Here is a 144,179-nt window from a genome sequence, read left to right as displayed (position 1 = left end):
AATCGGTTTCAATTAATCAGATCTTAACGAACATTTTTGCTATCATGAATGTGTTCATTATTGTTACATTTTCTATCTTTAGTGGTACGCTACACTACCACTTAATATTTTGGGATCACATGCCATAGGCTCCCATAATTACTAACTGGCACGGCAGGCCCTTCCTTTAAATGACATTTTTTCATATAATTCATTAGACTAACACTAACTGCACCATAACCACTACTCCATCATTCCCTATCACAGCATGTGTTGCTGGCTGAGACACTACCTTTGATTCTGACAACACACACTACTGGCCATTGAAATTGGTACACCAAGAAGATATGCAGATGATAAACAGGTATTCATTGGACAAATATATTATACTAGAACTGACATGTGATTACATTTTCACGCAGTTTGCGTGCATAGATACTGAGAAATCAGTACCCAGAACAACCACCTCTGGCTGTAATAACGCCCTTAATACGCCTGGGCATTGCGTCAAACAGTGCTTGGATGGCGTGTACAGGTACAGCTGCCCATGCAGCTTCAACACGATACCACAGTTCATCAAGAGTAGTGTCTGAAATATTGTGACGAGCCAGTTACTCGGCCACCATTGACCAGACATTTTCAGTTGGTGAGAGATCTGGAGAATATGCTGGCCAGGGCAGCAGTCGAACATTTTCTATATCCAGACAGGCCCGTACAGGACCTGCAACATGCGGTCTTGCATTAACCTGCTTAAATGTAGGGTTTCGCAGGGATCGAATGAAGGGTGGAGCTACGGGTCGTAACACATCTGAAATGTAACGTCCACTGTTCAGATTGCCGTCAATGAGAACAAGAGGTGACCGAGACGTGTAACCAATGGCACCCCATACCATCACGCCGGGTGATACGCCAGTATGGCGATGGCGAATACACGCTTCCAATGTGCGTTCACAGCAATGTCGCCAAACACGGATGCGGCCATCATGACGCTGTAAACAGAACCTGGATTCATACTAAAAAATGACGTTTTGCCATTCGTGCACACAGGTTCGTCGTTGAGTACACCGTTGCAGGCGCTTCTATCTGTGATGCAGCGTGAAGGGTAACCGCAGCCATGGTCTCCGAGCTGATAGTCTGCAAACGTCGTCGAACTGCAGATGGTTGTTGTCTTGCAAACGTCCCCATCTGTTGACTCAGGGATCGAGACGTGGCTGCACGATCCGTTACAGCCATGCGGATAAGATGCCTGTCATCTCGACTGCTAGTGATACGAGGTCGTTGGGATCCAGTACGGCGTTCCGTATTACCCTCCTGAACCCACCGATTCCATATTCCGCTAACAATCATTGGATCTCGACCAACGCGAGCAGCAATGTCGCGATACGATAGACCGCAATCACGATAGTCTACAATCCGACCTTTATGAAAGTCGGAAACGTGATGGTACGCATTTCTCCTCCTTACACGAGGCATCACAACAACGTTTCACCAGGCAACGCCGGTCAACTGCTGTTTGTGTATGAGAAATCGGTTGGAAACTTTCCTTATGTCAGCACGTTGTAGGTGTCGCCACCGGCGCCAACCTTGTGTGAATGCTCTGAAAAGCTGATAATTTCCATATCACAGCATCTTATTCCTGTCGGTTAAATTTCGCGTCTGTTGGACGTCATATTCGTGGTGTAGCAATTTTAATGGCCAGTAGTGTACTTTTCCAGAACCTAATTCCTCATATACATCTTGTCGCTAGTCATACCTTACAAAACTGATTTCCTGTTGAGCACTCCTCTTCCATTTTCTGAGCAACCGTTCGGGGTTAAACCTAGTAGGAGTTAATTTTCAGAATGATTAATCGGCGGTGAACTGCCCTGGTACAACTGTTTGTACTAAAATCACTATTATTTTTCTGCCAAGCTTTTCTTGTTTGGTATTTACTAAACTGTTGCTGCCATGTCTTATCGTTATTTGTATTGGCATAGCTAGGATCAAATCTACAGTTTTGTTTCCCCCGCTTCCGTGTATCAAAATGATTGTACTCGCAGTTACTACTATTGTTATTATTTTCACTGCTATTTTCCCCATTACAATTACTTTGATTGTTTTCTGCATGAATTTTATTCTCTTCATTGTAGTTAATATGGGTACTATGTTAATAATGTCGGTAAGATGCCTTGTCATCTTCATTGAACAGATCAGTGGAATCTAATACTAACATAGATTCCTTGATATTCTATTCTGATACGTTGAGTAGTTTCTCTCTGATATGTACTGATAATTTGGCCTTTAGTATTCTAATAGCATCTCGCTGTGGTATCGAATTTTCCCACGATTTTCGGGGGTTTCACTGCTCCAGGCCGAACATGTTCCGGGCTAAAAGCCTGCTTTCTTAACCTCTCTTGAACAACACCCGACCGATACTTGACAAGCAATGCATATTCATAATAATCATAACTGCCACAATACTCAGCAACATTAGCAGCCCATCATGATCCTTCTCCACAAATGTATCTAGTCATAGAAGGAATCCTTTGTACCTCGATCTACGAACGAGACATTGCTGGTGTAAAAGCTTTATCTAGTCATAGAAGGAATCTTTTATACCTCTATCCTCGATTGAGACATTGCTGGTGTAAAAGCTTTAATCTTCTCCCTGCTACAAACATGCTCTTTCCATTCCGTGCTGGGGAAGCTTTTGTTATAGCTGTACTGCTTGCCAAATGCTGGTGCCTATGCTGAAAGATGGCGTTCCAGTCGAAATGTGATACTTATCATCCGACTTTTCGAAAACTATTCGCTGAAAATATTTGGTTTTTGCACATCTTACAGTCTGATATCTTCATGCAACACTTACTGCGCTGCATCAAATTAATTAAAACGTTGCACGAAATTCTAATGAGTTTGCAGAGGTAAAAAGGCACTGTGTAAACTTTGCGTATGGTTGATTTAAGCTGATACATTACAGTGAATGAAATGCAGATAAGATATCGAAATTTTATTTAAAATTGCGAGTAAACGGAAAGTGTTCACGAAAGATTACAGTCTACTGAAGCGCTGTAAGCATACTAGGCCCGAACTACAAACTCGTACAAGATCTTGTCGCAGCGTGTTTAAATGATAAACGTAAATACAGAGTACCACTACCAGCATAACAGTGCCAAAGTCGTGATTTCACATTAGTGTATCATTAATTATTTATGAAATTTACAAAGATTTAAAAACTTACGCGAAAATATTTACAAAAAATGCACTATATTCACTTGCTCAGAATGTTCCTTATGATAACGAAACGACCATAAAGAGAAACAAAACTCCGTATATGGTAAGTGCACCGGAAAGCTATATGGCAGACTCAGCACTCAGCTGACACGTGACCACAGTAGACAGCTTGTAGCTCGCGCATGCGCAATGAGGCCACTAGTACCGAATTTAGAACGAGCTCTATTTCTTTATCCATAGAATTACTGCGCGTCGCTACTAACGCAATCATAATAGAGCCCGTTCACGCGACAGGTGGTTGCCATTCAAGCAAATGGTTGTCAATCGATCGCAAGTTTGTTCATCGTGAAAAATGGACACTATATTATTCGAAAGACGCTCGCGCGCGAAACGCCATTAAACTTCCTTGCACAACGCGAATCGTGCTGTCACGACAATAGTCATATCTCATAAACGATTCAAATGGAAAAGAGGTTTTTTGTAAATGACAGCAAGCAATGGGTACATATGTTACATGATAAATAATGAAATTTTTTTATTCACGGAAATATGGCAGCAATTCGTCCGCAGCAGTGAGAGTTCGGGGCTCAGGACGCATTCATATGTCCGTGGCACTTAGGTAAAACCTAGCGGCTCGCGTATGCACGCCCACAACATCTGGGGAACGGCGTAGCAGGACATGAATACACGCCCACAGCAGCGAAAGGGTTAATTAATACAATGGGATGTGCATCTTTCTCTTCAGGTACAGAAACTTGAAATTGCCTGCGTCTAATTAACCTTTCCTCCATCATTACATTTACCAAATATGGCAATGTTCCTGCGTTACATGTCGTAGCATGTGATACACATTACGTGTCTTTAATGCAATGGTTTCGTTTGATTTTTTCCTTCTCATGACGTTGATCTTTGCCCATTATTCCACCTTTTAGGAGTAGTGTCCCCCCCCAACCGCACTAAGAGAAAGACGGTACCCAGAAACTCTGGCGGCATCTCCGCCTTCTTGGACGGTGTCAGAACAAGGGTGGCTCATTTTGCCAGAACTCCCTGGCCGCCGTTTGCTGATTTCTTTTTTCAAAATTTAAGTAATCGCTGGTTTAGAAACCGTGACTCAAAACGTTTCAAATTCTTGTCAAAAATGCAACATTAGATCACGGGTGTTCAAGGCGAAAAAAGTAGTTCAGTGTGTAAAGGAATTTTGCGGATTGCAGTTGCAACAATTGTGGGGGGTGTATTTTATTTTTTCCTTAATTGTTGGAACTTTAAAGTAGATGGCTTATTTCAGTTACCACGTCACTTGGCAATTGTAGAAAAAATGAGTCCATTCCTTGTTTGGCTTTCAGTGCTTATTTATCTGGAAGTTCCTAAATTTAAACTGATTTTTCTCACGGGAAAGATGGTTTTTCTTTGTATGGAGCACGGTGTGCTCGACAATGAGTCACGCAAAACCAGTCAAAACTCAGTTCTTCGCTAATATTTATATAGACCTAAATTTGCATCGTAAAGAGAATACCTCGATGGGTCAATTATTTTTCGTCATTTAGAGTTGTGTAATTCAATGGATTGATCTGCTTTGGGTGCTTGTTCAAATTACTTAGATTCCTTTGCAAGTTCTCTGGAAAAGTGCTTGTACCTTCAGTGTGCACGTAAGGTATGTGCAGTTTTCCAACTTAAACTGGAATTTTCTTGTGGTATAAACGGTTTTCTTTGTATGCATAACAGGTTGTTATACCACTCACAGTAAACTTAATTTCCATTACTCGCTAATCATTTGATAGATCTCAATTCGTGGAATAGTGCAATTGAACAGATTTTCATGATTTCGCAATTGCTCAGGGCTGCACTAAGACTTCCATGTCGAGAACACAGTAGATTTGTGATTCTTCAATTTCTCCAGGCGTATTTCATGACGAAATAAACATCGGGTGATCACCCTGGTCTGACTGTACAAAGGGCACAATATCTAGGCAATCGACCTTGTTGGCCATAATCAGCACACCTGACTGGCTAAATATTGTGTCCTTTGTACACTCACACCAGGCTGTTCGTCCGAGATTTATTTCGTCACAGTAGATTTTGTTATTGCGTGTGATAAACTACTTAAAAAATTTCCATGTCAATTTTTGAACATATCTCGGCTATCCCCTGTCATTACTTACGTCAGTATTCGTATGCTGATATTTTTAACGTAACTTTTCTGTGAAGTAGTGACGACGTCGATGTAGTATGTCGATGACTGTGCTTTCATTGTGTATATTTGCTTCCTATTTAAGTTGTTAGTTCAATAAATTCATTCAGGTCAACTGTTTAAAACAGGATACGACATATATATTACGATTTTGTGCCATACTTAATGTATTCAAGAATCAAAAATATAAAATTTCTGAAGAGTAAAACTGAATGATTTAAATAAAATAAACGTACGAGTTGCACTTGTAGGAGTTTTCATCAGATTTATTTTGTATGTGGGCCAATAAATCGGTTAACAAATTAAAGAAAATTATTAAAATTAAAGGGACATTGGGTTTCATAATGACACTCCAAAGCAGATGCTTGCAGCAGCTCTTGCCAGTATTATTAGAGAGCAGTAACCGTTTACATGATGCCCCTCCTAGGATACATTAGTTCATTCACATCAGTAATCCTTCAAATGAGGCTTGGTAATAGTGATCTTTTAAATGGAAGGCGTCTTTATTTGGCAAGGAAAATTAAATGGAGGTGGATAGAATATACAAGAAGCGAATGGGTAGTAACGGTGCCAAGGAGCTTTTTGTTGGATTTAAAATACAGACATGGCGTAGTAATACGCAGGTGGCCTTAGAAAATTTCCTGTGATTTGGATGCGTGTGGCTAAAGGTCTTAATACGTGAAGAGTCTGATCGTTATAGGTAACTGTATATAATATGAGTGACGGTGATTGGGTTTGTGATCATGAATTCATGTCTGCCCTACAACGCTGCCTCCGCACCTTTTGAACATATCTGTGACGTTCTTTCTCTGAGTAACAGCACTAACGAGGAATCTCGCAGCTATTCATTGAATTTTATCTACCTCTGCCTATCATACAAGTTAGTAAGGGCCCACTCTGACGAGCAACACCACTGAGATGGTTGGATAAGTGCATGGTAGTGGAAGATAATTGTAGGTTAGTTACATAACGTTAATATTTCACCGGGAAATCTTAGTCTACACTGTTGGCCAGTACACCTGCAGCACCAGGAAGGATAGTAAATGTGCAACGTATAATTATTAAGTGAAAAACTGTAACAGTCTCCGTATCTTCCGATCCTTTTTCCCAGGCCGGAGGGCCACATGCCGTACCACTAGTGCTGATGCTATGTTTCCAGAGCTGGTAGTGCGTCACTATACAGGCGACCAGTCAGCTCACTCCAATTGTATCATCTGACAGTTACCCACAAAATCCCTGGGAAGCATCTCACACTCACTCTGTTCTGGACTGAAGTCTTCCATTATTCCTTTCTTATAGAGATCTCATGCAACCCTCCCTAAATAAACCATTTGTACATTAAGCACGCATTCTCGTTACCCCTAAATCCTCATCCTACCCTGACACCCACCTGCTTGGCTTGGCCATTCTGTAAACAAATTACGAAATTTGACTTACTGTGTTTATACAGTGTAGTAGGGAGAACATAAGATTAAATTTTACTAAATCAGATTGGCAAACTGCGTATCTAAATTGAATACAGCTGTCCTGAAATGAAATGACTGCATGGCATTGATGGCCGTAAGTCTCCACCCGGGGAAGTTCCGCCACCGAGTTGGAAGTCTCTTTAGTTGACGCTACATTGGGCGACTTCCTTGTCAATGACGATGAAGTGATGAAGAGGAAAAATCAAGACCCAGTCCCCGAGGGGGGAAAACCTCCGCCCGACTGGGAATCGAACGTGAGCCTGCTGCATGGCAGTCAGATGCCCCGAGCACTCAGCTAAAGTGGCGGACTTCAGCTCTACTGTTTATTGGTGAGATGTGAAAATTTATGCTGGACCGGTACTTTAACCGTTATTTCTTACTTTACGCGAGTGGTCGCCTTATCCACTTCTGCTATCCGAGCACACCTCCAGGACCGACCTAAACTTCCATATGTCACACATGTCCACATCTCTTAACGCTCCCCACCCTCTCCCCCCCCCCCACCCCCCCCACCCCCCACACACAGACTGTGATTCCCGCCAGGGAGGGACATTCGATGTGATCGTCGTTTCAGTCCATCGAGGCTTGTAAACTTACGTTACTGTACAATATGGTTCAAATGTCTCTGACCACTATGGGACTTAACATCTGAGGTCATCAGTCCCGTAGACTTAGAACTACTTAAACCTAACTAACCTAAGAACATCACACACATCCATGCCCGAGGTAGGATTCGAACCTGCGACTGTAGCAGTAGTGCGGTTCCGGACTGAAGCGCCTACAACCGGTTGGCCACAGCGGCCGACTGTACAATATGAACTGTCAACACAGACACTGTGGAGTAACATAATATGATTAACTTTGTAGATGGTTTCGGAGATATACGAGGTGAGAAACTCTATGCCAAAGCTGATCAATCATGTGGTCACGTGCCCGGCTCTCGACAACCCATGATCAAATGTTTTCAAAAGATGACAGAGATCAGGAACGCTCGCCAGTAAAAAGGTCGCAATTAGGACGAGGGAAAAATGACTGTTTATCTGCATCCGCATGAGCCTAATTTCTTCTTCTTATGTTGGTGATCCTTAATCGAGGTGCTCTCCGGCGGTAGTTACGGCGGGCGTTATGGTGCAGCAGGATAATTCCGTCCGACAACATTCCTGAACACTTTGACGTTATGACGCTCCAGAATTTCTACAAAGTGTCTCCATAGTGCTGCGCATTGGTTGTGGTTCCACGCACGAGGAACTCGAGGACCAAAGTTGCAAGATAAGATCCACCCTAACAATCGCATGAAGGATACGCTTCAGCCATTTGGTTGGGAAACACTGCAATGTTCTCCGTACAGTCTGAATCTTTTACCGTTTTATCTTTTTAGTTTCGGCGACCTGAGAAAGAAATGCGTGGGCGTCGGTTTCAGTTGGACGACGAAGAGCAAGAATTCGTGCGGTTGCGGATCCATGGTCCCATTGTGTCTGGCGTTCGGTTTGCATTTGTCTGCCCCTTATATAATCCGCAAAAAATTTTCCCCTAATTCCTCTACTTCCATCACACTGGAACTAAATAATGTCAGTTCATTGTCATGTGAACAACTGCTTACCTGCTCTTTCTAGCCGAAATTCCTCCAAGCGTTCTTGATCGATTTGTCAACTTCAGCAACCATGAAAACTAATCCCTGTCTCTATACTGACGCCATCGACAAGGTCTGGTCTCTTTGTGGCTATAAGGTCTAAAATATTTCCATTGCGCTCAAAACAGTTTTCGGAAAACGTGTTCAAAATTTCGTAAGACTTCCTGGCTGTAGCCCCTGATATGAATCCATAGACGTCTCTGTATATGCTCGGTATGTTAAAGTTACCTCCAATTAATAATCCATGATCTGAATATTTAAGTGCCACTGAATTTCTTTGAACGACTTCTATCGCTGGGGAATCGGGTGGCCGGTAAAAGGATCCGTCAGCTAACTTCATTTCACCTCGACCGGTTATATGCCTCCAGATAACTTACAGGGGCGATGTTCTTGAGGCCAATATTATGGAAATGGAAGAGGATGTAGATGAAGGTGAAATGGGAGATATGATACTGCGTGAAGAGTTTGACAGAGTCGAAACAAGGCCCCGGGAGTAGACAACATTCCATTAGAACTACTGACTGCCTTGGGAGAGCCAGTCCTGACAAAACTCTACCATCTGGTGAGCAAGATCTACGAGATAGACGAAATTCCCTCAGACTTCAAGAAGAATATAATGATTCCAATCCCAAAGAAAACAGATGTTTACATGTGAAAATTACCGAACTATCAGTTTAATAAGTCACAGCTGCAAAATATTAACGCGAATTATTTACAGACGAATGGAAAAACTGGTAGAAGCGGACCTCGGGGAAGATCAGTTTGGATTCCGTAGAAATGCTGGAACACGTGAGGCAGTACTGACCCTACGACTTGTCTTAGAAGAAATATTAAGGAAAGGCAAACCTACGTTTCTAGCATTTGTAGACTTAGAGGAAGCTTTTGACAATGTTGACTGGAATACTCTCTTTCAAATTCTGAAGGTGGCAGGGGTAAAATACAGGGAGCGAAAGGCTATTTACAATTTGTAGAGAAAGCAGATGGCAGTTATATGAATCGGGGGGCACGAAAGGGAAGCAGTGGTTGGGAAGGGATTGAGACAGGGTTGTAGCCTCTCCCTGATGCTATTCAATTTGTATATTTGTAATCTCCCCCTCACTTATCGACCTTAATGACAGTGAAAAATGAAACCGCGTGTACCTAATGGGAATTTTGGAAAAGCAATCGTCACCGAAGTTAACCTGTCGGTAAAGAGGGAGGAAAGGGTTACATCTAAATGAAAGGAAAAGTGCTAATGAAACTGGTGGAAATTAATTTTGAAAAGGGGTAAAGTTAATAAAGAAAGTAAATGTGCAGCCGTTACGTTAACAATTAACTAGCGGTAATTAGGTATTTGAGATTTGGGGGAAATCACGGTCGCCAGTCCTAAGGACAATTACTATAGTAACTGAAAAAGAAAGGTTATTACACATATAATTAGCACTAGAAGTGTGGCAACTGAAGGTTGACACGTGTAGTGTGAAAACTGAAAGTTTGTCAGAAGTAATAAATTTCGCTACACTCTGACTTAATTTAGCAAAAGAATTAATAAAACAGGAAAATCGAAAGTTAATTTAGTGACTGAAGTTAATAGTGAGCTTTCTTTCTGAAGCACATCGAAATTCAGTAAAATACGGTTAGTCTTGGACTACCTCAACAATCATTTCAAAAGCTACTTGAATCTACGCAATTTAGAAATAAGAGATTTAACTTTGAACTTGAATTAAATGATTCTGAAGAATTAACAATAGTAAAATTTAGTACGTACCAAGCTGAGCTGCAGTCACAGGTAAGCTAAAATATGGTAACAAAACTCGCACTCTTAATTTGTGCTTGTGTAATCTGAATATTGTAGCCAGCTATGAATACTTTAACTGAACTTTGAAATTAAAGCAGTGAAATAGAATTAGCTATATTACTTTAATGCTGGCGTTTGAATTTCAACGACACTCGGGTTGATTTCGGAAAAGGAAGGGACCCTGCTTGGTAGTGCAACTGGGACAATGAGCAACAATGGTTCATGCTACGTTGCTGTAATTTTGTGATTTGAACAGTTTTAAAAGCTGAGGTCTGCCATACAGTTCTAAAACTTTACGTGCGTCCAGTCTTCCTTGTTGGTTGATTGAAGGTTTGAAGCCGTCGATCGAGGAGGTTGCGACAGTCACTCATTGTCGGCCGTCGCTGTTGCAGAAGCTGGATGTTGGCGCGCCTTCTTCTCGACACGGTCACCAGACGAAACGGGCTCTTGATGTGCGCCAGCTAATGCTTCCCGTCCGCGACACCATGTCAGAAACTATCATCGCAAGTCGAGCGCAATTACACGCTGCCAAACCCCGAACGCGCGGCAACTCGCGGGAGCTTCACACAGCACACCTGCTCCACTCGCTACTCCAGCCAGACTCTTCCTGCCCAGCCCGCGCTCCACGCGGCAGAGTTAACACTCCCAAAGATCCTACACACTTTGATTCTTCACACGATCTATCGATGTAATCGTTCGATAGCAGTTTTCCCTAGGCAAGACCCAGCGCAAAAATACAAATAATATTTACGAAACAAACCAATTATACATCGACATAAATGCATAAATATATATATATATATATATATATATATATATATATATATATACAACTAGTAAAACAATTACAATATACGAAGACACAGAAATGTTATATATTCAGGTAACAAGAATAAGGAAAACAAATTTATAGTACAATAGATGGAAATAGGAAGATATGCATTTCCGGCGTTACATATTGAGCAAGCAGTAAAGGAAACAAAAGAAAAGTTCGGAGTAGGTATTAAAATCCATTGAGAAGAAATAAAAACTTTGAGGTTCGCCGATGACAATGTAATTCTGTCAGAGACAGCAAAGGACTTGGAAGAGCAGTTGAACGGAATGGACAGTGTCTTGAAAGGAGGGTATAAGATGAACATCAACAAAAGCAAAACGAGGATAATGGAATGTAGTCGAATGAAGTCGGGTGATGCTGAGGGAATTAGATTAGGAAATGAGACACTTAAAGTAGTAAAGGAGTTTTACTATTTGGGGAGCAAAATAACTGATGATGGTCGAAGTAGAGAGGATATAAAATGTAGACTGGCAATGGCAAGGAAAGGGTTTCTGAAGAAGAGAAATTTGTTAACATCGAGTATTTCTGAAAGTATTTGTATGGAGTGTAGCCATGTATGGAAGTGAAACATGGACGATAACTAGTTTAGACAAGAAGAGAATAGAAGCTTTCGAAATGTGGTGCTACAGAAGAATGCTGAAGATTAGATGGGTAGATCACACAACTAATGAGGAGGTATTGAATAGAATTGGGGAGGAGTTTGTGGCACTACTTGACTAGAAGAAGGGAATGGTTGGTAGGACATGTTCTGAGGAATCAAGGAATCACCAATTTAGTACTGGAGGGCAGCGTGAAGGGTAAAAATCGTAGAGGGAGACCAAGAGATGAATACACTAAGCAGATTCAGAAGGATGTAGGCTGCAGAAGGTACTGGGAGATGAAGACGCTTGCACAGGATTGAGTAGCATGGAGAGCTGCATCAAACCAGTCTCAGGACTGAAGACCACAACAACAACAACATAACTTCACAGTGTCACTCAAACTCGACCTTATTGGAGACAACATTTTTGTCGACTGCAATGAGCGCTCACCCTCCTATTCCATCTCATCTGTCCTTTCGTTAATGTTTCAGAGTACTACCTTGGGTTGCAGCCAGCTGTCGGTCCCGAGAATAAGTTCAGTGCCAGAATTTCAAGGAGGGTCGTATATCCGACAACTTTGTTACGAGCACTTCTACAGTTAATTGATAAGATTTTGGTAGCTGGAGTATTTTCACTCGAATGTGGTCTGATTTTGCTGTTTACGTATCGAATAGCGAGTGTTCGTTAGAGAACATAAAACTACTGCCCAGCTAGAAAAACCACCGTGTGCACTCCACAATTAGTCTTCTACCCCAGTAACAGCTTCCTTTATGTAGTGCATCCATCACCTAACAAGGCGACTCGTACAGTTCTCCATCTAATAAAGCACTTCCAGAAACCTCTGACAAAGACCATCACAGAGACGACGAAAGCTTGTTGCGAGCGTCCACTCCGTTCCAAACCAAAGCAACTGATCTACTGTGGGAACAGCGCTACAGTATGCGAGCTCTGCTTGCACCCTGCGCGTGAGGCCAGCAGCCTTCACCAGGTCCACCAGCTGCCCGTAGGAACTGAGGATAGTGTCTGAACCCACACAATAGGCGTCATTGGTTCCAACAACTTGCAGGCAACTGCACCGTGTACGTTCGCGCTCAATAGCTTCAGGCGCGGCCTCCTCTACATCTTGGATGAGCCTCAACATACCGAGTGCACATTGGCTTTCTTTGCAAGCCTGAATGCTATTTCACTAAGAGGCTCCATAATGCGCCTAACACTGAAGCTCCCAATAACTAGCAAACTCTTCCCTGCGACCCATGCAGAAGGTGCGGCCACCTACCTACTCACAGGGTGAATGGACGAGGACAGACCTCTGGCCTCCACATTGGCCCTCTGCCTCGATCGACGCAACCTTCTGTGAGGGCGGATGCCCCACGACGGGTCCACTGGAAAGTGCAGCAGAGCCCGTGGACAAAACAAGCGAAACATGAGGTGTCCCTTGCGATGCCCCAGATGCTCGGTCACTACTACACCCCGAGGCAGGCAGCAGCTTGAAAACGGCTGGCCATTGCCAAATGCGCCTTCAGCTGTTCGCGAACTGCAGCCAGCTCCTCCTAGGTCTGTACACGGGATGCCTACATCCTGCCCATCCCAAGAGCGCTAAGTAAACACAGAAAATGTAAATATGTAACATGCTGCTCTACAGGTATGAAGCTAACTGAAACGATCGGTTGCTGGCTCCTCAAAAGAAACAACTGAATAACAACTGCCTGAATTTACACTTCAGAGTTACACAATGGGAGATTACACTTCTTAAAAAGAGAAACACACTCGCAATTTAAGAAATTTAACTATTACTGTACTGTTGCAAATGTCGTGTGACCTCATGGTCTTCCACCGTGCAGTGAACAGTCGTCTCGCATGGGGACGTTGAGATCTTGCATAGCGTTGAGTGTAACCGTCCTGAACCTGTTAATTCCGTCTTGACATGGTAGTTGTGAGATCCTGATTAACACAATTAGCAATATCGTCAAACGACAAACAGCACTTTCAATTGGAAACAGTCCAGACGCTGCAGAAGTTCTCCTTCTGACACGAGAATGAACAGCTTTTACTTGCAAACAACAACGAATTAAATGAGATTTCTGAGTGACAAACCCACTGTGTACTTTTTCCTTACGCTACCTTTTTTGTGTGGTTGCGCTGAAATGCTGAGTTGGACATACAAGCACGGAGTACACTTCATGGCCATTTGACATTTGTTGCATGCCGCCGTCTTCGTTTTGCATTCTGAATGGTTAGCTGTGTCACTATCTCCTATCACCCTGTCCCACAAGCGAGTCGTTTCGGACGGACACCCATATGTACTTAACGATCGTAACTTAGTTTCGCTGTGACAGTTCCATAGAAAAGTGAGCTGTCTCAAAATTACGACAGGCTAGTACACTCAATTCGGCAGTGGAATGTACCAAACAAATAAAGCGAAAAATACAATTTTATATAATTGTTATTTTATCAAGCAACTCTGATAAAAAGGGCCATTATAAAATTTTAAAAACAATAACGATCACCAACGGAGACAACAGTATTTCTTTCAAACATGTACAATGTCGACATTAAATCAGATACAGTTCCTTTGTGGAGTACAACTTCTCACAACAGTTTAAAAAATAACCACTGTGTCTAGTATTCAAAAAATGTTACCTTCTCACAGAGATTAATTATAATACAGAAAGGGATCACAATATTCAGGGACCTGAAACATACATAAGAAACAACTATACTTCATGCCTTAAAATGAAGTAAGCAACTAAATCATTTATTCTCTTAAAAAATAAAGGAGGAACACTTCCTTTTGTGATGTCACCTGAAAGCCAAATACGAAGCAAAAAGGGGTCTTCAAACAGGATCCCACTCAATAAAATTGCACTCGTAACTATGACTTAAATGAACAACACTTTACCAACATGAATAAATATCCGGCGTTAAAAGATTGAAACAACTTTTCTACAATACGATTTCAAAAACACCTTGCGTGGCACGAATCACAGGTTAGCCAAAATATCTCTCTCTCTAAGGAAAACAGATTAATCATCTTCACTAAGAGCAGAATTACAAAAATGTATTTACTTTGAAAACAATTTTAAAAAAGAAACATTAGGCAAGAACAAAGTTGCCTGCTCAAATATATATATTTTTTTAAATGCTGAAGCAACAAGAACATGCAAAACTAAACGGCACTCTGCCAAAACAAAATACTGAAAGATCTGTGAACCGTCTGACCACACAGTGTACCATTCACAACATAGTCTTCAATCCAATGCTCTCAAACACCATCAGACTAGTAAACAAAATTAATCGGTGGCGTACGTTGACATCAAAGGCTGACAGTCATTCGCGTATCGAACTGTAAACAACATCGTTTATTCGTTTCTGTACTCCCTTCTTTAGATACGGCTAAACTCCACAAGCAATGCGGCGAAACCCAGCCAAATCACCAAGTGACACGAGCCGTACTCGTTGCGCCTGTTGACCTTTAGAGAAAACTGACAGCACGCTCAACAGGACCGACATAACTCGTAGTGTCGACCGAGAACTTGCTGGGTCAACAGGCATAGCACTTTCATGTTAATGCTCAGTTTAAACTCTGAACACAACTCGAACTGCAGTTCACTTGCAAGGGACTCTGCGAATATCTACTATAAATTCTGCCACAGACGTTCCGCCCAAGCTAACAATACGCCAACCCCGCGGCCGTCTGTTCCACATGCGAGCCGCTCCCCCGCTGTCCCACAAAACTCACTCGCTGTTCCATTCGCTGGAGGTGACAAGACAATGAGCCGATTCGAGTACAGTGCTTTTAATGTCTCATCACTCGACCCGCTGGCGCAGTGGTTAGCGCACTGGACTCGCATTCGGGAGGACGATGGTTCAAACCCGTGTCCGGCCATCCTAATTTAGGTTTCCTGTGATTTCCCTAAATCGCTTCATACAAATGCTGCGATGGTTCTTTTGTAAGGGCACGGCCGGCTTCCTTGCCTAGTCTGATGGGATCGATGACCTTGCTGTTTGGTCCTCTCCCACAAGTCAATCAACCAACCAACCAACTCGACGCTGCTGCCGCCTAGTGAGACGGCGGGAAAGGCGTTGCCAAGACACGCGACCACGATACTTTCAGTATCGATAGCGGAGCCATTCAAAAAGAGCACGTCCGATTTCCTCTAACGAACGCGCCATTATCGACACGTGAAGCGCTATCTTCAAACCTTTTGTGAATGATGCAGTAATCTGCAACGAATTGCTATCTGGTTTCAGAACATACACAGTAGTTTCAGTTTATCAGTAATTGGATACACAGCAACTTGCAACGAATATTAAGTTAGCTAACTGGATACCAACTGCAAGCTACTGTGTATCTAATTAGTGACAAACGGACATTGACCTGTGACGGTGGTTGCCACATTTTTTTTTCTTTTGGTATGCTTCTGATACGGAAGCCACCCGTCCACTCTGTTTTTACGTAGCTTTCATCAAAGCAACTGTTCTGCCCAGGAGGAAAGCCTCGCTTTTGACTCCAGTTCGACCAGAAGGGCGGACATTCAGCACCGCGGCTTTCAGGAACTTCAGAGGGAAAGTCGCTCCGAGTTGTTGCAGCGCCGGGAATAACCAGCTGGTGGGCGTACTCGTCATATCTGAATCCCCACTGACTCCCCTCTGAGTCTGCATTCAAATACCGCCGACGACAAAACGGAGCCGTCTCCGGACGAGCTTAATGTATCTCTCAATCTCTTTCTATGTCACTCCCTTTCTTCCCACAACATCTGTTGCGTCTCTTTCGTCTCTTGGTTGAAGCTAGCACAAATCCTGGTGATGGGCCGAATAATGATACACGTAAGTAGACACAGAAAACCCAAAACAATACGCAGATGGGCAGAGACAGCACATAAAACTGCCGTTCAGGGAAAAAAGTGGGTAAACCATTTTGTTACGTGTTACACAGTGTCCTTAAAGGGAGTGTAAATTATGACTAGCGATATAATACGGCTGCCTTTTATATTCCACACAGAATTTGCACCTCAATTTGCCATTCCTTTAACGATAATATATCGTAGATACATCAAAAGAAAAACATGTCATACCAGTGATTAGAAGAGAGCATAGGTCGTACCGCTTTCAGTAAGACAAGAATATGTCATCCACAAAACCTACTGTCCAATATAATTGAATCCATCTGGTGTAGAATCTTAGGACATGTATAATGTAATGAGGAGTCTCAAAACAGAATGACCTCCTGCTATAAACCTACCACTACTATTATAATTTAGTATGCTTTTACCTAAATAACAGAAACCCTGTCTCTATGTTGATACTTATAACCCTCTTATTAAAATTTAGTTTAGTTTGCAAATAAAGTACACTATGAGAGGATAGTCCTGTTTATAGAAAAAGCTCATCGATACAGTTGCCCTTTTTACACGATTTGACCGCGTGTTATGTCTAGTGGAAAAGTAAATCAGACTCTAACATTCTGCGTGGTGTCTGTTTGTTCTAAGTCGTGTCTCCCTACCACTTTCGCGCAACGACGCTCTGAGCGTGTTTTTTAGGGAATTGACTAGTTTGAACCTGGGGCCTGTTGCTGGTAAGGAGACGCCAGACCACACATGACATGTAGAGTCCAGAAGAGTTCAGTGAGACTAGCGATGATATAATCAAATACTTAATGTTTTCAGCGTCAGCTCCACTGCACTCCCTGTAAAAAGAATATTAATACTAACTAAATTTAGTGGAAGGGGTTCAAGGCTTTCCTATTTTTAGTTAGCTGGTAAAATAACGTCGAAAAAACAGCTAAGTTTATCACTGGAATTTTTATTCTACTCACAAAACATTGTTTATAAATTGCACTATTGATAAAAGGAAATATTTTAATGCAGGATGAAAAAACCAACTGCGTTCAACAAAAATGTGAATGAATATTCCCTGAATGGGTTTCCAAGTTCTACAATGGATCGAAGGATGGCCTATGCCATATCACATCTATAATCTAGATTTAAGTTAAGTTTCATAAAAGAGAAAACTATGAAAATGGTCTACAGTGACCCTCAATTATCTTTAGTTATTTATTTAACTTGTCGTAAATTACAGTGGCTGATGTGGCTTCTCAATAATAATGTAACAGAAAAATCATAACGTTTCAGATTTTAACTTCAAGTAGCAAATGTGAATACCATGAGCTTTAATTGACTATCTACACTAGTATTACGCAAAAAGGGGATGTAACAGATGAGACTTCTGCAGTTCTGAGTGAAGCCTTATGCGCTCAAAAATTCGGCATCAAGTGCGTTCATTACCTTGTCGTTGGTTATGCAGCGTCAGAGGGCGGCGGGCGACGCAGCTCCATACAGCTTGCCGTCTCGGAAGCAACTCTCTCCTAACTTCTCCTTACTACAATTTACCGAAGTTGGTTTAAAAAAAACTATCTGGCTGTGTTTTCATCTGACCAATCAGGGTCTCAATGTTAACCTTAAGCTCCGCCTACAAAAATTCTGTCTATCCAATTAGAAACGTTATACTTTTCGTGGTGGGGCAATGTTTTCAAAGTTTGCAGCGTAACAGAGACGCGAAAAAGTCTCACGCTAAAACTTGCAGCTGGTGTGGCCCTTTTAGTGTTATCGTAAGATCTATACTGTTCATCTGCAGGGCTCTATCTTTTAACATGGGCTGGGGGGTGGCCTTGGCGGTCGGCCGGATATGTGGGTTTCCGTCCCTTTTCGTAGGGCCTTCTAGCTTAACACGGTTCTGCTCTCGGCTTCTGTTCTCGTTCTCTCCCCTCGGAACTGCGTCTGTTTCACGGTGGGAAGGTATGACATGCATTTAGGCGTTCTTGTGTTAGTCTGTGGTATTCCATTTGCTCACTCGTTGATCATTACTTTGGTTAATTTAATGTCAGGATTTATTCGAAGCTATGTGACATACTACCGAATTTGCTACCATGTCAGGGTTTTCATGGAAGGTGTTGGATCTGCCTGACACCTTACAAGACTATTAAATTCTTTTTCTAAGATCTTACCCAGCGGTTAGAATGAAACACAGTATGAATAGTACTATATTGAAGCTAGAACAACTCAGTTCCAAGTTCGTTTAGTGATTTAAAATATGTACTTACGGTCGCCAGCCTATCCAGGCAATGAAACAGTGAAGTATTGGAAAAGCAGTAGTATAGATTTTGTCTACTTCCTTGTTACTGTTTAATTTGGTTCTTCAAGTAAATTGGAAAGAAATGAATACCCATAGCTGCATACAGGCGTTGATGTAAGTGAACAGGGACAGTTGAAAATGTGTGCCCCAACTGGGACTCGAACCTGGGATCTCCACATAAACAATGTTGGAATATACCCTTATATATTACATTTTTTAGGCCGGCCGCGGTGGTCTAGCGGTTCTAGGCGCGCAGTCCGGAACCGCGCGACTGCTACGGTCGCAGGTTCGAATCCTGCCTCGGGCATGGATGTGTGTGATGTCCTTAGGTTAGTTAGGTTTAAGTAGTTCTATGTTCTAGGGGACTGATGACCTCAGAAGTTAAGTCCCATAGTGCTCAGAGCCATTTGAACCATTTTTACATTTTTTAAAGAGAAAAAGCTTAGGAGATAACTTCAAGGAAGCAAAAAATTTGGCCGGGGAGGGGGGGGGGACTTTAGAAAAGCACTTTCCATAATCAATAAACTTAAATACTAAAATACTTAGATACCAAAGCACATAATTTCTATACCGAACATTTCACTTCAAGAAAACCTTTTACTTTCAAAAGCTATTACTCTTTGAACATATTCTATGTAGTCATTTAACAGATTCTAGTAACTTGGTTTAATTGTGATTGAATTTTACGTAAGCAAACTTTTACTATAACACTTTGCAACAGTTAAGAAAAATATTTTGTTATTTATACAAAAACAATTTAAATGGTTCATCTTTATATTAACTTGGCAGTTCATAAGTCTGTAAAACACGATACTCGGATTAATCAATCACCAGCAAGGAATCCTACGTAGGTGTATGATTAGGATGGAATAACAGGGTGAACCAGTTTCTTTAAAGTTCAAAACTGATTATTAAAATATATTTTAAGTTAATGGTTCACGCTGTATAAAAGTAAAAATACAACAAAAATATTATCTGGTGGCTGGAGGCTTTGGTGTGGCGAACAATTATGACGGCTACACTACCCACAGTACGGCCTGTAAGTATCTTGCTCTTTGGGCCCAATTTCCCTTCTTGGCGTCGTTCAATTTTACATACAGTAGCCCAACAACTCGCAGCTACTCCGTAAGCCGTTTGCAGTCTTTATCTGAGGCATTTTTGTGCAAATCTGTAGGCAAAACTTCTTCTGCTCCACAAAGGTGTTGCCTCAATCACTGCTGCCTACAGACTGTGTTACTTCCCGTGCTTGCTCTATGTAGCGCGCCACTTCGCCCATGCCACCTTTTCCACTCCTCAGAGCAACATTCGTTTCAAACAAAAGCACACTAGCTTTTACATAACACCTATTTCTTACGTTGTTCCTAACCGTGACCATTTCTTAAATTGTCAAATTAACATCAACATGAACAAATTATATACACAAATATTTTTAAATATAAAATGTCATCAGAAAATTATTTAACGTAATAAACAATTTACATAGTATTTTACATACACTACTCAAAGAATTTCAAACTTCAGTGTAGCACATTTTGCTTTACATCTACAGAAAGTATAGTACCAAATGCAAAAATTTTGAAGCAAAAAAATTATAAAAATTTAAATGAAACACAAACAAATAATATTATACTGCGTGGCAACCATCTTGAATTTCGCAAACATATATGATACGAAAGCCAACTTGCAGTTATTTCACATGGCGTCTTGAAAACTAGGCGTACAGGGGATCAGATGGATTTCTTTATTTTAGAAAAAGACTTAACTCAGCAGTACTACAGCACTAATTAGAGAAAGTACAATCACAGCGGATATCACACCAAACTGGCGACTGAATTGAATACTTCTTGGTAGGGAGGACTGATACAATTTTCTCTGTATGTCATCAACAGATGTAGAAGTAACTTGCCCCGGGGAAGTGTGCTGGGAACCTGGACGCTCAAGTTGTATATTAATGATCCGGAAAACAATGTAAATAGGACTTCAGACCTTTCGTGAATGACGCAGTGATCTGAAATTAAATGCTGTGTGGTAAATGGCGCACATTCACTTGAATAGGATCTCTCAATCTGTGATTTAATATTCTCTAGTGTAGCTGTCATCCGACAATTTGCGCGGGAGTTTCGAATATTTGTCGTCCTTTTTTTCCACGTTCCATCACGAAAATTAAGATAAATGAATGTTGGTTCCCTGAAAATGCCTCATTTGGTCTTGAGAAGTACGGAAAGCTAAACGTATGAATACTTGGTTACTATATATGCTATATTGTGATGTGTTCTAAAGCAGTAAATGACAAATAGTATTTGATGGGCCAGCTAAATAAATCAACAAATTTCTTCATTTCTTGTACTTTCTGTTTACTTCATGAGTAATCGTGAGATCACCAACGCACTAGCGTGGTGTGATACTTACATGTTTCACCTGTCGATAAAACCAGTCGAGACACTGAGCGCTCAATCCCTGTTTATATCGACAAACATGTATCTGTGTGTGATTTTTCGAAATATTTTTTTAAATTGGCTTTCAAGAAGTGTCCATACAGCCATCTCAAGTATGTAATCTCGAGTATGACGATGCGAACGGATGGACAACACAATGACAGTCGCCGAGAGTAAAATATCTTCGACTCAGCAGGGAATCGAACCCGAATTTGTTAATTTCCGTCTTACAATGCAATGATTTGTATTTTTTTAAATAATCATCAGTTTAATAATACTAAATCATATTTTACAACACTGCAATGCCTGCATATTTTACAACACTGCAATGCCTGCACGACTCATCCTAAAATATTATCCAGATGGGGCTAACAGGGTTTACTGAACGTTGGCAATAGAGGGCAGTACAAATAATCACAAATTTATTCGATCCATGGGGAGGCGTCTCGAAAAGGCCGAAAAACATGACCTGGCAGATGCCTGGAGACAGACGGTAGTTTCCCCACGAAAGGATATTTACAAAATGAAAGTTTCACTCTGCAGAGGAGAGCACGCAGATGTGAAACTTCCTGGCATATTAAAACTTTATGCTGGACCGGACATCGAACTGGGGACCTCGCTTTTTGGGAGAAAGTGGTCTACCCAGTGAGCTACCCAAGCTTTGTTACCTCAATTAGTAGAGGATTTGTTCACGAAATGCAATGGTCCCGAGTCCGAGTCTCGGACTGGCACACTGTTTTTATCTGGCAGGAAGTATCAATACTTACAAAGTTTCAAAAACCAAGATTAAGGGAGTAATGTAGGAAACTACTGAAGTCCCTCGCGTGTTGCTACGGTAGGGGCGCGGAGGGGACAATTAACTACACCACGTGCATGTATGGAGTTTTTGGGATGATTTTACAATAATTCTAGAATACCAGAGCGGAAGTCAAGGCACCAATCCTCTTACAACTCAATTTGATTCATTCCTGGAATCGAAAAGAAAGCTATTTAGGAGGCGGGGTGTATTGTGTTGTCAGTAGAGAAGCAGCAACAACGAAATAGGCCTTTCAGGAAAGCTCAGTCAGTGGCTTTGAACCACTTGCGTAACAAATCCATCAGCGACGTTTCAACCGTCTGAAATTGTCGACTGTCAGTGATGTGATTCCGAAGCGGAAATGTGAAGGAATAACAACACCTAAACCAAGACTATACATACCTCCTTTACCAACGGGGAAGAAATCAGCACTGCTGAGGGTGGTTGTACAAAAAATTCTATGATATCGGCGGAAGGAATCACTCTTGAATTCCAAAGTGCATTCAGCAGTCCAGTTAACACAATGACTGCGCGTAGAGAGATAGACTGAACCGCCAAAGAAACTAGTATAGGCATTCGTATTCAAATACAGGGATATGTAAACAGGCAGAATACGGCGCTGCGGCCGACAACCCATACTGCTGCTACAGTGGCAGGTTATCAAGATTTAAGTGAGTTTGAACGTGGTGTTATAGACGGCGCACGAGAGATGGCACACAGCATCTCCGAAATAGCGATGAAGTGGGGATTTTCACATACGACGATTTCACGTGTGTACCGTGAATATCAGGAATCCGACAAAACATCAAATCTCCGACATCGCTGCCGCCGGTAAAAAATCCTGTAAGAACGGGACCAACGACGACTGAAAAGAATCGTTTAACGAGACAGAAGTGCAGCCCTTCTGCAAATTGCTGCAGATTTCAGTGCTGGGACATTAACAAGTGTCAGCGTGCGAACCATTCAACGAAACATCATCGATATGGGCTTTCGGAGCCGAAGGACCACTCGTGTACACAAAGCTTCACACTTTACCTGGGCCCGTCAACATCGACCTTGGACTGTTAATGACTGGAAGCATCATGTCTTCTCGGACGAGTCTCGTTTCAAATGGTATCGTGCGGAGGGACGTGTGCGGGTATGGATACAACCTCATGAATTTAGGAATCTTGCATGTTAGCAGCGGAATGTTCAAGCTAGTGGAGGCTGTATAATGGTATGGGGCATGTGCAGTTGGAGTGATATGGGGCCCCTGATACGTCTAGATGTGACTCTGACAGGCGAAACATGCTTAAGCATCCTGTCTGATCACCTGCATCCACTCATGTCCACTGTGCATTTCGACGGACTTGCGCAATTCCAGCAGGACAATGCGACACCTCACACGTCCAGAACTGCTACAGAGTGGCTCCGGGAACACGCTTCTGAGTTTAAATACTTCCGCTGGCCACCAAAGCCCCCAGTCACGAACATTATTGAGCATATATGGGATGCCTTGCAACGTTCTCTTCAGAAGAGATCTCCACTCCTCATATTCCTATGAATTTATGGACAGCCATGCAGGATTCATGGTGCCAGTTCCCTCCAGCACTACTTCAGACATTAGTCGAGTCCATGCGACGTCGTGTTGCAGCACTTCTACGTGCTCGCGGGGGCCGTACACGATATTAGGCAGGTATACTAGTTTCTTTGGCTCTTCAGTGCATAAGAATGAGGTAAAAATGATAGAGCAGGCTCTCATGATTTACACATTTCTGTGTTCAGCGCAAAGCGAAGTTTAAGGTGGTGTTAAGAGCGATGCGCTGAATGGTGGATGCGAATTATTTGGAGTGATTAATCACGCTACACTTTGCGGCAGTGCGATGGAAGGGCTTGGGTTTGGCAAATGCGAGGACGGGGTTATCTGCTGTCATGTGTTGTGGAAACAGTGAAGTGAGGAGGAAATGGTGTTACAATTTGACGTTGTTCTTCTTGGTTAGTATGTTGCCTCTTTACTGCGCTTAAGAAAATGCTAAAATCGGAATGATATGAACACGTTAACGCATTACAGCCTAGTGTAACGTCTTCAGTACAGGAGAAGTTCGGAGTCGATAACTGTATGAGCATGAGAATACACCCTACCATAAAGCAGTATGTCTGAGGCAATGGTTTCTGGACAATAACAGTCCTGAAATGGACTCTCTTCCCAGAATCCCGACGTCAACCTGGTGAAACTAGTTCTGTGGACTTATTGGCACTAAAGATACGGCATCCAGTTAATTCTGGCCAGCTGCATACCCTTCTGTTCACTGCACATGAAAACGGTTGTGGATGGCAGGTTACGCTTGGTGCCTGAAGATGACACCGTTTGGTATCGCAACTGGTGGCATGGATTCAAATACACTCACTAGTTTTGTTCATTATTGAAGTACAACATCTGAGAAATCAGAGACGGAGCGACAATGACAGCGCGGCCCTCACCTGCTCTCCAGTGATTGTTGTCTTACTGCGGGAGTGACGTCATGATCCGATTCCTGCCACTGCCATTTCGAAGATTATTATTGTTACTGCTATCTCCGCCGCCTTCGTTCATTAAATCAACTGAGACCAGCGCAGAAAAGAAATACTCTAAGTTTGATTACGAGACTTGGACTCGCTTCTCTGTAATGTTGACCTGAAATTTACCTTGCAAAATACCTAATATATCTTTGTGGGATATTGGTTCGTCCCAGATGTGGGTTTTATTTATATACTTCTCAAAACATTTTCTTTAACTTCCTTGTTTGACGTTATAAGCCTGTGGACTAAGTAGTTCTTTCGAAATCTCTCCTGTAAGCTGAGCCGTGGTAAAATATGCTGTTTTGAAGATCGCGCCGCAGCGCGTAGTGTAAAGCAGTCGACCTCCGTTTCTGGCGGTGGCGCCGCTGTGGCTATCGCAGCTTTGGTGTCTCCCTCTGGTGATAAAGGGGAAAGGTAGCCTGTTCACGTGCATTTAAGGGGCGCTATGAGCTCGCTAGGCGGCGAGTGTGGTCAGTTGGTCAGCCGGGTCAGTGTGGGGCAGTCAGTGTCTGTCTGTCGTCCGGAGTGCTAGGATGTGGTAGGCCGCCAGTCTGCTCGAGTTTGCAGCTGGGGGTGCTGCGCAAGGTCTTCGCCAGACATAGCAGTTTATTAGATTTAAGTGATTCGTGATATGTTGTTTCAGTTATGTGTTAAATTCTACTTGTTTTTTGGTCAGTCTCTCGTCCCCAACTTGCTCGTCTGTTTCCCGTCCGCACTTGTTAGGCAGTTAATGTCTGACTGTCTGTCTGTCGGTCTGTTGTACGTTAATAGCCGCTTCTGTCATGTTTGTCAGATTCGGTGTTAACGAATTTATTGCCTGAATTGTAATGGCCGAATTCCTGAAATATGTTTTTATCTTGCCTATCATCTTGAAAGGCTGTATATGTGTAATGTAGAGCATGTTTGTATATTTCATGTAAGACTGCATTTCACGGGTTTTTATTTAAATGTTCATTTTAGTATATAAAGTTGCCATCCTTCCACCGTAAGAGTTTCTTTAAAAACAAGTTGCACTTTCGGTGGCAAGTAATTTTTTTTAATGTGAGTGTTTTGTACCATTTCGATCCCTCCTACGGGGTGCATAGTTTATGTGTTTGTGAGAGTTGTTAAAAAATTTTTAGTTTAAATTAATCTGGTGTGTTGCAAATTTGCACCAGTGTAGTCTTTCAGAGATTGTTGTGAGCGGTCGTGACTACGGCAGTGTTAAAAGGGAGCGACAAGGTTCTCAGCCCAAACGCTCATACTGTTAAAAAAAAAAAAAAAACTTTATTTCTGCCGCTGAATAAATTGTAACTTGATATTTAGAGGGTGCTTTCTGATTATAATTTTTAAATCTGTGTCTTTTTTTAAAAAAAAAGAAACGGTTTTTAGGACTAAAATCTCCATTTGTTGAAAAAAAATTGTTTTCATCAGTTACCCACTGGCAACTACTTCCACGCTCAAGTAGTGTGATTAAATGTGTTAATGTTCTTGATGAATCGCTAGTAAATAAAGTAAATTCTTTAAGAAAAGATTTTGAAAGTAAATCCATGGTTCATAAGCATTTAGACGAATTGTGAGAATATTTAGCTGTTTTAGTTGGCCAGAGGGTGGTTTGACCCTGCTCAAAACCTGTGATACATTGTATCTTTTTCTGGTCGCACCATTATTTCGGCGACACACCTTTAAATGATTTAATAAAATAACAGAATGTACATTTTTCTTTTCCGGTATGAACATCTGAAATTGCCTGTGTTTGGAGGGACACTCTTCCAGCAAAATGAAAGAAAAGTGTTGGCTTTACCCAACTCTATTCTACTTCTGTGGCAACTGATCACTACAACGTATTTCATAACTGCTAAGTGGACTTTGATAAACATCCCAAGTACCAGCTACTTGATCTGCCTGGGATGTGTCATTCCCAATCTGTTTCTTTAACTTTCCTACCTGATCATTAAGGTGAGTGTGAACATCCCCTTGCCATTTAGGCCAATCTTTTGTCAAAGATTTTCGCGTAAGTCCTAATTCAGCTTTAACCGCCTGCGCTCTGTTCGGAATACCCTTTGGTAGTAGTTTGCTACACAGATTTCAGTAATTCTGATTGTAGTCTTTCTGTTACTTGTTCGTCCATTTCCTTTTAAAATTAATCTAATTTTCTTTGAGGGTCAGTAGAGAGATGCTCTCCTTGCGTTACTACCTGTTGAAGGGTAGATTTCAACGTTTCTTGTAAATTACTAAGGTTTTAATTCAATTTTTCTACAGATTCTGGAATAATTTAAGGTTCGTTTTCAAGTCTGAGTTCTCCTTAATTACGGTATCTGAATCAGCTAGCAACTCGTTGGTCACGTGACTAGCAACCTCGCTTTTTAACTGCTCCGTCTGATTTTTGAGATGTTCATTAATTTGTGTGACCTCACTAGTCAAATACTCTGGATGTTGCTTCATACCTTCCTCTGTCTGATTAAGAGTGGTTATTTCACTAGCCATGGCCTCTACTTTTTGTAAAATTAATGCAATAGGATCTGATTTCATACTAACAGGTTTAGAAGTAATCTCATCTATAGGGAGTGACGTAGTTTTACTCGTCGCAGATATCATGTTATTTAAATTTTTAGTGGCGAATTCGCCCTCTGATATCCAACTAGACTCAGTCCTTGGATGTGAAGAAGCCGTCAGTCTCAACTGCTGTCCGGTTATTATCACCATACTAACATGCGATGCAGTTTGTTGAATCTGTTAATTATCATAATGCCGTATGTGTATAAAGACCTCGGAGATGGGATTTGTTCACAGTGCATCATCACATATGAAGAAACTTTCTTTCGTTTTAAAGCAATTGCAGATCAATCCATCAAGTTACATGCCTATTTATTCGTATTTCCGCCATCTTGTGTCTCTTCCACAAAACGTACAATAATTACATTATGATTACAAATTTTCAAATGAATGGTTTCTTATTTTAATCTAGAACCCTCAAATAAAAAAATTTTATAGCTACAGAAAGCAGAACCCGGCGGAATGGGTGGTGTATTGTCTTACCTTTTGTTGCAGTCGTTGACAACGATATGTTCATAAGAACTCACTAACTTTGTCTTCTTGCGTTTTTATTTGGTGTACTGCTTTTGTATAAATTCCATTTATTTAGAGACAATGTTTTTCAACTTTCATAAACTTCTAAATATAATTTTTACTTAAACTGAAATAGCTGAGATGGTGAAACTTCGACGTTCTTAAATTGGTTAATGCAATGCAACTGAACCTTCTAAACCTGCTGAGTGAAACTGACGTACTGTCACTTTGCTTGTCTTTATCGTTTGAACACTGACCTACAGAATTTTCCCTGACAAATATAACTTAAACTTATTGTCTTCATTAATGACCCACAATATACAAGGATAACGCAGTCTATTAATTAACACAAAACAATGGCCCTGAATTAGAAGAAATCCTAACAATGACCCATACATTTCATAATTCACATACCCCACAGAAAATCTTCATGATATGACTACAGCAAATACAGCAAGTATACAGCCAGCTAAATAAAAAGATTCGAACAACTGTAGGCATGTGGTTAGCAAAGGAAAGATTTTGCTGCAGAGCAAACACTGTATTTCGCAAATTTTACCTCAATCATGGGACATCCAGTTCCATAAATTATATAATCGCCCGTGACATCCAGTTCCAGAAATTATACAATCGTCAATCATCATTTTACAATCCATGTCCAACCAATATTCAATCTCCATGACGGACACACGTCCAGACCATCCGCTCGCGCTAACAATTCCGACCTCCATCACTGCTAACTATTAACTTTTGTCAGTGATATTAATGCAGTCTAAAGCGCTGCCAACATATAAACAGGCTACTTACATATGAAACAGCCATTACTTTGAAGTAAAATTACATATACTCTAAGGGTCCTACGAGTAGTCGTCAGTTTGTCTCGCTCTATTTAGGATCGGGTGAGTTAAATTTACGTAAAGTCTATCTAGTGCAATTTTGTGAGACCCAAAATATTGTTTCGACATAACAGGCGTCGTATTTTCGCGAACGTTAAAGAATGGAATCATTCAAGTGCACTAATTTGATTCGCGATAGGCAACCGGACTTTTTAATTGCATGATACCCAGGTTTTGAGCAATTCGTGCAATTCGTCGTTATCTCAGTGAGAGTGCCACAATGGTGGCTTAGAAGATATTGCCCAAACCGGGTATTCGCCTTCATGCAATACGACTCACATTCCAACTTAGGAACATGTCAGTAAGACGTTAAACGCATTAGTAGTAATAACTAATAAGATGTGAGCCAATGCTTCAAATAAGTTATTAATGTCCCTTATATCAGCTTACAATGATACATACATCTTAACAGACCAAAACCAGGACGGAAATGATATACAGTGTGAGTCACCTAACGTTACCGCTGGATATATTTCGTAAACCACATCAAATACTGACGAGTCGATTCCACAGACCGAACGTGAGGAGAGGGGCTAGTGTAATTGGTTAATACAAACCATAAAAAAATGCACGGAAGTACGTTTTTTAACACAAACCTACGTTTTTTTAAATGGAACCCCGTTAGTTTCGTTAGCACATCTGAACATATAAACAAATACGTAATCAGTGCCGTTTGTTGCATTGTAATATGTTAATTACATCCGGAGATATTGTAACCTAAAGTTGACGCTTGAGTACCACTCCTCCGCTGTTCGATCGTGTGTATCGGAGAGCACCGAATTACGTAGGGATGCAAAGGGAACGGTGATGGACCTTAGGTACAGAAGAGACTGGAACAGCACATTACGTCCACATGCTAACACCTTTCTATTGGTCTTTTTCACTGACTTTCAGGAAACATTCCTCACACACAAATAAAGAAAAGATGTTATGTGGACATGTTTCCGGAAACGCTTACTTTCCATGTTAGACCTCATTTTATTACTTCTCTTCAAATCACATTAATCATGGAATGGAAACACACAGCAACAGAACGTACATTGTTGGATGAACCATTCGAAGAAGTGGACCCGTGGAGGCCAATCAGCTGCTGATAGTGCCTGCACACTCTGTACATGGTACGGAAACAACTGGTCCTCCCGTAGCACTCTCCATACAGTGACGTGGTCAACGTTACCTTGTACAACAGCAACTTCTCTGTCGCTGACATTAGGGTTATCGTCAACTGCACGAAGAATTGCCTCGTCCATTGCGGGTGTCCTCGTCGTTCTAGGTCTTCCCCAGTCGCGAGTCATAGGCTGGAATGTTCCGTGCTCCCTAAGACGCCGATCAATTGCTTCGAACGTCTTCTTGTCGGGACACCTTTGTTCTGGAAATCTGTTTCGATACAAACGTACCGCGTCACGGCTATTGCCCCGTGCTAATCCATACATAAAATGGGCATCTGCCAACTCCGCGTTTGTAAACATTGCACTGACTGCAAAACCACGTTCGTGATGAGCACTAACCTGTTAATGCTACGTACTGATGTGCTTGATGCTAGTACTGTGCCGACCGCGGTGGTCTAGCGGTTCTGGCGCTGCAGTCCGGAACCGCGGGACTGCTACGGTGGCAGGTTCGAATCCTGCCTCGGGCATGGGTGTGTGTAATGTCCTTAGGTTAGTTTGGTTTAAGTAGTTCTAAGTTCTAGGGGACTTATGACCTAAGATGTTGAGTCCCATAGTGCTCAGAGCCATTTTCACTAGTACTGTAGAGCAATGAGTCGCATGTCAACACAAGCACCGAAGTCAACATTACCTTCCTTCAATTGGGCCAACTGGCGGTGAATCGAGGAAGTACAGTACATACTGACGAAACTAAAATGAGCTCTAACATGGAAATTAAGTGTTTCCGGACACATGTCCACATGTCCATCTTTTCTTTATTTGTGTGCGAGGAATGTTTCCTGAAAGTTTGGCCGTACCTTTTTGTGACACCCTGTATAATGCAGAGAATAAAAGCAAAGCAATCTGTGATGTTACAAAGAGGAAAACGGGGAAACGCAAACAAACGCAGAATAACATACTGCGAAGGGAGAAGAATAAGATAATAAATGATCCACAACACTTAGCAAACTATGTAAACGAGCATTTTTCAGGTATTGCAGAGAAGTTACAGCAAAAATTACCCCCAAACAAATGTAACCCCTGTAAATAATGTTGCACTAAATACAATGATGTTACTTCCAGCCACAGATAATGAAGTCAATAAAACTGTTCAAAAACTAAAACATAAAAAGTCAATAGGCTTAGATGAAGTACCAGTGTGTGTACTGAAACAATGCATAGGGATTATACAAGGCCCCTTAACAAATATAATAAATGAATCCTTCACATCAGGGACATTTCCAGACCAGTTAAAACAGGCAAGAGTTGTACCTTTGCTTAAGAAAGGTAATGCAGAAGACATAGGAAATTACCGGCCCATTTCCCTGCTATCACCATTCTCAAAAATAATAGAAGCAATTATGAAAGACAGAGTAATGAATTACCTGAATAAATACAATTTTTTAATGGAATCATAGTTTGGCTTCCGAAGCGGAAAAAATACGGAATCAGCCATAGTAGAATTCATAAAAGTTGTACTTGATGCTCTTGATAAAGATGAGTGTGCCACAGGCATATTTTTAGATCTTTTAAGGCGTTTAATCCAGTCGACCACAAGATTCTATTAAATAGATTAGAAACATAATAATAGAGGTAGCTAACGACTGGTTTCGGTCATACCTAACAGATAAGGCACAAAGAGTAGAGACAACATATACTTCTAATAGATCCAAACATTAAAGTAAAACACTTACCAGAACCAAAATACATTAATATATGGGTTCCACAAGGCAGCATATTAGGACCAGTACTGTTCCTGATATACATCAATTACTTTCCCAGTAGTGTTACTCATGGTGAAAAAATTATCTTCGCTGACGACAGCAATATAACACTCACTGAGAAAACAAGAGAACTCCTTGCCGAGAAAGCAAATGAAACTCTCAAGGAAGTTTATGATTGGTGAATAAGCAATTAAGTGACACTGAACATAAAGAAAACTAATGCCATGAATTTCAGCTTGAAGAGGAAAAATGGGAATGTTAAATTAAATGTAAATGGCACCTCTGTAGACTGTGTAAAAAATGCAAAATTTCTAGGAATGAATATTGATTCTCAGTTGAAGTGGTGTGAACACAAAAAGGTACTTGCAAACAGAATGTCATCAGCATGTTATGTCCTTAGAATCGTATCATCAGTGTGTAACATGCAGTGTCTTTTAGTTACATATTATTCAGTATTTTAAACATAGTTGCACAACAGCAACGGTTCCACGTAATAAAATTATAAACAGCCGACCAGTTGCAATGGATAAAGAATTCTTTACCTAGGTTTCAACAAATTTAAATTTGTCTTCTTCAGAAGGTGGCAATTTTACATTAGTATGGACTAATGCCGACATTTGTAAAAACGGCGATGGTACATTAGTCCATACTAATGTAAAATTGCCACCTTCTGAAGAAGACAAATTTAAATTTGTTGAAACCTAGGTAAAGAATTCTTTATCCATTGCAACTGGTCGGCTGTTTATAATTTTATTACATATTATTCACATGTACACTCAATTCTTTCCTCTGACATTCTTTTTTGGGGAACAAATGCACAAAATATTAACACAATTTTCAAACTCCAGAAAAGAGCCATAATAACAAGAAATACTAGTCGAGCTCATTGTAAAGCTATGTTCAAAACAGTGGTGATTTTAACTGATCCATGTGAATTCATTTACCAGTCAGTTGTATACATCAAAAATAACATTGGTAATTACTGCATAACTGCTCTGTCCATGACCATGCAACAAGAGATATACTCAACTTACATTTACCATGAAAACATAAACATAAAACTCAAATCAGCATTTTATACCAAGGAATAAAACTGTACAATAAATTACCAAAAGAGATTAAATAAATTACAAAAATAGACTTATTTAAAAAGGCAGTTAAAAAGTACCTGTTATGCAATACGTTTCATACATTGAAGGATTACTTAGCTAAAACAGAATAGGGGTTTAATAAAAAATGTTATATAAATAAATAATAATAATAATGATTATAAAATATCCAACACCTTCACTTTATGTTTTTTCCCATCTTTTTTCCTTTCTAGAAATACTTACCCCCAAGCTATGCACAGCACAATACTAACACCTCTTCCTCTTTCTGAGCTCAATATCTCATTCATTATGTAGGGATGCTGACTCAGTTTTTCAGGATAGCAAAATGGGAAGTTGCGGTACAGAAAATGGCCCAGAGATTACCAGTGTGTGTGTGTGTGTGTGTGTGTGTGTGTGTGTGAGTGTAGTGTGTGAAGTGCTGTGAAACAATGTGTGTGTAGTGTGTGAAGTGACTGATAGTGAGATATGACTGAACAGTGTGACATTATTTAATAAGTTACGTGTAGAAAATGTAGTGTGTACCAGGAGTAAATCTAATGACTGTCGGTTAGACACTGAACTCGCATTCGGGAGGACGACGGTTCAATCCCGCGTCTGGCCATCCTGATTTAGGTTTTCCGTGATTTCCCTAAACCACTCCAGGCAAATGCCGGGATGGTTCCTCTGAAGGGCACGGCCGACTTCCTTCCCAATCCTTCCCTAATCCGATGAGACCGATGACCACGCTGTCTGGTCTCCTTCCCCAAACCAACCAACCATCTAATGACTGTCTCTAAAAAAATGTCTGTAAATATATGTGTATACGAATTAGCTTGTTGTAAATTGAATTTGTAAATACTTTGACAGGTCCTAAATCCTTGTAAAAAGAGATCTACGGATGAATAAAGTTACTACTACTACTACTACTACTAAATATTCTGTTTTATCAATGGGGTCCGTCGTTTTTCTGTGGCTTGTGTAGCAGCCTGATACAGTACTGCGACATGGGCCTTTCAGTGTGCATCAAGACTGTAGACGTGTACGTGCAAACAGTTAGCTACGTAAATGAAAATTAGTTACGTACCTTAATTTTTTCGAGGTGATAGTTAAAATTTAATTACTACCTCTTCTACAGTTTTGATAGCTGCAAAATGACCAACGTATTTCATTAGAAACTGGGAAACAATGATTCATACTGATTTTCGTGTTCAATACGACTTCCTGTTTCTATTGTTGTAATGCTGTCCATTAGGTATAGATAGTGGAAGAAGAATGAAATGTCGCACTACAGTGTGGGTGTGTGAGGGGGGGGGGGGAGGTAGAGAGAGACAGACACAGAGACAGAGAGAATGAGAGACGAGCTATGACAGAAGGGTGTGTGAGGGGGGGGGGCAGAGAGAGAGAGACAGACACAGAGACAGAGAGAGTGAGACACGAGCTATGACAGAAATGAGCACCAAAGCTTCCAGTAAATGTTAATACAGCGCGCTAGCAAACCTTCGAGCCCATTGTCTTAGGGCAGATGTCAGTGACCGAGCTACATAAACTACGTAAGGGCAAACCAGAGCGGCAGTGCTGCCCGCGCAGTTACATGGGGCAGAGCGCCGTGTTGTGCGCATCGCCGCAGGCGGGTTGTATTCGCCGGCCTGGCGAGCTTTTGCACCCTCGGAGAGAAGACGCCTCCGCTTTTCCGGCGACCTCACGCGGCCAAATACTGCCTGCTGTTCGCAGCCACCGGTTGTTCTGGCCGCTGTGAAGCACCTGCTTTGATTGTGTGGTGGCTAGTGCCTCGTAAAGTAGCGACGAGGATGGCCTCTGGGTAAATTAACGTTACGGCTGCAGCAGGTCTGCTCAGTTCCTGAGACTTCAGTAATAACAGTAGTGCGAACGTTTGCTGGATCGTCTTAACACTGCATGGAAGACCCTCAAGTCGTGGTAGAAACATGAAAACCTGAGTCCCGTGTCGAACACACAGTCTCCGAAAGCTATAATTGTATATGAATTTTGACCTCTCGAACACTGAGGAATAAATATCTCTCTCGTATTGGTAGCCTGGCAGACGCACGTCCTCGAAGCTCTCGTTAAGTGATTAATATTGAAATAACACCTTATATGGTTAATAATTGTATTACATTTTATACTAGTGCATTTACACACATTAAAAAATATTTTTGGTCGCCCCGGTTCCCAGAACTCATGAAGATAGACGTTGACTGTGGATATTCTATCACAGACACAATCCCTTTGACTGTTCAGAGACGTCATTAAACCCGCCCACAGATGTAAACAACCATGCATGAGCAGCGCCTATTAGACGGAGAGGGTCCGACAGCCGATCGGTTCCAGTCATTCCACCAGGAAGGAGGTACACGACTCGTGTTGTCTGTAGTTCAACCATGACTAGACGGTCAGTACCGCGATTCGATCGCGTCTGCGTTATTACTTTGTGCCAGAAAGGGCTCTCAACAAGAGAAGTGTATAGCCATCTTCGAGTGAACCAAAGCGGTATTGTTAGGACGTGGAGGAGATACACAGAGACAGGAACTGTCGATGGCATGCCTCGCTCAGGCCGCCCAAGTGCTACTAGTGCAGTGGATGACCGCTACCTATGATTTATGGCTCGGAGGGACCCTGAGAGCAACGTCACCATGTTCAATAACACTTTCCATGCAGCCACAGGACGTCGTGTTACGACTCAAATCGTGAGCAATAGGCTGCATGATGCGCAACTTCACTCCCGACGTCCATGGCGAAGTCCATCTTTGCAACCACGACACCATGCAACGCGGTACAGATTGGCCCAACAACATGCCGAATGGACGGTTCAGGAATGGCATCACGTTCTCTTCACCGATGAGTGTCGCATATGCCTTCAACCAGACAATCATCGGAGACGTGTTTGGAAGCAGCCCAGTCAGACTGAACGCCTTACACACAATGTTCAGTGAGTGCAGCTAGGTGGAGGTTCCCTGCTGGTTTTTTTTGGGTGGCATTATGAGGGGCCGACGTACGTCGGTTGTGGTCATGGAAGGCGCAGTAACGGCTGTATGATACGTGAATGCCATCCTCTGACCGATAGTGCAACCATATCGATTGCAAATTGGCGAGGAATTCGTCGCCATGGACGACTATTCGTGATCCCCTCGTGCACATTTTGTGAATGATTCCTTCAGGATAACGGCATCGGTCGACTAGAGTGCCTGGGATAGATTGAAAAGGGCTGTTTATAGACGACGTGACCCTCCGCTGAGGGATCTACGCCGAATAGCCGTTGAGGAGTGGGACAATCTGGACAAACAGTGCCTTGATGAACGTCTGGATAGTATGCAACGACGAATACAGGTATGCATCAGTGCAAGAGGACGTGCTAATGGGTATTAGAGGTAGCGGTGTGTACATCAATCTGGACCACCACCTCTGAAGTTATCGCTGTATGATGGTACAACATGCAATGTGTGGTTTTAAGGAGCAATAAAAAGGGAAGAAATGATCTCTATTCTAATTTTCTGTACAGGTTATGGAACTCATGGAACCGAGGTGATGCAAAACTTTTTTTGATGTGTGTATTGAACTAACAGCATTGTCTGTCACAGGTATTTTAAATGTTTAGGGCACTGTTGATTCTAACTATTTTGTTAAAGTTATCACATTTAATTGTTGTTAAATATTCAGTGCATCGTTTACACCAAGATACATCAAAGATGGATATACGTACACGGTATTAGTTTGGAGATGCATCGTACAGAAAAATGTTCTACTTTTAAAGTTAATAGTAAAGGGGACATCTGTGCTATAACTGGCCACCTCCTGGATTTTATTGTGTTCTCAATTGGGAACGCCTCATTTTTATTGCATATTCGGTTAAACAATACGGTTTAATCAAACCATCGTTTTCCTTTCTTGGCAGACGTCGCTATGATCGAAAAATATAAAACGTGCCTGTTTTTGCAATTGGGAACAAACACATTTGGTTCTGAATTTCATTTCCGGTTGTAAATGTAAACGTTTGTGTTCTAACGTTTGATATTTATGTTGGAAATTTTCTTTAGTGTTGAAATTAGATTGTACAGGACAATATGGTTAGCCGTTTCAATATCTTGTTACAAACTACATTTAGCGTGATCCAGAAACAAAGATGTAGATGCAATAGCTTCCTGTTCTCATACCTTCCTATCACTATTTGAGTGCTTGACTTCGATGAGTGTCCTTGCGTCTCAGCACTGGAGTGCTTCATTTCAGAGAATACCCTTCGCAGGGGCGGCTGTCACTATCACTTCATGGACATTTTACCTTATTACAATGGTTGTGGTTTGTACTCCGCGTAGTGGCCAGTGCGAGAGTTACGGCAGTTCGATGGAACGACGCGCTAAAATTAGTCACCCTGGCGACGGGGTTCGAGAGCGGCCACAGAAATCTAGCATTCTGAAGATTTGGGGACTCATCACAATCAACCCCGTAGAGAACAAAAAACTGCAGCTTATTTGCCAGTAATGTCAGTGTGTAGCCATATTACTCTACTGGCTACACCAAGAAGAAATGCAGATGATGAACGGGTATTCATTGGACAAATATATTATACTAGAACTGACATGTGATTACATTTTCACGCAGTTTGGGTGGATAGATCCTGAGAAATCAGTACACAGAACAACCACCTCTGGCCGTAGTAACGGCATTGATACGCCTGGGCATTGAGTCAAACAGAGCTTAGATGGCGTGTACAGGTACAGCTGCCTATGCAGCTTCAACACGATACCACAATTCATCAAGAGTAGTGACTGGCGTATTGTGACGAGCCAGTTGCTCGGCCACAATTGACCAGACGTTTTCAATTGGTGAGAGATCTGGAGAATGTGCTGGTCAGGGCAGCAGTCGAACATTTTCTGTATCAGAAAGGCCCGTACAGGACCTGCAACATGCGATCGTGCATTATTCGCAGGGATCGAATGAAGGGTAGAACCACGGGTCGTAACACATCTGAAGTGTAACGTCCACTGTTCAAAGTGCCGTCAGTGCGAACAAGAGGTGACCGAGACATGAACCAATGTCACCCCAATATCACCCGGGTGATACGCCAGTATGGCGATGACGAATACACGCTTCCAATGTGCGTTAACCGCGATGTCGCCAAACACGGATGCGACCATCATGATGCTGCGAACAGAACCTGGATTCATCCGAAAAAATGACGTTTTGCCATTCGTGCACCCAGGTTCGTCGTTGAGTACACCATCGCAGGCGCTCCTGTCTGTGATGCAGCGTCAAGGGTAACCGCAGCCATGGTCTCCGAGCTGATAGTCCATGCTGCTGACAACGTCGTCGAACTGTTCGTGCAGATGGTTATTGTCTTGCAAACGTCTCCATCTGTTGACTCAGGGATCGAGACGTGGCTGCACGATCCGTTATAGCCATGCGGATAAAATGCCTGTTATCTCGACTGCTAGTGATACGAGGCCTTTGGGATCCAGCACGGCGTTCCGCGTTACCCTCCGGAACCTACCGATTCCATATTCTGCTAACAGTCATTGGATCTCGACCAACGCGAGCAGCAATGTCGCGATACGATAAACCACATCGCGATGGGTTACAATCCGACCTTTATTAAAGTCGGAAACGTGATGGTATGCATTTCTCCTCCTTACACGAGGCATCACAACAACGTTTCACTAGGCAACGCCGGTCAACTGCTGTTTGTGTATGAGAAATCGGTTTTGAAACTTTCCTCATGTTAGCACGTTGTAGGTGTCGCCACCGGTGCCAATCATGTGTGAATGCTCTGAAAATCTAATCATTTGCATATCACAGCATCTTCTTCCTGTCGGTTAAATTTCGCGTCTGTAGCACGTCGTCTTCGTGGTGTAGCAATTTTAATGACCAGTAGTGTATTTTTTGTACTGTATATTCACATTTGCAATATTCAAGTAAAGTTTTAAAGTAAGTAACAAGCGTTAGAAGACAAAGGTTTACATTTATATCGTAAATGATATGTAAATTCAAATGCGGCGATTCTTGAATGTGAAAACAGGCACTTTGGTATTTGCCGATTACAGCGCCATCTAACACGAATGAGAAATAATTGCTTCAGTGGTCTGTGCGTATTTTTTGTTGGAGAATCAGAATGTGTGACAAGAATGGGGGTCCCCATTTCAAAATACACAATTTAGCCCACCCATGCAGGAGGGATGGTTAGGGGGTGGTCAGTTGTAGCACAGACACATGTCCGCTTTACTAATATCACATCTGCAACTTTTTTTCGTATGGTGCATCGCTTTCGAGATATTTGGTTGTCTCAAGTTAAAAAAAATACCCTGTATATATACCAGGTCGTTTAGCTGCCTCTGCCTGTGGGTTTCATGCAACTTGCAATACCTTCAAAAACCACGCACTTGCAAACTATTAGTGCTCCAGAGAAAATGAATAGGACCTTTTGTAAAAAAATTATGTACTTAATGTTTTTAGTGGGATACGTTTCTGCTGGTGGCCACAATTTCTGAGTTTTTCGAGGGAAAAAAAATAGTCTGAAGGTCACTTACGTATGTTTTTCTTGAATAATTCGACAACTAAAGGCTTGGCGAAAACGTATGTAGCACAGAATTTAACTACAGTAAATTTCCTACAAAAACGTGCCGTTCATTTTTGTATAACTAGAAGTTCGCGTGCAGCGAGCGAGAAAGTATGAAAATCTCGTGTGTGGTATTTGAAGGCATTGTGGGTTGCGTAAAACCCATAGGTAGGCGTAGCCGAGTCACTGTGTATACACAGGGTGCCCAGAAACAGTATGAAAAACTTATAAGGGTGTTGCGGGGTAGGTTGTGCTGAGAAGTGATAGTTCAGAAAAAAATTCTATAGGTTGCGCAGTTTCAGAGTTTAATTAGTAATGAAGGTTAAAAATGGAAATGAGCGTTTGGCATCATTGGCAGGGAGGCCCCTCAGAGGGCAGGTCCGGCCGCCTTGGTGCAGGTCTTATTACATTCGACGCCACATTGGGCGACTTGCGCACCGGATGGTGATGATGAAGACAACACAACACCCAGTCCCTAAGCGGAAAAAATCACAGACCCAGCCGGGAATCTAATCTGGACCCGTAGGACGGCAATCCGTCACGCTGACCACTCAGCTATCTTTTTTTTTTTAATTCGTTTTGTTCGCTTTCTTTCGTTGCGTCTGGTCGGGGCGGACGTCATAAGACACCCGTTTAAATTCTTCGTTGATCGATTAACTCAGTTTTTTTTATTACAGAGAGCAGCTAACCCTCTGACCGAACACGCTGAGCTACCGCGCCGGCATCAGCTATCGGGGCGGACAGTAATGAAGGTAGTTAGTCAGGCATGAACAAATTCAAGTGGTCCGCAATAGACGGTGTCGCCGAACATGCGCTTCGCTTGGCTTCCTAGAACCAAACAACAGAGCAATACAAAAATTGTACATGGGATGGTGGTGAGGATCGAACCTCACCCAAAGGCTCAGCAATTTCAGTGCTATCATCAATGCTATGAGAACAACTGACACTAATTGCATCTGGCAAGTCCGAAGGAACATTGCATCATACTTATTAATAAAACAGACACTATTTCGTATTTCTTTGCCATTACCAGCCTCTCGGCTCTCAATAAACATGTCTTTCCTGGATAGCAATATAGCTAACATAAATGTGCAAGTTATGACACGTGGACGACAACATATTGACATAACTGGTGCACAGATATCTGAAGCAGATAAGCTGACCGCTAGCGTAAAGCGAGAAATACGGGTTCGCACACCGGTTAGGCACAAATTTTCATTGTGGTCATGCCTATATGCAGTTGATGGTGGTTCATATTCGCAGTTGCGAATACATTTCCTACACTGTAATTTAGTTCCTGCAGTGTAATGTAATTTTCTGATTTTATTTTGTTATATGTCCACCTTTAAGACCAGCAAGTTCCAGAAAGAAAATATATATATACGAGGGTCACTCCAAAAGAAATGCACACTATTTTTGTAAAAATACAGTTTTCATTATGCATCTGTGAAAGTTTGCAATTGCAGTGTGTAGATACATTCTTCCCACTTGTTTTCAAACTTATTTCAACCTGTTCCCGTGAGAGGCGCCGTAACAGCAAGTCTTCAAGATGGCTGTTTTTTTTTTTATTTTTTTTATTTGGCCTTTGAGTGTGTACTCAATTTAGCCATCGGCAACACAATGACAATGTACACATAATTGAATAAACAAATACAGAAATGCATATTTACAAGAATATAAAGCTTAACTGTTACAGTTTTGTACTTAATGTTTTAAAAATTGAATTGAATTGAAAAATAATTAAAAGTGTCTTGGCGTACAATTCACACCAATTCTGAAATATCTTCATCTGCAAGACATATTTATAATTGACATACACCATTAAAACCTACAGATTGTCACCAGAACTCTTGATGAAGTTAACGATCAGTTTATATAGACGAACGTCTTTAGTACACAAAAGAGAAGAAGCTGATTGAGGAAGATGGTAGCCCATACTCAGCAATATCTTCAAAAAGACCAACCGTTCACGGTCAAATTTGGGGCACATAAATAAGATGTGGTTGACATCAGCTTCCGACTCAGGATCACACTCACATGCTGGTGAACTGTAAACGTTGATCCGATGTAGATGCTGTGGGAAAGAGGCATGATTGAAGCGGAGTCTTATGATGGTAGAAATCGTGGATCGGCCCAGATGTGTCCTCATGAACCACGGCTGTGAAGGAATCCGAGGTTGTAGCACTGCGTAATAACCGCCTTTTGTCTGTTGAGAAACGTTCCACATTTCCTGCCATTGTTGTCTTGCGTGATCCTTGACTGCACGTATGTAGTCTGTATAAGGAAGCTGCAGATCCAGGACGGTGCCTGACGTTGCCGCTTGTTTGGCTAATGCATCGACTTCATCATTATAGACGATACCAGAGTGGGAAGGTACCCACAACAAATTGATCGTCCGGCCCGTGTGTGTGCTGCGAATATATTCAGATATAACTGTTGGTCGTTTTGTTCCATCGACTGTACTGAATGTTTTTAAGAACGCTTTGCGAGTCCGATACTATCAATATCTTGGGGAAGGAACTGCTAGAGATAAACTTAAGTGCTTCCAAAACTGCCACTGTCTCCGCCGTAAAAATAGAAGTGCTCGTAGGCAGTTTGAAGGTTTTGCGGATCTGGATCTGAGGGCAGAAAAAAGCGCATCCTGTACACTCTTCATGCGGAATTTTGGAGCCATACACAGAGAAAACTCGGCCATTGTGCTTGAACGAGACGATTGAAGCCAACGTTCACATTAGTACTGTCCAGCCGGGTCGTACTTAAATAATGGACTGGGATCTGAGCGCTGAGCGTTTGAAGATCATATTCAAAAACAGGTAGATGCGCTGAACGCCGTATAGAATGTATGACAGGTGACCAAGTGTCAAAGCTGGCACAAACGGCTGGCACTTTATTCCTTCTGTGGGATGCAATCCACAGTCGATAAATGCAGTCTCTACTTTGATAGACGGAACTGTCCATAATGGCCATGCCTTGAATGTAGAATTTGTCCGATAACATTTGGCGCCTAGTGCTCAAGGGCATCTCCCCTGCTTCTATTAAAAGGGCGTTGGTAGGCGTCGATCGCATGGCTCCAAGACAGGTACGAATGGCTCTATATTGAAGAGTATCTAATTTGGAGAGATGAATCTTTGACGCAGTGTGGTAGAATTGACAGCCATAGTCTAATCGAGATCGAATTATCCCTCGGTACATGGTGAGTAAAACACTCTGGTGCGCTCCCCACCAGACACGAGTGAGTGATCTGATTACATTTAAACCTTCTTCACACTTGGTAACGTTGGATCGGGTGTGGGGCGCCCAGCTTAACCGAGAGTAAAAAATCATCCCCAGAAATCGAACGTGAGATTTTATTTGGAAGGTGTACTTGCCACAGGTAATGTGATCTTCAGTGCGAGCTGACGTCGACTTGGAGAAGGGAACGACTGCTGATTTCTCAGCCGAGATCTCCAGCCCATTCATGGAGAGCCACTCATCGATGTGTGCGATGGTTGTGGTTAATGCCGTTTTGGCCTGAAGATATGAAGCAGCAGTAGAATAAACACATATATCATCAGCATACTGTAGGATTTTTGTGGGGGGAGTAAGTATGCGTTCTAGGTCGTGCGTATATAGAGTATACAGGAGAGGACTTAAAATTGCACCTTGCGGCAAGCCCTGGGAGACATAAAAAGGTCCGATCATGGTACCTTTGAAACGGACGTAGATCGTTCTTTGAGTAATCAGGGTACTGATACCGTAGATCATCCGTGAAGGAATTCCGAATCCTGCCAGCTTGTCCAAGAGTATCGGTATTTGTACGTGATCATATGCACCCTTAACGTCAAGAAAAGTTGCCACTACTGTCTCTTTCGTTTGAAAGGCTGACGTGATATTCATATTAAGCAAAAACAGGTTATCCATGGTCACTTTGCCTTTTCTGAAGCCGTATTGACTCCGAGGCAACAAATTACTTTTTTCAAGCCACCATTCTAGTCTCCTTTTTACCATTCGTTCCAGTGTTTTTGCAACGCACGACGACAAGGCAATAGGTCTATAATTAGTACCGACATTTGGATCTTTACCACGTTTGAGAATTGGAATTATTACTTGCGTCATCCATGTTGATATGAGGTCTTTCTTCATCCAGTACTAATCAAAAATGTTCAAGAGAAAGTCTTTCGCTTCTATAGGCAGATGTGCAAGCATAGAGTAATGTATATGATCAGTGCCAGGGCAACTGTCGCTCGATACTGTAATAGCTTCGTTGAATTCTTCTATAGAGAAAGGACGAAGGAGAACATGATAGCGGTCTTCTTCAGCAGGGAACCGATGGTTTAAAAATGGCACCGTGGGAGGAGCGATTGTATCTATGAATTCCTCCAACCAGGCCGTGGTAGCAGGAGGGGAGGAAGACAGTCTTCTTGTTCTAAAAGCTTTTATTTTATGCCAGATGCTTGCCATACTGGTTTCATTATTTAGGGACAGGCAAAATTGTTTCCAACTGTCCTTCTTGGTTTTCTTCAGGAATTTGGTAACTCGCGCATTCACCTTTTGTACAGCCAAGAAGTTGTCCAATGAAGGATTCTGACGATAGGTTTTCAAGGCGAGTCGTCGCTTCGCAACTTCCCGAGAGCATTCCGAATTCCACCAAGGAGGAGAACGGTGCTTCATTACTGTAAATTCTTTTTTCTTAGAGATGCTGATTCCAGCTGCGACGTTCATAGCACTGAGTAAAACTGGGTATGCATCGTCGTCCCGTAAGTCACGTCTCGTATTTGCGAGTGCCCGGCGAACCGTTTCCTTATAAGAGGCCCAGTTGGCTTCCTTGATTTTCCACGTACTATTAGAGTAACAGATGTGCGTAGTATCGACGTTGATGTTAATGTGAAACTCTATTGGGAGATGATCGGATCCCATTGAATCCTTTTTAACGCACCAATTAGATATTTCAGTAAAGCAGGGTGTGCAAAGAGTTACATCAACTGCGGAGGGTCTACGGAGAGGTGAAGTTATCATAGTAGGAGAGCCATCGTTGAGTATCACTAGGTTATTATCTTCGATAACGCTTATCAAGGTCCTGCCGTTCCTGTCTGTCACGTCTCCTCCCCACGCTACATGGTGGGCATTCACGTCTCCAGCTACGATAAAGGGAGGACGAAGCTGACTTATTACTTGTCTCCAGTCATCTTCCACGATACTGTGGTGGGGAGCGTTATACAACGAGACAACTGTAAAGGTTTTGTGGGCAGTTCGTATCTCCACAGCAACTAATTCAAGGTTGGTGACAGGTACGTGTAACGGGTGTGGTCGATGCGGCAGCTAAGTTTTTACCAGTATAGCTACGCCGCCCCACCCATCGAGACGGTCTTCCCTTACTATAGAATAATTTTGAAAGCGAACAGTTCGTTCGAATTTGAACCAAGTTTCACATAACAGAACGATATCAGGCTGACTTACGAACAGTTCTCGTTGCAAGCTTTCTCTATTAGAATTAGCCGATCTCGCATTCCACTGCAATACTTTTAAAGCCGCCATAATTTAGGGAGACAGAGATTGAAATATGCCAGTAACGAGGTGCCGGATATCGGAATTGTTCATAGCACTATTTTGTCTCATGTTTTGCATGACAATATCAATCACATTTATTATCTTATCTATAAGTTCAGCATGACCTTGAGGCTGTCGTTGATTCGGCGCTTGTGGGGTTGCTAATCTGTGAGCAGCAGGCTGGTGTGGATTTTGGCTGATAGGAGTGAATGAATGTTGCATGGGATATAACAGGCTGCGGTACTGAGACCACTCACGAACGTTACTTGGGTTGTTTACTTGCGCCTGCCGCCGGGGAGGCCGGTAAGCGAAGTGTGTCTGATGGGGCACAGTTGCACACTGAGTTGCGTCCTCACTTCCGCGTTGTTGACTCTGCATGCTTGCGGCGGGCAGCGGCGGGAAGAGTTGTGGGTTTTGAAAGTCCGGAGAACTCAAATTTGTTGGAGCAGGAATGATCGGAGACGGCAAGTGATGTTGTTGAACCCCGGTGACGGATGCATAGGTTGGCATACGAGCAATAGACAGCGCATCCTTGAAGTCAATGTTATTGAACGTAGCTAATTCTTGAGCTCGTCGCCGTATATGGTATTCCGGGCAAGAATGGTCCGTGGATGCGTGTTGTCCCCCGCAATGAGCGCATATAGTGATGGGTGAGACACAGGATTCAACATTATATGGGCCACTACATTTAATGCAACTCATCTGAGATCGACATTGTTTGCTGATGTGCCCGTAACGAAGACAATTAAAGCACTGCCTGACAGTTGGTACATAAAGGTCTACGGGACATCTTGTTCCGTGAATAGACACGGCTTCCGGTAAGGTTTGAGAGGCGAAGGTTAACAAACAGGTCTGCAATTTAACGATTTGGTCTTTACCATATCTCTGCGTAAACCTCCGAACGCCTACAACAGGGAAGGGAGATTGTACGACTTCCAAAATCTCCGCTTCTTCAAGGTTGGTGTCTACTTTCCTAATTACTCCCAGCTTATGGACAACATTGACTTTAATACCTCACTGGTAACTAGGAAATTAGCCTTGTCTGGGGTTTTCAGTTCCGCCTTAAGGAACTTCTGGCAAGGAAATATGCAATAATTTCCCTAGTGCCATAGGGTGCAAGCGGCCTAAGTTTTTGTCCAAACATTCCATATAAACTACGAATGGTCCCCTATCTGTACGTTTGTAAAAGTTGAGAGACCTCGGAGTAGGTGCAGGTCCCACAGGAGGGGTGTTAGTTGCAGCATGTTGGTTAGGAGTGAGCCCAGAAGCAGTTGCTACTGGGGGGTCAGCTACATTTGAAACGTCAGTTACAGGTAAGGGTTGATTAGCGTCTGCTATGAAGGTTTTGGAATTTCTTAAATCCAGACTGACCTCACTTTGTCGCTTGTTTCTCGTAGCGGAGAAGCTGGAGGAATCCTGTTCCGATAAATTCATATGCTCTTCTGCCGGCTGTATTCCAGATTCTCCCCGAACAACTGCTAACGAGTGGCTGATCACAGCCGTCGTGTTGTCCAATGTAGCTCCTGGAGGAGCTGGTAAGGGTGCTGCATCTGGATGTAGCCGCTGGGCAGGTGGTTGTTGTTGAAGTTGTCCCATAGGGGCGTCGAAGTCACCACCCCCTTCTCCATACACCCCACCATACATGGCGGGGCTTGCCGTCACCGATAGTAATGTCAGGTGTTAATGTGCCTAACAGAAAACCGTACCAAACGAAAGCTGTTACGCGCGGGCACTAGTAGGGAAACACAAGCGTCACACGGAAGAGCGACAGCGTAGCACGTCTTAACACTTCCGCTTCTGCAAGCGAACTGAAGATGGCTGTTACACTTGACGTTCGTCAGAAGCAACGTCATAGAATTCCTGTGCTGTGAAAACGAGGTAGTGGGAAACATCCACAAGAGGTTGAAGAAGGTGAATGGAGATGCTGCTGTCGATCGCAGTACAGTTAGTCGGTGGGCAAGCAGGTCACGTGATGAAAGCGGGCACGGAAATATTGACGATTGTCCTCGCAGCGGCAGGCCTCGTACTGCACACACTCCAGACAATGTGCAGAGAGTTAACGAATTGGTGACTGCTGACAGACGCATCACAGTGAACGAATTGGGATAGGGGAAGGAAGTGTTTGCAGAATACTGTAAGTGTTAGCGTTAAAAAAGGACTGTGCCAGGTGGGTTTCCAGGATGTTGACAGTGGCTCACAAAGAAACAAGAAAAACAACAAAAAACACGGAAACACCCGCCTTACAGTCCTGACCTGGCTCCATGTGACTATTATCTCTTTGGGAAACTGAAAGACTCTATTCGTGGAACAAGATTTGAAGATGATGACTCCCTCGTGCACGCTGCCAAACCGTGGCTCCAACAGGTTGGTCCAGAATTTTACCGTGCGGATATACAGGCGCTGGTTCCAAGGTGGCGTAAGGCAGTTGAAAGGGGTGAAAATTATGTGTAGAAATGAAAATATTGTTCCTAAAGGATGTATCTACACACTGTAAAACTTTCAGACATGTAGAAAGGACACTATTTAAAAATATAGTGTGCATTTTGGAGTGACCTTCGTATATATATTGCAATGGAGCATCCAGGAGGAACTCTCGCGCCACATATCACTTCACTAACTAGGTTGGCAGAAGAGACTCTGAGATACCTGAGCCTTGCGTGGCTCGCGCTCATGCCATCTCTTATTTTTCGTCCTGTTTTTTTCGTGTTGCCACCTCGTTATGTTAGTTTCAATTTCTGTTGTCACTGAGTTGCTGCTTTGTCTGGCCGTCAGCGGCGGCAGCAGCGCCTATCGATATAGTCCTCACGCGTTATCTTTGCTGCACTGCTACTACTTCCCGGTTGTCGTCTGTTGTGGAGTCAGCTGGAACGTGACAGGAGAGCAGTTCGGACCTGCCAGTCGTGGAGTTGGAACGTGGCACTAGTTCAGTTGCGTTGGGGCAGCGGTGAGGCCTGGATGTCCATGGCTCGCTCGACCGTTGCCGCCACGCATCACTTGAGCCGATGACGGTCTTCGAGGATCGTCGCTCCGTCGTCCTACTGGACGACGTGAATTGGCTCGCCGATCGCTTATGGGTTGGCTGTGTGTGTGTGTGTGTGTGTGTACCGACTCCCGATTTGTCTTCGTGATTGCACAGCCACTGCTGAGAGTCGTTCAAGTCTTCGTGAAAGTGTTTGTCAAACTGTGTGTGAAGTTGGTGTCGTTTACACTGACAACTTGTTTTAAATGTTGTCGGCGTACTGGCAGTGGTCGGTCGGTTGGAGCGGATCAACAAGTACTCCTGGGAGCAACAGCGAGTGTTAGATTTAGCCGCCGTGTGGTGGAATTAACTATATTTGTCGGTTTGAAATTCAAGTGCACCAGTGGAGTTTTCTGCCTTGTGGCCGTTAGTGTTCCTGTTACCTGCCCTGATCGCTGATGTAAATTCAGGCAGTGTCCTTTCATCACCTGTTGTCGCTGTCTAACATGGTGTGTAGTTTTTGACAACTTAATGTATTTTTGGTTGTGGGTGGCTATGTCTGTAACTTTTTGGCTTTGGAGTTCTCGTATACTGGTCGGTGGTTAGCAGTTCGTCTTGTCGGTGGGTCCCTGACTGTCTCTTGGTTGTGTTGTCGGTGGATCGAGTATAGTTGGGCTGACTTCTTGTCTCACCTAAGCGAACGTTAAGATTTCAAGGGCAGCCGGAGCTCCCTGGAAACTTCTGAGCGCCGTTGCCTATACTGCCTTTTTATTAGCGTTTAACTGTGTATTTTAATGGCTCATAACCGATGGTTGGAATTTGTGTGCTTGTAATTGTGTTTTTAAAACAAAGGCCTTCAGCCGTTGGGCAAGTCTTACGTTGTCGGAAGACAAAGCTTGGGCCTTCTGCCTGTTGAAAATTTATTTTATTGTTTTTAAAAGCTTCGGCCTTCAGCCGCTTTAAGTTTTAAGGTTCTTACTTATCAAGTATTACATTCCTTCAAGATAAAGCTGTGGGCCTTCTGCTTGTTGAAAATTTATCGTAGTTGTATTGTTCTCAAAGTGATGGGCCTTCAGCCGCTTTAAAAATTTAGATTCTTACTTATCAAGTCTTACATCACTAGGGCTTTAATACTACACTCCTGGAAATTGAAATAAGAACACCGTGAATTCATTGTCCCAGGAAGGGGAAACTTTATTGACACATTCCTGGGGTCAGATACATCACATGATCACACTGACAGAACCACAGGCACATAGACACAGGCAACAGAGCATGCACAATGTCGGCACTAGTACAGTGTATATCCACCTTTCGCAGCAATGCAGGCTGCTATTCTCCCATGAAGCTTGGGCCCAAACTTTATTACCTAATAAAGCTTGGGCCTTCTGCCAATTGAAAGGTTATTGTAGTTATGTTGTTTTAAATTTATGGCCCTTCAGCCGCTTTTAATAACTTAATCTATCTGAAACTTCCTGGCAGATTAAAACTGTGTGCCCGACCGAGACTCGAACTCGGGACCTTTGCCTTTCGCGGGCAAGTGCTCTACCAACTGAGCTACCGAAGCACGACTCACGCCCGGTACTCACAGCTTTACTTCTGCCAGTACCTCGTCTCCTACCTTGCAAACTTTACAGAAGCTCTCCTGCGAAACTTGCAGAACTAGCACTCCTGAAAGAAAGGATATTGCGGAGACATGGCTTAGCCACAGCCTGGGGGATGTTTCCAGAACATCTGGACTATCTGACTAGTCAAGTCTTACATCGCTTGGCCTTAAATACTATTTAAGGTTAAAGCCTTCTGGCTAAAAAAAAATAGTAATTATAGCAGTTGTACTTAATTCATGGGCCTTCAGCCGTTTTAGAATCAAAGATGTTTTCCGTCGATAGTCAAGCTTAGAAGTTGCGCTGTAATATTTGGACAACTAAATAAAGTGTTATGTTTGGAGTGTAACTGACAGCCGCTCATTCTGGTCTCCTTCCACGATTTCTACTACTTGCCCTGTCTTGCGGGTTCAGCAGGGCGTTTCAGTACCGAATGGCTACTGTCCCCTAAAATAACGATTTACAATAATCTGGAGGAGCAGACGACTGGCCGAGCATGAGCTGCTGGAGGGGACTTAAACAGTTATTCTGACTGGCGGGCAAGTCTGGCAGGAGGTAGGCAAAGTGAACAACGGACACACAGGCGTGGCTAAAGCGACTGCAGAAAACTCAATGGCGACAATGTCAATAAAAGACAAGATTGAAAAAGCGGCACACATGTGAAACCTGGTAGTCAAGGAAGGCAGGATTTGGTCACAGAGCTCTGTGGCCGAGCGGTTCTAGGCGCTTCAGTCCAGAGCCGCGCTGCTGCTACGGTCGCATGTTCGAATCCTGCCTCGGGCATGGGTGTGTGTGATGTACTTAGGTTAGTTAGGTTTAAGTAGTTCTAAGTCTAGGGAACTGATGACCTCAAATGTTTAGTCCCATAGCGCTTAGAGCCATTTGAACCATTCGATTACGATTGTGGACTGGGCTGTAATCAGTTACTGTTGGTTCCCTTTTGCAATTACACGTATTTATTTTAAACGGTAATTCCAGACTCAGCAATAAAGAAAGATATCACACATTATTAACGAAGGAATACACAAATGTGTAATTAATAGTGCTTTCAGTGCGTTATAATTTACCAAATGAGCATAAAATACGGACACATGAAATAATGTTTTAAAAACAAGCAAATGTGATCCCAGTCAGAATTTTTAGGGCAAGTAACCACAGTTACGGCTGAAGGCCTTTAACGGCAAGAACGGCAATTATAAAGAAATTTAACAAACATACTGCAAAACAGCCAATGCAATAGCAGAGGTTATATTAAAAAGACAAGCAACTGATCACCTAACAGGTGAGGCACAATGATGGTAAACTTGGTGGCGCAACCATTTCACATGCTGTAACGAGAAGAATGGCAATTATATAAAAAATTTAAAAAACGTACAGTAAAACAGCAAATACAAAAGCAAAGGTTGATTGGAAAGGTCAAGCAACCGATCACCAAAGAGGTGAGACAAAATGATGCTAAACTTGGTAGCACAATCATCTAAGCCTGCTGTAACGCCAAGAATGACAATTATATAAAAAAATTAGAAACATACAATAAAACAGCAAATACAATAATAAAACACAAGGGCCAGTCACAGATGGTGCACCAGCCATCAACCTCTGAGCATGTCCGGTTACAACACTTTCGTGAGCGATGAGATAGGCAGCTAAGAGTTGCATTCACTTCACAAGATTGTAACTCAGACTAGGGGCAGTCTAACGAATTACTACTGATAATCTTGCTGAGGCTACCTGACGTCCAAAAAACCAAATGTAAAGATGTAAAAGTATCCCAAAGCTCGAAACGGCGATCTGGACTCTGCTGTGCTTAGAGTGTCCGGAACGAGAAAGGAATCACTACCACCAGAGTAGAAGAATCGCCAACCCTCGTACAATCAAGAGAGCTGTCAAAACTACATGCCTCACCGGACAGCAGCGGCAAGGCGAGGAAACGTACACTACCGTTACATACACTAACCCCCAGGGCAGGTAACTGGGGCGTTAGTGGCCACGAGGCAGGAGAAATACTGCTGGTTGAACTTAACAAATAGTAACAAACTGAACGCAATAAATAGTAATTAGAAGTCCAGGAAGGCTAATCAGATCCGCCTTCCCCAAGCACTCCACTCGCTGCTCTTCACCGCGGCAACACTACTAGCAGCAAAAGGAAACCAAGTCACTGGAGAATCGCAAGATCTCGCAATGGTGGAGGTTTCTCTACTTGAATCCAAATGCACTCAGCTTAAATCTTGCCGGATCCGGTTTACGACGAGGTGGTGCAGCCTCACCACCACAGGCCATCTATCCGGCAGTTGATGCGCGCCGCCAGTAGTCGCAGCGTGTTCTCGCACTGCGCAGACCTCGCTCCTCCTAGAGTCCCCCTACCAAACCGCCCACTGACACGACCCGGAAGGACAACCATGTCGCCCCAAAGATAGTGCCACAGTTACTACATATCGATAACCGCCGCTGCTGCCACTAGCGGACAGGAAACACTTGCAAAACCAAGTGGCGCCAGTCAACAGTCCGCAGCTCGTGGTCGTGCGGTAGCGTTCTCGCTTCCCGCGCCCAGGTTCCCGGGTTCGACTCCCGGCGGGGTCAGGGATTTTCTCTGCCTCATGATGACTGGGTGTTGTGTGATGTCCTTAGGTTAGTTAGGTTTAAGTAGTTCTAAGTTCTAGGGGACTGATGACCATAGATGTTAAGTCCCATAGTGCTCAGAACCAACCAGTCAACACAAGAAGAAGACAAACAACCGCAACCATGTCAACTAAACGATACACTCTGGCCTCCAACAGAGGACGGAAACCTACAAACAGCACCAATGCGAGCCACAGCATGGCACAACGTGTACTGTACAGACATGTCACAAAAAAACCAAATACACCATAAAAACCACAACAGTGGAACAAGTGCATTTCATGAGTCTGTTATAAGTATTAAGAAATATAAAACTGTTGTAATTCTGAATGTTACATTGCAAATTAGGAATTAATAACAATTAGACCACTGGAGTGAACATATCATGTAAGGTATCAAATGGAAGCAGACTACGTCACAAAACTTCTGAATAGGCTAAATGTCAAATCATGCATGTATATCAGACATAAAGACGATTTTATAAAATTCAGATACACACAAGTGTCACAGTCATGAATCAACCACAAGCTGCACGTAGTATGAAGGCAGCATGAGTTAACTAGTTCCTGGCCCATTCATCCCCAGTAATGACTACCTAGAGTTAGCTATTAGATGTATTTTAAATGATTATGCACGTAAACGGCCGTTAATGAAAATCGTTTCAAATGATCCAAACAGCCTCATTTTGCAGTCTTATTAAACTGCCATGGAAATGTGAATAATAAAAACTAAGATATTTGCATTAAGGAACATGTATGCAGAGAGCAGAAGGATGCACTTTCTCCAAGCTGGCAATATGTATTTTTTTATTTTAACGTAACTATTTCACATCGTAACAACGAAGGTAAGCACTCTAAGAACTTTAAAAAGAATTCTCTCTATTGTTTTTGTAATTAGAGGTCGCAAAGTGGTCGTAATAATTGTGCTTTTTTGTGATATATAAAGAGGAAAGTGCCTTAATTTTGAGTGGTGATCATTGTTTCAGTGTTTAACATATATTCAGTAGTGTGTGACAACACAGATAGTATTTAGAATCCAGCGGCGAAGAACACATCGTCTTAGGTCTTCAGTGTGTCGTTTTCAGTCCTTCGTCTGGGATGATTTCGTCTTTAGCAAGAGGTTTAGTGTCGACACGTGTACCTGGGGATGGTTAGGAACGTGGGCAGCGAAGCAGTCACGCTAGTAAAATACTTTAACTTTCTTTGGGTGCCGCTCGTTGGCCAGAATAATTTTGGTGAGCGGACGCTCATATTTTAACTTTTAGAAAGAAAAACGGCATTTTGTTTAGGGAGACTGTGATTGTTTTCTAATCATTTTTGTTTATTTGTTGACAAATCACTTTTTGTGAAACACTCATAGTCAGCCTGGACCACATTGGCCATATTCTGATCATAAGACGGGCATTTAGTAAACAAATATTCATGCGCTGAGTGTCAATATGTTTCATACTGCTACTTCATTAAGAACCACTTAACTTTGTAATTATAAAGCTCCACGCTTTTCTGCAACTCTGGTTTATCACACTGCAATTCTGAAGAGCTATACTGATACCTTTTACCCACCCAACGATACTTCGCTTGGTAAAATGGTGTAATTATTTATTAGGTTATTAATTTTACAAGTGGTGGCGCACGTTCCTATCTTTAATTTCGAGTATCTGCTAATGGAATTATCGTATCGAGAAGCTGTTATCACCAGGAATTATGTTTCTGCATCTCAATAAAGCAGTGCACTTGTTCCTAGCATAGCGTATCGATAACGTACGTTGTCATTGTTTCTCGTATTCCAGCATATTAACGGTATTTAGGTCGAAAGCCATTATTGATGCTGGCGTCCACCGGATTTTCCGCTAGGTCACTATTGCTGTGCTACTGAACACCTGCTCTCAACCGTCGCCGCCGCTTGCGTTTCAGTTGCGGTCCTAGTGCATATTTCCAGCACGCCAAAATTCTCCAGCATGTCGAGCCGAGGGCTCTGGTAGAAGGCACCTGCGACCCGTAAAACATAACTCTCAGCATACCACGCTACTGCAAAGATTAGCGGTACAACTGTTTGTGTTGATGGCATTGTGGGAAATGCTGAAATACATTAACAAGACCGTGTCAGATTCTGCTGCTGGTGATTAAGGACCTACAGAGACTAAAAATCTAACATCATCAGTCTGCTGTTCACCCTTGAGACTTAACAGCCCATTTTCCACAAGTTTCGAAGCTAATTTGGAACGCTTGATTAGTTGTAATGTCATTAGGCAGGACCCACATACGTAATTTCACTTTTTCAGCTCTCCAATGTGATTTTCTACAACTTCATGCCAAAGTATTCGCTAGTAGTACGTCCTCCCATTACTGGGAACGCACATAGACGATTCGTTTGGTTACAATTAGCACCATTCGTTTACAAACAATTGGCTAACAAAAAAAACCATTAAATATACAGTATTTTAAAATGTTAGAAACCTGCACAACTCTGTTTCTCGTAATATCGACTTGCTGTACTATTTTTAACACAACATCTAATTACTTCGCATTTACTGTAATTCACAATACGAAAGTAAACTGAGAATGTAAACAAAGTTTTCATTTACGCCACTGGAATATATACTGAAATTCTGTCTACACTACAAATAATGTAGTCATATTTGAAGTACGAAACATGGCAGCAATACTTGGGATAATGTGGTTTCAGGCCAATTAACAAAAATGTAATCAGTATTGTTTGTTTGAATCATTTCACAAATTTTTCCATGAAAATTACAGATATGTACTTGAGTCTTGTATCGTGTTTCATGTATTTCAGTTGTAAAATTTGGAAATTTATTGTAACTTCCTATGGGATTAAACTGCTGAGGTCATCGGTCCATAGGCTCACACGATACTTGATCTAACTTAAGCTAATTTACGCTAAGTACAGCATACACACCCGTGTTCGAGGGAGGACTCGAACCTCCGACGGGGGTAGCCTCGCGAACCGTGGCAAGGCGCCCCAGAGAGCGCGGCTACACCGCGCGGCATTCCAGTTGTAACACCGAATGATAAGATTTTCTGAAATTTTGAACAAATTCTGTGATTGTAATCGACGAAATTACTATACGTAACAATGTTCTGATTGTCAGCGAGCGTATATAAGACCCGTGAGAAATCGAACGATTGAGCCAGTAATATGTGAGATTTTGAGCTTCACTGTGGAGTAACATCGACTCTACAAATAAACAACATTCAGACTCGTAAATCCAAGTACATCTGAACCGCGGTGTTCTCTAGCCATCATCGCTTAAGAATACTTTTTAAGACTTTGAGCAATACATATCCAGCTTCAAGAATTTGTCTTTCAGCTGCCTTCTTCAAGACTGACATCCGTAAAGACTTTTACTTTGATTTATTTATTTTTTGGACAGTTATTATCCCCAGCAAGGTAGTTGCACTGCACCACCAAGGACCGAATCTGTGTATCCAACCTGTCTGCGTATAGAGTTAATCCCTTGTGCAAGTGTGGTAACATATGAATGTCTGCGTTACATGTATCTGAGCTACTAAGGCAGGACGTTGGTACCAGCCCGACATACACCTAGTGGGATGTGGGAAAGCGCCTAAAAGCCGCATCCAGGCTGGCCGTCTCGCCAGCCATCGTTCTTAGACAGCCGAGCTGATCCTACCCGAGTGAGGCTCGCATCCCCGAGTTCAGGATGCGGTGTGTTAAGTCATGAGGCTAAGCGGTTAGGTGTCAGATTCTGCATAGAATTTTCAACTGGGCTAACCCCTGTTCCAACCATAATACAACCATAAAACAATTAGGTAGATGCGGTATTCCTTGAGTTTCGGAAAGCATTTCACTTAGTACCACAGCAATACTTCTTAAGGAAAGCACGATCATAAATTGTATCAAATGAAACTTGTGACTAGGTTGTGAATTTTTTTGATAGAGAGGATTTGGCATATTATCTTGAATTAACAGACATCGACATATGTAGAAGTAACTTTATTAATTGCAACCTCAACTTTTTTGGAGTTGACACAGTTGCTGATAATGAATCACTCTCTGAAAAATGGTGCACCGATATATAATTACATATCTTCTACACTGCTATATGTAGACAAGTCATTGTTTAGTGTTACTGCGAAAATCTCGAAAAATACTTTACTGATTTATTTCAAATTTTTACGCGACACTCTAATATGCGTTCGGGTGGACACAGGATACGTGTTTTTAATATCTATAGTTTTTAAATATATATGTAGTCTGTACTATTGTGTGAAGACAAGTCACTGTTTCGACCGATTCACTCCAGATTTGTACACGATAGTCTAATGATCATTCGAACAGACATAGGCAATCAGGTTTCTTTATAAACAGGAAAAGGGGAAAGGCTGTTACCATGTATTTAGAAAAGTTCCTAGTCACTTTACTTCAGTTTTTTACATGATATGTAAATGATGAATGAACAATCTAATGGATATAAGCTTTATATATTTTAAAATATAGATCATATATATAATACACAAAGGGAAAATTTGTTACCAAAAATGTCATAAGGGGAGACATTGTTAACCAAAATTTTCAAAAGTCCTTCGCTGAGTTTCTTCAAATTTTTGCACGTTGTTATAATGAACAATCTGCATACACAGCCTTTATTTTTCGATACATACCACATATAAATATATATGTAATATATAAAGGGTACAGTTGTTACCAAGAATGTAGAAAAGCTCCTGACCGATTTGCTTCAGATTCTTAGACCATACTTTAGTGAACATCCACAGACAGACATAGGCTAGATTTGCTTTCTAATATGTGGATATAATTGTAATTTATAAAGAGGGAACATGTCTAAAAAAATTTCAAAAGGTTCTTGCCCGTTTTACTTAAGATTTTTACACGGTACTCTAATAAACATTCAGACGGACAAATGCTATACACATTTTTTAAAGAACATTGTCAGGTTTCCTGTTAAAACCGACCGTGAGAAAGAAAATGCTGTGCTGTACTCTGCTGTGAAAACGTGCGGTTTTGTTTTCTTTCTCGCAGTCAGACATATTGTTCCTCCTATACGTATTATTTCTTATTATATATATTTGATAACGTTTTATATAATTTACTAAAAATATACAATGTGTTACTTCTTCGACGCAGTAAACGCCGAAGTTGTCTTTGTGGCTTATCAATTTCTGATTAGAATACTACTACGGTATACGAATTTGCAGTAACAATAAATGAGACACAATCAGAGGGGAGGGAAGAAAAGACGGACAGAGAGTGTGACGGAATGGGCAGAGAGGAAGACAGATGGAGAGAGATAGAGGTAGGAGGAGTTACACAGAGAGAGGTGGAGGAGAGAAATACCACACACACACACACACACGCACAGAGAGAGAGAGAGAGAGAAGGGTGGGCGGGGGGGGGGTAGGAGGGGATGGACAAACAGCAGGTTAGGATCAGGTGGTTAGAGAGAGAGGGGAAAGCAGATTAGGGTGTGCATCCAAGTCCCATACTTATTTAACAATTGCGAGCGTTGTCAGGTTCTCTAATAAATATATAATTTAGTATTTACTACACGTGTCACTGTTTTGTTTCACCAAGTGTGACAAGTAACCGCCGACGACTTTTGATTAGGATCGTCTACCGCACACCTCTATTGTCTGAAAACGCCCATTACATTGTGTGAAAAGAAGGGTGAGCTTGTGCCATGCAATTTTGTGGGTATCTGCCATGCGGTCGGCCAAGGGACTCATTGTATCTTTCTGCGAGGGATGTAACAATTGATAGGAATATGGAATGGAATATGAATAGGAAGATAGAGAGTGTTTCTGTGAACAGTTCAGTGATAGGATTGTTCTTATCAGAATCGACAGTAAACCAACATCGACAATGGTAGTTCATCATTGCATGCCGACTTCGCAGGCTGAAGATGAAGAGATAGAGAAAATATATGAAGATATTCGAAGGGTAATACAGTACGTAAAGGGAGATGAAAATCTAATAGTCTAGAATGGAGTTGTAAGGGAAGTACTAGAAGAAAAGGTTACAGGAGAATATGGGATTGGGACAAGCAGTGAGAGAGGGGATAGAGTAATTGAATTCTATAATAAATTTCAGCTGGTAATAGCGAATACCCTATTCAAGAATCATAAGAGAAGGAGGTATACTTGGAATATACAGTAGTGATGAAGAGTAGGCTGAAGTTAAAGACGTTAGTCACGAAAGATCAATACGCGAGAAGTGGGACACGGAAGTACTAAGGAATGACGAGATACGGTTGAAGTTCTCTAAGGCTACAGATACAGCAATAAGAAATAGCTCAGTAGGCAGTACATTTGAAGAGGAATGGACATCTCTAAAAAGGGCAATGGCAGAAGTTGGTACAAAGAAGGTAACTGCGAAGAAAACATGGGTAACAGAAGAAATACTTCAGTTGATCGATGAAAGGAGGAACTACAAAAATGTTCCAGGAAATTCAGAAAAACAGAAATACAACTCGTTGGGGAATGAAATAAATAGAAAGTGCAGGGAAGCTGAGACGAAATGGTTGCATGAAAAAGTGAAGAAATCGAAAAAGGAATGATTGTCGAAGGACTGACTGAGCATATAGGAAAGTCAAGACAAACTTCGGTGAAATTAAGAACATTAAGAGTGCAACGTGAATTCCGCTGTTAAATACAGAGGAGAGAGCGGATAGGTGGAAAGAGTATATTGAAGGCCTCTATGTGGGGGAAGATTTGTCTGATGAGATGTAAGAGGAAACAGGATTCGATTTAGAAGAGGTAGTGGATTCCATCAGAATTTCTAAAGCCATTGGGAGAAGTGGCAACAAAACGACTATTCACGTTGGTGTGTAGAATGTTTGAGACTGGCGACATAGCAGCTGACTTTCGGAAAAAATATCATCCATATAATTCTGAAGACTGCAAGAGCTGACAAGCGCGAGAATTACCGGCAATCAGTTTAAGAGCTTATGCATCCAAGCGGCTGACAAGAATAACATACAGAAGAATGGGAAAGAAAATTGAGGATGTGTAAAATAACGATTAGTTTTGCTTTAGGGAAGGTAATGGCACCAGAGAGGCAATTCTGACGTTGCGGTTGATAATGAAAGCAAGACTAAAAAAGTCAAGACACATTCATAGGATTTGTCGACCTGGAATAATCGTTCGACAATGTAAAATGGTGCAAGATTTTCGAAATTCTGAGAGAAATAGGGGTAAGCTATAGGGAGAGACGGGTAATATACAATATGTACAAGAAGCAGTAGAAAATTGGTCATGTGTGTTTACTAATTATCTAGCATAGTAATCCTATCCAGTTACATTCCATCAACGAGCCCATGTCTAGGTCCCAAGTAACGCGATTACTCGCGGAGTCCTAAGGAGAATCTTTAGTTAACGCTTTAGTGAATGCCGAGACCCAGATCAACATTCTCACAAACATTTCGTCGACCTCGAAAGTCTTTCACACAACCTATAGTGGACTAGGGAAACTCTCTCTCTTGTAATCGAGAGAAAAGAGCCGGATTACGAAGGATGTGTGAAAGCCCTACGCAACGTCTCTCAGTTCAGAAATACGTGCACGTGAGTGCACAAGCTCGACTGTATTTTCACTGAAATTCTCAGTATATTACTACGCCGTAAAACGAATCGGTATTGCTAGAATACAGTTGAATATAAATGATGTAGCTTCCATAGAATCTTCATCCTTTCTACAGGGTTATTACAAATGATTGAAGCGATTTCACAGCTCTACTTTATTATTTGAGATATTTTCAGAATGCTTTGCACACACATACAAAAACTCAAAAAGTTTTTTTAGGCATTCACAAATGTTCGATATGTGCCCCTTTAGTGATTCGGCAGACATCAAGCCGATAATCAAGTTCCTCCCACACTCGGCGCAGCATGTCCCCATCAATGAGTTCGAAAGCATCGTTGATGCGAGATCGCAGTTCTGGCACGTTTCTTGGTAGAGGAGGTTTAAACACTGAATCTTTCACATAACCCCACAGAAAGAAATCGCATGGGGTTAAGTCGGGAGAGCGTGGAGGCCATGACATGAATTGCTGATCATGATCTCCACCACGACCGATCCATCGGTTTTCCAATCTCCTGTTTAAGAAATGCCGAACATCATGATGGAAGTGCGGTGGAGCACCATTCTGTTGAAAGATGAAGTCGGCGCTGTCGGTCTCCAGTTGTGGCATGAGCCAATTTTCCGCGGGCTACGCGTGAAACTTGCCCGCACGTCTTCAACCATTTCTTCGCTCACTGCAGGCCGACCCGTTGATTTCCCCTTCCAGAGGCATCCAGAAGCTTTAAACTGCGCATACCATCGCCGAATGGAGTTAGCAGTTGGTGGATCTTTGTTGAACTTCGTCCTGAAGTGTCGTTGCACTGTTATGACTGACTGACGTGAGTGCATTTCAAGCACGACATACGCTTTCTCGGCTCCTGTCGCCATTTTGTCTCACTGCGCTCTCGAGCGCTCTGACGGCAGAAACCTTAAGTGCGGCTTCAGCCGAACAAAACTTTATGAGTTTTTTCTACGTATTTGTAGTGTGTCGTGACCATATGTCAATGAATGGAGCTACAGTGAATTTATGAAATCGCTTCAATCATTTGTAATAGCCCTGTATTTTGAGGTACAACCGATCTGCTTGCAGGCAGCGGGTTATCTTACGATTTCCTAACGCCTGTTATGGATGGTCAAGAAACAACATCAGATGAAAGTGCGACGCTACTGGAACCTTTCATAAGCAAGATCCATGTGGCATTTTTCGTTGCAAGAGGCTTCATGGGAGCTTCCGTTTCAATCTGCTGCGACTAAATCATCACCTACGTTTTACATTAGCCTATTCTTTCGATTCACCCTTAAAATTACCCCAAAAATCAAAATTTGTGGTAGTAACTCCTTTGTTTCGTAAAGTATGTCATTGGCTATACGATCTTATTAAACGGCTGGCAGAACGGTTTGTAGTTCTTTTCTTGAAGCGACGTATCACGAGCTATGAGCGGCCCCCTGGCGGCTGTGCTCCTCCTGTCACCGCTTGCCTATTCCGAATACCGTCAGCAGCACCAACACAGGTCGCTGGTTATTTACTTCTCTCCTACGTTTTGTCGGTTTCACTTCTTTTCATTAATTACTTTATCGTTTTTGTGTAATTTTGTTAGCTCCTTAACCTAGTGTACTATTACTGTATCTGAGGTCAAAACCACAGTTTTTTGGCATCATGTATTGGCATTTACCCATTTCTTTTTAATAATGTAATTTCATTTACAGTTTTAATGTATTTCATTTTATCATTACTTCCAGAAAAGTATTTTATCTTACTGAACATTTCTAATTAATTGCGTAATTACATATGTGTACAGTAGCGTCTGGAACATGTTTTTGTAACTTCCTGGCAGATTAAGACCGCGTGCCACACTGAGACTGGAACTCGGGACCTTTGCCTGTTTCGGCCAAGTGCTCTCCCTTCCTCACAGTTTTACTTCCGCCAGTACATCACTTCATACCTTCCAAACTTCACACAGGACTTCCACACCTGGAAGAAAGTTTATTGCGGAGACATGGATTAGTCCTACAAGTTTCGCAGGAGAACTTCCGTGAAGACGGGAAGGTAGGAGATGAGGTACTGCCGGGAGTAAAGCTGTGAGGACGAGTCCTGTGTCATGTTTGGGTATCTCAGACGGGAGAGCACTTACCCGCGAAAGGTAAAGATTCCAAGTTCGAGTGTCGGTCACGCATACAATTTTCATACGCCAGGAGGCTTCAGAAATAAGTTGTTTCTGCATATTTTCAGTGTATGAATACATGTGCTATCAATGTTAATGTTTCACTGCATGATATCCCATATATGAGTACCACATTACTAACATCTTCGCTCCAGGATTATATGGATTAATTGGTTTCTACAGACTAGACAGGTACCCAGATGGACGGGTTAACTGAAACCCTTTTGAGTAAATTAAATTAATAAAAACTACTTAACCTATAAATTCAAATCTCATTGTGGATTTTTAAAATCAGGTTATCCTTTTTGTCTGTTATGAAGGCCTAATACATTATCAGCATATGTAATAAAAACGTTTCTCAACCAACATTAACCTCATACGATCACGCATTTTGTCACATTCAGTCTTTGCTTATGCAGAAAGAAAAGTACTTTTACACACAGGAAAATTATCCACCCATTCGTTTCTCTGTTATGCTTTAGTACCCATATGACATACACTGAAGAGCCAAAGAAACTGGTATACCCATCTCATCTCGTGTAGGTTCTCCGCGAGCAGGCAGAACTGCCGCAACGCGATATGTCGTGGACTCAAATAATGTCTGAAGTAATGCTGGAGAAACTGACACAATGAGTCCTGCAGGCCTGTCCATAAATTCGTAAGCGCACGAGGTCATAGAGATCTCTTGCGAACCACATGATGCAAGGCATCCCAAATATGCTCAATAATGTTCATGTCTGGTGAGTTTGGTAGCCAGCGGAAGTGCTTAAACTCAGAAGAGTGTTCCTGGAGCCACTCTGCAGAAATTCAGGACGTGGGGGGCGTCGCATTGTCCTGCTGTAATTCCCCAAGTCTAAAACTGGTTCGAATGGCTCTGAGCACTATGGGAGGCCATCAGTCCCCTAGAACTTAGAACTACTTAAACCGAACTAACCTAAGGACTTCATACACATCCATACCCGAGGAAGGATTCGAACCTTTCGAACCTGCTACCGTAGCGGTCGCGCGGTTCCAGACTGAAGCGCATAGAACAACTCGGCCACAGTGGCCGGCCCGCCCACGTCTGTCGGTGGAGGAGAGTGGATCCAGGTGACCAGGCAGGATGCTTATGTACTTGTCACCTATGACAGTCGTATCTCGACGTATCAGGGGTCCCATATCACTTCAACTGCACACTCCCCAAACCATTACAAAGCCTCCACCAGCTTGAATAGTCCCCTCTTGACATGGAGAATTCATGTCCGCAAACGGCAGCTGAGTGGTCAGCGCGACAGACTGTCAATCCTAAGGGTCCGGGTTCGATTCCCGCCTGGGTCGGAGATTTTCTCCGCTCACGGACTGGGTGTTGTGTTGTCCTAATCACCATCATTTCATCCCCATAGACGCGCAACTCGACGAAATGGCGTCAAATCTAAAGACTTGCACCAGGTGGGCGGTCTACCCGACGGTTGGTCCTCGTCACACGACATTACTATTATTCAGAATTCATGGAATCATGAGCTTGTCTCCATACCAGTACACGTCCATTCGCTTGATACAATTTGAAACGAGACTCGCCCGACCAGGCAACACGTTTCCGGTCATCAACAGACCAATGTCTGTGTTGACGGGCCCAGGCGAGGCGTAAAGTGTTGTGTCGTGCTGTCATCAAGACTACACGAGTGGGCTTTCGGCTCCAAAAGCAGATGTCGATGATGTTTCATTGAATGGCTCGCACGCTGACACTTACTGATGGCACAACACAGCAATCTGGAGCAGTTTGCGGAAGGGTTGCATTTCTGTGTCGTTGAACGATTCTCTTCAGTCGTCGTTGGTCCCGTTCTTGCAGAATCTTTTTCCGGCCGCAGCGATGTCGGAGAATTTATGTTTTACCGGATTCTTGATATTCACGGTACATTTCTGAATTCTAATTCATCCCTATCTCGGAGATGCTGTGTCCCATCACTTGCGCGCCGACTACAAGACTACGTTCAAACTCATTGAAATCTTCATAACCTACCATTGTAGCATCAGTAAGCGATATAAAAACAGCGCCAGACAGTTGTTGCCATATACAGGCGTTGCAGACCGCAGCACCGTATTCTGCGCCTTTACATATCTCTGTATTTGAATGCGCATGCCTATACCAGTTTCTTTGGCGCTTCAGTGTGCAACTCTCCTAAACTGTAAAATTACTATACTATGTTTACGTATACAATGCTCAACGTTCTAATTATTTGTTGTATTTCTTCGCCTACTAACGGATTTTACTGCAGGGTGTAGATGCTAATTGAAATTGAAATGTAAGATGTTAAAACAATTCGCATTGGACAAATCCTTCAGGTAATCGACTTTTAAAGATGCGGATGAGCTAAAACATTCGCGTACTGGTATGTATTTCGCTTCGTCAAGATAGCACATTCGAACAGCGATACGAATATTTCTCGTGCTTTCATTTTTCTAAGTGGACTCTGCCAGCAAAACTGAATTATTTGAGTAGCAAATAATTTAGTTGACATGTTCCCATCGGTCGTTTTCTGTACTTCATGGATGTAGAGGGCAATGAATTGTGGAAGGCTTCCTTCATTGTTAAGTGACTTTTAACCTTGAGACATCAATGAAATTCTTGCCCCGTAAAACACGTAAGATTACCCAACTCGAACCTCTGTTCTGACGAAGAAAGTTTCTCTCTCTAATACGAGAATGATTAACGACACAGGCAACATGAAGCTCAAATAGTTTCGCGATTAAACAGTGCAGTAGCAGTCCTATTGTAGATGGCTTCCTGTAAAATATCGGTATACTCTCCTGAATAATTAAGGACATGAATCGAGGTAATTTAAATACTTCTAATAACTTTAAATTGTTTTTATTTGTTGGTCAATAAGAAGGTTACATAAGCGAACTCACGTCATGCATCTTCACAGTACAGGATCAGACAAGGTAGTATGTTAAACTTGTAGTGACGAGAGAAGCGGAACACGTTTTCTTGTTACAGATAAATGAAAGACTATATAAGCTGCTTCACAGCACGCAAATGAATTCCTTGTTTAATTAATCATTTTCATACACTTTGGGAATGAGAAGTAACAATTTTTTCTCGATTTTAAAAGCGTAATATCACAACTGGTTACCTATCAATTGTATGTGTTAGTTTACGGGAATACATACAAAATTTTCAGTTTGAGGTTAATTTACGATTATATGGGGCAAAATGTATGTATGATGAAGGTCAAGTGTTATCTTATTATAATTTCCAGTCCTTTTAACTTCTGATGGCAAAAAGGAATGTATGCTACAAGCCAATAATAAATTAAAACATTAATATTTGCATTAATGTCTCTGTCATGTTAATTGAATGAAGTGCTTAACACTTTCGGCTACCAGCTTCCTCAGTGCCGACTCTTCTACGATGATTCCATCACTCCGCGCTCTCTCTTTGACATGGCCACTTCTTCAGTTGTTCTGAGGAACATCTAGTTGCACTGGTTGACGTGATAACTTCACTCAAAAACTGCTCTGACGATAGACGGTACGTAGTATTGGAATGTGGCAACAGTGAAAATTTCCTTCACAATAATAATATGGAATAATTGTTCCTTTGTAGCTTACCATTTTACAAACTGACTGTAGTGCATCCTTCAAAGCACGGAAATAAAAAGAACAAAAATAAATGGAAGCTACATGTTGAGAAGAACCAAAGAAGTTTACAGAAATATTACAAAACTTTTAAAGTCAGTCTGAAAGAGACAGGCTTTTCCCTGGGACATTTAAAAAAAGGAGGCAACAAAAAAAGTACATTGAACAAATGAGTCACTGAAACTCTGACATTCACACAATACCTGGAAGACAATAAAAAGAAAATAGTGAACAAGAATGAAATACGTTCATGGTTTTCAAGGACAGGAATAAAATAAGAATACACGAAGAACAGGAAAGACCAAGAAATCGTAAGTACGGACAAAATATTACACAGAAATAAGAAAAACGTCCAACAGTGGGAACAAATAGTGACTAACTGTGATAGCGTTAACAGCTCTGAACGCGATAGAAAGTAAAAGAAAATAACCGTTTTGTGAAAAGGAAGGCAGAATGTTCAGTGTGGCCTACAGTGTAGATAAGGACGATGTGATCACAGATTGATGAAATGAAATGGCATGCAGACAATCATTGCGGTGGGAAGTAGATCATTAACTGTCTCAAAGTTCTAAATAATTAGTGATTTCTCTGATGTTTTAGGCATGTTATTGTGGAGCTGCGTTTACAATACAGAGAAAGATTTCGATTCCGAGAATGTTACTGTGTTGTGGGATCGGCTGCATAGTAGGCAATACAGCAACTAAATAAAAACAAGCTGTAGGACTGTTCTTTAATAATGTTTTATGCTGAAACTGATTTAAAAAAGTAATTATTTACTTACTGTAGATGCCCAAATAAACTCTGCGCGTATTTGTTGCTGTACTAAAAATGGAGCAACAGCGTGGTGTTATCCTAGTGCAAAAACACCGCAAAAAGTTAAATTAATTTATGTACATTCATTTGCAAACGTTTGCTAGTAAGCGAAAAAAATGAGCAGGAGAACGAAGAAGTATTCCATTACATAACGGTTAATAAATGTAGCAACATAGGACGCAATCGAAGCTATCGCTCGTTACTTCAGAGCCATCTACAACTGAATGTAAAATGAACCACATCCCAAAAATGTACATTTCTTTGTCATGTTCAGTAGCACCTGGAAGCATTATTAACTGTGTCAGAAATTCCTGTGCTCTGTATTGAATGAAAAGGTTACAACACCTCCCATAACCTTATAGAGTTATGCTGTACATTCAGTCAAAAGTTCTCAGTTGTTTCCGAGCAGATAATTTAACTACTAAAAAACATACCAGCATCAAAAATATGAATGTTTCATGAACCTTGTATAACGAAAAACACTTTCTTCAGAAAGATTTACTATTCGCTATTATATTATGCATGAATGAGAAATTTAGAACAGGAATGATGTCCAGTAAAAATGTTTACAAATGGTTAAGATCCTACGAATTTATAAACCAAAAAACCCCAGTCCCATGAAAAAGGAGGAAAAGTAGTTTTTGTGTGGAGGAGGGGTGTTAAATAAGTAATGGAACACATTTTTTTCCTAAAAGTAGGTTGATTTTATTCAGGATTCCAATACACCATATTACCCCCCACTCTTTTGTCTACAAAATACTATTTTACAGCGCAATCTTCCTTCAACGCCATAGCTTTGCCACACCTTATAATGGGGGGGGGGGGGGGGGGCGTGTGGAAAGCTGTATGCACGTATGGTAGCTCTTTACTTGTCGGCGTCAGGACGTCAGTGCCAACGTCTTGTGCATCAAAGACCTCCCCGTCTTCCACGTAATGCTTCCCATGGAAGATGGTGGATGGTGGGTGCGAGATCTGGGCTGTATGGTGGATGAGGAAGAACAGTCCAAAGAATTTTTGTGAGCTCTGCTTGGGTGCACAGACTCTTACAGGGCCTTGCATTGTCGTAGAGAAGGAGAAGTTTGTTTGCATCATTCAGTCACCTCGAATGACAGTGTCTGCACATTCGAAGATTGGAGGAGTCACAGATGTGTGTGGGCATCCAACACAATCTTGTTACCATGATGACAGACGCCTCGCCCAATGACTCACTGTGCTTTTTTCACTATCTAGTCCCTATAGACATTCTGAAATTTCCTATGATACCTGCAGTGGTCTGGTTTTCCATCAAAAGAAAATGACAGCTCTGTGCTTGGAATGCACCTCCATTACAAACGTCATTTGGAAGGCACACATAGCGACACATAGCGCAGTCGCTATCGGAACTTCGTGAAAGTGTAGGGACTGAAGCAGGAATATCCACAATGTCCCAGAACATATTCCACATTCTTTTCGGTCGAAATTGTCCAAAAAAGAAATGTGTTGAAATAGTTATTGAACACCCTTAGTAGGAGGTGCTATTGTGTTTACTACATTATTTCTGCTCCAGAACACAATTAAGTCAACTTGAGTTATGGAACAGCCACATGAGGAGAAATCTTCAGAAGCGACACTAGCCTCCAGTAAGAAGTGAAGGACCGGCACTCTGGCGCACTGTTGATATCAAATTGATTTTTTTTGGTCATCAGTCTACTGACTGGTTTGATACGGCCCTCCACGAATTCCTTTCCTGTGCTAACCTCTCCATCTCAGAGTAGCACTTGCAACCTACGTCCTCAATTATTTGCTTGACGTATTCCAATCTCTGTCTTCCTCTACAGTTTTTGCCCTCCACAGCTCCCTCTAGTACCATGGAAGTCATTCCCTCATGTCTTAACAGATGTCCTATCATCCTGTCCCTTCTCCTTATCAGTGTTTTCCACATATTCCTTTCCTCTCCGATTCTGCGTAGAACCTCCTCATTCCTTACCTCATCAGTCCACCTAATTTTCAACATTCGTCTATAGCACCACATCTCAAATGCTTCGATTCTCTTCTGTTCCGGTTTTCCGACAGTCTCACTACCATACAATGCTGTACTCCAGACGTACATCCTCAGAAATTTCTACCTCAAATTAAGGCCGGTATTTGATGTTAGCAGACTTCTCTTGGCCAGAAATGCCTTTTTTGCCATAGCGAGTCTGCTTTTGATGTCCTCCTTGCTCCGTCCGTCATTGGTTATTTTACTGCCTAGGTAGCAGAATTCCTTAACTTCATTGACTTCGTGACCATCAATCCTGATGTTAAGTTTCTCGCTGTTCTCATTTCTACTACTTCTCATTACCTTCGTCTTTCTCCGATTTACTCTCAAACCACACTGTGTACTCATTAGACTGTTCGTTCCGTTCAGCAGATCATTTAATTCTTCTTCACTTTCACTTAGGATAGCAATGTCATCAGCGAATCGTATCATTGATATCCTTTCACCTTGTATTTTAATTCCACTCCTAAACCTTTCTTTTATTTCCATCATTGCTTCCTCGATGTACAGATTGAAGAGTAGGGGCGAAAGGCTGCAGCCTTGTCTTACACCCTTCTTAATACGAGCACTTCGTTCGTGATCGTCCACTCTTATTATTCCCTCCTGGTTGTTGTACATATTGTATATGACCCGTCTCTCCCTATAGCTTACCCCTACTTTTTTCAGAATCTCGAACAGCTTGCACCATTTTATATTGTCGAACGCTTTTTCCAGGTCGACAAATCCTATGAAAGTGTCTTGATTTTTCTTTAGCCTTGCTTCCATTATTAGCCGTAACGTCAGGATTGCCTCTCTCGTCCCTTTACTTTTCCTAAAGCCAACCTGATCGTCACCTAGCGCATTCTCAATTTTCTTTTCCATTCTTCTGTATATTATTCTTGTAAGCAGCTTCGATGCATGAGCTGTTAAGCTGATTGTGCGATATCTCTCGCACTTGTCAGCTCTTGCCGTATTCGGAATTGTGTGGATGATGCTTTTCCGAAAGTCAGATGGTATATCGCCAGATTCATATATTCTACACACCAACGTGAATAGTCGTTTTGTTGCGACTTCCCCCAATGATTTTAGAAATTCTGATGGAATGTTATCTATCCCTTCTGCCTTATTTGACCGTAAGTCCTCCAAAGCTCTTTTAAATTCCGATTCTAATACTGGATCCCCTATCTCTTCTAAATCGACTCCTGTTTCTTCTTCTATCACATCAGACAAATCTTCACCTTCATAGAGGCTTTCAATGTATTCTTTCCACCTATCTGCTCTCTCCTCTGCATTTAACAGTGGAATTCCCGTTGCACTCTTAATGTTACCACCGTTGCTTTTAATGTCACCAAAGGTTGGTTTGACTTTCCTGTATGCTGAGTCTGTCCTTCCGAAAATCATATCTTTTTCGATGTCTTCACATTTTTCCTGCAGACATTTCGTCTTAGCTTCCCTGCACTTCCTGTTTATTTCATTCCTCAGCGATTTCTATTTCTCTATTCCTGATTTTCCCGGAACATGTTTGTACTTCCTCCTTTCATCAATCAACTGAAGTATTTCTTCTGTCACCCATGGTTTCTTCGCAGCTACCTTCTTTGTACCTATGTTTTCCGTCCCAACTTCTGTGATGGCCCTTTTTAGAGATGTCCATTCCTCTTCAACTGTACTGCCTACTGCGCTATTCCTTATTGCTGTATCTATAGCGTTAGAGAACTTCAAACGTATCTCGTCATTCCTTAGTACTTCGGTATCCCACTTCTTTGCGTATTGATTCTTCCTGACTAATGTCTTGAACTTCAGCCTACTCTTCATCACTAGTATATTTAGATCTGAGTCTATATCTGCTCCTGGGTACGCCTTACAATCCAGTATCTGATTTCGGAATCTCTGTCTCACCATGATGTAATCTAATTGAAATCTTCCCGTATCTCCCGGCCTTTTCCAAGTATACCTCCTCCTCTTGTGATTCTTGAACAGGGTATTCGCTGTTACTAGCTGAAACTTGTTACAGAACTCAATTAGTAGTTCTCATCTTTCATTCCTTGTCCCAAGCCCATATTCTCCTGTAACCTTTTCTTCTACTCCTTCCCCTACAACTGCATTCCAGTCGCCCATGACTATTGGATTTTCGTCCCCATTTACATACCGCATTACCCTTTCAATATCCTCATACACTTTCTCTATCTGTTCATCTTCAGCTTGCGACGTCGGCATGTATACCTGAACTATCGTTGTCGGTCTGCTGTCGATTCTGATTAGAACAAGACGGTCACTGATCTGTACACAGTAACACACCATCTGTCCTACCTTCCTACTCATAACGAATCCTACACCTGTTATACCATTTTCTGCTGCTGTTGATATTACTCGATACTCATCTGACCAGAAATCCTTGTCTTCCTTCCACTTCACTTCACTGACCCCTACTATATCTAGATTGAGCCTTTGCATTTCCCTTTTCAGATTTTCTAGTTTCCCTACCAAGTTCATGCTTCTGACATTCCACGCCCCGACTCGTAGAACGTTATCCTTTCGTTGATTATTCAATCTTTTTCTCATGGTAACCTCCCCCTTGGCAGTCCCTTCCCGGAGATTCGAATGGGGGACTATTCCGGAATCTTTTGCCAATGGAGAGATCATCATGACAATTCTTCAATTACAGGCCACATGTCCTGTGGATACACGTTACGTGTCTTTAATGCAGTGGTTTCCATTGCCTTCTGCATCCTCATGTCGTTGATCATTGCTGATTCTTCCGCCTTTAGGGGCAATTTCCCACCCCTAAGACAAGAGAGTGCCCTGAACCTCTATCCGCTCCTCCGCCCTCTTTGACAAGGCCGTTGGCAGAATGAGGCAAATTAATTAAGTGTGACATCTGATTTTTTATGACTCCCACTCAACCTATTTTCTGTTAATTGATTTATGACCCTCTGGAGCTGACTTATGGCCACTGGGCACAATCTGGCCTCCCAAGAACCCCAGACATAATCATCTTATAAGCGACCAACTGTTAAAGGAAGATACAAGTACCACTAACGATACCCATGTGAAAAACCATATATGTGCTATAAATCATTGTATGGTATTGCTTCCGAACGAAGTGGTCTTCCAGACAAATACCGCGATGTTGAATATAGATGGTGATTCTGAAAGTGAGGATGCACGTTGCCAGCAGTGTAAGTTCATAACAAAATCACCCATCTCACCGAATTTAGGAAGGGATTTTGGTAAGTAATGTGGTATTAAGCCGAAATTTGCAACTCGCTAGTGGCACTGCTAGATATGTCCCGCCGGCCGCTGTGGCCGAGTGGTTCTAGGCGCTTCAGCCCGGAACCGCCCTGCTGCTACGGTCGCAGGTTCGTATCCTGCCTCCGGCATGGATGTGCGTGATGTCCTTAGGTTAGTTAGGTTTAAGTAGTAGCCTACTAAGTCTAGGGGACTGATGACCTCAGATGTTAAGTCCCATAGTGCTTAGAGCCATTTGAACCATTTCTTTAGATATGTCTCACGCTAACAAACAATACTTGAAACACATTCTATCTCGATACCATGTAGAAAGTGGAACAGAGATTCTGTGAGGTATCGACGGGGCTATGGGCGAGGGAGGATGATCACATACAGCAGATGGCATGCTATGTGAGGAATCACTTCAAAATGCAAAGCTAGGTTGAAGTCATAAGAAATGTACAAAACTCGATGACCAGTACACTGGCTCTTCAGATCTATAACATTACTCTTTATAATGGAAATGCTGTCAGTGATTTTGCGTCAAGTCTCTCCATTCAACCACAAACTTGCGTTGAATCCTATGGAGATGTCTCTTAATGATTACAGCCACTGACGAATAATATTCATGGCACTCTCCTACCACGACGGTTCAATCCCGTCTCCAGCCATCCTGATTTAGGTTTTCCGTGATTTCCCTAAATCGTTTCAGGCAAATGCCGGGATGGTTCCTTTGAAAGGGCACGGCCGATTTCCTTCCCCATCCTTCCCTAACCCGAGCTTGCGCTCCGTCTCTAATGACCTCGTTGTCGACGGGACGTTAAACTACACTAACCTAACCACTCTCCTACCAACTGAAGACGTAAATCCTGAAAATGAGTTCGTGATCATATTTTTTGCACTTTGTTTTACAGGTCCGCCTTGATCACACAAACTTTTACACTTCGCTATTACCGGTTTCAGCTACTGCAATCTTCAGATCTGTTACAAACAAAAGCAGTGTGTAACCAACTGAATTCAGTTTGCTTAAGCTAAATCCATAAACGTCTTCGTGCTACATACGAAAGATAAGAAGTGTTTCTATGATTAAGAGCCATGTATACCAGCCATACATACCATAAAGAAATTCTGATGTAGTATCAACGTCAAACTAAGCATGTAGGTACGTAGTAAGTGCTGGTGATGATAAGAATACGTCTGGTACATATACAAGGAAACTGAGGCCAGCAGAGGGCACCATAGCTAGGGTACATGATTATCAGTATCGCAAATGTAATGGTTAAAATGTGGTATGCGTAGTCATTAATTAAAATTACTTCACACGGGAGAACGATCGTCTAACATTAAAACATGTACTGAGATACTATACGTGGAATTGGATCCATACTTAGAATCCACATAAAAAGTGCAAATACTTTCACCAACTGCGACATAATCGCATATACAAACAGTGATCCAATACTGTAAAATGCTTTTTTATTTCAGTCTCTGATCACAATATGAATTCTTTAGACGATGACCGGTTTCAGTCTGTATTGACCATCCTGAGATCATGATGTTTTGACGATGCCATTATGGCCGTATCATTTTAGGACATGGTGTAAAAAGATCTGGTATACATGGCTCTTAATCATGGAAACACTTCTTATCTTTCGTAGGTACCACGGACCTTGCCGTTGGTGGGGAGGCTTGCGTGCCTCAGCGATACAGATAGCCGTACCTAGGTGCAACCACAATGGATGGGTATCTGTTGGGAGGCCAGACAAACGTGTGGTTCCTGAACTGCGGCAGCAGCCTTTTCAGTAGTTGCGGGGGCGTCTGGATGATTGACTGATCCGGACTAGAAACATGAACCAAAACGACCTTTGTTTGCTGGTATTGCGAACGGCTGAAATCAAGGGGAAACGACAGCCGTCATTTTTCCCGAGGGCATGCAGTCATTTTTGCCGAGGGCATGCAGCTTTACTGTATTGTTAAATGACGATGGCGTCCTCTTGGGTAAAATATTCCGGAGGGAAAATTGTCCTCCATTCAGATTTCCGGGCGGGGACTACTCAGGAGGACGTCGTTATCAGGAGAAACAAAACTGGAATTCTACGGTTCGCAGCGTGGAATGGCAGACAGCTTAATCGGGCAGGTAGTTTAGAAAATTAAAAAAGGAGTGGATAGGTTAAAGATAGATATAGTTGGAATTAGTGAACTTCGGTGGCAGGAGGAATACGACTTCTTTTCAGGTGAATACAGGGTTATAAATATAAAATCAAATAGGGGTAATGCAGGAGTAGGTTTAGTAATGAATAAAAAAAATTGGAGCGCGGGTAACCTACTACAAACAAAATATGGTGGTGTTATCTGTAGGTATAGTGCATAAGTGAACATTTCTAAGATTGTTAATGGTCACTAAAGTGAATAAACAAGGTGGAGGATTTTTATGTAAAGAACTGTTATGATTTTTTTCCGCCATAAGAGGAACATGTTATAGTGCAACAATTTGTTGTCTATGAAAGCCCTCCATTGTATTAAATGGAACTCGTTTCGATTATGTGCAGCTAATTTCCCGAAGAAGTTGCAACTGAATTTTTGAAATGAAAAATTAAATTTCCTACCTCTGTTTGATATAATACGTGAGAACTATTCACTCAGTTTCATTGACATTACGTGGTAATAGACAGACAGTCTGTCGTGGGGAGTTGGGTCTCCACGCGCACCATTAGTTCTATAACAGCCAATGACGGTACACGGGCAATGTCAAACACAAGGAAGATGTTCTTGAGGACAATATTATGGAAATGGAAGAGGACGTAGATGAAGATGAAATGAGAGATATGATTCTGCGTGAAGAGTTTGACAGAGCACTGAAAGACCTAAGTTGAAACAAGGCCCCGGGAGTAGTCTTGCGAGAGCCAGCCTTGACAAAACTCAACCGTCAGGTGAGCAAGATGTATGAGACAGGCGAAATACCCTCAGACTTCAAGAAGAATATAATAATTCCAATCCCAAAGAAATCAGGTGTTGACAGGTGTGAAAATTACCGAACTATCAGTTTAATAAGTCACGGCTGCAAAATACTAACACGAATTCTTTACAGAGGACTGGAAAAACTGGTAGAAGCCGACCTCGGCGAAGATCAGTTTGGATTCCATAGACATGTTGGAACACGTGAGGCAATACTACCCAACGACTTACCTACGTTTCTAGCATTTGTAGACTATGAGTAAGCTTTTGACAATGTTGACTGGAATACTCTCTTTCAAATTCTGAAGAAGGCAGGGGTGAAATACATGGAGCGAAAGGCTATTTACAATTTGTACAGAAACCAGATGGCAGTTATAATAGTCGAGGGGTATGAAGCTGAAGCAGGATAGCAAACTCGTCAGTGAATCGTATCATTGGTATCCTTTCACCTTGAGTTTTAATTTCATTCCTGCAACTTTTTTATTTCCATCATTGTTTCTTTGATGTACATATTGAACAGTAGGGGCGTAAGACAACCTCCCTGTCTTAGACTCTTTTTAATAGGAGCACTTCGTTCTTGGTCGTCCACTTTTATTAATCCCTCTTAGCTCTTGTACATAGTACATTACCCATCTCTGTCTATAGCTTACCCTATTTTTCTCATAATTTCGGACATCTTGCACCATTTTACATTGTCGAACGATTTTTCCTGGGCGACAAATCCTATGAATGTGTCTTGATTTTTCGTTAGTCTTGCTTCCATTATCAACCGCAACCTCAGAATTGCCTCTGTGGTACCTTTACCTCTTCTAAAGCCATCCTCAAGTTTTTTTTCATTCTTCTGTATATTATTCTTGTCAGCAACTTGGATGCATTAGCTTTTAAGCTGATTGTGCCATTATTCTCGCACTTGTCAGCTCTTGCACTCTTCAGAATAGTGTGGATGATATTTTTGCGAAAGTCAGATGGTATGTCACCAAACTAACATATTCTACACACCAATGTGACTAGTCGTTTTGTTGACAATTCTCACAATGATTTTAGAAATTCTAATATATTGTCTTATCTATTCTACCTTGCTTGATCTTAAGTCCTCAAAAGCTCTTTTAAATTCTGGTTCCAATACTGGATCCCCTACCTCTTCTAAATCGACTTGTGTTTCTTCTTCTATCACATCAGACAAATCTTCCACATCATAGAGTCTTTCAGTGTATGATTCCCACCGATCCACTCTCCCCTCTGCATTTAAAAGTGGAAATCCTGTTGCACTCTCAATGTCAGCACCCTTGCTTTTAATGTTACCAAAGGTTATTTTGACTTTCCTTTTTCGATTTCTTCAAATTTTTCATGCACCCATTTTGTCTTAGCTTCCCTGCAATTCCTATTTATTTCATTCGTCAGCTACTTGTACTTCTGTATTCCTGAGTTTCATGGAACATTTTTGTACTTCCTCATTCATTGATTAACTGAATATTTCTTCTATTATCCATGGTTTCTTTGCAGTTACCTTCTTTGTACCTATGTTTATATTTCCAAATTCTGTGATGGCCCTTTTTAGAGATGTTCATTCCTCTTCAACTGTACTGCCTACTGTGCTATTTCTTATTGCTCTGTCTATGGCCTTAGTGAATTTCAAGCGTATCTCATCATTCTGTATCCCTCTTCTTTGTGTATTGATTCTCCCTGGCTGAGGTCTTGAACTTCAACCCACTCTCCATCGCAACTATATTGTGATCTGAGTCTATATCCGCTCCTGAGTATGCTTTACCATTCCGTATCTGTTTTTTTCTGGAATCTGTGAGCTGTTCTTTCATAAGAAGTATGATAAATTGTTTTTTCTGTTGTGACACTGCCAAGCAGTCTACAGCTACAGTTTTGCACACTGCTGAACATTCTGTTTTTCCACCATGACTTCGAGGTCTGTGTCAGGTGCTAAACCGACATTAACATGTTTCGACCAAATGGCTGGACATCGCATTGTGTAAACTATGCTGCCCCCAAAACCCATAGCATGTTTGAAATAAGAGACAGAGATGGTGTTTCTTATTGTGGAGGACATTGCAACATGTGGAAACTGGAAGAGTTTGTGGCACTGTGGAACGTTTGAAAATAGCTGTCCGAAGGTGATGACCTCTACATTCAAGCTCATCTTCCACAATGATGCGGTAGCAAATGTTTAGGTGTTCCATTTTGAAGAGACCAACAGCATTGATTCTCTGTATTGCGCCGATGTACGCAAGTACTGTTTTCGTGCTGGCCATCCCTGGAAGGGATGTCAGTCTTTCATTATGTGGTAATCAACAGCATATCAGTGTGATGGAAAAGACACTGTCAATATGGGACAATGTAGTTTACTAAGCACCACACTTGACAGTGTGATTAATTTCAGCAATGTTACCAGTTTTTCAATGGTGTCCAATGACACGGAAGCACGCTCTCCAATTTCCATCTCATCGCTAAACCACCCCTCCACTACTTTGCGTGTACTATATGCTAAATTGGGAAAGTAGATAGAAGACAGTGCAGTATGTTCATTTGTGACGGTGCGTCACATAAATATTGACATTTTTATCGGTTGCAAACCGTAGTTAACATATTTTATGAATATAATTAGTATAAAAGATACAGTTAATGTTCTTGAAACAGCTGATATGCAGCGATAATTTAAGAGTAACATCTTTATTTAAAAGATGTCTATGAAAATAAAAAAGGATCGAAAAAGAGACGCGATTGCACTGCCGAGGAGGAAGAACGTATTTTATGGCACACACACTGTTTTGTTTTGCGATACGGAAGGCAGCCATTGAGCGGCTACACATATTTTATGTAAGTTTTTCTGTATTATTCCAAAATAAACTTATTATTGTTATCAAAATGAATTTCCTCGTAATAGTTGTCACCTCAAATGCTCGCAGTGGCTAATTATTTTTAATAAGCAGTTTTTCAGTAATTTGAGCTGCGGGAAGCTCATCTTCCGATGCTGCCTCTGGTCGGCCATTACGCGCCGAAGTATTAATTTATTTTTCAGTGTTAACAGTAACTGTAAATGCGAGAGATTTCGTTGTAAGAACCATTTTAAATTGCAACAGATAATTAATTTACGTTAAAGTTCATTTTTTAAATTATACAGATTCCATGAGTTCAGTATGTTTTATCTTGGCCGTTCCACGGTAACTATCGAAATTCTCTCGAGCCTTGTTTTGCAATCAATAAATAGAAACTAACAAAATTACATTCAATTCAGTTAACGGCAACTATATTTTAGTCATCACGTTCAAAATCTAAAGTTGGTACATGAATAACAGCGGCCCTTCAAGAACCCGTTTCATATTTACTTATGCACGTAAGTAAAAGTGATAAGAAAAGATAATATCCCTGAGACAAAGAATCATGCACTAACAAAAGAAAAATTAATGCTGATAAATTAAAAATGAAAATATAATTTTATTATTTATATATATAACATAACAAATCGCACCGACGTCACACATTCATGGTTAATTCTCAGACATATACACCAAAGTATACCAGACAGCATCCTATATTGATGTAGTTAGGTCATCTTCATATTTATAACACTTTGACCATAGTGCATAATTTATGATTAACATCGCCCATCTTTCCCAATGTTGATGGGATCGCATTCACAGGATAAATCTGGAGATTGAAAGACCTCCTCACATTTTCTTTGCCAACACTTCCTGCTTCACTGTCGCCGATTTAATTTACAGCTGACCAGAAGTAAGATGGTACTATACCTGCTACATTCCAATTCTCGTGAAGGAACAGAGCGAGCTGAGTGTGTAATTGCTGTTCAGTGAAGACTGTTCCGCAGCAGTCTTACTCATGGCACCCATCCAAGTGCACAAGATCTCTTCAGATGGGCACATGTCAACGAGGCTAGCACCCCTTATCGGTGTGTAGTAGATACGAGAGTGTTGTGATGATGTGATGATATAACAGGCGGTTAAGAAGAAATGTGTGGTTTATGCATGATGGAGTTCCAGGCGGATGGATTATGAAGCGTTTTACGTAACTAAACTGTGCTATCAATTATATTGTTCTAGTGCCAGAATTCAGTACCAAGAAGGTATGTGTTTATGTTCATAGAACATAAACACATGCTCTCCTAATGTGATATCGTTCTGCAGTAATGCAAGCTATAATGATTAATGCATGCGGTTTCCGTAATATTACTCATGCAGAGTACAATGCTCTTAATACTCTAATCTTCTTCTTCTTCTTCTTCTTCTTCTTCAGTAGCGCTACAGCCCTTGGTGAGCCTTGGCTTCTTCAACAATCTTCCGCCACACTTCTCGGTTATTTGCTGCTCTTTTCCACCCCCGGACTCCCATACTGGTGATATCCATTATTACCTCGTCGATCCATCTTCTTCTAGGTCTCCCTTTTCGCCTAACTGAATGGATCACACCGTTCATCATTTCCTTTGGAATTCTGTCCTCTGACATTCTCTCCAAGTGTCATAGCCATCGTATTCGCTGTGATTTCACAAATTTTACTATGTCCCTGCCTTGTATTAACTCTTGAAATTCGACATTGTAGCGTATTCTCCAGCCTTCTTCCTCCCTTATTGACCCATAGATTTTTCGTAGTATTTTCCGCTCAATGCTTCTTAGTTCATTTTTATCGTGTTCTGTCAACGTCCATACCTCTGAGCCGTATGTGACAACTGGGCGGACTAGAGAATTATATATTAGCAGTTTAGTTTTTCTTGTAACAAGGCTATTTTTGAAAAGCTGCATATTTGCAAAGTAAGTTCTGTTTTCTGCTTGTATTATTTCCCTTATAGCCTTTCCAATACTGTTATCATTTGTTATTAGGGCTCCCAAGTAGTTAAAAGAGGACATTCCATTGAAGCATTCCCCATTGATGTTTAGGTTTTTAGGGCTTCTTCTGGTCTCAGATTGTGACATTACCATATATTTTGTTTTGTTTTCATTTTCTATAAGGCCCATTTTTAAGGCTTGTGTTTACATTGTCCGGTATGTTTCTAGGAGTGTATTGGTACTTCTTCCTATTATAGCAATGTCATCAGCTTATGCACATATACTTAATACTGTAATGCAGGACATAAACGTCCAATATCTGACATCCAACCACCCTGCAAGTTTTGTGTCACACTCAGGATGGTGACAGACTTTAAGATGACGAAACTACTTACTTCCACATTAAATAAAAACATAGATCCTTTGTAATAAATGCACAATATAGCTTTTCAGAGGTGTATAGTGCCCACTGCTCACATGCGATTACAGTTCAGAAATTATGCTAAGCTGGAAACAATCCTATAACGTGATCGTCTGCAAAGGAAAATGCCACTTGCAAGATAATAGACAAATGTACAACAGAGGTGTCTGACATGTGAAATTACACGCTATTCTGCACAAAGTCCGTAAACGGGACAACTGTCAAGCAGGTGTATACATATGGTTTGATGTATCTCACAAACGCCTGTCACTGACTTAGAATAACTGCAGTTACGAAACTGAAAACTCGTTTTATGTCCAAGATGCGGCAGAAAAGTGTACTTCGCATACATCTTCGTTCGTCTAGAGGAGGGTGTTGAAACAGATATTCTATCGGTGGACATGATTCATCACTCACGCGTTGGAAGTCCTTGGCTTACTGTGGTATGGGTAGGTTTGCTATGAATCATTGCCAGTAGATAGCGCTCTGAGTCACACACAGAACACGCATTGTATATGAGTCGGCCGCAGGTTATCCGAAACAACTGATACACCTCGCGAGAACAACGGAAAAAAATAGTTAAATACGTGATAAATGGCCTGTAGGAACGTCTTCCTCTCTCTCGAATGCATCATCAGTCTACGATTAAATCATACCTCATTATAACCCCCCTCAACCGATCACTCCGTCTACTTTCTATCATCCTTTAAAACCGATCCACGTCAATGTAGCGTCAGATGGTTCTCTTTTCCGGGAAAGTATCAAGGACAACAGTAAACTTGAGTGTATCGCTATTCCCTCAAAAGACATACAGTCGAATGCTGTTAAAAAACCATTCAGCAAATGTTCTGTAAGGTATTTGTTAGCTGACACCACAAGCTTGTGATTGGTGGAGAGCACAAAGAAACACACTGTAAATACTGTTTGTTAGGGTTTAAAGAACCTAAACAGTCTTGCACAGGGTCAAATAGACCATCCATTCCTTAGTTCTACAGTATAGTCCCCCAGCTGGTAGTACAATGCTCTTTAGCTAAGGACACTTTATAAAAATCTATAAGGCAGACGCTCATAACATTAGGGTCACACCTGAACCTGTGATCCGGCATATACTCGTATAAATTTATTTCGCTGCATTAGATTGTCATCCACGTTAAACATTCTATTCCAGCCGTCTTATCGCTGTCGACGAAAAGTGGGTGTTTTCTAGTTCCTGGTGCTTCTACGCAAACTTTTGGAGCTTGAATATCCACGATGTCCCAAAAAATATTTCGCATTTTTTCAGTCGAAATTGGCCAAGAAAGAAGAGTATTTAGTGAACGTCTCTTGTAGTTGGCGCTATTGTGTTTACTCCATTACTGACGTATAGAACTGTTGCATGGGGAGAAATCTTCAGAAGTAAAATCAGCCCAGAGCATACTTGAAGAAAGTGCATATTGTGTATTTCAGCTCCATGACATGATTCACAGTTGACATTGTTACAGAACTGACATAAAATACAGGAATACTCAAAAACGACAAGAGCTTCGTGCAGAGACTGACAGCAAGCCTCTCGATCGTTTCCCCATCCGAGCGTGTACTCCAAATTAGCTCGTCGTCGATAGAACGTTAAATTCTGTTCCTCTTTCCGATTTCCTATACGAATCAAATTTACAAATTCCACCAATTTTCATCTTGCGCAATGGAGGATAAATTTAGAGAAATTCTCTGACACATTATATGTCGTTGTCATTTGCTGTTATATACATTCGTAACGCTGCTAAGTAGTGCGTTACGAATGTATATAACAGCAAATGACAACGACATATAAATATGGCAGCTTGTATAAAGTAGACATGGCTTAAAGCCAAAACATCTGCACTTGATAATGGCCTAAGGCCGAAATTGCAATAGTGGAAACAAAAAGTTTCATAGTCACTGGCGTAAACATGATGTCTTTCAAGAAATTTCACATGACTGTGTATCCAAGTTATGAAAAGTTAACACCGCAATGTATTTGCGGAATAGAGATGCAGAAAATTAGTATGTGAAGCATACAGTTGACAGCACAAAAACTAGCTGTCGAAAATCGCAGCCAGATTTAAAGTCCCGTACAGCACTGACGTGATTGAAATTTAGCATGCGATATTTGTCTGTTTACCTGGCGAAAGCGCAGACGGGGAAATATTACTTCCAAAAATTACGGTGAACTGGTCTTGTTCGTATTCCCGATCTGTTTCGAGAATGCACAAAATCTTTTCTACAAACAAAATGTGGTGGTGTTACCTGTAGGTATAGTGCAGAAGTGAACATTTGTAAGATTGTTAATGGTCACTAAAGTGAATAAACAAGGTGGAGGATTTTTATGTAAAGAACTGTTATGATTTTTTTCCGCCATAAGAGGGACATGTTATGGTTCAACAATTTGTTGTCTTTGAAAGCCCTCCATTGTACTAAATGGAACACGTTTCGATTATGTGCAGCTAATTTCCCGAAGAAGTTGCAACTGAATTTTTGAAATGAAAAATTAAATTTCCTACCACTGTTGGATATAATACGTGAGAACTATTCACTCAGTTTCATTGACATTACGTGGTAATAGACTGACAGTCTGTCGTGGGGAGTTGGGTCTCCAAACGCACCATTAGTTCTATAACAGCCAATGACGGTACACGGGCAATGTCAAACACCTGCACCAGAGCGCTTCTCCCCATGCCCCATGCGTCATAATCAACAAGGTACTTGTGGCCAGGTCATTGCCGGAGGAAGATAATTTGACAACGTCGGAAATTAGGGCACGGTATGGCGTTTCGAAGTGCAATGCGCGATGCTGGATGAAACGTTACCGAGCTACTGGAATATTCAGTAGGCGTATCGGATCTGTACTTTGGCGTGTAACAACAAATCACGTCACGGCAAAATCCTTTTTTAAGCGCGGTGCAGCTCGAACGTACTACTGCGTTTCCCGTGTTGTTGGATTAGGTTTGGCGCTGGCTTCGGGAGGCCGGGCAACTTAACAAACGTCCGGTCATCAAGGAGAGGCACCGTGATGATCATCGGCTCTACCGATCAGCGTTTGGTGAGGACAGTGTCAATCGTGAGTGCTGAAACGTGGTATTTTCGGACGAAACGATATTACCTTCAGCGAATGATGTTCCAGTACAAGAATAAAAGGCTGCAAGGCGCCCATTTCGACCCCAAATGCATCGAGTCATCTCGTAGTCAGTGACGCTTCAAGAAAATCTTTTCACACAACCGACATTTTACTTGGATGCCCCGCCCTTCCCCTCTTTCAAAAATGGTTTAAATGGCTGTGAGCGTTATGGAACTTAACATCTGAGGTCATCTGTCCCCTCGACTTAGAACTACTTAAACCTAACTAACCTAAGAACATCACACACAGCCATGCCCGAGGCAGGATTCGAACCTGCGACCGGAGCAGCAGCGCGGTTCCGGACTGCAGCGCCTATAACCGCTCGGCCATAGCGGCCGGATCCCCTCTTTCCTCACGTACTCGTTCATCCGTGTAAGGTATCGCTATTAATTTTATAGAGCACTGTATGCAAATCTTGTAGTTGGACGCCACTGATGCCCCTCTAAGCTTGGTGTCCCAAGCGCCCGCTTCTAATAGTAAGTAATATTTCCTGTATGGAAATCTTACAGCTGCGGCACCTCTGGCGGCCACCTCACCTTACCTTTTAATATCTCCCTACACTCAGTGGTCGTGTGTCTGTGACCGTTTTGGGTTGGATGTGTTCCCGTGGATAAATGTTCGACTTGCTGCTGTCTAATGTATCCACATTATGAGTCTCTTATTATGGTCTCATCAGTGTAGTATGTGCAGAGATGAAACCAACCACCTGACAAGGCTGTTCTGACCCCGCGTCAAGGAGTCTTGATGACGTTTTATTCTTGTCAGGCCTCCAGCCGGAACATATCGTCATCTGCACACAATATTTCGGCGGTCCACCTGACCGCCATCTTCTGGTGAATAGGCCGTCGCACTATCTGGCGGTCAGGTGGACTGCCAAAATAATGTGTTCAGATGACGATATCTTCCGGCTGGAGACCCGACATGAAAACAACCTATTATTACGTCGGGAAAGTTTATGGAGCCACAGCCTTGACGACCTTTGCAACGTCAGCCTAGCTGCCTGGGAAAAGAGAGATTCACTACCCACCCCGTAGACTCTCTCCCTCGCAGATTGCAAACCGTCGTTGAAGGACCGCGAGGAGATGTTAGGAGGTCAAGAACCCACACATTATGCTCTTTTGAGGGCATAAAATATCTTAAGAAGAACCGTAAATCGCCCGCTCCGTTAATGCTGTGATTTACGCCAATCAAACAAATTTACGGAGTAACTAAAAAAAATTGCACTAACCCAGATAAAAAAGCTAAGCCTGTCACCAGGCAGTTGCCTGTGAGACTGCCGACATGACACTAGGCTATCAATGCATTACGTTACAGCACCCGACATTCAGACACTTCTTACCGCTCTTGACTCCACATCACGAAATCTACATCTGCATCACCACACTGCAGTTCATATTTAAATGCCTGGCAGATGGTTCATTGAATCACCTTCAGACTGTTTCTCCGCCATCCTATCGCCCAACAGCTCAGTAGGAAAACGAACACATAAATCTTCCTGGGCGTGCTCAATTCTTTGTAGTTTTACTCCGATCACTTAATGATTGACAAACCAACTCGTCTGTCATACCCGTTAGACTCTCTCCTCTATTCCGCGACAGTGAAAATGAGCTGCCCTTTTTACAGCTTTTTCGATATTCTGCGTCAGTCTTACCTGCTAAGGATCCAATACCCCACATAAATATTTCAGAAGAAGGCTGCTGAACCCTCGGTGCCGACTCTCTGCGTCACCAATATAGCCCAGTGGCCGCTAGCGCCCAGGGTATAGGCGGCCAAGGCGAGCATAACCACGACGTATAATGTGTACAGAAGGAGATCCCAGCGGCACACGTGGAAGTGATCTGCACGCCAGCCTTATTAACTAGAGTCCACCAAGAAGCCCTCCGTTGCAGAAAGCAAAGTCCTCAGCGTTGGACTTTGCATGAGATCAGCGCCTCGCTAGCAGCGTCTAAGTCTACAGGAGAAGGTGTGAACCATAGAATTTGAAGATCAATAGATGCGGAAACAACGGACCGCTATAGGTTCGTCCTCGTAATTGGATTCGGCTGAAAATGAGGCCTTTACTTGTTTTGCTACTGCACTGGTGTCTTCTTATCAATTTGTAACAGAATCTCAGCCATAGGATGAGGTGATCAAGCCGTCGACGCCTCTCCTTTCTGCTGCGTCGCCACTTCAGCTCCTTTGTCCGTTAGCTCGGCGACGGCTTGAGGTAATCGACTCGATTCAGTGCCAGACCAGCAGTTCTACATCTACGTCTACATACATACTCCGTAAGCCACTGTGTGGTGTGGGATGGAAGGCACCTCGTACCACTGCTAGTCATTTCATTTCTTGCTCCGCTCGCCAATAAAACAGGGAAAGACAAATGTCTATATGCCCCCATACCTGATCTACTTCCTCCCATCTTATCGTCATGCTCTTTACGAGAAATGTATGTTGGCGGCGGTAGAATCGTCCAGAGTCAACTTCAATTTCCAGTTTCTAATTTTCCCCTATTGTGTTCAGCGCAGTTTGCCGTTTGAGTTCACGAAACATCTCCGTAATACTCATCGCATGTACGAGGTACATTCAAGTTCTAAGCCTACGATTTTTTTTCTAATTAACTACTCACCCCAAATCGATGAAACTGGCGTTACTTCTCGACGTAAACGCCCTGCAGACGTACACATTTTTCACAACGCTGACGCCATGATTCCATGGCAGCGGCGAAGGCTTCTTTAGGAGTCTGTTTTAACCACTGGAAAATAGCGGAGGCAATAGCAGCACGACTGGTGAATGTGCGGCCACGGAGAGTGTCTTTCATTGTTGGAAAAAGCCAAAAGTCGCTAGGAGCCAGGTCAGGTGAGTAGGGAGCATGAGGAGTCACTTCAAAGTTGTTATCACGAAGAAACTGTTGCGTAACGTTAGCTCGATGTGCGGGTGCGTTGTCTTGGTGAAACAGCACACGCGCAGCCCTTCCCAGACGTTTTTGTTGCAGTGCAGGAAGGAATTTGTTCTTCAAACCATTTTCGTAGGATGCACCTGTTACCGTAGTGCCCTTTCGAACGCAATGGGTAAGGATTACGCCATCGCTGTCCCAGAACATGGACACCATCATTTTTTCAGCACTGGCGGTTACCCGAAATTTTTTTGGTGGCGGTGAATCTGTGTGCTTCCATTGAGCTGACTGGCGCTTTGTTTCTGGATTGAAAAATGGCATCCACGTCTCATCCATTGTCACAACCGACGAAAAGAAAGTCCAATTCATGCTGTCGTTGCGCGCGAACATTGCTTGGCAACATGCCACATGGGCAGCCATGTGGTCGTCCGTCACCATTCGTGGCACCCACCCGGATGACACATTTCGCATTTTCAGGTCGTCATGCAGGATTGTGTGCACAGAACCCACAGTAATGCCAACTCTGGAGGCGATCTGTTCAACAGTCATTCGGCGATCCCCCAAAACAATTCTCTCCACTTTCTCGATCATGTCGTCAGACCGGCTTGTGCGAGCCCGAGGTTGTTTTGGTTTGTTGTCACACGATGTTCTGCCTTCATTAAACTGTCGCACCCACGAACGCACTTTCGACACATCCATAACTCCATCACCACATATCTCCTTCAACTGTCGATGAATTTAAATTGGTTTCACACCACGCAAATTCAGAAAACGAATGATTGCGCGCTGTTCAAGTAAGGAAAACGTCGCCATTTTAAGTACTTAAAACAGTTCTCATTCTCGCCGCTGACGGTAAAATTCCATCTGCAGTACGGTGCTGCCATCTCTGGGACGTATTGACAATGAACGCGGCCTAATTTTAAAACAATGCGCATGTTTCTATCTCCTTCCTGTCCGGAGAAAAAAAATCGGAGGCCTTAGAACTTGAATGCACCTCGTACATCTACATCATACACTGTGGAGGGTATTTTCGGTACCACTATCTAGTCCCTCCAACCCTGTTCCACTCGCGAATAGTGCCTGGGAAGAATGATTGTCGGTGAGCCTCTGTATTGGCTCTAGTTTCTCTAGTTTTCTCCTCGTGATCAATATGCAAGATGTGTGTAGGGGGAAGTAATATGTTGTCCCACTCCTATTGAAAACTGCTGCCCCTAAATTTCAATAGTAAATCCCTGCGTGATGCACAACGCCTCTCTTGTAGCGTCTGCCAGTGGAATTAGTTTAGCATCTCCGTAACGCTCTCTTGCCAGCTAAACGATCCCGTGACGAAACGCGCCGCTCTTCGTTGGATATTCTCTATCTCCTCTATCAGTCCTATCTGATAGGGATCCTAGACAGATGTACAATACTTAAGAAGCGGGCGAACAATCGCCTTATAAGCGGCTTCTTTCTTGGATGAGTTACATTTCCTTAAGATTATTTCGATGAATCTGAGTCTGGTGTCTGCTTTTCCCGTTATCTGCTTCATACGGTCATTCCACTTAAGGTCGCTCTGGATAGTTACTCCTAGATATTTTACGGCAGACGCTGTCTCCAGCTGTTTGTCATCGATAGTGTAGCTGTACAGCAGTGGATTTCTTTTCCTATGTATGTGCAATGTGTTACATTTATTGATCGAACCTACCGGTAACAACTCCAGCTGCTCATTTATGAATTCCTTCGATGTCTTCCATTAATCCGACTTTTCGGGGACCTCAGACATTTGAGCCGTATGCAAGAGTGGGTCCCGCCAAACAGCATGCCGTACCGCACCGATGCGGGCTTTATAGCAAGCGTGCTCCGCGAACAGACGGTGAGCACAGATCTGCGAGCAGCGTGTACCGTACCCCCTCCGCCGCCATGGGGAGCAGGGTGGGTAGCCAAGTGGGGACTTGTGTAAAGGAAGAAACCGATCGCGAGAGAAACTTTTGCAGAAATCTAGTATGTCTTTATACTCACTGTCACATTGCGTATCAATTATTTCGAGCTGCAGATAATCACGTATTGGGTACTGGAAGCTGTTTCATTTTGTCATTCAGCTGCGCTGCGAGTACTGATTTATTTCCCAACGTGACTGACGCTGCATCTGGAGACACATAAACCGTAAATTCCATGGCAAACTGAAATTTTGTACACTTTCTTCAAAGTCGCTAAGAATAGCATATCAGGTCGTTTTGCCTATGGTATCTAGTCTTTTGTACAGTGCTGAAGGGTGTGCAAACAAACCTTTTACAAAGAGCTAGTTCTGAACGTCACCTGCCGCAATCCGTATGGGATGCATGACTGTCACGTTTGACAACTACTGCACGCGAAACTGTTCTGCCAGAAGTGGACGTAACGCTCAACTGCAATCAACTTCTGTGGCACGTCCGAACGGAAAACTCATTTGAGTTTTCTTTCTATTCTTTCCCTCCTTTCAGAAAGGCCCAGTTTAAGTTTTAAAAACTCCTGTAGACGCACAGCTCCTTCACATTTTTCGTTTCCGTACTCTTTAATATGAAGAATCCTTGAATTTGTCCTCAGTCCGAACATAGTAAACTTTCTTGAGACTGAGACACTTATTTCCGCGAAGGCATCACCCGTGCGCAACTCAGCTTGACCTTTTCTTACGTGACATACTGCGAACTATGGATAATTTCTAGATTTCCGGAAAGCATTTCGCACGGTGGCCCATTACAAGCTGTTAACGAAGGTACCAGCATATGGAATAAGTTCACAGATACGTGAGTGCCTCGAAGGCTTCTTAAATAATAGAACTGTGTATGTTGTCCTCAACGGCGAGTGTTCATCAGAGGTAAGGGTATCGTCAGGAGTGGCTCAGGGACCGCTGTCATTCTCTACATACTTAAATGATTTGGCGGAGAAGGTAGGCAGCAATCTACGGGATTTTGCTGATGACGCCTTGGTGTACCGTAAGATGTCGAAGTTGAGTGACTTTAGGAAGATACAAGACGACTCAGACCAAATCTCCAGCTGATGTGATGAATGGCAACTAGCCCTAAATCTGGAGAAATGTAAGTTAATATGGATGAATAGGAAGAACAAACGTGTAATGATCGGGTACAGCACAGTATTACTAGTGTTCTGCTTGACACAATCAAGTCGTTTAAATATCTGGGCGTAACGTTGCAAAGCGATATGAGATGGAACGAGCATGTGAAAAATGTGGTAGCGAAGGCGAATCGTCGACGTCGGTTTATTGGGAGAATTTTAGAAAAGAGTGGTTCACCTGTAAAGGAGGCCATATGTAAGTCGCTGGTGCGACCTGTTCTTGAATACTGCTCCAGTGTTTGTCATTCGTACCAGGTCGGATTAAAGAAAGGCATCGAACAATTCAGAGGCTGGCTAGTAGGTTTGTTACCGGTAGGTTCCAGCAGTATGTAAATATTACGGAGATGCTTCGGGAACTCAAATGGGAATCCCTGGAGGCAAGGAGACGTCCTTTTCGAGAAACAGTGTTGAGAAAATTTAGAGAACCGGCATTTGAATCTGATTGCCGAAATATTCTACTACCGCGAACATACACTGCTCGTAAGGGCATATAGACAATCGTTTTTCCATCGCTCTGTTTGCGAATGGAACAAGAAATAACTAGCAGTGGTACGGGGTATCTTCCGCCACGCACCGTACTGTGGCTTGCGGAGTAACTATGTAGTTGTAGATGAAGACGTAAGACACTTAGTGTCCTTGAAAACAGAACTTCCTGGACCTATTCAATGTCTTATAACGCGTTAAACATTATACGAACCAATTGTTTGTGTAAAAAGAGAAAATTCTGTGCACTTCGAACTGAAATGCGAAGACACTGCCGAATCGCCATGGCTGTTATTAGACGGTGCCGCCGTCATAACTGACCCTCCCCTGTTTCACGGTAGGCATTTGTCCCGTGTTGTCACCTCCGCATGATGCTCGCGCGTTTCCCTCACTCCCCGCCACGCCGAAACCACTCTGCTCGCGAGCAGAAGAGTGAGTAGCCGCTAGTGCTCACGCTCAGAAACAGCGTTTTGCTACGCCCTGTCGTACTGCATAACTTGCTCGTCTGGCTTGACCCTCTACTCTAGAGCCCTGCAGCACCTGAGGTCGACGCCTTAATTTTGCTCGATCGCACTGAGCACACTATTTTGCGACATAGCGGTTGCGCCTTCCCTGCACAATTTCTCTGTGGTCGTTAAACGCGTCATGCTGTTGGCAGCCTCGTGTTTCATTCTCTTTTATTTATTTGTTTTTTAGTTTACTCGGCGCACGTAATACATCGATATGAGAGGTCTAATTAATCAAAAAAGCATGATATATATGGAAAAGTGTGGTATCATCCATGGTGGTGGGTAATGATTGTAGAGGATTCCATTTAACTTCTCTTAATTCGAAAAGGACGGCGTGCGTCTTTGACAAAACTAGCAACGCTCGGGGAAGAATGCACTTGCGTGCTGAGTTCAGTGAACTCGTCCTGTCCTCGCCTGTTGGCGAGTATGAACACAGCGACTTCTCCAAAGCACAGACCACCGACGCAAGTGGCGTGTACTATACGATAACGTAACAATGTTGTGCACTAGCCAAGGAGCACCACATTGGCGAGTCTTTTGTCTAGTGCCGACGAGCCGCTGATGCCTTGAGCGTAAACATTTAGGAGACAAGATTATGGAATGCTTTTGGCGGGACGCCCTTTGATAGCTCTTTTCTCGTAAAATTTGGGAATGGCTATATGCCATTGTTATAGAAAATGCACAAGACTGTACTATATGTAATAATGTTACATTATTTTTCTAGACGTTTCGTTTCTGAACCATCATCAGCGGCAGCTGTACAATGTACAAAAGTGGACAATGTGACAAAGCCAAACGAAATAAGAAAAATATAAAAAAGTGTAAAATACTGACGAAAACTGTCACAGGTGTATTACATGTCATACATGCTTTAAAATAACTTATCACAGGAAACCATAATCGCCAAGATAATATAAAAACGAAAATTGTAACAAGGTAAATATCATGCCACATTGACACAAGGACAAGTGCTTATCACGATATAAGTGTGGATGGCCACTTTATCACGGAATAATTATATATTTTTATTTTTATAATTATATTTTATGAATTTAGTTAGGGTGGCTTCAAATATTGTTGACTAGCATCAGACTTTTAATTAACTTATACCGCGATAACACTCGTACGGACGTCGGCTGCCCCGAAGTTCGTACGATATAACATTTTTTAAACACAACGCGCAAATCAACGCCTTCTAATAAATAGTTTGCGTGAGCGCTGCTATTTAGATAAGAAAATATGCGCATTCTTACTCAAACTGTAATTATTAATATGGCTCTCAGGGGCTACTGGTTATTTATGGACCAAACTACATAAAGATTAACTGAGATATCGCGAAGCTTATTGAATGAAAATGTTTTCAATATTTCTTGTTCATTATTTGTAAGGCAAAACTAGAGAGAATCTCATCTGCCGTTAGGCGGCCAAAATGAAACATACTGAACTCATTCAGTGCTGTGAATTTTGGGAAATGAAGTATATCACGCTCTTTAAAATTAATGAAAGATCAAAACTGATAGTCTCTCGCATTTACATTTCATATTATGACATGAAATTTTTATTACATAATACAGTCAGTGTAATGTCCGATTAAATCCTGCTAGGGGAGATGAGCTTCCTGCACTACGAAGTTCTGTAAAAACTTTGTTAATTATAATTAATGGTTGCGATCATGAGAGGTGACAACCAAGTCAATAATACACACTTTCTAATAACGATTTCTATTATATTTTTCAAAAGTACAGATAAAACTTATTTTAATTATCGGACAGCACTACATTGGCGGCCTACCGCTAGACGAAACAAAACAGGAAAGTTGGTTGAATCAAAGCATTGTCTCTGATCTTCATGGTCTATGATACACAGAGATTATACAAACAAAACTGTGTTTTGTTAATTACATCGATATTTGTGTTTTTATAATAATAATTTACAATCTTTACTATTTGTTATACATCGTGCAGACGTACTTAGATAATTTGTGTTTCATGCATCTCATAAAAAAACTTCTTTTCCCTTTCTCCAAATGTCCATTTATGTGACGTAACGTCACATGATGTACAGCGAAACAAGTCAAAGAACTTCAAGGACAAAGGAAAAGTCTTGATCGAATCCAAGGAAGTTGTCATTAAATAATTATGTAACAATCGGATTACAAAACTGAAGTATTAACTGTTCTACACTTGACTGAAATTAAATAAAAACAACAATAAAATAATATATAAAGTAAAAGATAAGTAAGATTGAATAATGTAAAAATATAAAATATATTTGTTAAATCCAGCCTAGTCACTAAATATGGGGTGTCTAGGAAACCTGCTTTCGCGCATCGCTAGACAGCATTTAAACAAATCGTATTAATGAGTTTAATTACAAGGGGAAAAGACTACAATACTTTGTGTTACATAGATGTGTCGCAAGCGAAGCGCGACATCCAAAATGAGCAATGTTCTTCAGTATAGCAATTCCAGGTTTGAGCTACATACACTCCTGGAAATGGAAAAAAGAACACATTGACACCGGTGTGTCAGACCCACCATACTTGCTCCGGACACTGCGAGAGGGCTGTACAAGCAATGATCACACGCACGGCACAGCGGACACACCAGGAACCGCGGTGTTGGCCGTCGAATGGCGCTAGCTGCGCAGCATTTGTGCACCGCCGCCGTCAGTGTCAGCCAGTTTGCCGTGGCATACGGAGCTCCATCGCAGTCTTTAACACTGGTAGCATGCCGCGACAGCGTGGACGTGAACCGTATGTGCAGTTGACGGACTTTGAGCGAGGGCGTATAGTGGGCATGCGGGAGGCCGGGTGGACGTACCGCCGAATTGCTCAACACGTGGGGCGTGAGGTCTCCACAGTACATCGATGTTGTCGCCAGTGGTCGGCGGAAGGTGCACGTGCCCGTCGACCTGGGACCGGATCGCAGCGACGCACGGATGCACGCCAAGACCGTAGGATCCTACGCAGTGCCGTAGGGGACCGCACCGCCACTTCCCAGCAAATTAGGGACACTGTTGCTCCTGGGGTATCGGCGAGGACCATTCGCAACCGTCTCCATGAAGCTGGGCTACGGTCCCGCACACCGTTAGGCCGTCTTCCGCTCACGCCCCAACATCGTGCAGCCCGCCTCCAGTGGTGTCGCGACAGGCGTGAATGGAGGGACGAATGGAGACGTGTCGTCTTCAGCGATGAGAGTCGCTTCTGCCTTGGTGCCAATGATGGTCGTATGCGTGTTTGGCGCCGTGCAGGTGAGCGCCACAATCAGGACTGCATACGACCGAGGCACACAGGGCCAACACCCGGCACCATGGTGTGGGGAGCGATCTCCTACACTGGCCGTACACCACTGGTGATCGTCGAGGGGACACTGAATAGTGCACGGTACATCCAAACCGTCATCGAACCCATCTTTCTACCATTCCTAGACCGGCAAGGGAACTTGCTGTTCCAACAGGACAATGCACGTCCGCATGTATCCCGTGCCACCCAACGTGCTCTAGAAGGTGTAAGTCAACTACCCTGGCCAGCAAGATCTCCGGATCTGTCCCCCATTGAGCATGTTTGGGACTGGATGAAGCGTCGTCTCACGCGGTCTGCACGTCCAGCACGAACGCTGGTCCAACTGAGGCGCCAGGTGGAAATGGCATGGCAAGCCGTTCCACAGGACTACATCCAGCATCTCTACGATCGTCTCCATGGGAGAATAGCAGCCTGCATTGCTGCGAAAGGTGGATATACACTGTACTAGTGCCGACATTGTGCATGCTCTGTTGCCTGTGTCTATGTGCCTGTGGTTCTGTCAGTGTGATCATGTGATGTATCTGACCCCAGGAATGTGTCAATAAAGTTTCTCCTTCCTGGGACAATGAATTCACGGTGTTCTTATTTCAATTTCCAGGAGTGTAGAATGTAGAAGCCAAGTGACTAGTGTTGACGCTTCTATACAATTCGCTAGTCTTGGAACTACTCTTCAACTGCACCGCGATCAGTCGGGCGCAAGGCTTGTGTCCTTTTCGCTTAGGGTAGCTCCTGTCGCGTTTTAGTCCTGGGGAGGGGTCGCTCAGCGTGCAGTGGGCTGCCGTCTTCTCACAGCCCTCTCTGCTCTATCGTTCCCGACTGGCGTGCCGGCGCTTGACTGTACGCCGTAACAATTTTACAGTCCATTCAAAGAACATAACCATGCGAAATAGTCATAAGACAAAATCCAAAAAGACGCTTCAGCACACAGATATAAATTGATGAAGGAAGACAATACGCAATTATAAAATCAAAGCACAGAAAAACTGCGTATTGTCTTGCTTCATTAACTTGTAGCTGTTTTTTTTTTTTTTTTGCCATAACGCTCTAAATGTTCAATTCTGTGTGAAATCTTATGGGACTTAACTGCTAAGGTCATCAGTCCTTAAGCTTAGACACTACTTAACCTAAATTATCCTAAGGACAAACACACACACCCATGCCCGAGGGAGGACTCGAACCTCCGCCGGGACCAGCCGCACAGTCCATGACTGCAGCGCCTTACACCGCTCGGCTAAGTGAAGGTTCATACCATGTCTTTTTATTAGTTTTTATCGGTACGATAAATGGAATTTTCTGTTTGTCTCGTCGTTCTTATTAAATATATTTTTCTAGCCAACTTGTTAAAGTTTAGAAGCATGTCATGTTTCCTCACAAAAGTTTTTGGTTAGATTTTGTCATTCTTATAAAATTTTATATGTTTATCGTCTATACATTTTATATTCACTTTTCATTTTCCTTCAATTAAAAATTTGCAATTTCTTCTTGCTGTTTTCATTTAATGTGTATTTTCTTCTGATACGGCTTGACTGATTTTAATTTCATGGATTGATCTATAGCTTGTATTTCACATTCTTATGTTTGTTGAATGGTTTGTAAAATATGTGCATCTTCACATTTTCGCGGCGCAGTGACTGTTCCAAAAACTTCTGGGCGTGCAGCCGCATAAATTTCACTTCTTCTAATATTTCGGCTGTTACCGTCCAGCAATCTTCAGAGTAAGGCAGGGTGACTGATGCTCCAGCACTTGCTTCGTCGTTTTAAACCCGCGGACCGCACCACTGCGCATGCGGCCACAGATACACAAGACACCAGAGACGTTGATCGGGGGCTCAAACTACTGCCCCTGTGAATGGCACACCATGATACTGACACGTAGCATTTTTCTGTGTTGGAAGCTACTCATTAGTTGATAGTAAAGTTGATTAAATTTTCACAAGGAACCTCCGGGAGAGTCGTACCTCATCTCTGCTTCCACTTCTTATGTGGAATACTGCATCGTATGCATCCATTAAATGTGTGTGGGTTTGCATATGGCATAGTTCAATTTGGAACACTACATAAGACTTGTTAGAGAAAAATCAGATGCCAGACTGAGATTCATTGGGAGAATGAGGAATCGGCTAGTAATCTTCATTCGACTGATACGTGAGTACAGTAGCAGGTCTACACTGATCTTGCGATATGATTTAAAAGGCTATAGAAGACTATGAATTTACAATCTGACAGCAATCACTTTAACTAATAAGGCTTCCACTTGCCTAATTGGCTCATGCGTCTGCTAAGTTGATTTTGCCCTTTGACAGTGATCGTTGCTTGCCGGCATTAGTGGTTCTCACTTTTATCAGAATCTAAATGAACTTGTCAAAACTAGACATGATTGTCTCAATGGGAATTCCGCGATCGTTCATTAAATAAAATATGGCGTTTCAGTCTTCGATCGCTATTCTTTATTTTCAATTACTGGTTTCGGGCTAGCTGCACATCTTCAGATCATATGTTGTAGTTACAGAGTAACTAGTCCGTACAGAACACAGTGAACCGTGTGAAGCGAGTTAAACGAGATTACAAATCACAAACTATTGGCAACACAAATTGACGCAAGAAATAGTTAACACTCCATTGGGTGGTGAACACAGTGAACCGTGTGTTCTGTACGGACAAGTTACTCTGTAACTACAACATATGATCTGAAGATGGCCAGCTAGCCCGAAACCGGTAAATGAAAATAAAGAATAGCGATCGAAGACTGAAACGCCATATTTTATTAAATGAACTTGAATGCTGAAATAATTTAATGAAATGGCCCTGTCATCATTGTAGTCAACTACTGATTGGCGATTAATAAAACAACATAGGATAAATTTCTGATAAACAAATTACGGCAAAAGTTTATTGATCAAAAAGTAGTACAAACAAAGCGAGTTAAACGAGATTACAAATCACAAACTATTGGCAACACAAATTGACGCAAGAAATAGTTAACACTCCATTGGGTGGTGAATGGTTGGCAAAGACTAAGGTTTGTCTGGTTAAGCTATTTACTTTGGCTCAAAAAATTCATAGCGCAATCTGAAAATATCTAACGCTGATTAGAATTTGATGGATTTATTCTACACAGAAGTTAAACTAAGTTGGTAAAGCTGAGGACAAGTGGCGAGACAGCTATTCTGTTTGCCCTAACAAGCCAGAGCAGCAATATTACAGCCATTTCTCGATGTGTAGCGCTGTCTCAGGCGACAGCCATGGTGCAAGCGCCTGCAGAGTGGCGATCTAAGCGCCTGTAATTCGTTATCGCGATCACGAAATATAAAAAGTCGCGGCTGGGAATCTGTTAAACGGATCACAATTAATCTCTAATGGAGCCCTGAAATCTCGTCAGATATCAGGGCGGGACACTCCCTTACACTGGTCATACCATGGACCAATTTGACTCACTTGTACAGCCGGCCGAAGTGGCCGTGCGGTTAAAGGCGCTGCAGTCTGGAACCGCAAGACCGCTACGGTCGCAGGTTCGAATCCTGCCTCGGGCATGGATGTTTGTCATGTCCTTAGGTTAGTTAGGTTTAACTAGTTCTAAGTTTTAGGGGACTACTGACCTCAGCAGTTGAGTCCCATAGTGCTCAGAGCCATTTTTGACTCACTTGTACAGCAGTGCGCACAAGATCAAACTTCAAGGCAGCAAACCTAACCCGAATAAGATGGCCCTGGGCAGAGCGAGTTGCTGGAGATGACTGAGGTCTAAATTGTTGACATTAAAGCAATTACAGTCCTCGGTAGTAAAAATTTTCATGTTTGAAACTCTAAATTGTTGGTTCAGCTGAGTCCTCACCACAGACTCCCCAGTCAAGACCAATGTCACTGCGACGTCATGCTCAGGATGAGTGTCTCAAGTTCAAACCACTGACAACAAGACGAGAAACCTCTCCAGACTGGAGTCTGAATGAGAAGACCAAGCTTCTTCACTCCTCACTTTCCATCAAACTAACTCCACAAAAGCACTCATGCAACTGCCCCCACAAGTGTTTCCTGCCAGTCACAAGACTCCACGAGCAGTATGCCTCCCCTGTAACTCATCTGCTCTACCCATCAGCCAATCCTAATCAAAGTTAACAATATCCTTCTCTTTTCTGGAGAAGCAGCCAATCCCTAACACGTAAATTCCCTCGCAGAGAGGAGAAGACAATTTTTCCCATGACCACTTTAGGCAGCATGTTTTGAGTTTCCATATAGCCTTAAAGTGAACAACAAATTTATCACAGACATCATTATCTGAACAGGAACACTACAGTGTGCCCGACCAGGGGCCTTGGCTAAACTAAGAGAAGCGTTTTTGTGTCTCAACAAGCACCAATTCAGAGCCATCATAAATGTTGCGTTCCATTCTAAAATTCTTCGAAACATTCAGCAGTCCGAGAGACAACACCACGTGACAGCTCCCTCTGGTCACGGTGAACATGGAAACTCGGGGCGTTTATAACACTATCGAAACGCCTTGGCTGGTCAACCTAAATTTCTCTTGTGTCCCTGCCCCTGCTGTGGCTAGAGGCACCTAGCAGCTAAATCCAGTAAGCAGTGTTTCCATCTCTTCAGCCGAAAGCATTGTCTGCACACCGGTTGAAACGCCTGGTTAAATCCGCAGGACAGAACAGGTAGTTGGAATTATGGAAAGGGGCCAAAAATGAGCGGCTGTCAGTTACACTCGAACACATATAACTTTATTTAGTTGTCGAAAAATTACTGCGAAAATTTCCGAGCTTAACTATCGACTGAATATGTCACACAACCTTATGGCTTAAAGGCACAACCTCTTTAATTTTTAAAACGGTTGAAGGCCCATGATTTAAAACACAACTACAATAAATTTTCAAAAGCAGAACTCCCAAAGCTTTATCCTTAAATAATTTTAAAGAAAGAGGCTGAAGGCTCAAACAATCTAAGACTTAACAATAAGGAATTTTACTTTTAAAACGGCTGAAGGCCCATGATTCAAAACACAACTACAATAAATTTTTACAATGCAGAAATCCCAAGGCTTTATCCTTAAATATTTTTTAAAATGAGGCTGAAGGCCCAAACACTCTAAGATTTAACAAGTAAAAAATTTAAATTTGAAGATGGCTGAAAGCCTCTGATTGAAAAAAAACACAACCACAATGAATTTTCAAAAGGCAGAAGGCCCAAAGCTTTATCCAAGGAAAAAATATTTTAAATGAGGCTGAATTCCCAAACAATGCAAAACTTGACAACTAAGGAACTTTCAATTTTAAAGCTGCTAAAGGCCCATTATTTAAAACTCAACTAAAAGCATAGAAATTCAAACCGTCGGCTATGAGCCATTAAAATACACAATCAAACACCAATAAGAAAAGGCAGTACAGCCAGCGGCGCTCAGAAGTTTCCGTGGGTCGGTCTGCACTTGAAATGTTAACATTCGCTTAGAGAAGACAGGTAGTCGGCCCAACTATATCCGATCCGCCGGCAACCCAACCAAGAGACAGTCAACGGACCCACCGACAAGACGACTTGCTTTCCTCCCGACCAGTAGCCAAGGAACTCCAAAGCCAAAACGAAAAGGCGTAGCCGCCCACAACCAAGTATGCATAAGCTGTCAAACCTACACACACATGTTGGACAACGACATCACGGTGAGGAAAGAACACTACCTGAATTTTACGTCAGTGGCCAGGGCAGGTAACCGGAACGCTAACGGCCACAAGGCAGAAAATGCCGCTGAAGCACGTGGACTTCAAATAACCAAAATACACTTAAACTCCACCGGATGGTGGCCAAACTTTCGCCAACTCGAGAACTCGCTGTTGCTCACGGGAATACCCCCAATGGCCAACCAAGGAAACCAACGGCACAGTGTGAACAGACTGGCTTCGGTAATTCAATCACCACTCAACCTTGATGTCCTGGGTCGATGAGCCACGAACCTCGTAGCAATCGGAACAGTCCCCACACACTCCGACGCTGCCTAGTGACCGCCAGTGGCCCGGCCCACTGCGCCGCGCGGAGATTTCCTGGCTGATCCACACCAACCGACAGACTGCCACACATCAGCACGGAGACAGCCAAACAATAACTGAGCAGTCGACATCACAAGCTACACACAGTTTCACGAACACTTGCACAAAGGACTAGACAATAATAACGGCAGCGACTGTGCAATAACAAGGACAAATCACGAGTCGGTACACGCAGGCAACCCATAAGTGTTCGCCGGCCAACATACACGTCGTCCGACAAGACCGACTGACGACCAACTAAGGTGGTCCGCACTCAAGTGATATGAATCTGCAACCGTCGGGCGAGTCATAGCTGTCCGGATCTCACTGCAGCCGCTCCCCTGCTGAACTTCTGCCGCGTCCTACGTCAAACACTGGCAGGTCCGAACTGCACTGCTAGCACCTCCCAACTCAATGGCAGGTCCGAACTAACTGCTCGCACGTTCCAACTGACTGCACGACACACGACGACCGGGAAGTAATAGCAGTCCAGCAAGATAATACGGCAGGGCCTATATCGATAAGCGCTCCTGCTGCCGCTTACGGGCAGGCAAGGTAGCAACTCAGTGACACCAGTAATTGAAAATTAACATAACGAGGCGGTAGTACAGTAAAAACAGGGTCTTAAATAAGTGATGGCACGAACACGAGCCACGCGCGACTCACAGGTGCGAGAAATTCTTAGGACAAGCAATTTATCCCCGGTAAGTGCTTCCATATGTTCCTTTCCCTAATGGCTGCATGTGGATTCCAAGTCCCAAACGTCCACTGCAAGATTTAGTGTTAAATGACCAAACTACCTGCTTGTTCTCAACTCCAGAAAATACTATTCAATGCAAAGCAACCAAAAAGATGCTGCACACGAACAATATGCATGGTCCAGTTCCTGCTGATGATGATAAATTCCTGTTGTCTCACAAAAATGGTGTCTTGGGTGTAAAATCAACATGAGAGAGTAGCGCTGAATATTAAAAATAGTGAGAGAGTGACTGATTCTCTCTCACACTGTGGGATTGATTCCATATAGGACTGATAGATAAAATAACATCCATCAATACCATAAATTAGCGATTCACGGCTCAGTTGTATTCCAGCCTCACTTGGCGGTTTCCAACCACACGGATGTTGCCTTCCACTATGGCAGAGCATGCCTGCAGCACGAAAGTATCTACTTACAGCACCACAGTGAGCGTGGAGTGGCGTGCACTGTATGTATGGAAGTGAAGCAGCAACGTCAATTCGGAACCAGCATCAGTGCTGTGGATAGTGTTGCATTCAACACCAGACCATGCAAGGCTCGGTGGCCACCTTGTTTACGTTGTTATGTGGATGCCAGGCAGTTGGCCTGTGACAGCAGCCATGTTGTGTCTGTCCACTGAAATAAATGAGTAGGTGAAACTTCTTTGTGTTTACTCAAACTGCTGAGTGAAACTGAACCTACTGTCTCGTTACTTATTTTTATCATTTCAATACTGACCTACGGAATTTTCCCTGACAAAGACAACACCAACTTAACCTATTCATGTCTTACCCACAATGTACAAGCCCAACGCAATCTCACTGCTCTACAATGGCAACATTACTTCAAACAAATTACTCGAAAGAATGGCCCTGAATCGGAAGAAATCCTAACAATAACCCATACTTTTGATGAGTCACTTATCTCACAGAAAATCATCATAATACGAACAACAGCAACTACAGCAAGCGGCAACTACAGCCAGGATTCTAACTACCATAGGATCTAACTACTAGGAGACATATGGTTAGCAAAAGAAAGATTTTGGTGAAGAGCAAACAATGTATTTAGCAGATTTTACCTTATTCATGTGACATCCAGTTCCAAAAATTGTATAGTCCTCAATAACTCCACTACCCAAACATTACCAACTACATCCATCATCATTTTACAATGCATATCCTACCAACACTGAGTCTCCATGAAGGACACATGTCCAAGCTGTCCGCTCACTAACTGCTAACTGCTTGTCCATCCAACCACAGAGACTCTTGCCGAGGGCGCAGAGCGCTGCCGGCGATATTAATTACAGTCTATAGCGCTGCCAACATACAAACATATAAACAGGCTACTTACAAATGGAGGACGGAGAGGCCACTGTTATCATCAGAAGGAGGTGCATAGGAGATGCTTGCAGTCTGTGGTATGGGGGTGAACTGGCAACATCAGCTTGGAGCAACTACAAGGGGACCATGGTCAGTGGCAGAGTAAACAATGGGACCATGGTCAGTGGCAGAGGAGGCTTTGTGTGTGTGACACTGGGCTATGCACAGAGTAGTGGCCGAGCTTGTTTATGTGCGGGCGTGGCTGGTCTGGTGGATATGGTTCAAATGGCTCTGAGCACTATAGGACTTAACATCTGAGGTCATCAGTCCCGTAGAACTTGAACAACTTAAACCGAACTAACCTAAGGTCATCACACACATCTATGCGCGAGGCAGGATTGGAGCCTGCGACCGTAGCGGTCGTGAGGTTCCCGACTAAAGCGCCTACAATCGCTCGGCCACTTCGGCCGGCTTCTGGTGGATACCTAGCGATGGAACCCTCATGTGGATGGATGAAAGGGTGGCCAGTGTCATGAAGGAGCAGAAACAGTGCCAAGACAGCCAGCGAGAAGGGAACACAGCTAGCAGCATCCAAGGAGAGTAGCTGGAAGTGGCGAAGCAGGAAACCGTGAAGCAAAGCAGTGAGGCAGCCTGGGGGCTGGTGGTGGCTTGTTGTCAACACAGAACATCGTTCCAGTCTATGGCAGTGGGCAGTGTTTGGCTTCGTGGATCGAGGGAATGCAGTGCAACCAAGAGTCTACTGCTGTTAGATGCTTTGTATATTTTGCTAAGAAAGTTAAAGGAAATTATGCTGGTCATGTGCAGTGAAGACCTGCAATGCAGGCAAGTATGTCAGGGCTAGCCAAACTTACCAAACAGTCATAATTTTCAACTATGGCGATACTGTTTGGAGCCTTGTGCAGTACAGATCGTAAACTGTTTGTTCAGTGAAAATTTAATCTCTCATGCTATCACTGTCTTGTTATCATTCTTTGTGCCTAGCAGAGTGTAACGAGTGCATTCTATTGATGATTTTTACTCACTTGTTAATTGCTTGTTTAGTGTTACTTATGGTGTCGGTATTGATTGGGTATATTTTAGACCTTGTTATTCTTGGCTAAGACTGATTATTGCGTGTTTCTTGGTTCTCCTTTCATTGTCGTGTTATTAATTTCGGTATAATATTTCTTGTACATTTCACTGAAGGCTGGTTGAACTCGAAAGAGCAGATTATTTTAGCGAATGTTCTACAGTGCTAGGTATTAAGTTTTTCACGTGGATAAATCGAACGCTGAATGCCTTGCTTGTGTCAACTTGTGTATACGTTCGGTGTTGTTAAAATCTGTTAATAAATATATGTAAATGTTTTTATAATGTCGGGAGAGACAGCCCTGACAAAACTATTGCACCTGGTGTGCAAAATGTATGAGACACATCAAACACCTTCAGACTTCTAGAAGAATGTAATAATTCTAAGTCCAAAGGAAGAAGGTGCTAACAGGTATGAATGTTATCAAACTATCTGTTTGTCGAGATAGAAAATACTGACATAAATTATTTGCAGAAGAATGGCAAATCTGGTAGAAGCCTACCTCATAGAATATCAATTTGGGTTCCGTGGAAATATAGAGACATGCAAGGCATTACTGACCATCTTCCAAGATATTTTGGAAGATCGTTTAAAGATACTGAAACGTACATTTATAGCATTCGTAGACTTAGAAAAAACTTTTGACCATGTCTCTGGAATACAGCCTTTTAAATTCTGATGGTTGCAAGGGTAAAATACAGGGTACAAAAGTTATCACAAAACCACTACAGAAACCACACAGCAGTTATGAGAGTAGAGGACCGGGAAGCGGTGGTTGAAAAGGGAGTGAGAGAGGGTTGCAGCCTATCCCCGATGTTATTCAAGCTACAAGTTGAGCAAGCTGTGAAGAAAGTCAAAGATAAATTTGAAAAGGGAATTAATGTTCAGGGTGAAGAAATAAAAACTTTGAAGTGACATTGTAATTCTTGAAGCAACTGAAGGGAATGAACGTAGTGTTATAAGGAGGATACAAGATTAACGTCAACAAACGCAAAAGAAGGATACAGGAATGTAGTGGAATAGTGGAATAGGACTTAAGAAATGATTCACTAAAAGTAGTACAAGAGATTCGGTATTTCGACAGCAAAATAACTGATGGTGACAGAAGTACAGAGAGTGTAAAATGTAAACTGGCAACGACGAGGAAAGCGTTCCTGAAGAAGAAAGATTTTTTAATATTGAATATAAATTTAAGTACTAGGAATTATATTCTGATGGTATTTTTCTGAATTGCTGGCTTGTACGACTGTGAAATTTAGACTATATGTAGTTCACATAGGAAGACAATAGAAGCCTTAGAAATGTGGTGCTACAGAAGAATTCTAAAGATTAGATTTCTAGATCACATAACTAAAGAGGAAATGCAGAATAACATTGGGGAGAAAACAAATTTTTGGTATAACATGACTAACGGAAGAGATCGGTTGATTGGACCCATTCTGAGACATCAAGGAATTATTAATTTAGTATTAGAGGGAAGTGTGTAGGACAAAAATTATAAGGCTAAGGGATGAATGTAGCGTCACGTTCAGAAATAAAATAGAACACCTTGAGCGACTAGAGATAGGACGTTCATATTCGCAGGAATGTGCATTAATATATCCTGCAGAAATTATTAGCATTTCAGTCACCTCGGTTCAGCATGTGTCCTGTTGCCTAGTAGGCACATGGTCCGCCATGGGCCCTGTTAACTTATTTCATGCATGATGGCATCGATGCGTGTAAATCGTGAATGGTGTACTGTGGTATAGCCATGCATTTTGCTTTCACATGGTTCCAAAGTTCATCTGTGGTGGTTGGCACTGGATCACAGTGCTCCACCCATCGTTTCACCATATCCCACACATCAGAGACAAGTCTCGTGATCTGGCTTGCCAGGGCAAAAGGCTGACATCCTGTGACACTAAGAAGGCTCGTCTTGGTGCAGCAACATGTGGTCGTGCATTGCCTAGCTGAAATATTGGTCTAGGGTGCTGGGTGGAACGGGTCGGAGGATGTCATTCTCGTGGGTCACACTGGTCACAGTGCCCTGGACACGCACCAGCTGTGATCTGTGGTTGTGCCCAACAGCACCCCACACCATCAGGCCTTGAGTTGGCGCTGTATGACTTGTGTGAATGCAGTCACCGTCATGCCCCTGCCCCGTCCGCGGCGAACGAAAATGCGGCCACCATTTTCAAACAAACACAACCTGGATTCGTCCGAAAACACTATCTGATGCCATTCCTGTCCCAGGTAACGTCGTTCCATACACCACTGCCGTCTAGCAAGTTCCTACACATTCGTCAAAGGTAGGCGGAGAAGTGGACGACGCCTAGGTAACCTATCCCGTTATAAACGCTGACGGACTGTGACCCATGATAGTGTGCGATGTATTACACTGTTGCACCGTTGCGCCAGAGCCGAGGAGGACGGAGATCCGTCCTGAAATGCCATTCAGATGAGGTGTCGATCGTCTCTGGGGGTCTGGGTGGTGCGACCTGACCCATATCGTCGTGTTCTACGACCTTCGACGAACCATTCTGTCCATACCCCTTGCATTGTCGAAGCACCTCTTCCCACTCGGGCAGCAACTTCCCGCATGGATGCATCACATTCTCTCATGCCGATAATGCGCCTCTTTCAAACTCACTGATTTGATGTAACGGTTCGCGCATACGTCTGTAAGACATCCTGCACGTCTGCTTACGTCACACTAATCCATTACCTTCTGTTTATAGCGGCAACCAGAGCCGCAGGAACATTTTACCGGTAGGTGGTGTTCCGCCGCGATATCGATGTTGACCTTTAACCCGCTGGCCGACGTGGTTCAAATGCTACTCGTATCTGCAGAATATACTATTGTGTAAGTTCTACGAATATGAACGTTCTATGTCTAGTCGTTCAACGTGTTCTGTTTTTCCGAACGTTGAGTGTAGTACGCAGGCTCAAATGGATGTAAGTTGCAGTAGTTATTCGGAGATGAAGAGGGCTGTACATGATAGAGCTGTATGAGAGCTGCATCAAACAAGTCTTTAGACTGAATAACACAACAAAAACAACGAAGCAACTATGTTCGTAACTATTTACGCCACGCAACTCACAGTCACTTTTCCCTCTCACCGTTCCTTACGAGACATAAGGAAGAGCAGCGTGTTTCGCCACATGTCATTTTATTAAGTGCGAGAGCATCTTTGATGTGCTAGTCCAACTCGTGAAAGACGCTGCGAGAGAGGTGTTATGCATGCGGGACTGGTTTATTGTTAAAGTGCCGAGAGCGTTTGCTCCTATGAGTCAGTAATCATTTTGACTCGTCCTGCAGAAGGTGAAAACAGAAGGTAAAAATTAGAGACATTGGAGATCACACGGAGGCATATCAACAGTTGTTCTTCCCGTGCAACACTTGCGAAGGGTAGGAGTGGGGGGCACAGTGGTACATGGAGTATCCTCCTCCACACAGCACACGCTGGCTTTCCGATTATAGATGTAGATATACATTGTCGTCTGCACGGTGGCACAGTTTGCACATTGGTACAGAAATTGACTCCAGTTGTTGAACTCGATTATAAACTGGAATGCAACAGCAAAAGAACCTCAGAAACAGGCAGTGAGCAGAAATGAGCACATATACGATTACCTAAATATTACAACTGTGTCAGTCGTAGGAATTATGTGCGCAAAAATGGAACCATCGACCAGGCTGTCAACGTGAAGACATACAGTACATCATGCCAAGAAAATAAAAGAAAAATTATGAACAAAAATAAGGTTTTTCATAATTTTTTTTCGTTATAACACATGTAAGTAGGCTGTTTATGTTTTCTTATTGGCAACGTTACGTAGCGCTCTATATGAAAATCACTGGCTGTGCTGTGTGCAGTCTGTGGCTAGTTTGCATTGTTGTCTGCCATTGTTGTGTTGGGCAGCGGCAGCTGGATGTGAACAGCGTGTAGCGTTGCGCAGTTGGAGGTGAGCCGCCAGCAGTGGTGGATGTGGGGAGAGAGATGGCGGAGTTTTGTAATTTGTCATGAACTGCTATATATATTATGACTATTAAGGTAAATACATTGTTTGTTCTCTATTAATATCTTTCATTTGCTAACTATCCCTATCAGTAGTTAGTGCCTTCCGTAGTTTGAATCTTTTATTTAGCTGGCAATAGTGGCGCTCGCTGTATTGCAGTAGTTCGAGTAATGAAGATTTTTGTGAGGTAAGTTATTTGTGAAAGGTATAGTTTAATGTTAGTCAGGGCCATTCTTTTGTAGGGATTTTTGAAAGTCAGATTGCGTTGCGCTAAAAGGGGAAGTTTCACACAGTATAATATTTTAGATAAGTATCCTACGGGTCATAGCATTTCTCTGCAAAAGAAGTGCATCTGTCTGAACAACAGCGGCTTTTCATTCGTTGCGAACAGACATTTTCATGAGTCGTTATGTTCGCCTGTCAGATAACGTAACACAAAACTTGTCACTTTGCGCATTCAAGCTAGCTTAAGGTGGCGCTGTTCCCTATTGGTAATGTTGCGGCTGTGGGGCAGGAGGCTGGCTGGATGATCAAAGGACGGGCTGTGTTCTGAAGCCTGTGTTGTGTAGCAACACTGCTTCGCTTGCTGTTAGCTGTGACAAAGGCAAGGGACCTATACATTAACATAAGAAAATTGGCCCTGATGCGAGCAGTTACCTATGTATATTAGGCTGCGTCAGTTTATGTGGTAGGTTCCATGCTCCCCTTCGGGCGAAATCAGAGATCCTGAAAAAAATCTGTCGGATTAGCATGTTATATGGTTCTCCAAATAATGGAAGGAATGTAATGATACCATATACGGTTCATGAAAACCTACGTTTCTCTGTTATTTCTTCCCTCTTTTCCTCGTAACTTTAGCAACAGCCGCGTTCCACTAATTTAAAAATAAACTTAATTATTGAACGTAAATTGCATATGTTTAGTATTCATTTTCTTTTTTTTTCTTTATCCTGTATTTCTAACAAATTTTATCTTTTCTTCAATTGTTGTTACTGTTTCGTATCACATATTATATTTGAAAACAGCTTAAATTTGGTTTGCTTATTGTATTATGTAGCAAGAAGTAAGAATACTCTAAACACGAAGTGTGTGTATGGGTGTGTGTGTTTGTGTGTGTGTGTGTGTGTGTGTGTGTGTGTGTGTATGTATGTATGTATGTGTGTGTGTGTGTGTGTGTGTGTAGCCCTCCAAATCACGTTTTGCGTAAGGGAATGTTGTTGGGGCAGGTTTGTGGTAATTGTGAGGATGAAAATGTGTCGAAATCCCACTTATTTGGGGATATTCTGTCGATATATTCCCGAGATCCTGTTTTGTCGCCGTTTGGGAAGTCATCTGTGGTCCATTGTAAGACTCCGAATACATGGCAAAATAACAGATAGTGAAACTGAGCAACTAGTTTAAGGTTAGGGCAGAAATGGAGAATAATTTATCTGTGTGATGGACTAAATGAAGGTTGATCAAGTCAAAATGGAAAATAGTCAACTGTTAGTGTCATGCAGAATGACATTTACAGACGTGATTTATTTTTCCTCCAATGGGCACTGCACTTGCCTCCTTGTTCTGTAGCCCGCGACTGTTAGCCACTATTTCTACGACCAGCCTCTTTTACCATTGAAACATTTGTACGCTGTAATATAGCTACAGCAATGGAGAATAAAATGACTTTGACAAAAAGTGGACTTTCCTCTTTTCCCACTTGAGTTTTCAATGATTTGAACCACCATACATAAAAATTGCTGGACACATTTAGAAATAAATTTTATGGTTAAGAGATTGTAATGTAGTCTCCATGTACATACCGTTGTGCAAAACTAATTATCTTTCAATGAACTGAGTACTGGAAATATGTGATTTCAGAAAGACGCTCTGAAAATGTGCCCCTGTTTATGGAAAATTTTGACTCCAAAAATAGTTGTTAACGCTCTCTGTCTACGATTATCTAGCTATATTCAGGATCAGGAGATGTTTGCATTGCTCAATTGAGCAATGAATGAATGAATTTAACTCTCCCAGCGTCAAGCCCTTAATTTCTACGGGCCGTGTTCCCTTCCAAAGGCGTCACGACCGTAGGTTCTACGGGTCAGCAATTTTGTTGATTAAAAAGCGCTACACGTTGTTTTAGCACGTATGACTATCGATACAGGGTGTTTATACTGTTATTTATTAGTTGAAGGATTACATGGTGTGAATGTGTCTTCGCGGTATTTCGTTCGTTATAAGTTATTGTTTTCTCCTGCGGATAGAGCACATTATTGGTACTCTCTGTAAGAGAAATGGATCGCCGTGATTTATCTGATGAAGAAATTGCCGATTTGCTGAACTGTGGAGAGATTGCCGATGCACCAGATGATGATTTGGACGACACAGGTGTCTTTGAAGGCGACTGCAGTAGCATGTGTTCAGGCGCGGAACCGTAAAATGGTGGCGGAAACTGTTTTTTCATTTGCTCTCAATAGAAGAGTCGAAAGCATTTTGGTTATACAGTTCATTTCAGATCAAGAAAATGACAATAACTGATTTCATTACAAGTCTTGCCAACAGCTCCAAATAACCAAAACGGATCTGTAGGCTGACTTACACAGAGAAATTATTTGCAACATTTACCACCCACAAGCAAAAATTCGCCTCCCTCCTATGTTATGTTTGTTCTTCAAAATCAAGGAAAGAAAGTAGAAAAACATCTCGCAAGGAGACACGTTATCAGTGCGAACAGAGCTGCGTGGCGTTGTGTATGGAGCCTTGTTTTAAAATATTTCATACCAAAATGCTGTACAAATCCATATAAAAAGTACTGTTGTATTTAAATATGATATTCAGCGCTGATCATTATGCATTTATGAACTCATTTACTCTATCTACACTCCTGGAAATTGAAATAAGAACACCGTGAATTCATTGTCTCAGGAAGGGGAAACTTTATTGACACATTCCTGGGGTCAGATACATCACATGATCACACTGACAGAACCACAGGCACATAGACACAGGCAACAGAGCATGCACAATGTCGGCACTAGTACAGTGTATATCCACCTTTCGCAGCAATGCAGGCTGCTATTCTCCCATGGAGACGATCGTAGAGATGCTGGATGTAGTCCTGTGGAACGGCTTGCCATGCCATTTCCACCTGGCGCCTCAGTTGGACCAGCGTTCGTGCTGGACGTGCAGACCGCGTGAGACGACACTTCATCCAGTCCCAAACATGCTCAATGGGGGACAGATCCGGAGATCTTGCTGGCCAGGGTAGTTGACTTACACCTTCTAGAGCACGTTGGGTGGCACGGGATACATGCGGACGTGCATTGTCCTGTTGGAACAGCAAGTTCCCTTGCCGGTCTAGGAATGGTAGAACGATGGGTTCGATGACGGTTTGGATGTATCGTATACTATTCAGTGTCCCCTCGAAGATCACCAGTGGTGTACGGCCAGTGTAGGAGATCGCTCCCCACACCATGATGCCGGATGTTGGCCCTGTGTGCCTCGGTCGTATGCAGTCCTGATTGTGGCGCTCACCTGCACGTCGCCAAACACGCATACGACCATCATTGGCACCAAGGCAGAAGCGACTCTAATCGCTGAAGACGACACGTCTCCATTCGTCCCTCCATTCACGCCTGTCGCGACACCACTGGAGGCGGGCTGCACGATGTTGGGGCGTGAGCGGAAGACGGCCTAACGGTGTGCGGGACCGTAGCCCAGCTTCATGGAGACGGTTGCGATGGTCCTCGCCGATACCCCAGGAGCAACAGTGTCTCTAATTTGCTGGGAAGTTGCGGTGTGGTCCCCTACGGCACTGCGTAGGATCCTACGGTCTTGGCGTGCATCCGTGCGTCGCTGCGGTCCGGTCCCAGGCCGACGGGCACGTGCACCTTCCGCCGACCACTGGCGACAACATCGATGTACTGTGGAGACCTCACGCCCCACGTGTTGAGCAATTCGGCGGTACGTCCACCCGGCCTCCCGCATGCCCACTATACGCCCTCGCTCAAAGTCCGTCAACTGCACATACGGTTCACGTCCACGCTGTCGCGGCATGCTACCAGTGTTAAAGACTGCGATGGAGCTCCGTATGCCACGGCAAACTGGCTGACACTGACGGCGGCGGTGCACAAATGCTGCGCAGCTAGCGCCATTCGACGGCCAACACCGCGGTTCCTGGTGTGTCCGCTGTGCCGTGCGTGTGATCATTGCTTGTACAGCCCTCTCGCAGTGTCCGGAGCAAGTATGGTGGGTCTGACACACCGGTGTCAATGTGTTCTTTTTTCCATTTCCAGGAGTGTATATGAATTCATGCCTTTTTTAATTATACGAAAACAATGCCATGTATTATATAATTTGCCCGTTTTGTTCATAGCTGCATATTAAAGAAGGCGAAATAGCCTTAAAATAGTGTTAATTTTGTATATATATATGTTCAAAATTTTCTAAGATACAAATTTTTCAACACGGCTAAAATTGCCTGGATTCTGTGGATATGGACAAGTCTTGGACCGGTACTTGGAGTGTTAAAATCACTATCACTTCTCGAAATTTAGTAACCTAACTTGCTGAATGTATACACAGTCTTGTAGTCAGACCATGTGGAGTCAAGATATACTGAATGCCTAGCGTTTGTCCTCCCAAGAACATATAACAGTCGAGAAAATCTGGAAAACAGCACACAGTCTCGGAATTTGAGCAGCACTACTTACCTGTAGAGCTGAAAAGGCAGGCAAATAATTGAAAAAAACTTCTGCTGATTGCGGTTTCTAAAAAGCTTTGCACTGGCTTACTAAAGGCAAAAGCCACAGGGCGGTTCGTGCTCGAATTAAGTAAAGACTCAAAAACGAATATAAAACCATGAGTGCATTCGAAAATTAATATCGTTTTCATAGGTGACTGAGGAAGGAAAATAAACAATAGTAAATTCGTAACAACTGAGTCTCAATTCAGAAGCAGCACAAATAAATTACACGTGTTCCGTGATGAACCACGCGGCATAAAAATCCACGACATACGAAAAACTGAACAAAAAAAGCTGTATACACATTAGCAGGTCTTGAAACCAATTAAATTAGCAGGAATGTGAAGGAGTCTGTATGTTATCCTCAAGGTTGAACAAGTGATGCTCATACTGTACCACGACCGTGAACACGATCTACTTCTACAGTAAGTTAAGTCTGAAAACGAGTGAAGTTACAATTAAATACCTAGAAACGTTCCTAACAAAACATCATGGCAAGGTGAAAATGCCTGGCGCTAACTTACCATAATTGTCGTAGCTCGTTGCATGAAAATGGCGAACATTAAGTAACTTCAGTTCATACACCCAGCTTCGGTAAGGAAGCAAGTTGCGACACCGCTTGTCTACACCCACTGAATACACGCCGAGGAAGCGTCCACACGAGAAGCGAGTGACACGATGAATGAACACTTTTTCCACTTTTGAATGTGGCTTTCATCTACTCGACACAGCCCGCATAGGTATCTGATTGGTCCATACTGTCTCCAAAATCAGCCTAGCAGACACATCTTCACTTGATCAGTCAAACACTACAGTACGTTAAGCAAGTGAAAACCTGGGTACAGAATGTCTGGGTAAGAATGAATACATAAACTGTGTTTTCCACGGGAAGTAAATGGATGAGGAACGTCACAACACTAGCGACCAGAAGCGGTAGCAACGGAAACTGCAGTAATTTGAAACTAAATTCGTCAAGCAATTTTGCATTTTATTCCTAATCTGACTGCCTAAAGTAAGTGAAGTGGGAATTAAATGAAATTCGTAAAATCGTTGACGGGATAAAATAATAACTCTTACGTGATGTGACACTATTCGCAGGTAAGTTGCGGGAGCAGAAATGTGATTCAGTTCATGTCACAAATGAATCAGTATCTGAACAGCGCCTTGTTCTACTTTGAATCTGACATGATCTAGATGAACTCAACATTCATGGCCCAGATAAATTATGAATATGTGTTGTCATTATAAACTGATTATGATGCCATATTTCTTTCCGGTCTCTTAACGTGCAATGATTGTAGAGGATAGCATGTGATAAGTCATAATTTACCTTAACTTAGAATCTGAAAGGAGTAATCAGTGAAATATTCCTTTTTTATAATGTCTTTTGAAAGTTACACCTTAGTAGTTTTCGGCCTGTAACTTCAGATGACAATTACAGCCTTATGTGGTATGTGATAAAAAGTATCCGGACACTTGGCTGAAAATGACTTACAAGTTCGTGGTGCCTTTCATCGGTAACGATGGAATTCAATATGGTGTTGATCCACCCTTAGCCTTGATTACAGCTTCCATTCTCGTAGGCATACGTTCAGTCAGGAGCTGGAAGGTTTCTTTGGGAATGGCAGCCCATTCTTCAGGGAGTGCTACACTGAGGAGAGGTATCGATGTCGGTCAGTGAAACCAGGCACGAAGTCGGCATTCCAAAACATCTCAAAGATGTTCTATAGGATTCAGGACAAGATTATGTGCAGGCCTGTCCATTACAGGGATGTTATTGTCGTTTAATCCAAGTTTTCTCACCTCCCGCCTAACTGTCATAGTAAGTGCAGTGGATCCTGATGCAGTTTGGAATTCCTATGTGATGGTCTGGAGAGGTGTCTTCTTAATAGACATTACGACACTCTTCAACTGTCGGCGGTCTCTGTCAGTCAACAGACTAGGTCGACCTGTACGCTTTTGTGCTGTATGTGTCCCTACACGTTTCCACTTCACTATCACATCGGAAACAGTGGACCTAGGGATATTTAGGATTGTGGAAATCTCCCGCATAGACGTATGACACAAATGACACTTAATCACCTGACCACGTTCGAAGTCTGTGAGTTTCGCGGAGCACTTCATTCTGCTCTCTCACGATGTCTAATGACTAGTGATGTCGCTGATATGGAGTACCTGGCAGTAGGTTGCAGCACAATGCACCTAATACGAAAAATGCATGTTTTTGGGGGAGTCCGGATACTTTAGAGCACATAGTGTATTTGACACCTCTTGCTGCAGCATAGTACTGTTGTGGTGGTCTGATAACGAATTAGAAATTTACTGTCAATGTTAGAAAGGCATAACATCGGAATACATTAGACTACAGCGACGGTAATAGCTGAAATACTTTATGAATTCAGAAGTTTCAGTTCATATTCTCCTTATCCAACTACAATATACCTCTGCCTTCCCCCCCGCCCCCATCGAGCGAGGTGGCGCAGTGGTTAACACCCTGGACTCGCATTCGGGAAGACAACTGTTCAATCCCGCGTCCGGCAATTCTGATTTAGGTTTTCCGTGATTTCCCTAAATCGCTCCAGGCAAATGCCGGGATGGTTCCTTTCAAAGGGCACGGCCGACTTCCTACCCCGTCGTTCCCTAATCCGATGAGACCGATAACCTCCCTGTCGGGTCTCCTTCCTCAAAACAACCAACCCTCCCCCCCCCTCTACCCCACTCCTTTCCTCATCCCTATCCCTTTACACTGTCAAGAAACGTAACATCTTTCAATTTTCTAACCAGGTTTGGGAAATAAAGAAAGTACATCAGCTAATTCATTTATACTTTTGCAAAAAAAAAAAAAAAAATGTTACTTTTCTGTGCTTGATAGCATTGTTGCGCAGCGTATTCTCCGCGTTCGTGTTTCCAGGTAATTAATGACCGGTTGAAGGGAGTGCAATCACTGCATTGTTTCGACCTACCAGCATTCATGTTCTGCCGGTAATGGAAATTTTAGTTTACTCTGCTAGTGACCAAACTCAGCTTATATAATATTTCAGGCGTATGAATTGCTTAAAATTTGGTCCAGAATAGGAGTTTGTCGAATTAACTGTTGTTGAAAATGTTGCTTAAATTTCTGTCATCGGTCGATAACATTTAATATAGTAAATGTCGAAGATATTGTTTATTTTAAGTTATTGCATTTCTTTGCTTTCAGTCGGTAACCAAGTGTTATATTATGTGCCTTCAACTAATTTGTGCAACAATTTTATGGGATTTACGTTGATCTTGGATATTATTAAAGTTGTTCATTGCATGCTGTTAAGTAGGGACAGAAAGGCTATGATACATATTTATGAAAGCTTCGTAAATATCCAGTGTATCGTTATTTTTATCAAATACTAAATTGGCAATATTTGACATTCCAGATGTATTTTGATGAAAGAGCTAAGAAATGAATTCAGTAATGTATTATATCTAGCGTAACTGAAGAACGGTTTATAGGAAATTTAATATCGTTTTATAACCATCTACATCTACTTGCAAAACATTTTATAGGTATTGTATCATCTAAGTGTTTTCGTAACATGTATAAATACTAGGAACTACAGAAATATATAAAGACAAGATGATAAGATAGGCAGATGCAGGTAGTGTACCGATAAGAAGTTATAAACCACAAATGAGGCTCTGGAAGTTGCTTATAAAAATGGCAGATTGTGATCATGTGCTAATGTGCTACAGCACATTGTAAATATCGAACTTCAATTATTACATTTCATTTCTCTACGAATGTGATCCGGAAATCAGTTTATAGATACGCTGTTTCTATTTTTATCGTATGCTGGTATGCAAACAAAATTGACGTTAACATATTTTGTAGCACTCTCTCCAAGATAATTATAAACAAGTGTCGAGTGCTGAAATCATGCTCAACCACAATACAATCAACTCAGACAAGTGTGTATAATTTCCTGATTCTGTTTAACTAGGTCGAAGAAGCCTGGAAATTGCGAGATTCATTTTCCTGCAGATTTCGTAGTTAGTGTGGATCTCTTTTTTCCCTTTATACAGTTCACTCGCACATTTTACGAAACGAAACCGATGAACAGAGCTTAACTTTTAAGCGTTTTTTCCCTCCATCTTTCAACCAAAATATTTATAGTCTGTTTCTTTCTCTCAAAGCTTTTGGATTACGAAGATACTGTATTTGTCCTGAACTTTAATTAGCGTAACAATCCAGAATGAGATTTTCACTCTGCAGTGGAGTGTGCGCGCTGATATGAATTTCCCTGGCAGTTTAAAACTGTGAGCTGGACCCAGATTCGAACTCGGGACCTTTGCCTTTTGCGGGCAAGTGCTCTACCATCTGAGCTACCCAAGCACGACCTAAGCCCCGTCCTCACAGCTTTACTTCTACCAGTACCTCGTCTCCTACCTTCCAAGCTTTACAGAACCTCTCCTGCGAAGTAAAGCTATGAGGAAGGGGGGGTGAGTCGTGCTTGGGTAGCTCAGACGGTAGAGCACTTGCCCGCGAAAGGCAAAGATCCCGAGTTCGAGTCTCGGTCCGGCACACAGTTTTAATCTGCCAGGAAGTTTCAGCATAACAATCATCATGCGAACCTCTGTTAACGGAATCGTTAAAGTTATTTCCTGTTTAGAAGAAACAGTTTCCTCAATTTCTAACATAAGTCACAATTCGAATGAATATCTAAGAAAATATATAATAAGTCAGGAGAAGTAGGTGATTCCGATTGCACACCACGTTCTTCATATTTCATCTTCGCAAGCCTGAAAACATTAACTGGATTACTGTGAAACTCTGGAAACTGCACAATCACAGACGTTGTTAGCAAGCACTGCTAATTATTGCGGATACTAAAGGAGTCGCAAATTCGTGCGAATAGTAATAGTGAACAATTGTGTCAGGGAAAGTCTCAACGGAGACTGAAATTCGTTTGACAAATTACGATCATTTTGTGACGTGTTAGTGTTTACCTAAATGCCATCAACCGAGGATATGTTTCCGTTGTGATGCGCATGTGCTGTCTGCTACAGCTATGGTAGGGATATATATTTCTCCTGACACTTGGCGAGCTACAAATTCGGCAATTTTCGACGTTTTTAAGAAATAATTGTAGTGTGTCTTAGCAGCTAACATTCTGAGTTTATGTTTCTATTGGTGTATTCTTCCTGTATTAAAAAAAAAAAAAAAACTTATGGCAGGTTCTGACATGTCGGATTCGTTCCATTGTTAGCCCCTCAGGTGACGTACTTAATTTTACTAATCTCGTAAAAAAATGCTCACTGCAGCTTTTAAGCGGATGAAATTTGCACTGGGAGCACATACACTCCTGGAAATGGAAAAAAGAACACATTGACACCGGTGTGTCAGACCCACCATACTTGCTCCGGACACTGCGAGAGGGCTGTACAAGCAATGATCACACGCACGGCACAGCGGACACACCAGGAACCGCGGTGTTGGCCGTCGAATGGCGCTAGCTGCGCAGCATTTGTGCACCGCCGCCGTCAGTGTCAGCCAGTTTGCCGTGGCATACGGAGCTCCATCGCAGTCTTTAACACTGGTAGCATGCCGCGACAGCGTGGACGTGAACCGTATGTGCAGTTGACGGACTTTGAGCGAGGGCGTATAGTGGGCATGCGGGAGGCCGGGTGGACGTACCGCCGAATTGCTCAACACGTGGGGCGTGAGGTCTCCACAGTACATCGATGTTGTCGCCAGTGGTCGGCGGAAGGTGCACGTGCCCGTCGACCAGGGACCGGACCGCAGCGACGCACGGATGCACGCCAAGACCGTAGGATCCTACGCAGTGCCGTAGGGGACCGCACCGCCACTTCCCAGCAAATTAGGGACACTGTTGCTCCTGGGGTATCGGCGAGGACCATTCGCAACCGTCTCCATGAAGCTGGGCTACGGTCCCGCACACCGTTAGGCCGTCTTCCGCTCACGCCCCAACATCGTGCAGCCCGCCTTCAGTGGTGTCGCGACAGGCGTGAATGGAGGGACGAATGGAGACGTGTCGTCTTCAGCGATGAGAGTCGCTTCTGCCTTGGTGCCAATGATGGTCGTATGCGTGTTTGGCGCCGTGCAGGTGAGCGCCACAATCAGGACTGCATACGACCGAGGCACACAGGGCCAACACCCGGCATCATGGTGTGGGGAGCGATCTCCTACACTGGCCGTACACCACTGGTGATCGTCGAGGGGACACTGAATAGTGCACGGTGCATCCAAACCCTCATCGAACCCATCGTTCTACCATTCCTAGACCGGCAAGGGAACTTGCTGTTCCAACAGGACAATGCACGTCCGCATGTATCCCGTGCCACCCAACGTGCTCTAGAAGGTGTAAGTCAACTACCCTGGCCAGCAAGATCTCCGGATCTGTCCCCCATTGAGCATGTTTGGGACTGGATGAAGCGTCGTCTCACGCGGTCTGCACGTCCAGCACGAACGCTGGTCCAACTGAGGCGCCAGGTGGAAATGGCATGGCAAGCCGTTCCACAGGACTACATCCAGCATCTCTACGATCGTCTCCATGGGAGAATAGCAGCCTGCATTGCTGCGAAAGGTGGATATACACTGTACTAGTGCCGACATTGTGCATGCTCTGTTGCCTGTGTCTATGTGCCTGTGGTTCTGTCAGTGTGATCATGTGATGTATCTGACCCCAGGAATGTGTCAATAAAGTTTCCCCTTCCTGGGACAATGAAATCACGGTGTTCTTATTTCAATTTCCAGGAGTGTATTATAACGTCAAGTACTTTAAAATAAGAATTTCTTTTGTACTGTAATTTTAGATCAATTTTCTCATCTTCTCCCTCGTACTGGAACTGTTCCTCTTTCTATCTCTTTCATACCTGCACTGTACCCAGCTATTTTTGGTTTTTCTATGTGAAAGAGATGTATTTACAAATTATTCTACACTTCTTCTGTTGTAAGACTTTCATTGTCTTGTTTAATACATGCTTTTGGAACAATATCAAAATTTAAGATTGCACCACCCCCCACAAACGGCTGCCCTGGGCAGTGGCACGGTTCGACATTCCCATATAAATGGCTCGGAAAACCAATTCAGAGTTGGGAGGAGGGCACTGTAATACCACCACCAAAAGGACCAATCTTTGGATTACCAACAGCAATAACTATTGTTTCGTAGATGATAGGATGTGTCTATAACTTCCATACTTTTAGAGATAGCCCTTGAGGACTAAAATTGTGGGAGACACTGTAGGAGAAGACAGGAAATGGAATACATCTAAAGAATAGGTGCTACTCTGAAATGAAGTGATTGGCACAGGAGAACTTTAGCAGGCTGCATCACTCCAAGGACGATGATCCACTGGAGAATCACCTGCATCGTATGTTGTTTGTGACCTCCCCTTCTCTCTTTGCTCCGTTTCTTTTGCTGATCTTTCCTCTTTTTTCTTCCTTCTTCGTACCGCGGCTATATCTCAGGGTTTTCAGTGCAGAAATGTAGTGAGAAGGAGGCACATGTCTGTGGTGCTTCACGATATCGTAGTGCTTTGAGGGAGCATCGCTCGTGCCTCTGGTTTGAGAAGACTGACGACTGAAGTACGAACATTTCTCAAAAGAAAAACAGGTATGTGCTCTCTTTTCTCTTAAAACTATAAATATTAGCGTAGCTACTACTATCTATCGTTCTACTAAACTGAATGAGCGCGCCACCATTGATGAAGTTTCAACCTCGAAAGAAGTTTATTAATACCAATTAGCTGAAAAAAAAAAAAAAAAGATTCAGCCAATCTCGAAGTCACTCACAGCTAGAGTAATTAGTTTCTGATGTGTGTGTAATGGTCATTGATACTTAAAAGATCGTTTCAGTAATTCTATCATTGTCCATTTACGAGTTGCTAAGCAACGTATCAACAAGCTGACTATGCAATGATTAATATTTGTCGTATCCCGATAGTAAATCGCTTCGCGCCTGCTTTAAGCATCAATACGATATATAAGCTCATATAAGCCTTTGGTAGTTATTATGAAGCTAATATCGTTAAATAGCGGTTAATGTTACTGAATCATACACGCGACGATAACGCCCGATATCTAGCCGCGTATCTTGAACTCCGCGCCGATATTTGAGAATTCGCGCGCAATTTGTTTGCACCAAAGTTGGGCCGTGGTTCCCTAAAATAATTTTTAAATCAACATCCGGTTGTAAATTAACAATCCTATACCCAGTCATGAAAGTTACTCGACAACAACTTCATCAGGCACTCGAGCAACATGAAATTTTTTTTTTTTCAAAACATATTTATATCTATCTCATTAAAACTCATTACCTATTTAATGTTGTAGATAACTAAATTCTCTATTCTGTAAATAATCAATAAAATTTAGAAATGAATTACATGTATAAAATAATCTCAAATTGATATGACGTCATGGGTCAATACTTGTTTCGATTCCTCTACACTCACGTGACGCAAAGTAGATCCGACTATATTGGACATACTCATGTAATGCTACAAGTTAATGTACAGAAGTATAGCAGTCCATTTTAGTAAGACATTCACTCTAATTAACGTATTAGTTAATGAGTTTTAATAATGAATCAAACCAACTAGCTGTCACTGCTTGAAAGGTCTGAGGTTCTAGTACTGCAAGATTTCTGTCTTTCGAGAAAACTTTGTGAAAAAAATGCCATGTCGCAAAGAATTTAAGAGAAAACTTAACAAGATACTTCCTTATATCTGTAAATAAGTATTATTTTTCTGGTTTGGAAGAGAACGAAATTATTATTTGTATATCCGAATTTTTTTGTAAGCAGTCTTTTCCGAACCCAGAGCGCGTGTGTCCCGGGTGGTCAGATCACTGCGCGCCCCGTCACTGCCCGCGGTTCCCCTCGGCTGGGGAATTCCCCGTGGCGTGCTTTGCTGGCTGAGTTAGAGCGCCACTATCGCGGGAGCGATGCGCGCCACGCCAACTGGCCCTATCTGCGCATGCGCCGTCGCTCTCGCCGGCTAACAGATAGACCGGGCGTTCCTGGACTTCAGAGATAGCGGCTACTGACTGATGCGGGTCACACACACTTGTTATGTGGCCACGGCGACCACGTTCCGGCAGCTCCGCGGCAGGCGCGTCATACCCGATAACACAACGGTTGTGACCTATCTGCGGGCGCGTGTGTTCCTGTAGCGGAATGTGTTTTAATGTTGGATATTGTGCGACTCGACACTATGATAGGGCAACTATTCAGAAAATTGTTATGATACGCTGGGTATCCAAAATAACCCGAAACATCATAAAAACCCAAGAAAATACGTATTTTTAGCTCGGGACATGTAAATATCTCGAAAACGACGCATAGTACGAAAACAGGTACCTAGGTGTAAAATCAATATTAGCAGAGATGACATCTATCTTTGCGACAATGGGCCACCTCCTAACCAACCCTCAATTTTGTATTTTTAACTGGGGACCTCCATTTTTATTGCATATTCCGATTCTACACCAAAAAACACAAATGGCTTACTCAAACCATTGTTTTCATTTCGTGGTAGAAGGCGCTGCAATCGACAAATATCAAGTGTGTCTGTTTTTGCAATTAAGAACCGACACATTCTAGGCCTACATTTCATTTACGATATAAATGTAAACCGTTGTAATCTAACGGTTTGAATTTACGTTCGAAATTTACTTTAGTGTTAGAAATTTGATTGTACAGTACGACATGGTTAGCCGTTTCAGTTTCTTGTTAGAATCTGCGGTTAGCGTGATCCAGGAGCAACGATGTGGATGTAATAGTTTTCCGTTCCCATCGCCGGCCGGAGTGGCCGAGCCGTTCTAGGCGCTACAGTCCGGATTCGCGCTACCGCTACAGTCGCAGGTTCGAATCTTTCCTCGGGCATGGATGTGTGTGATGTCCTTAGATTAGTTAGGTTTAAGCAGTTCTAAGTTCTAGGGGACTGATGACCTCAGAAGTTAAGTCATATAGTGCGCAGAGCCATTTGAACCATTTTGTTCCCATCGGAAAACGAGATTTCGGTGAGTCCCCATTCGGCTGCTTGAGTTGGGTGAGCATCAATGGCACGTGCGCCTCTCAATACCACTTCGTGAACATTTTACCTTACTACAGTAGTTGTAGTCTGTACTTCCCCATAAGCACGTAGCAGCCAGCGCGAGAGTAGTGGCGTTTGGATGGAAGAATACAAAGAAATCAGTCATTCTGATGGCGGGATTTGAGGGCAGCCACCGAAATCAAGCATTCAGATGGTTTGGGGACTTGTAAAAATTATCCCCAGAGGGAACAGAAAACTGTGTTACCATACAAGTATCTTATTTGCCGAAAATGTCAGTGTCTAACCATATTATTTGTGCTGTACAGCTACATTTAAAACACTCAAGTAACGTTTGTACATCAGTATGAGGTATTAGAACACAAAGGTTTACATTTACATCGTAAATGAGAAGTAGAATCAAATGTGTCGGTTGTTACGGGAAACACAGATACACTTGACATTTGTCGATTACAGCGCCAGCTACCACGAATGGAAAACAAAGGTTTGCGAAATCTAAGTATTTTTTTTTTTGGCTTAGAATCTGAATATACATTTAAAACTACGCAGGAGGTGGACATAATAGCACAGACAGAAAGAGATTTTCACTCTGCAGCGGAGTGTGCGCTGATATGAAACTTCCTGGCAGATTAAAACTGTGTGCCGGACCTAGATTCGAACTCGGGACCTTTGCCTTTCGGGAGCAAGTGCTCTACCAACTGAAATACCCAAGCACGACTCACGCCCCGTCCTCACAGTTTTACTTCTGCCAGTACGTCGTCTCCTACCTTCCAAACTTTGGAGAACCTTGAAGAACTAGCACTCCTGAAAGAAAGGGTATTGTGGAGACATGGCTTAGCCACAGCCTGGGGGATGTTTCCAGAATGAGATTTTCACTCTGCAGCGGAGTGTGCGCTGATATGAAACTTCCTGGCAGATTAAAACTGTGTGCCGGACCGAGACTCGAACTCGGGATCTTTGCCTTCCTCGGGCAAGTGCTCTACCAAGGCAAAGGTCCCGAGTTCGAGTCTCCGTCCGGCACACAGTTTTAATCTGCCAGGAAGTTTCAATAGCACAGATAGTTGTCCGCTTTACTAATGTTAACTTTTCACCTAGACCTTTTTTTATACGAAGCGTCGTTTTTGAGGTATATTTAACTATCTCGATTTAAAACGAACACACACACACACACACACACACACGCACACACACACACACACACACACACACACACACACACACATATATATATATATATATATATATATATATATATATATATATATATGGTGTTACAGAAAGGTACGGCCAAACTTTCAGGAAACATTCCTCACACACAAATAAAGAAAAGATGTTATGTGGACATGTGTACGGAAACTCTTAATTTCCATGTTAGAGCTCATTTTAGTTGCGTCAGTATGTACTGTACTTCCTCGATTCACCGCCAGGTGGCCCAATTGAAGGAAGGTAATGTTGACTTCGGTGCTTGTGTTGACATGCGACTCATTGCTCTACCGTACTAGCATCAAGCACATCAGTACGTAGCATCAACAGGTTAGTGGCGCGGTAGGTTTGTATCGAGACAGATTTCCAGAACGAAGGTGTCCCGACAGGAAGACGTTCGAAGCAATTGATCGGCGTCTTAGGGAGCACGGAACATTCCAGCCTATGACTCGCGACTGGGGAAGACCTAGAGCGACGAGGACACGTGCAATGGACGAGGCAATTCTTCGTACAGTTGACGATAACCCTAATGTCAGCGTCAGAGAAGTTGCTGCTGTACAAGGTAACGTTGACCACGTCACTGTATGGAGAGCGCTACGGGAGAACCAGTTGTTTCCGTACCATGTACAGCGTGTGCAGGCACTATCAGCAGCTGATTGGCCTCCACGGGTACACTTCTGCGAATGGTTCATCCAACAATGTGTCAATCCTCATTTCAGTGCAAATGTTCTTTTTACGGATGAGGCTTCATTCCAACGTGATCAAATTGTAAATTTTCACAATCAACATGTGTGGGCTGACGAGAATCCGCACGCAATAATGTAATCACATCATCAACACAGATTTTCTGTGAACGTTTGGGCAGGCATTGTTGGTGATGACTTGATTGGGCCCCATATTCTTCCACCTACGCTCAATGGAGCAAGTTATCATGGTTTCATACTGGATACTCTGCTAGAACATGTGCCTTTACAAGTACGACACAAAATGTGGTACACGCACGACTTAGCTCCTGCACATTTCAGTCGAAGTGTTCGTACGCTTCTCAACAACAGATTCGGTGACCGATGGAGTGGTAGAGGCGGACCAATTCCATGGCCTCCACGCTCTCCTGACCTCAACCCTCTTGACTTTCATTTATGGGGGCATTTGAAAGCTCTTATCTACACAACCCCGGTACCAAATGTAGAGACTCTTCGTGCTCGTATTGTGGACGGCTGTGATACAATACAGTATTCTCCAAGGCTGCATCAGCGCATCAGGGATTCCAAGCGACGGAGGGTGGATGCATGTAACCTCGCTAACGGAGGACATTTTGAACATTTCCTGCAACAAAGTGTTTGAAGTCACGCTGGTACGTTCTGTTGCTGTGTGTTTCCATTCCATGATTAATGTGATTTGAAGAGAAGTAATAAAATGAGCTCTAACATGGAAAGTAGGCGTTTCCGGACACATGTCCACATAACATATTTTCTTTCTTTGTGTGTGAGGAATGTTTCCTGAAAGTTTGGCCGTACCTTTTTGTAACACCCTGTATATATATATTGCGATGTTTGATATTGCACTACTGCAGTGTAAATACTTCGATAATGATCTTCATGTTACCGTTGTCAAGTGTACCTACTGTTCCATTCTACTGTGTTTCGACGTGTCCAATATACAGTCATCGGTGCAGACTACTTCTGCACAGTGGTTGACCGAACAGTTCGCTACTTCATTATCTTTGTCACTTCCGCGGGCAAGAGCTGCTCATTGTTGACTTCTCGTCATATTTATGGACTTGGTTAGACAGTAACTACATGTTATGCCGATTGTGATGTGAACAGCTATTCTATCATTTATCTGTGTTTTTGTCTGTGTCATTTACTTTGTGTACATCGTTTACAAATGACTGTTCGTTGTGCACTTTTTTTTTGTTTTTTGCTTTCCTTGTGATTATTCTTCCAACTACTCCGATGCGATCCTCTTGAATACCTCTCTTATGAAAACCTCTTCATCTCAGACTAGCACTTGCACCTTACGCCCTCAATTATTTTTCTGCCTGTCCCAATCTCAGTCTTTCTCTGCACTCACAGGTCCCTCTAATGCCTTGTACGTTGTTTCCTGATGTCAGCACATGCCCTCTCATCCTGTTCCTTCTTCTTGTCAGTGTTTCCTATATGTTCCTTTCTTCACCGATTCTGCGTGGAACTTCTTCGGTATTCATCTTATCAGTCCACCTAACTTTCCGCATCTTAATGTAGTACGACATCTAAAACGTCTCGATTGTCTTCTTATCCTCTTATCCTGTTTTATCATAGTCCACGTTTTACTTCCATACAATGCTGCACCCCAAACATACATTGTCAAAAGTTTCTTCCTCAGATGAAGACCGATGTTTGATAATAGAACATTTCTTTTCAGCAGGAATGTCCCGTTTCCCTACACTAGTCAGCTTTTTATATAGTCCTTGCTATTCCTGTAATATGTTACCTTGGTTCCGTGATAGCAGAATACCTGAGCTGCACCTACCACTGATACTCTCACGTCTGCTGCTGCTCATTACTTTTGTCTTTCTTCACTTTGCTCTCAGTCCATAGTATGTGCTCATTAGACTGTTCATTCTGAGTACCCTAGTTACTAGTTTCCAGGTACCTTCTTCCCGTTCTCACGCTATTTAAAAAACCATAGCAGAACTGATTAGTGAATTTTATTGAGCCTGACAGTAACATCGAGTCGAATAAGTATTTATGCGCAGAGTTTTATTTCGTATGTCGGTTATATACAGAAGCTACATAATACTCCCACGAACAATGAAACACACAACCTAACGAGCGACGAGAAGAAAAATGTTTGTAGAATGCTTAAGATCCATCACCCTTTGACTCTTTGGATTACCTCGTACTTGAATTATCAATCTACAGCGACAACATACTTTCCTTATAACCAGACAAATAATGAGACACGTGTTCTTTTCTAAACACACGACAAGAAATCCACTAAAAGAAAACTGAAACTGTTATGGCGATCATCTGATTTACCGTGAGGTTATAACAGTCACTATTCCACGACAAACCAACGCCGCAGAGGCCAGAATTCCCAACGACGGTGACCGTTCCAGGCGAGGCAGCCGATTCTGGAATGGATCGATGGCCACGCTATCTGCGGCATTCATCAGCTTCGCTTGCAGCAGACTTGTTTTTTTCTCCTGTCTCTCGTTCTCGTCGGCAGAGTGATAAAGATTGCTATGAAACAGGGCTGTGCAGATGTGCGTCCACCAAAGCATGCAGATGTCTCACCACAAAAAAATCACGAGAATTCACGGAGTGTAGGTATAGTAAAATGAAAGATCGGGACAATGTTTTGATCTTTATGTACTGCTGTACTACAGAACCACAGTACGATGTATGGAACAGGGTATGGTATACTGGAACCACTTACCCCTTTCCTGATACATATTAGAGTGTGGCTGAATGGTGTACCAGAAACTTTTGTCGGTACCTTTATGTAGACGTAGAAATTTCTTTGGTTTTACACACTTATTCATAAAGAGAGATAACAAATTCAGGCTGTAAAACATATCTTCCCTCGTGCTGGACCTTCAGGATTTTGTCATTAAAGGTAGCTGTGACATCTTTTTTTTATCATTTATCAGTTATTGAAATTCTGTGAGCGAAAGGGCGGTCAGGAAGTAGCATTTTTGCTATTATTCAGTTTTTGATTAAAACAGTTACATTACAAAACAAGTATATTCATTGGTAGGATCAAAAATGATTATCTGTGCGTGGTGGGGTGATGAATGCAATTGTCAAAGTTAGTAAGGATGACAGTGTTGCAGGCACGTGGTGACATTTTCTTATTGAGAGATTTAGATGCAAATGGACTGGAGTGGAAAGTCATAAGAAAGTATATGGATCGAGTATTGGGAAAGGTTGAAGAGGAAGATTGTGGGTAGTAAGAGGCGAATAGGAATACAGTTATCGAGGGAGAGAACGGATTGGAGCACTCATATGGAATGGGAGTGGCATGATGGATTACAGTAGATAGGATGGATAAATAGCATGAATGATACACTATGCCTCTCTTGTGCTTTCCAACTGACTCACAAAATGTGAGTTCAAATTGTGTTGCACGGTTTCACGTGAAGCAGACATCAGTAAAACAGCCAGTAGTTCTGCTCATCTGCCATATGCCCTTTCTTAAAGATTTCTTAATTCCGGAGGTACGCATTAAATATCATCCGAAATTGTGCTAAACGAATTCTCTGAAAATTATTTCGAGCTGTCAGTTCGTGGGCCCACGCGAATAGTAAACGGTTGTGGAAACACACTTGACCTCTTAGCAACAAATAATCCTGAGCTAGTAACCAGCATCAAAACCGATATACGAATTAGTGAACACAGGGTTGTTGTAGCGAGATTGAATGTTGTAATAACCAAATCCTCGAAAAATAAGCGAAAAATATACCTATTCAAAAAAGCAGATAAAAATTCACTTGACGCCTTCCTGAGAGACTGTCTCCACTCATTCCAAATTAATAATATAAGGGTAGACCATATGTGGCTTAAATTCAAAGAAATAGTATCGGCAGCAATTAAGAGGTTTATACCAAATAAACTAACAAACGACGGAGCTGATTCTCTTTAGTACACAGAACGGGTTAGAACACTGTTGCGGAAACAACGAAACAAACATGCCAAATTTAAACAGACGCAAAATCCCCAAGATTGGCGATGCTTTACAGAAGCTCGAAACTTAGCGCGAAGTTCAATGCGAGACGCACATAAAAGTTTCAGCAACGAAACTTTGTCTCGATACCTCGACGAAAATCCAAAGAGATCCTGGTCGTATGTATATTAGCGGCAAGAAACAATCACTGCCTTCTCCGCACGATAACAATGGAGATACTATCGAAGACAGCGCTGCCAAAGCAGATTTACTAAACAACGCCTTCCGAAATGCCTTCACAAAAGAAGACGAAGTAAATATTCCAGAATTCGAATCGAGAACAGCTTCCAACATGAGTAACGTAGAAGTAAATATCCTCGGAGTAGAGAAGCAACTCAAATCACTTAATAAAAGCAAGTCTTCTGGTCCAGACTGTATACCAATTAGGTTCCTTTCGGAGTATGTTGATGCATTAGCTCCATATTTAACAATCATATACAACCGTTCGCTCGATGAATGATCCGTACCCAAAGACTGGAAAGTTGCACGGGTCATACCAATATCCAAGAAAGATAGTAGGAGTAATCCACTTAATTACAGGCCCATATCATTAACGTAGATATGCAGCAGGATTTTAGAACATATATTGCGTTCGAACTTTATGAATTACCTCGAAGGAAACTGCCTAGTGACACACAGTCAACATGGGTTTAGAAAACATCGTTCCTGTGAAACACAACTAGCTCTTTATTCACATGAAGTGCTGAGTGCTATTGACAAGGGGTTTCAGATCGATTCCGCATTCCTGGATTTCCGGAAGGCTTTTCACACTGTATTACACAAGCTGCTCGTAGTAAAATTACGTGCTTATGGAACATCGTCTCAATTATGTGACTGGATTTGCGATTTCCGGTCAGAGTGGCCACAGTTCGTTGTAATTAACGGAAAGTCATCGACTAAAACAGAAGTGATTTCAGGCGTTCCCCAAGGTAGTGTTGTAGGCCCTTTGCTGTTCCTTATCTATATAAACGATTTTAGAGACAATCTGAGCAGCCGTCTTCGGTTGCTTGCAGATGACGCTGTCGTTTATCGACTAATAAAGTCATCAGAAGATCAAAACAAACTGCAAAACGAATTAGAAAAAAATATCTGAATGGTGCGAAAAGTGGCAGTTGACCGTAAATAACGAAAAGTGTGCGGTCATACACATGAGTGCTAAAAGGAACTCGTTAAATTTCGGTTACACGATAAATCAGTCTAATCTAAAGACCGTAAATTCAACTAAATACCTAGGTATTACGATTAGGAACAACTTAAACTGGAAAGAACACATAGAAAATGTTGTGGGGAAGGTTAACCAAAGGCTGCGTTTTATTGGCAGGACACTTAGAAAATGTAACAGACCTACTAAGGAGACTGCCTAACTATGCTTGTCCGTCCTCTTTCGGAATACTGCTGCGCAGTGTGGGATCCTTACCAGGTAGGAGTACATCGAAAAAGTTCAAAGAGAGGCAGCACGTTTTGTATTATCGCGAAATATGGGAGAGAGTGTCACAGAAATGATACAGGATTTGGGCTGGAAATCATTAAAAGAAAGGCGTTTTTCGTTGCGACGGAATCTTCTCACAAAATTCCAATCACCAACTTTCTCCTCCGAATGCATAAATATTTGATTGATTGGCGACTCCATGTTGTCTTGTGCACTACGACCAGATAACAGGTATACTTGAAAAAAGAGACAGCATTGGTCGTATATTTTTTACTATCGCAAAATCGATTTTCACATAGAGTCTATGTGATTGCCGTAAGCTTAGTGACAACAGTGCATCCTAATTTAAGTTATACAATATAGCACTGAAGATGGTCACTCAGTGACAGAAAATCGATTTTGCGATAGTAAAAAATATACGACCAATGCTGTCTCTTTTTTCAAGTATACCAAAAATATTTTGTTGACACGGACGTACATAGAGGTGAACGATCACCACGATAAAATAAGGGAAATAAGAGCTCGTACGGAAAGATATAGGTGTTCATTCTTTCCGCGCGGCCTACGAGATTGGCATAATAGAAATTTGTGAAGGGGTTCGATGAAACCTCTGCCAGGCACTTAAATGTAGAGTATCCATGTAGATGTAGATATAGAATCAAAAACAAAGAACACCTTGATGCCGTAAGGCTTCGAAACTTGAACAAATCTACATTTGCAGCCCACACTGCAGAAGAAAACCATTCATTGGGTAACATTGAGAAAAAGATGAAAATATTATATTTAGCAGAAAAAGGAGCCGCTATGAATCTGTTAGAGAAAACAGAAATACACACACAAACATAAACACTTCCTCTGATAATATCTTTAATGACAGACTGAGTTGGATAGCACTCCTTTCCTCGAAAACTTCCACAAAATACTTTCCATACACCTATATAAATAACGTTTGTACATATATCTATGGATCAAGCAGCTAATCTTATAATACTGAACGTAGCTGCAATAGTCAATATTATTCATGGCAATATATACTAATACATTTTAAAGTATTATTATCATCAATGTCCATATAGTACATGTTATTGTTGTTGCCTGCTGGGGTGGCCGAGCGGTTCTCGCCGCTTCAGTTTGGAACCGCGCGACCGCTATGGTCGTAGGTTCGAATCCTGCCCCGGGCATGGATGTGTGTGATGTCCTTAGGTTAGTTAGGTTTAAGTAGTTCTAAGTTCTAGCGGACTGATGACCTCAGCTGTTAAGTCTCGTAGAACTCAGAGCCATTTGAACCATTTTTGTTGTTGTTGTTTTGGTCTTCAGTCGAAAGACTGTTTTGATGTTCGTCTCCACGCTACTGTGTCATCTGCCTAGCAGATAAGGATTTCAAACACTTTCTTGCCCACGTTTGTTTCTCTATCGTTATATAAAATAAGTTTGTAACGTAGTAATTCACAAAATCCCATGTATTCATCATTATCTGTGAGTAATTAATGCCCTACATTTAATGTAAAATAATTTCCCAGTTTAAACAAAAGTAATTTACCCTTCCTTTCCGAAAAATGCCATATCTTTGCATAATTGTATCACAACATTTTCGACCCTCATGAATATTGTAAACTCTGTATATATATTTTCCATGTTATGAATCAGAATATGTCGCACACTGGAAATTCGTTTTGAGACGAAACGACAGTCTTTTACAGTGCAAACATACGTATGTCATTGTGAAGAAACGAACACCTGTGAGAATTTATTTCTTTGGAAGAAAACTGCAAAAACAAATGCGCCAGATGGACGTTTTACATTAAGCTGCATTCTAAAACAAATCTGTAGTGCAACGTTTATAACTGTGAATTATTGTTGATGCTGGGGCAACTCACAGGAAAGCAATATATCATTTGTTTCGATGAAGGAATGAAAGCGATCTGAGGATGAATTGTGAAAAATTCGAGATCGTTAACGACACTTTTTAATACCGTAACTTAAAACCAATTTGTCACTGGTTGTTTTACGCCATCAACAATTTATTTCCTATGACAGCCACAGTCTCCAACCACATCTTTATTTGACAGAACTGCAATCAGGAACCTTCCCCATATGTGTGAGACATTTCATGGTTTCATGAGCTATTCCTAGGAGCTGGGGTAGTTCTTCTTCTCAGGTTGATATCTAATTTAACAGATATTCCATCATGTCCAAAGACGTTTCATAGATACAGAGTCTTCAAGGTACAAATCATGTCTCACATTAGAGGCAGCAGAGAAACTTTCATGCAATTTGTTTCTACATCAGTGCTGGACCTTTCGATTTTGCAAGGATATTCCGCTATTAGGGGTCGAGTCTATCTTTCATGGCGTTGCGGCATCAGATCAGAATTCGCGAAGAGCCGGAAGGCCAACAGGCAAACCGACTTTAAAATCCTGCTGCTGAGTGCTAACAATAAATTATCAAAAATTAAAAAAAAATCTATACAAAAATTTTTAACTTCGTAGATCGCAAACAATTACGTATACGTACGGCTACGTTGAAACAATGTATTATGACTGGTCTGAGGATGGATGTCTGAACAATCGAAGCAAGTTATCAGTTTTAATGTTGTAGAGTGTGGGTATAAAGTGCTTGTACAATTATCACAAGTTGTTTTACAATAACTATGGAACTCACAAATTTGTGGTTTGTGGCAAATGAAAGAGTACGTCACCAGTTTTTGTTGCGATGTCACTAAATTTTATGAGCGCCGTTTGTTGATCGAAGAATGTGTAATCGATATTCGATGTCACGTCATATGTTTGGCAGCATTATTTGTCTTATATCAGCAACAGCATGAGTTATCCTTCTTCTTAATGTATCCAGATTAGATATTTGTGTAGGGTAAACCTTGTCCTTTACGTAGCCCTAAAGAAAGAATTATGGTGTTCTTGCAGGCCAGCCAGGGGGTCCATCATGTCTAATCCACCTGTCAGGAAATGTCTCATTAAGAAAATTTCTAACATACTATCCCCAAAGCGGCAGTGCTCCACCTTGTTGGGAAATCGTATCAGGCAGCAAGTCTCTTAGTTTTCACTGCGCAAACTGTTCTAGCACATCCAAATAGATGACAGCTGTTACTGATTTTTCGACAGAAAAGAAAGGGCCAATCCTTCTGTTGTGCATTAAACCGTACTACACATTCGTTTTAGGGAAATCCGTACTGTGATCTAAGGCACCATGTGCACTTTCAGAATCGCACAACTTCACATTGTGCTAGTTAACTTTATGTGAGACATGGAAAGTAGCATCATCTGGAGGACAAATTCATTGAAGACACTCATCGCTGGTGTCGATTCGTGCCAATATCTCAGTCGCAAAAGCTGATCGACAGGTTCTATCTTTTGGTTGTAACGCGTGTCGTATCTGGACCTCAGGTGCACGCAGATGCAATCTGCTATATAGAATTCTTTGCACTGTGATCTTTGGAATCTCTAATTCACGAGATGCATCCAGCAGAGAAAAGGGCTTCGTAAGGACTCCTGTTGTGCAGCTCCTACACCGTTCACTGACCGAAGGCCGCCCTATTCGATAAAGATCGCACTGCCGGACTGTTTAAAGTTTATTTATCACGTAACAATACTCTTCTGTACTGTCTTCAAAAATTTCGCTGCACAGTAACTGGAAATACCATAGAGGAGGAGGAGGAGGAGATTAGTGTTTAACGTCCCGTCGACAACGAGGTCATTAGAGACGGAGCGCAAGCTCGGGTGAGGGAAGGATGGGGAAGGAAATCGGCCGTGCCCTTTCAAAGGAACCATCCCGGCATTTGCCTGAAGCGATTTAGGGAAATCACGGAAAACCTAAATCAGGATGGCTGGAGACGGGAGTGAACTGTCGTCCTCCCGAATGCGTGTCCAGTGTGCTAACCACTGCGCCACCTCGCTCGGTGAAATACCATAGAACACACTGCGTCCTCTCATTGGGTGACACCATTTTACAACAACAGTGAGTGTGGTACCCTGTTCTCAGCTTCTACCTGCAACAAAACTATGCAAACAAACTTGATGATTTGTTGTTAAATTTTTCACGAAACACAAATTTGTATATTTTATAGTTTTTGTAAAGTAAATGTTGGTAGCTGTACAAAGACTTTAGGCTTACCATCTATAGTGTTTGCAGTCGAGACAGCAAAAAAAAAAGTGTGAAATTTTTTGAAAATATTTAAGATCGCTTTTCTCCATTTCCAGATAATGCCAAATATTATTGCTAAAAATAATTCAGCGTTTCCACATACGATGGCACAATGCTGCACTTCCACAGCCGCCTACCTGATAAGCTTATGTCACAAAACAGCTGGCCAGAGCGACTGTAACTTCTCTATGTTCAACTATGAGCAGCACTTCTTCCTGGACATCCGACTTCAGCCGACACTCCATTGGGAGCAGTTTCAAGCAAGCAGCGTCCTCATCTAGGTGCAAGTGATGGCCAGTGAGCCACCAGCTACACGTGATGCTTCTCGGTCATGAACTGAACTAAAGGCCACCTGCAGGGTATCACACTTCGAGCCACTCCAAGAGTCGTGATGGTAACGCAATTAAAAAGTAAAAAATTGAACAGCAAATAAATAAAAGTTGAATACACAGGAAAAACTTTAACACAAAATAGCAACAGCATGCCTACATAACAGTTTGTAATATTAGACAAAAATAATAAAATTAAATAAAATTAGCACTTGACAAGGCTACATCGGGAAGTATAAAACATGGAAAGTGATACAAAAACCAATTAAAAGAAGAAACAATTATCAATGTGACCACAAAATACACAAGGAACTTAAACAGATCAATAAGATAAAGAGAATTAAGTAAATGCAGGAAAATGGAGGAGTTTGAGGGAACATACAGTAAATGCAGTCTTTCAGAGTGTGGTGGTACTGCACTTTAAAAGGTGAAAAGGCTGAACAATACACAAATACAAAAGGAGCAAACAAGAAAAGCATTTACATTATATTGAAAAAAAAAATGGTTCAAATAGCTCTGAGCACTATGCGACTTAACTCCTCAGGTCATCAGTCGCCTAGAACTTAGAACTAATTAAACCTAACTAACCTAAGACATCACACACATCCATGCCCGAGGCAGGATTCGAACCTGCGACCGTAGCAGTCGCGCGGTTCCAGACTGTAGCGCCTAGAACCGCACGGCCACTCCGGCCGGCCATTATATTGAAAACTGTTTGCATTAAATAAATGAACCAAGTAAAACCAAGGAATTTTTACTTCAGTTGTTAAATGTTACACGTGCGGAAGAACGGGGCAGATAAGGTGGGAATGCCTTGAGTTGCAATGTAGGAAACGGCGACGAAGAGCGCATCTGGAACAGGAATATAAGCACAGGCATAGGTAGCATCAGCGCTTATCTTCAGTTTTTTCTTTCCCAGTACTTCAGTCTGCTTTCCCATGTTAAGCTTCATGTCTTCCTATTCACTGTGCGTTTCAGTTCCTTTCTTGTATTTTATCCAGGTTGTGTGTTAAGTTTGATATGCCTCCGTAGCTGACTTGTCAGCATACGTGATTGCCTTATGGAGGGCCTGAATTCAGTTACTGGTACTGCCATGGATTTTTCCTTGGTGAGAGGAGCAGCGAAGACTTACATTAGAAGCCAGCGAGATGTCTGATGTCGATTTCTGAGTAGGCAAGAACTGTTCGACAACGACGGCAGAGCCTTGAAGCACAGGCGTTTAGAGACACAGATGCTTCGAGAGTTCCTCTGAATATTCCACTGTAAGGCAAACGAGTCAATCTTTCCTTGATAGTGGGATCTATTACGTCCCCCCCTACAACCTCTGGAAGGAATATAACAAGAACTGTACGAGCAGAACACGTTGCAGAATGTTGCCGGCCGCTGTGGTCGAGCGGTTCTAGCCGCTTCAGTCCGAAACCGCTCTGCTGCTACGGTGGCAGGTTCGAATCCTACCTATGGCATGGGTGTGTATGATGTTCCTAGGTTAGTTAGGTTTAAGTAGTTCTACGTCTAGGGGACTGATGACAAATGGTTCAAATGGATCTGAGCACTATGGGACTTAACATCTATGGTCATCAGTCCCCTAGAACTTAGAACTACATAAAACCTAACTAACCTAAGGACGTTACACAATACCCAGTCATCACGAGACAGAGAAAATCCCTGACCCCGCCGGGAATCGAACCCGGGAACCCGGGCGTGGGAAGCGAGAACGCTACCGCACGACCACGAGCTGCGGACTACTGATGACCTCAGATGTTAAGTCCCATAGTGCTTAGAGCGATTTGAACCATTTTTTTCAGAATGTCAGTTGGTGAGCTAGGACGATTATGTATGCTTAGGATATGGCTGAGAGGTAATCGCCTGTTTTATCGGTTAATAGTCGATTATGTTATATGTAGTTCAGTGCTGCTTGCTTTTCAATCACTGGCTGACATTACTGTTTGAAATAACCAGTACCCTCAACTGCTGCTAGCTTCATGTGGTTCACAGTGCCATAAACTGTACCCTGCGCATATAAATGTTCCTGTGTTGTACATGATTCAGCTGCACTGTGTCTCACTGTCAGAGTGGAGAGAGAGATTTTTGTCATCTCTGCCTTTGACCACTGAACAACAGGCTCATTTCAAACGGTCACGCACTTGAACAGAATATATATTGTAGGCAATTACAATCCAGACCGGCACTATTTAAGGCAAACACAATTCTCGATTTCAGGCGGCCTTAAAAAATTCCGTTCATGGGTTATAGAATTATGGAGAGGTGTCAGTCTGAACTGGCAAACTTTTATCGTCCGTTAAGTTTCATACTAGTACCATTTGAGATCCCAAACTGAAGAAATGCAGTGTCATAACACAAACTGAACAACATCCAATTGAATTTGTTACCGCTAAAGTTGTCCTGAATTTCATTGCGAGAGGACTTCTTAGTGAGACTACGTTATCAAAACATCTAACAAAGGTGTACGTACGTCAGAAACAATTTGTATTTTCTGAAACATAAAGGGGCACTGTATAAAGTGTAAGGAGGTTCTAGACGAGGTGAGATTTTTAAATGTCATTTAAAGTTTGCTAGCGTCACACATCGGAGAAGTCAATGACAAAAGTTACCGACCAATGACCACTTCTCATAAATCACATATTGCAGAAAGAATTTCTTATGAAAGTATATAAATGATCACAGACGATATCACTAAAATACCATTACAGTAAAGTAAAGAACAACGGGTATGTTGAAAATAGCCGGTACTGGTCCAGTCTCTATTATTTCGGAATGAGTGTTGTATCCGGAGAATTTTGCACCTCGGAACGGATCATGTCATCTGGTCGGTGTTTCAATCTAGTGATCGATTTTAGAGTCACATGAAGGAATGTGCACTAGTTGCCATCATATGCAGTTTCTGGTTTCCGGCACTTCTACTGTTTTTGTTGCTGTGAGGCATGAGATGGTATTTTGAACAGTGTTTGTAAATATTGCGAGTTCTACATATTTAAGTGCTGTATAATACATTAAATCTATTGTGAGGGTGTTGTTAATTCTCCAGTTATAGGATTTTATAATGAGGAAAATTCTGTATATTTTTAAAGCTATTGTGGTCGGTTAAGCCATACTTCATCAGTCGTGCACCATCTTGCATCTTGAAACGGAAGGTTTCTATGGAACACATTATATTTGCAAATGAAGCTTCATTAATTTCTTAAGAACGTTCTGTCTTTCGAAAATGGAAATTTGTGTTAGTTGGCAATAGCTTGTATTTCAAAATGTTTTAACTTGGATCTAGTTTGTGAAAATAATTCTTCTTAACTTGATTTCATTTTATGATTATTGGTATGCAGTAAAGTAATATTTTGATGTTACATATAGACTAATACATACCTTATTGGCAAGATTTTGCCGACTGCAATAGTTTTAGTTTGAATAGAATGTTTGTTCCTATTGAGGGGTAATCTATCACTCTGGTGACTGTTTATTCCATCTCTGTAAGTCACGAAGGATAGTCGTGACGAGGAGACAGCTCATTGATCTTTTAGTAAGTTAATTTTTAGTTTTGAGCGGCACTTTCTGCTGGAAATGTAGTGTTGGTGGACACCTGTTTTCTTGCTATGGAGTCACCTGCTGTTCGGGGCGGTTATTCCGTGTAAAACGCCGTCCCACCTCGGAGATTCACTGTTGACAGTGGAACCTCGCAGAGTCATGACGTCACTTGTCATGGGAAACCCAGGGGGGAGCAAATAAAGAAGACCTAGCTGAAAATTTTTAACTTTGTTAAAATTGTATGCTGGAACGGTCTACTGCCTCAAGATACAGCGAAAGGGTCAGGCAGGCACTATAGATAATTAACGGTGACGACAAAAACTTTTAAGTAATCCACCTCCTTACGTCTGAACAGCTGCAGGCACATTGCTCTCCGTTATGACGCACTTTAAAACAGGTCGTTGGAACGTTTCTTTGCCAGGGAATGGAAAGATTTAATTGAAAAAAAAGGGAAATAAATTTCTTTTAAAACTAAAATTAACTATCTAAGAGCAAAAGTTTTATCGGAGACGAAAACGTGTTTAGAGCCGTATATATGACTTATGTAAGTGAAGCTCGACTAGAGAAAGAAGAGATGAATGCTACGTTTAAAGAGTTGCAAACTACAATGAAACCTTTAACTGAGAATTTACATGCACAGGTAAATAAACAGCGCGATCTGCTAAGAAAAGAGATCAATGAACAGTGTCGTAATGTAAATAATGATGTAAGAGAAATGAGAGTGCAATTTACAATGTAAAAGGAACAAATCTGAGATACATAGTCGAGGTTTTAGTATTAGAGCAAACTAAAGATTCGGTTGTAAGGATAACTGCCGGATACATCTTTGCTAGTTTGGAGGATCGACTAAGTGACTACAGTATTTTTTTATTCTCTAGGAATACACCGAAAGAAACACAATGTCATAATTTTAGCTGTTAAGACAGATTGCAAATATTTAAAAATATTGCAGTTTGACAAATTCATAGCTCGCCAGGTGGTTGGACAAAATTACGCCCCTGCTCTAGCTGTCGGAGATAGTGCATACGCAACACGGTAGGCACATATCCTTGTTTCACTGCATATCGGTAAACAAATAAGACGGCACAGCACGAACGTAATGTTGAAGGCGTATTTCAGTTTTCGTTGATAATTTAACACAGCTCACAGTTATAATTTGCTCATTTAATATCCATAATAACTAGCAGTTGCCTTTGCGGTATTGCTAAGTGTTAGTAGTGGAGACAAAGCTGACTTTTTTTCTTCCTACATGCTTGCTAACACAGCATCTGCCTTCGTGCAGGCTGAAGAGGCTCACAGAAATGTGAACTCAATATATCGAACTTAGAGAAGATGTAATATGAAGAACGTGGTATGAAATCGAAATCACCTGCTTTTCCTGAATATCTACATGTTTATTCAAACATAATTTCTTGGACATTCATTCGAATGATGTCGACATTTTGTTAGAAATTTCGAAGACATTGACGATTCCATAAATTGTGTTTCGAACCAAAACACTGTACCTATCCAATCCCAAGAAAAAATATAAAATACAGCTTTCAGTGGCAAATAAAAGGCTGTAAATTATTTGGTTAAACGATGGAGAGAGAACATCTCTTAAAGTTAGGCAGTTGGAAAATTAGTTTCGTTTCGTAAAATCTGAACGTGTATTGCATAAATGGAAGAAAGATGGAAAAAAATATGCGGCAAAATGGAACTCAGGGATAAGCGCCGGCCGCGGTGGTCTAGCGGTTCTGGCGCTGCAGTCCGGAGCCGCGGGACTGCTACGGTCGCAGGTTCGAATCCTGCCTCGGGCATGGGTGTGTGTGATGTCCTTAGGTTAGTTAGGTTTAAGTAGTTCTAAGTTCTAGGGGACTTATGACCTAAGCTGTTGAGTCCCATAGTGCTCAGAGCCATTTGAACCATTTGATAAGTGTGAAAGGAAACTTAATCGAAGTATTTACGACTGCTTATGAGAGACAGTGCACCATTACTGAGAGAGATCTTCGAGGCTGGGTCATCTGAATTGCAAGTGAGAGGAAAGTTATTGATTTCCAGGCTTCCTCGACCCAATTAAACAGATTCAGGAAATTTTACTATAAAGGAAGTCGTAAAATTACTACGTTTACTTCAGGTAAACGTGCAGATATCATTAATAGATGATTCCATGAAGGAATTCATAGTTAGCTTGAAGATGTGCTTATTGATGGGTATAAAATCAGTCAGGTTTAACGGAAGCATGGCGTGAAAATAGCACTTCATCATTCCGAACGGAAGAATTCAGTGTCGATTGTGCAACTGATGAATGCTATGCCACGTTCTATTATTCTATCCCACTTTTCAAGATTTTACTACGTCAATTACAAGTTTTTTGCATTAAACACTCCTTGTTTAAATTTTGGTCTCAATTTATTTATTTATTTGCTTGTTTAAGAAAGCAAGATAATGGCCCTCACGCCCTCTCTTATACCTAATCAGGCATTCTACAAAATTTGCATTGTATATATTACAGTAAGCAAGTTATACCACATTTCGAAAAAATTAAAAATTACAATAGTGTAGAGAGGAGAAGACTATACACAAAATTTATATTGGTACAACAATAATTAGAGACTACAATGAGGCAGGTTTTCAATAATGAGTGCTAGCAGCAATGGGGATGGAATAAGGAATAGGCGAGAAACGGAAAGATGAATGTGATAAAACAAAGTTCAAGAATATAAGGCAGGAGGATATGCCTTGAGGATATGCCTTGAGGTTTCTGAAGAGATATAAAACTGCGGAAAAGTAAACCACAGATTTTTATCAATGGCGCTGTGAAGTGCCCGACTGCATTAATTTTTCTTCTGTCAGGTGTGACTGGTGTAAAGATGATGTTGGTTTTCCTCACGCAGTAGGCGTGGCTACTGAAGGGTATAAACAAGAAACTGTGCCATTGTTAGTAAAATATAGATTATTCAAACATTAAAGTGATACAGGAATTGCTATAAAATATTTAATGCCAACAAATTATAGTCCAATTGATGGAAGTCGTCTTTAATGTTACATCATACACTGTCTTGATTTACTTTCGTGTGCAAGTCACTTGGGTAACAGTAACATCTGCAGAAGTTTAGCTAACGATATGACCTGCATGTCATTCAAAAGTCTGAAAACACTTTTGGAATGATTTAAGTGGTTAAAATGCGCGTGCGTGCACTTTAAATTTCGAGCTACACTATGTGATCAAAAGTATCCGGACGCCCCCAAAAACATACGTTGTTCACATTAGGTGCATTGTGCTGCTCTCTACCACCAGGTACTCCATATTAGCGACCTCAGTAGTCATTAGACATCGTGAGAGAGCAGAATGAGCCGACCAGTGTGGCCGAGCGGTACTAGGCGATTGAGTCTGGAACCGCGCGGTCGCTACGGTCGCAGGTTGGAATCCTGCCTCGGGCATGGATCTGTGTGATGTCCTTAGGTTAGTTAGGTTTAAGTAATTTCAAGTTCTTGGGGACTGATGACCTCAGATGTTGAGTCCCATAGTGCTCAGAGCCATTTGAACCATTTGAACTGAGAGAGACCGCCAACATTTGGAAAGGGTCGTAATGTGTAATAGGCACATATCTATTCCGACCATCACACAGGAATTCCTCTGCATCAGGATCCACTGTAAGTGTTATGACGGTCAGGCGGGAGGTGAGAAAACTTGAATTTCATGGTCGAGCGGCTGCTCATAAGCCACACATCACGCCGGTAAAAGCCAAACGACGCCTGGCTTGGTGTCAGGAGCGTAAACATTGCACGATTGAATGGTGAAAAAACGTTGTGTAGAGTGATTCTATGTTGTGCAGAGTGACGAATCACGGTACAGAATGTGGTGATCCGTTTGGGTATGGCGAGTGCCCGGTGAACGTCATCTGCCAACATAGGTAGTGCCAACAGTAAAATTCGGAGGCGGTGGTGTTATGGTGTCGTCGTGTTTTTCATGGAGGGGGCTTGCTTCCCTTGTTGTTTTGCGTGGCACTATCACAATACAGGCGTAATTTGCTTCCCACTGTTGAAGAGCAATTCGGGGATGGCGACTGCATCTTCCACCACCTGTTCATAATTTACGGACTGTGGCGGAGTGGTTACAATTCAATAACATCACTTTAATGGGCTCGCCTGCACAGAGTCCTGATCTGAATCCTATAGAACACCTTTGGGAAGTTTTGGAACGCCGACTCCGTGGCAGGCCTCACCGACCGACATCGATACCTCTCCTCAGTGCAGCACTCCGTGAAGAACGGGCTGCCATTCCCCAAGAAATCTTCCAGCACCTGATCGAACGTTTTCCTGCGAGAGTGGAACCTATCATCAAGGTTAAGGTTGGGCCAACACCATATTGAATTCAAGCATTACCGGTGGAGGGTGCCACGAACTTGTAAGTCATTTTCGGCCAGGTGTCCGGACACTTTTGGTCACATTGCGTATGTGGCGCTACGTTCTCTTATCATGGATGTGTCTGCTTATTTACCGATTCTCGACTAGGCAGAAATAGCTGTACAAACCGCTGCTCTAAGCGGGTCTTTGTGCGGCAAAAGTGATATCTTTAACATTTTTTAAATACTTGTAGTATGCCTTAGCTGCTACAATTCTGCCAGTGTGTTTCTCTCGGTATATTCTTCCATTATGCAAAATTTCAAGGAAGGTTTCGACATATCTGATTGGTCCATTTCCTTGTGAGTTCATTGATTCGGGAGGTACAAAAGCAAACCCAATCTACTATCAGGGGACCACAGTATGCAGCATTATTAGATAGGCATGGAGAGGAATTACAGAAAATCTGCGAGGAGCACACGAAACGTTAGCTAAGCAAACGGAAACTGATGGGAAGCAGAGGCCTGTCAGGAGAGATAATTTAGGATCTGCATCTAGGAAATGGAACAAATCTATCTAAGCGATTTCCACAGCTCAAACTGGAGGTAGAAGTACTCCCAACATATTTCTGAGGTTATTTTCTGAGCCATGGCTAAACGTTGGTTCAATTCGAGAAAAATTCCCCGTGCTGTGTCACACATTATATATAGATGCAGTTTATTTACCACTAAGTGGGGACCTTTTAAATAGTAAAACACGTAGTAAAGATTTGAGATGGGTCTACTGACCGTATCCCGGCGGTGGATATGTTATGTCCTGTTGAGCGCAGTGGAGATCAGTACAGACACGGTGTGCCCCATATTGCCAGTCACAGGACTGGAGACTTTCAGTTACGTTAAACGTTGGATAACAGGCGTTATGACATTATAGTTCTTTGGACTTACTTTCATTTACTTATATCAGCCCAATTTGTGCAGTTATTTCTTGATTGTTGAAAGAGACGAATAGTATTTAGCGTAATACTAGATCAGTTTTGTTCGGTCTGCTGCTAGAGAAACTTTAAATACTAAATAGGATCGATGGTTTGGGAACAGAGTTTAAGTTCAGTAATGAATTAATTCTTTATAAATGGTAAAGCGTTACTGCTTGTTAAATCACATAATTACTTGGTTGGATTTATAGCAAATGAGTAAAATTAAGGGATATTAGCGATGTTCAGCTCAGTCAGCTGTTGCTGAAGTCTAGCAGAGATTATGCAATCTCTGGTCTGGTACAACCACTCGTAAGCATCAGTCAAAGATATTCTTGCGGGAACATTTAGCGTTATTGCTTAATATGTTTGGGATCTGCTGTTGGGCTTAATCTCAAACTGAAAAGATTGATTAAGATAAGTGCTATATTAAAAATGCGAAGTATAATCCTGCCACTGTAGCCCAGATGCATAGTTAAATTAAGGAGTAAATAACATACAGGATGTTCCTAAAAATCACCGACAAATTTTAGGAACAGGTTCCTTCCATCGAAACAAGAAAATGATATCTAGTGAACAATGGCTCTAATGTACATACCTTAAGAAATATGAGCCCTTGTTCATCTTCGGTACTATGAAACACATTTCTTCTACAGAAATCTCTTTGCTTTTCGTATTTTGAGAGAAGGTAGTATGGACCAAAACAAGAAAAAAAAGCCAGTAAATAAGGACTCTAAAATGCATTCGTTAAGAGCTAAGAGCACTCATTTAGATGTGTGTCACAACAGCGAAAGATGAGCAAATGCCCTTAGCTCTCAAGGTTTGCATTTTAGCGCCCTTGTGTACCAGACTTTTTTTCTTGTTTTGGTCAGTACTTCCTCCTTCCAAAATTCGAAAACAAAGATCTTGCATTAGAAGACAACCGTTTCATAGTATCGAAAACGAATAAGTGATTGTACCTCTTAACGTATGTATTTTAGAGCACATGTTTACTAGACATTTTTTACTTACTTTTGTATCAGGAAACTGGTCCTAAAGTTTGTCGGGACACGCTATATATTTATAGCTACACGATAATAGGGAGCTGTCAAGTAAAACGGAACATAGGTTACGCACACCTAATTCCTACTACTAAGCCCATGTTCTCGCATAACCCTTTCATCTGCTCCTTCCTCTGAAACAGCATTGCAATACGCCATGACTATTTGATTTTCATCTCCGTTTACGTGCTTAATTATCCTTTCAATATCCTCATATACTTTCTATCTCTTCATCTTCTGTTTGCGACAGCGCCATGTACAGGGTGTTACAAAAAGGTACGGCCAAAGTTTCATGAAACATTCCTCACACACAAATAAAGAAAAGATGTTATGTGGACATGTGTCCGGAAACGCTTAATTTCCATGTTAAAGCTCATTTTAGTTTCGTCAGTATGTTCTTCCACCTACGCTCAATGGAGCACGTTATCATGATTTCATACGGGATACTCTACGTGTGCTGCTAGAACACGTGCCTTTACAAGTACGACACAACATGTGGTTCATGCACGATGGAGCTCCTGCACATTTTAGTCCAAGTGTTCGTACGCTTCTCAACAACAGATTCGGTCACCGATGGATTGGTAGAGGCGGACCAGTTCCATGGCCTCCACGCTCTCCTGACCTCAACGCTCTTGACTTTCATTTATGGGGGCATTTGAAAGCTCTTGTCTACACAACCCAGGTACCAAATGTAGAGACTCTTTGTGCTCGTATTGTGGACGGTTGTGATACAATACGCCATTCTCCAGGGCTGCATCAGCGCATCAGGGATTCCATGCGACGGAGGGTGGATGCATGTATCCTCGCTAACGGAGGACATTTTGAACATTTCCTGTAACAAAGTGTTTGTAGTCACTCTGGTACGTTCTGTTGCTGTGTGTTTCCATTCCATGATTAATGTGATTTGAAGAGAAGTAATAAAATGAGCTCTAACATGGAAAGTAAGCGTTTCCGGACACATGTCCACATAACATCTTTTCTTTATTTGTGTGTGAGGAATGTTTCCTGAAAGTTTGGCCGTACCTTTTTGTAACACCCTGTATACTTGTGTTGTTGGCGCTGGTTTGCCACCAGTTGTGATGAGCACGACCCTATCACTGAACTCACTATTAACTTCCTTTATAACGGATCCTACTCCCGTTATTCCATTTTCTGTTGCTATTGATGTTACTCTGTACTCGCATCATAAGAAATTCTTTTTTTCTTCACTTTTCATTTCACTGACGCCCCCTGGATTGAGCTTCAGCATTTCCCATTTCATATTATCTATCTTTCCTACCGGTTCAAACGTTTGACATTCCACGCCTCGATTCGTAGAAGTTATCATTTCGTTGGTTATTCAGTCTTTTCTTCACGGCCACCTCCCCGCTGGCAGGCCCCTCTTTTGCCAATGCAGCGATCATCATGAAGCTTTCTCAATTACAGGCCATATGTCCTGTGGATACACATTATGTGACTTTAGTGCAGTGGTATCTATTGTCTTCTGCATCCTCATGCCATTGATCATAGCAGATTCTTCCGCCTTTTCGGTGCAGTTTCCCACCCCAAGGGCAACAGAGTGCCCTGTACCAGTGTCCACTCCTCCGCTGACTTTGACGATTTGAGCAAACTCGCAGTAGCCAGACTTTCACGAGGATTAGCAGATCGGCTCAATGATGTGAGAACTGAGGTGGGATCACTACAGGAAACGGTCTACCATGCGGTAAACACATAATTGAGTTCGGTATTACTGCCCCCAAAACAGTTCTTGACAGCGTTTCATATAGCGGAAAAAGATTTCACTCCAGCGTTACGAGAGGTAGCAAAAGTGTTGGAGAAAACCTTAGCAATGTTTTATTGTATAGCAAACTCGGAAGTAAATAAGGATTATGTAAAATT

Source organism: Schistocerca cancellata, chromosome 2, assembly GCF_023864275.1.
Source record: "Schistocerca cancellata isolate TAMUIC-IGC-003103 chromosome 2, iqSchCanc2.1, whole genome shotgun sequence".
NCBI classification, from domain to species: Eukaryota; Metazoa; Arthropoda; class Insecta; order Orthoptera; family Acrididae; genus Schistocerca; species Schistocerca cancellata.
Note: the sequence above shows the minus strand (reverse complement) of the source record.